A 140,810-nucleotide genomic window follows, 5' to 3' on the forward strand; every position below is an offset into this window, starting at 1 on the left:
CTCCGGCAAACAGTCTTTGGGGTTGTCTTTTCTATAGCTATTTCTTGCATGTTGGCCAAAACTATCACTGTGGTGCTGGCCTTCATTGCCACAAAGCCAGGGAACAAGATGAGGAAATGGATTGGGAAGAAGCTGGCAACATCAGTGATCTTCGTCTGTTCTGTTATTCAAACTCTGATCAGTGCTGTTTGGTTAATAACCGCACCGCCATTTCCAGAGGCTGACATGCACTCCCAGCCGGCTGAGACCATCTTGCAATGCAATGAAGGCTCTGAGACTATGTTCTACCTTGTCCTGAGTTACATGTGGCTCTTGGCTTTCATCAGCTTCACAGTTGCTTTCTTCGCCAGGAAGCTGCCTGACAGTTTCAATGAAGCCAAGCTGATCACCTTCAGCATGTTGGTCTTTTGCAGTGTTTGGGTTTCCTTTGTCCCAAGTTACCTGAGCACCAAAGGGATAAATATGGTGGCTGTAGAAGTCTTCTCCATCTTGGTTTCCAGTTTTGCATTACTGGCTTGCATCTTCTTCCCCAAATGCTACATGATTCTATTCAGACCTCAGCTAAATGTGAAAGAACAGTTAGTAAAGAAGAAGCATTGATATTTGTATCTTATTTGTTATGCATAATCTCATTAATATAGCCATTTATAAAAGAAAATGATTATCTGTTAGGGAATGCTATAGAATTAAGACTACTAGTGGATGTGAATGTGCTATTTTTCTCCCCCGCTCTCCTCAGATTCAAATTGATGTTGAAGAAAATATTTATTGCCTTCAGAATTTATAACCATATACATATCACAGACCTAGCCATGTTTTTCTGGAAAACTGGTATACAAAGAGATCTTTTAAGTTGTAGCACGAACTGAAAATAAGAAACTGGTAACATGAGCTTTCATAGACTTGAGTCTACTTCCTCAGATGGGCTGGGTCCATTGGCTGAAGAACAATGTTTGGCTCCCATGTATTAAGACTACTACCATATTCTTTCCCTTTTACCCTGAAGTTGAGAAAAAACATTTTGCCAAATTCCCAAGGTAATTTATTTTTAGAGTGCCAACAACTGTAGAAGGAGACACTGTGATGCTGGATAGAACTGGGGCTTTGGTTTATTTCACTGAATAAGCAGTTTGATGATTTTTACTCTGATAACCTTGATGAAATCATAACATGAAAAATTAAAACAGTAGAGTGGAAGAAATAAATTTTAAAGCCTGCCTGGCTGTATGCCTCAATTCCTTCCTTCCTTCCTTCCTTCCTTCCTTCCTTCCTTCCTTCCTTCCTTCCTGCTCTGTCCTCTGTCTCCCTTGTAACCCCACTCTTCAGATAAGAAGACACAAAGATACCTATGGAAACTTAATTTCTTCCCCTTCTTATTGTGACCAAAAGAAGCCTACAATGTAATAAAAGATGGTGGAAAACCCTAGTGATACCTTCAGGAAAGTTAATCTTGGGACTAGCTGATACTTAATAGCCCTCTATCTCTGCCTCCAAACTTTGATGTCATGGTGTCATTCTGCCACGATGTATTTCTCCTTCTTGGCCTCCAATTCATGCCAAGGCTGGCAAAGTCAGGCCCTTCCTGCAACTGAGCAAACAATGGAGATTATCACACCACCCTTTGCACAGAAGCGTTTTTCTTTTCTTTGCAAGGTATAGGAGAAGCCCACATTGAGTATAGGATGCCTACTGCCTGGGCCCAAATATGTGTGATAAAATCCGACTGTTGACGTTTACATCCCGTGTCTCAGGAGAAAAGGCAGTGTGATAATCTCCTTTGGACTAGGGCTGGGTCTCTCTTGTTCTTTCATTCTTTTTCTTCAAATTAATGGAAAGAGCAATTTATATGTATATTTATGAATTAGAATTACATTCTAATTTTTGTCAGTACATATACACGTCTCTCCTTCTCATTTCATGCTCAAAACAATTCAAATCAGATCGTTGAAGTACATCAGGAAGATTAAAGGAACAACTAATCTAAATAGTTTTCCAAGATCAGTGGGCAATAGTATCTGGAAGAGCTTCCAGGAAAAGACATACACACATGTAAGTCCAGGTTATGTACAATAGGCCACAAATAGGATTCCACCCATCATTTCACTTTACCATTTTGTTGTATTACCAATAAAAGTTGAAAGGTGTAATACCAATGAAAGTGGAAAGGTGACCTATCATGAGTTTTCCTTGGCAAGTTTCTTTGGAAGTGGTTTGTCGTTGCCATCTTCTGAGGTTGAGAGTGTGTGACTTGCTCATGGTCACTCAATGGGTTTCCATGGCCACTCAGGAATTGAACCTTGACCACTGGAGGCATAGTTCAGTGCTCAGACCACAGTGGCTGTTCATGAAAGTTACCTGTAACAAAATGTTTTTATGATGTCATGGCTCTTGAAAAGATACTTTCTGTTCCAGTTTGACATTGAACTGCAGCATCCTATACTCCTGCCATCTCTGAAAAGATACAAACACTCCATGACTAAGTAACTATGGTTAGTCAGGCTTTGTTCTCTCTGTCACACACTTCTTCTCTCTCCCTCTCCACTCCTCTCCTTCCTGCCTCTCTTTGCTTACTCTAATAAAGCATAAGAAAACCACAAAAGTCCATTCTACTACTGTACAGGAAAATGTGGTCACTCTCCATTGCTTCTGGACACATGTGCTTGAAATCTCCCTGCCCAGCTGATCATGCCTTGTTGGCTTTTCCTCTTTGCCACTGAGCTTAAGTCCATGCTCAGACTTAAGACTTCCCAGTAAAACTCTGCTCACTCTTTCTCTCTTCTCTCTTTCCACTGGACTGATATTTCACGTTTATATATGCCAAATCTCAATGCACTATTCAAATATGTCCTGTGGCAGACATCTTTGGTCTTCCCATTAATGCAAAATCACAAGGCAAATAGATTTCTGTGATGTTTTGAACATTTTATAAATACTCTTGTCTTTCTATGATATAATATACTGTCTTGTATTGTATTATGGAGGGCCAAAGTGGTGTAGCAGTTTGAGCACTGGAATAAGACACTGGGGTAACAGAGTTTGAATCCTGCCTCGACCAGAGAAACCCACAGTATAACCTTGGGTAAGTCACATTTTCTCAGCCTCAGAGGATAGCCGTGACAAACCCCTCTGAAGAAACATGCAATGAACACCCTCTGAAAGGTTCACCTTTGGGTTGCCATAAGTCAGAATCGACCCGAAGGCCCAGAACAACAGCAACAAATGTGTATGGTATATGCATGACATATCTTAAGGAAATGATTCCTTCTGGAGAGGGGTGAGAATATCATATATGCTGGGGCAGGGCCTGAGCAATGGCTGGGTAGGTCTGCCTGAATCTTCCCAATGCTCGGAAATGGATAATTGCAGTAAAAAAAAAAAAGCTCCCAAAGAAATGTTGATTCTTTCAGGTACAAGGAACACAAAAAGGTAAAAAAAGTAAACCCTATTATTATCTCATGAAGATTCAGAACATTTTAGTTTCATTATTGTGTAGGATGGAAAATCATGGAGGAATTCTGTCCGCCATTAAAAAGACAAATGAGGCAGCTAGAGGCTATTGAAAAGAATTTTGAGATAAGAACTTCAGCCTTGTATCTGCCTTAAATCGGGTGTAATTAACCCATAAATTATAAATGGACAGTAGCCTGAATGAGAAGAGAAAAGAGGACTGTTCACTGTTAATTGTTTAAAAGGGGGGGAACCCCCTGCTAGCTGTTAGCTGCCTTAAAGTTAAGACAGAGAGGGAGAAGGAGGAAGCTGGGAGGTGGAGAAGACCGAATAAATGCCAAATAAATGTCAAAAAAGTCAAAAATATTAGGGGGGAAACTTTGGAAGAGAGGTGTAAGACAGACTGAAAAAATTAAACCTTCAGACAGAGCTTTTGTAAGACTGTCTAGATTAGAACAAACTGAACAAACAGAAATGTTAAGAAGTTCCCCTAAAAATGGGTACTCCTTCAAATACACTCCCAGTGAATCAAGGAGAAGAAAAGGGTGAGGAAAAACAAGAACAAGGAGGTGCAGATTCAGGAACAGGAGTAAAAGCAGGAATGATGGACTGTGAACAAATGATGAATAAACTCACACAAATTATGAAACAGGAAAATGATATGAGATTTAAGGAGATGAACCATCTTCTGGAAAGACAGAAAAATGAAATAGTCCAAGCAAGAGAAGCAGAAAAGCAAGTTGTTTTTTTGACAGCAATTCAGAATGAAAGAGAGGCTATGACAAAGCAATTCCAATTACAAATGCAACTTGAAAGGAAAAATTCTGACAGAAAATGTATGGAAATACAAAGAAATATAAAACAAATACTAGAAGATGTGCAAGCATTAAAATTAGACAGTAAAGAATGCAAAGTCACACAAGGAAGACACCAAAGAGAGATTCAAGTTAATAGAGACAAGCTTTCAGAAATAGATAAAAGACTCATATATCTACAGGATTATCAAAGAAGAACCAATTTTGTTATCAAACATATACCAGAGTCTGGGAAAAGAGACAGAAAATATGATTTGAAAACAGAAATTTTGAAATGGTTACAAAAAATCTCCTCATCTCTCAATTGGACTGAGTCAGATTTGGAAAGGTACACCGCATCGGACCAGGGATGAACAAGATAACACCATGAGATGTAATAGTAAGAGTAACAAATTACAACTAAAAGGAAGGATTGATGAATATGATGAGGAAGAATCCAGAAAAATAAAAATTTGATGAGGCCAAAGTAAAAATAATGACTGCTGCTTGCAAACGAAAATGTGGAGGATGTCGATGAAACCATGCACTATTGCATTGATGAGAGCGGGAATTTATTATACATGGGGACATGCAGGAAAAGCAGTATAAAAATAAACAGTTTATTATTATTATTATTATTATTATTATTATTATCCTGTACTTCTGAAATTTCAAAAAGCAGGGAAAAGATATAGGATTGAATCAGTGGAACAAGGACTACAATTGTTGAAAGATCTTGGCATATATAACAAAGAAAAAAGAACAACTGGAGAGTTGAGAAAATCTGAAGGAAGTGGAGAAGTCATTCAGGTTGGAAAGCTCGGAGGAGAAGAACTACTGGGAGCATGTGGAGGAAGTGAATTTCCATAGAGGAAAGGAGAATTTAAGCAATCAAGTTTAAAGTCAAGTTTATTGTTTTTACGAGCAGTGGGGGGGGGGGTGGGCAGTTTCTTTGGCCCTTGGGATGTCTTCGTCACCCCTCTCCACAGGGGTAGCTTCAGTGACTGGGGCTAGAGCAATGCGCTCTAGCAAGAAGAAGTGGAGAGGTAAATGGGACGTGGGGAGGGAGTGGAGGGGAAACACGCGGAGGAGGGAAGGGATATGTGTTGCACAAATTGGAGCCATTGGAGAAAGAAATAAACAGTACTATGTTAGATAAACTGAAAATTTCAACTTTAAACACCAAAGGTTCAGGGATTAAACGAAGAATTGAAGCTTTATTACGAAGGGACGCAGCAGAGGTTATCCTTATTCAAGAGAAGCACCAACCGAAAGAGGGGGAAAATGAACTGAAACTGAACTGGGCAAAGAATTATGAGAAAGCATTTGGAAGTTCTAAATCAAAGGGTGTAGCAATAATAATTGCAAAAAAAATGTAATTTTGTATTAAATAAGGTAATAAATGATTATGAAGGAAGATATATAATAATACAGTGAGAACTAGGTGAGGATAATTATGTATTTGTGAATGCATATGCACCAAATGAAAAACAAGAAGAGTTTTATGAGAGAGTGTTAAATAAATTGGAAAAAATACAAAAACAATATGTGATCATAGCCAGAGACTTTAACATGCAAATGGATAAGATTAAAGACAAATCTAACCCCTCAGTAAAGGATAAACATAGAAATATAACAAACTTAAATAACATAATGAAAAAAGGGAATTTAAAGTTGTCTGGAGATCAGTAAAAGGGGATGAAAAGAAATATACATATCATTCTGCTGTACATAAAACATATACTAGAATAGATTACATTTTTGTTTCAAAAATTATGATAAATAAAGTTTTAGATACTGAAATATCAAGTATAAAAATAAGTGACCATGCTTTGGTGAGTGCAGAAATTATTATTAAGAAAGATTATGAACAAATAAAGAGGTGGAGGTTAAATACCAAGATAATGAATTATAAAGATATAGTAGATAGCATTGGAAAGGAATGGCAAGAAATATGGGATATAAATAATAAAGATGTGACAAAAGGTTTGCTATGGGATATGATGAAGGCAGTAACTAGAGGAATATGTATAAACGAATCACATAACCTTCGAAAAAGACAAGAAGAAAGAAAAAAGAAATTAGAAACAGATATAGAACAATTGGAGAATAAATATATAGTTAATAAAAATAAGCAGATTTATATGGAATTAAAGGCAAAAAGGGAGGAATTGCCAAAGATAGAAATAAAGTACAAGAAATTTTGATTTATTTAAGAAGGGAATATTTTGAATATAGTAATAAAAACTCAAAAATGCTGGCCAGGTCCACACAGAAAAAGAAAATGTAAAGTATGATAAATATAGTGAAGGATAAAGCTGGGAATATGTGCAGATTGATGAAAGAAAAAATATAAATTTTTGAAGAATTTTATAAACATTTATATCAAATAGGAAAAAAGCCATTAGATCAAATAGAAAAATATGTAGAAAAAAATTGGGGACAAATATTAAAGGAAGAAGATAATGAATTACTGGAAAAACCCATTGAAAATGTAGAGATAATAGAAGTAATTAAGAAATTAAAAAATGGGAAAACTCCAGGATTGGACAGTTTAGGACCTGAACATTATAAGGTGTTTGTAAAAAAATACTAGTTCCAAAATTGTTAGAGTTATATAATGGAATAATAAATTGAGAAAAAATCCTGGCATCATGGCAGCAATCATTGGTAATATTAATACAAAAAAAGATAAAGATTTAACAGATCCAGGGTCATATAGACCTATATCAGTAATAAATCAGGATGCAAAGATATTAACAGCAATAATAGCAAATAGAATGAATAAATGTATGTATAAATATATAGGGAAAGATCAATGTGGATTTGTGAAAGGAAGACAGATGTCTAATTTAGTAGGTAGAGTTTCGAGTAAAATATGTGTGATGGGGACAATAAAATCAAAAGCAGGGATCTTGGCATTAGATATAGTTAAAGCATTTGACTGTGTGGCATGGCCAACATTAAAAATAATTATGAAAAAGTTCATAATGGAGGAAAAAGTAAAGGCCTTAATAGACCAATTATATTGTAATAATTCAATTAAAGTAATTGTCAATGATGGAATTACAAAGGAAATAAAAGTAAGGAGAGGTACAAGACAAGGATGCCCGCTTTCACCAATATTATTCGTAATGGTTATAGAAATGTTAGCAAATGTTATAAGGAAAAATAGTTGTTTCGAAGAAATAGGATTGGAAAAAAACATAAAATCAGTTTATTTGCCGACGACATGTTATTAACTCTTAAATATTTAAAGGACAAAATAGGAAAAATTAAAGAACATTTGAATCTATTTGGACAGATAACAGGACTTCAAATTAATTGGAATAAATCAGAAATGATGTTATTTAATTATACAAAAAAAGAGAAGAATTGGAATTTATGAAACAAAAAGAGTTAGGGATAAGAATAAAAAGTAATATAATATATTTAGGAATAAATATAACAAAATATTTAAAAGAAAAGGAAGGGAATTTTTTTATAGTACTATGGAAAAATTAGTAGAATATAAGAAAATTCAATTATCATGGTTTGGAAGAACAGCATTAGTCAAAATGTAAATTTTACCAAAATTAAATTTTTTATTCAGAATGATACCACTATAAATATCAGAGGTAGAATTAAGTAAATGGCAACGGTTACTAAATGTATATTGTAATGGAGGAAAAAGAAGTAGATTAAATAAACAATTTTGGTACGAGCTCAGAAAAAGGGAGGGTTAGGCCTCCCTAATATAAAAGGATATTATGAAGCCAACCACTTAAGATATGTAATAGAAGGTATGTTGGATGTACCAGTTTTGGATTGGTTAGAAATGGGGGGGAAAGAGATAGATATGAAAATAGAGAAATTTAGTTTTAAAGAATTTAGTAGGAAAGAAATTAAAGAAATTGAAAACCCATTTATGAAAAATAGATTAGAAATATGGAATAAATATAAAAAAGTCTTAATGTATGAAAACTCAATGATAACACCAATAATAATGGAAATTCTTTTCCAAAAATTTAAAAGACTAGTGACTGGGTTAGGTTTGAATGTGACTAGCACTGATCTGCTGTCATGGTCTCTGTGTGCAGCTATCTGTTTATCAGGGGAAAGTCACCCAGTACCACTTATCAACCTGCACTGGTTGATACGAATATTACGGATGCCCTTGTTAATAGAGTTTTGGAATTATGATAAATTGTTTTAATTTCTGAGAGTGTGAAGGGTATAGTGAATCTATGCTGTCTTGGTGATCCTTTCCAACACATTTCCTTCTTTCTGCTCAGAATGTCAGATCACTCATCATGCACTAGGATTCCCTAATGTATAATGTGATATTTACTACTCCTTCAAGCACAGATGGTATCAAACATGTTTTCTCCAGTTCCGCATGAACTCTAAAGCTTTGAGAATGATGATTATCTAACCTATAATTTCCAAACTTGTGATTCTGGCTGCCTGTGGAATTGCAGCACCAACAAGAGCTTGGAAAATTAAGAGCCAAATAATCTGGATTTATTGAAATTGCCATATATAAAGGATCCTTTCAAGGGAACATCTGCTTGAGGCTAACAATGAAGCTTGGACAGCTCATCATTTACTGCCAATGCTTAATCTGGAGTCTTTGGACCAGAAAAAGCTGCTGCTTGGGTGAGGGTGGTTGTTTATAGCTGGGTATTGCATGAAAACAGAGCAAGAAATGCAAGTTTGGACGCTTGTGCATCATTGGGAATGAGCACAAACTGTAATGGCACTTTCAGAGGTTTCATTACTCCTCATCTTTCTCTTGACTGATATTTTGAACAAACGTTTGGGCTCCATGTGCAGCTGGCAACGCCACATTCAACAAAATTCTGTTCGTTCCAAAGGAGATCTTCTCATCGGGGCATTTGTGTCCATTACATCTGCAGAAATGTTATTAAATGACTTTAGGGAAGCACAGGGAACATCCTACAGATCTTGGTAAGGAAGAAGAGGCTAGAAGTATGGCTTTGACTCAGTTTAGTATGATTTAAGTGGGTCTGGTTTAAAGTGTTTTAGTGTTGACACAGATGGATCAGTGGTGTCCCTAAAGTTGGTGTCCCTCTCATTTCACTCTATACTCCTTAGGCTTTTCTGGACTAATGTTAAATCATAATTCTCATAAAACTAGCAAAATTAAAATTCTATCTTCAAATTACAATATTGTATACACAACCTAAATGTATTTATATAGACATAGTGAAGATTTGGTTAAAATGTGATGTTTTAAAAAATTTTTTTTATAAAAGAATCATAATTTTCAAATTTTCAGGGGCTGAGGGAAATCAATGAAAATGCTACATAGTTACAAACTGCATGCTGGATTTGAAAGAATATAGACTAATTTATACTGGTATATTTGCAGCAGATTAATTACTTCCAGGTGCTCAAAGAATACTAAACAGAAATTATTCCTCCGTAGACAATTATATTCTTGAAGGACTGATGTGGCACAGAGACTAGGAACCATGTTTCTTTCAAAAGAAATAGTAAGAACTTACATCAATTTTGTACCAAACCACATCTCTGTCTTTAAATTCTTTAATTCTAGTTGTAGTCTAAATGTATGTCTCTGCATCAGGATACAATTGATGGATGAAACCTCTGCAAGAGAATATCACAAGTCCATCTGCTACTCTTATATGTTTCCTATTTTATTCTCAAGGTTTCCCCTGGTATAATAAGCAAATAAAGTGCATTTCTACCTTTGATATAAACTTGTAAAATTAATTCTGAATGCAGGATGTTGACTAAGAACTACCAGCTTGTCTTTGCCTTTGCTTTTGCCATTTATGAGATCAACAAGAATGACAAGTTTCTGCCCAACATCACAATGCAAGCAGCAATCTGGGACAATTCATATAGTTCACTGAAAGCCAGTTTGGCCACATTGGTTTTCCTCTCAATGGGACGACAGAAAGTTCCCAATTACAAATGCAATTGGGAATACAATCTCATAGCCATCATCGGTGGTCACACCTCTCAAACGTCCCTCCAGATTGCCAATATCTTAAATATATATAATTTTCCACAGGTAAGAATGGTCATACTTCATGCCTTAGTACAGATTTTTTTTCTTCCATTGCCTCTACTTCTATATCCTTCTCCTAATTTGTAAATTTGAAATGGTCTTGTCAGTACTGTGTGTCTACTCAGTTAACAGTTCAGTTGTGACTTTGCCACTGTTGTGAATTTGTTTTAGTAAATGCTGCACACTGGCTTTTCATTGCCTTGATTTCTGTTTGGGCCTGGCATCTGAGTTCTATGCTCTAGCAGAGTAAATGTAAGATACATCTCTGCATGCCTTCATAGAAACCAATCCCTGTGAAACTCAGTTCAATGATTCCATGTTTAAATAGACTTGCACCACTCTGTCCACTTCCCTCCGGGTTTTGGAGAGAATTTGGAAAACATTATTTCTAACTGTAGTAGGATGGATGATGGGGAAAATGTCTGGGTCAAAAGAGCGATAAAAGCTAGGATCTCTTAACTAAGCAAAGAGATAGAGAGGCTAAGCCTCACAATCCAGAAGGTACTCCACATATTCATGTGATGCATGCTTCTGCCAACACAAGGGATGGGAGAAAAGTACATTATAATTCATTTGAGGAGGGGACTTTATCCATTTCATACCTTGCAGAACTCCATACATTCCTGAAAAGAAGCCATGTGCAGAATTCTAGATATTTCCAAGTTTAGGGCAGCATAACATTGTTCCAAAACTGCATACATTAGGTGAACAATTATGGAAAAAAGCATGTATTTTTCAATGTGCAGAGATGTGCTTTAGAGTGTGGTGAAAGTGGCTTACATTTTATAAATGCTCCACAAATATTTGCATTTGGAAAAGTATGCAGAGAAATGAACAATCAATTCTGTGACGGATTGAAAGGCTCTTGCAGTCCAGTCCAGACCAAAATAGGGAAAAGTTGGAAAGTAAGGTGGGCTTGTAAACCTTCTTTTCCCCCTTCTATGCAAGTAGATATAGTCCCTTTCTATGAGAATATGAGGGTTTCTGTGATTGTTTCAAGTACTATGCATATTTCCCATAATTTACTGTAGGGATAGATTTCAAAATTACAGATGGCTTTGCTGCTTAGAAAAGGGGATTTGCAGGCAGAAAATATGCTTAGTGCTTTTCAAAATGAAAAGGAAAAAAGATTCTTAGACAGAATACATGATCAAGAACATGTTCTTTTCTGGAGTAAATAAACTTGCTCCTAGGTGCAGGCTTCAGTCTCATTTCAACAGTTATATTTCTATTCACAGTTGCCACCTTAATTTCAGCTTCTGAAAAGAGAGAAACTGTTTGGCTGCCATCATATTAGTTAGTCTCCATGAGAGTAGACCCAATGAATCAGTTGCTAACAACAAATTTCAATGAAAAATCTTATTGATTAGTCAGCTGACCATATCAATAGAAGACAAAATACAAAATACATAATACAACATCTAAATGTTAGAATATCCAAATACATACAAGGATAAAAAATTGATCACACTTAAAAACTCATATAAACTTAACTAAAAAGTTAAAACAAATACAAGTAAAATTTAAATTAAAAAATTATATAAAACAAACTACAGTCTACAACGATCTAAAACAGAGTGGGGAGGAAGGAAGGGATGTTGGAAATGTTTAAATGAACTCATCTCCGTGGCATGAAGCCCAGTTTTGCATGATACATTGATCTCTCAGTCGAGCAACTTTTACAATAAATTTTACTACTCAGCGCAATAGATGTAAATTCTCACCGGAAAGGAAATAGGACAATCTGACAGAGGATCCCAATAGGTCAATCTAACCAAAAATGGTTGTAAAAGGTGGGCTCTCTCATTATCATATAAGCAACAGTCAAAGAGGATGTGTGTAATGTCCTCAATGGCAGGAGCAGCACAAATGCATCAATCAGTTGTTGAAAGTTCAGTCGACATGTAGAGAAAGCCAACGAATTCAATGGGCTTTTTTTCTCAGGACTAACAACAGAGTTTGGGCCTTTGTTTGTAAAGGCTGGTTCCAAAAGGCCCCAAAGGACTGTGGTGAAGGAAGTGCAACACATGGCTCCTTTGAAGGAATACAGAATCAAAAGTATAACTTATGTGAAGCCAAACTGTAGCACCATCACTTTAAGTGAATTGTGCAACATAGTGGGCCCTCCACATTGGCTGGGGTTAGGAGCACAGGTCTCTGGGAAAGTGGAAACCCCGCAAATAACAAAAACCCCTATTTTTTAACCTGAGAGAACCCCAATGTAGGAATCTCCAGGTCCTCCAGCATGACCTCTGGCTGATGTTGACCATAGAGCATCATTGGAGTAACTAGAGATTCCTAGAGAGAGCACACTAATCAAATCTGTCAATAATCATATCTGCAAAAGTCAAAACAGCAAATGTGGAGGACAGACTGTATTCTGCAAAAGACAAACAAGATTAATCACATGTTAAAATATGTAAAACATATTATTCTACACCATGGTCAATGAGCTGAACATTGTGGGGAAAGGGGAACAATGTGTTTGCAAGGGAAAACTTACCTTTCACAGTAATTAAAAATGGGTATAATTTTCCTACACTGCCAAGTGAGTGAGTCTTGCTCTGCTCAAATTCTGGCATCTGGACCAGAGTGTTTTTAAATAACCCTCTCTTCTATTTATCTCTTTGTTCCAAAAGCTAAAAGGGTCATGTTCCCCTAACTAAAAGAAGAACTGCATTTCATTTTATTTCTTTCAAAAATATGTGTTTCCTCTCCACTTCTAGCTCAGTTATGGGTCTTTTGACCCCATCTTTAGTGATAAATTTCAATTTCCCTCTCTTTTCCGGATGGTGCCAGATGAAATCATTCAGTATTTTGGGATTATTCAACTGTTTGAGTATTTTGAATGGAATTGGATTGGTCTCCTCATTCCAGAGGGAGAAAGTGGAGAGAGATTTCATCGAATCCTCAGTGCAAGTCTTGTCCAGAAGGATATTTGCATTGCTTTGACACTATCTGTTCCCACAGTGACAAATGACAAGTTACCGTTCCTTCATAAAAGCCTAAATGCCATTGCCACTGCTCTTCTCTCAAAAAATATTAATGTGATCCTGGTTTATGGGGACTCTCAATCTATGGAGGGTTTTCAAGTTATTCTAGGAAGGCGTGAGTTTTTTCAGAAGCAACCTATGGAAAGAGTTTGGATCACAACTGCTCAGTTGGATGTCACAAGTGTTTTCTCAGGGAACAGGTTCACAGAAAGATCCCTCAATGGCACCTTGTCGTTTGCCCTCCACACCAATGTGGTGCCAGGATTTCAGAAGTTTCTGCAGAACCTAAATCCCATTCAGTACAAGATTGATCAGCTAAAGGAGTTTTGGTCCAGTGCCTTTATGTGTTCTCTCCCACTGTATAACCTGAATTACCCAGATGCAAACAATTGCACTGGGAAAGAGAAAGTTGGAAACCTTCCTGGATCTCTATTTGAAATGAGGATGACTGGTCAGAGCTACAGTGTTTACAATGCTGTCTATGCTGTAGCCCATGCTCTTCATGCTGCCAATTCATTGAGCACCAAATGGAAAGCAATGGATACTGGGCACAGTTGGAGACTTCTGAATATTCAGCCCTGGCAGGTATGTCCTGGGTAAAATGACTACTTAGATAAATTTCTCATTACCTGTCAGCTAAGATGAGTCACTTAATCAGACAAACAAAAACATCCCTCACAATAACATTATTTATAATTCTATCATTTTAATAATTGTTGTTGTGCCTTCAGGTCATTTTCAACATATGAAAACTGTAAGGCAAAAGTATCACAGGGTTTTCTTGACATGATTTGTACTTGGGATGGCATTGCCTTTGCTTTGCTATGATGCTGAGAGATTGTGGCTTGCTCAAGGTCCCCCACTGGTTTTCATGACTGAACTGGGATTCACATGCCAGTCTCCTAGTCACACTATACACTGGCTGTCGTTTTCATCATGTGTGCTTGTGTATGCATGCACACAAACCCACCAACTTTTAAACAGACATGCTAGACACCATGCTGAGGGATTGTTTATGAAGCGGGGAAGGCCCCACCTGGAATATTGTGTCCAGTTCTGGGCGCCACAATTCAAAAAGGATGTTGAAAAACTAGAATATGTCCAAAGGAGGGCAAGTAAAATGGTGAAAGGTCTAGAAACCATGTCCTATGAGGAATGACTTAAGGAGCTGGGGATGTTTAGCCTGGAGAAGAGAAGGTTAAGAGGTGATATGATAGCCCTGTTTAAATACTTGAAGGGATGCTATACTGAGGAGGGAGCTGACTTGTTTTCACTTGCTCCAGAGACTAGGACCCGGAGCAATGGATGCAAGCTACAGGAAAAGAGAGTCCACCTCAACATTAGGAATTACTTCCTGACAATAAGGGCTGTCCGACAGTGGAACATACTCCCTCAGATTGTAGTGGAGTCTCCTTCCTTGGAAGTCTTTAAACAGAGGCTAGATGGCCATCTGTTTCGGGATGATTTAAATTGGATTTCCTGCATGGCAGGGGGTTGGACTAGATGGCCCTTGCAGTTTCTTCCAACTCTATTATTCTATGATTCTATGATTCTAAGGAAGGAGAATTTGTATATTTCAAATTCTTATAAAAGCTCTTTTCCTAAACACTGCCAGCTAGAATTCAAAGTACTTGCCAGGACCTATGAAGCTTGGGTTTAAAAAAACAACAACATACTCTTCTCATTAAACCCTGGCTGAATTTTAGATGTTTTCACAAAGGCTTTTTTTCAGTCCCATCACTATCACAGGACCATTTGGTGGCAGCCAAACATGAAAGCTTAGACTACAGCACTAAACTATTATAACATTGTTATCCCATTTTTAACTGCTCTGGCTGTGTCCTGTTGCTTTCTGGGATTTGCAGTTTAAGGAGGGACATTTAGGTCTCACTGAAATACAAGCCTGAAAATGCAACAGGAGGTAGCCAGAGCAGTAAAACTGGAATCGCAGCACTATATAAGAGTGTAATGCAGTGAAGTGGTGAGAGTCTTCTTGCTGGTTGCTCCAAGGCTGTGAAATTCCATTCCATGGGAACCCAGGCAGGCTACCTCTCTGCACTCATTTCATTAGTCTATGTTCAGAAATAGTTTTGGCAGCAGAAGTTGTACTTCTTTCCCCCCTTTCATTATATTTTAAATGCTTTTTAGCTCTCTTAATTTACTCCTCTCTTTTAATAGGAAATGGTATTTAACCAGTCTTATTTTTTCTATACCATTATAACTAAATGGTTTCAGCTGCATTTCTATTCATTTGTGTGATAAGAAATGAAGAATCTGGAACTAGAACAAAGGCAGTATGACAGACAGATAATAGCTACCTAGTTAGAAAGCAAATCCCTACTCCCACGAAGGACCCAAACAGACAGGCCAAAATAAAGCTACTTTGGGTTACTTTGGAGGTAAGCTGTTTAAATGACACATGGATCACAGGAGGCCAGAAGATGCACCAAAGATTTTCTCCAGTCCTTAGGACTGGAGCGTGACTTTGGCGTAGCTTCCAGCCTCTTAGGACACATGGATCATTTAAACAGCATACCTCCAAAGTGAACCAAAGCAGCTTTATTTTGGCTAATCCACATAATCATCTTTTTTGTCCTGCTCCAATTTAGCTACGCTCATTTCTGAGATACATCCGCTTTAACAATAGTGCTGGGGAAGAAATCTTTTTTAATGAGAACGGGGATCTGGTCTCTGGATTTGATGTTATCAACTTGGTCACTTTCTCTAATCAATCTTTCCAAAAAGTCCGAGTCGGAGGAATTGATCCCCAGGCTTCTGCAGGCAAAAGGTTCACCATGAATGGCAGTGCTGTTGTCTGGAATCACAAGTTTAAAAAGGTAGATTCTCCTTTATTTGTCAGGAAAAGAGATTTTTTGCAAACGAAAACTAGAGAAAAACAAGAGGTCACTTTTGACACTCAAAGGTTACCTTTGCCACATGGGGAATAAAAATCATTCCAAAGTGTTTGCATCCTAAAATCATAGCATCTTTGAGTTAAACGGTATTTTTGTAAGATACCCCTGACCCTATACAGACCGACAGAAAATGCTCTCCTGTGGGCGGAGTCAGGGTGCAGTGTCCTCATGCTGGATACACTAACCCTGCCCCCAGGGGCCATTTTGGCATGCGCCGGTCCAAAGAATCATTATCCAACCAAGAACTTTATCACACCCACTTGTTTCTCACTGCAATCACAGTAAAAAATTGAAATGGTAACTTAGCACTTTGAAGGCAGCCATCTTCACATTGATTATCTTAGGGCTGCTGCCCCCATTGCACTCTCTTCCCTTCCCTCCTCCCTCCCTCACTTCCCATCATGCCTTTGGGTTCTTTTGAGCTTTTCAACTTTTGTTGTGTAGTTCTGCAGCTCTGTAGCTCTGATTTAATGTTTTATTTTTCATTTTTAAACAAACAACACTACTGTGAGGCTTCAGGGCTGTGGATTTGTGTGAAAACCAAAGGGTTATTTTTAATAAAATAGCAAGGGAGGAAACATCATGTGAGTGCGAATTGCACAAATGCCCCGGGAATGGCTTTTCGCACCCATGGCATCACGCAATTGGAAGCCCATTCACAGGATTTTCCCCTTGAAAGAGAAGGAACAGCTGGGGGATGGGGCAGCCACAGGAGGGAAATGGGATTGTGCTATCAGTGTTGCCGATGCCACTTCCTTCTCAATTAAATCATGGTTTAAAAGTCTCATGTGATTACAAAAAAAATGGAAAGATAGTGAACCACCTCATCTCACATAGGAAGAGTGAATTTTTCACCATTCTGAATACTCATCTTTGTGCTTCACATTAGATGCCTCCTTTTTCAAAATGTGTTGAGAACTGTCAGCCAGGATACAGCAGGCTTGTTCAGCCGGGGAATTATGTCTGTTGCTATGACTGTGTTCAATGTGCTGATGGGAGGATTTCAGACCACATTGGTAAGAAAAAGAATATAGTGTCATATGGGGAATACTTAATCTGCTTTACATAGAGGAGTATTCTAAACCCCAACCACTTCCTTTCTTACAAGCCACAGAAATAAAAAGATTCTAGGAAAGACTGGTTCTTGGCCTTGAGTCTTATGGGGGAAAAAACCAACAGATAGGCCCTATACAGACCAGTGTGGTTCATGTCGGGGCACAGCATTCTGATGACGCATGCCCTGACTCTGCCCCTAGGGTGACATGATGCCACATGCTGCCTCAGACAGTGCGCAGCATCATGTGGCATCTCTGCCATTGCATCCAGATGACACAGCGCTGAAGGTGCACCATATAGCCATGCCGCCACAGCTATGGCACCCTTTGGACGGTGCAAAAAGGAGCCACTTTTTGCAGCTCCTTTTTGCACCCTCCAAAGGTTGGGTCTGACCTGGCCAGGAAAGCAACAGCCTCCCACCTCCCCTTAGCAGAAGTCTGTAGAGCCCCATAGTTACCATAATGTTTTCCAGCTCAATAATTTGCAGTGTGTATTCCTCAGGTTCCAGCAGCAAATATTGTTATATTTTATGTTAGAGGAAGGAAAATAGGGGTTCAGTTTATGCTTAGGATACCAGACTTTGCAAGTGCATTATTGTTTAGGAGAGCCTATGCAGAATTAAACATAGCAAGAAGTATCTGTGTGTTCCACTAGAAAAGGGCTTCAACATTTCTGGGAACTTCAAATGTAAGTCCTTTGACAATAATTGGTCTGAAAGATCTGCCTCCGGAAGAAAGCTCTCAAATTGTTCAGGACATGAGGGAGGAGTTTTGGGCTGAATCTCTTCTCAACAAATGTTGCCAAGAAAACCCCATGATGAGCTCGCCATGGGGTTCTCCTAAGTCAGAAATGATTTCTAGGCACACAACACAACAGCAAATAATGTGTTTGGTATACATTGAGAGGATGTTCTCTTGTGAATTATTGTGACCCTTCTTATCTGCCCCTTGGAAGACAGAGAGAAGGGAAAACCCCAGTTATGATTAAGAGGAACTCTAGACAAGAAAAAAAAATCTCTGGAGGTCCCAGGTTTTCGTCTTGTACTACTTTATTTTGTTTTGGAGATCTCTCTACAACTTTGGATTGCTGAAAATACACATTTTGAGTAGCACTAGTTCAACTTCCTCTGACATGGCTCTTTATGGTATTCCTATGTGTAAGCTGCTAAGATTCACAATGTAGCATGGATTTTGCACAGTGTGTTACAAAGAGTCCCAATGAGAGCTGACAGAAACTTATTAATTCCCAAAATAGTGAGAATGCATCCCCTTTCAGTTTTATGTTTGCAGCCATTGCTCACTGTTCTGTTATACTAAAGATTTGTAATATGAGGATAGTAATAGGGCTCAACTTGAGTCAGGGGAATTTGTGATCAGTGAGATATAGTTGGCCCTCGGTATCCACGATGGATCAGTTCTGGGACTCCCCCTGAAGAAACCAAAATGCGTGGATGCTCATGTTCCCTTGTTACAAATGATGGTGCACATGGCCTCATGGCCATTAGAGACCTCTCCCGTTGTCCCCAGTTGAAGGCTGCCCTGTCACCTCCCTTTCCCTCACTTCCCCCTGTATCTTTCCACCACCCCAAGACCCCTGCCCACATTGGGCATCACTGGTATAGAGCATAAGGGATTAGCCAGTTCTAGTTTCAGAACCTTTCTGTGTTCAAATACGTAATTAAAATACATATGTTTGGAAAAGATTGTTTGAAATACACATGCAAATGAAATGACAACTTATTTAGAAACAAAAAAAGAATTATTTATAGCCAACATATCAAATATTCTCATGGAAGAAAGAACAAAATTTGGTTAATTCAGATCTAAGTGAGATTGATTTCTAAATGAAATTTGAAGAATGTTTGCAGTGGTTTGGGAAACATTGAGAGCTTTTTCATGTATTTCAGATGCAAGTGAATGTGAAAAGTGTCCAGAAGATCACTATCAAAATGAGAAGCATGTCCAATGCCTTCCTAAAAGAGCCATTTATCTATCCTACACAGAACCCCTGGGTGCAGTTTTGGCATCCTCTGCAGTCTTCTTTTCAATAATCACGATTATGGTAATGGGGACTTTCATCCATTACCAAGAAACTCCCATTGTCAAAGCCAACAACTGGACCATTACCTGTATTCTGCTTGTCTCTCTGTTGCTCTGCTTTCTTTGCTCCTTTCTTTTCCTTGGCACTCCAGGGAAGGTTTCTTGCCTTCTCCGGCAAACAGTCTTTGGGGTTGTCTTTTCTATAGCTATTTCTTGCATGTTGGCCAAAACTATCACTGTGGTGCTGGCCTTCATTGCCACAAAGCCAGGGAACAAGATGAGGAAATGGATTGGGAAGAAGCTGGCAACATCAGTGATCTTCGTCTGTTCTGTTATTCAAACTCTAATCTGTGCTGTTTGGTTAATAACCGCACCGCCATTTCCAGAGGCTGACATGCACTCCCAGCCGGCTGAGACCATCTTGCAGTGCAATGAAGGCTCTGAGACTATGTTCTACCTTGTCCTGAGTTACATGTGGCTCTTGGCTTTCATCAGCTTCACAGTTGCTTTCTTCGCCAGGAAGCTGCCTGACAGTTTCAATGAAGCCAAGCTGATCACCTTCAGCATGTTGGTCTTTTGCAGTGTTTGGGTTTCCTTTGTCCCAAGTTACCTGAGCACCAAAGGGACAAATATGGTGGCCGTAGAAGTCTTCTCCATCTTGGTCTCTAGTTTTGCTTTAATGGCTTGCATCTTCTTCCCCAAATGTTACATGATTTTATTCAGGCCTGATCTAAATGTAAAAGAACAGTTAGTAAAGAAAAAGCATTGATATTCATTCCATCTTATTATTTATGCATAGTAATCTCATTTAATAAATCCATTTATGAAAGGAACTGTTTCTCTATTAGGGAATGCTAGTGGATTGAGACTACTAGTGGAAGTGAATGTTTTTTTTTCTTCTCTTTCCCCGCATATTCACATTTATGTTCACATAATAGTGCCACTGTATTCTGCTGTGGTCAAGCCCCACCTGGAATAATGTGTCCAATTCTGGGCACCACAATTTCAAAAGGATGCGGAGAAACTGGAGCATTTCCAAAGGAGGGCGACTAAAATGGTGAAGCGTTTGCAAAAACTTATGAGGAATGGGTTAGGGAACTGGGGATGTTTAGCCTGGAGAAGAGGAGTTTCAGAGGTGACCTAATAGCCCTGCTCAAACATTTGAAAGGTTGTTATAGTGAGGAGGGACCAAGCTTCTTTTCTGCTGCTCCAGAGAACAGGACCCAGAACAATGGATGCAAACTGCAGGAAAAGAGATTCCACCTCAACATTAGGAGGAACTTCTTGACAGTAAGGGCTGTTCGACAGTGGAACACACTCCTTCCTCGGAGTGTAGTGGAGTCTCCTTCTGTAGAGGTTTTAAACAGAGGCTGGATGACCATTTGTCGGGGATGCTTTGATTTAGAATTCCTGCATGGCAGAATGGGGTTGGACTGGATGGGCCTTGTGGTCTCTTCCAACACTATGATTCTATGATTCTATAAAATTGTTTATTGGCATCAGAATTTATAACCATATACATATATTGTTGCCATGTGTTAAGACTTCTATTATAGTCTTTCCCTTTATCCCTGAACTTGAAAAAAAATTTTTTTTGTCAAATTCCCCACATAATCGTTGTTGAGAGAGCCAATAACTATAGAATGAGACATTGTGATATTGGATCCTTTTTGATAGAACCGGTGCTTTAGTTTATTTCATTGAATAAGCAGTGTGATGATATTCTTAGCATTTGATATTCTTTACTCTGAAAATCTTGATGATATCATAACATGAAAATTTAAAACAGTAGAATGTAGGACATTAATTTTATAGCCTGCCAGCCTGCCTGTCTGCCTTAATTCCTTCCTTCCTTCCTTCCTTCCTTCCTTCCTTCCTTCCTTCCTTCCCTGTCCTCTGTCTCCCTTGTCACCCTACTCTTGAGATAAGAAGACACAAAGCTTCAATTTAATACCAATGGAAACATAATTCCTTCCCCATCTTAATGTGACCAAGAGAAGCATACACTCTATTAAAAGATGGTGGAAAACCCTAGTGCTCCCTTCAAGAAAGTTAGTCTTAGGACTAGCTGATGCTTAAAAGCCCTCTATCTCTCCCTCCAAACTTTGATGTTATAGTTTCAATCTCCCCCGATGTATTTCTCTTTCTCGGCATCCAATCTATACCAAGGCTGGCGAAGTCAGGCCCTTCCTGCAGCTGAGCAAACAATGGAAATTATCACACAATCCATTGCATAGAAACCTTTTATCTTTTCTTTTTTTTAATATATATATTTTAAAGTATAACAATTCTTACATCGATTGTACTTTTTCCATTTCTTCAAGATATATACAATAAACATATAATTCACATGTATGCAACTCCTTATTTCCAGTTGACATTTATACCTTCTTCTTTTTCTTGAATAAAACCTCCATCCTTTGGAAACTTACTTTCATATTGACCTTTGAATTTGTTAATCTTTAAACCATAACTCAAATTTTAACCAATTCCTTCACCTTTTCTAGTTTATATTAATTTCTGTTAATTTATCCCAATATAAACATATGCTTTTTCCAATTTTGCCAATTGTTTGGTTATTTATCTCTAAACTATATCCACTTGCTGGCCCATCATCTTTTCTGACTCAGAGTATTCCCTTCTTGATGTCTATTATAATATTCCGTTATCTAGCTCTGCTGTGTGTGTGTGTGTATGTGTGTGTGTGTGTGTGTGTATTTCCAAGCTTATCCCATGTTTTCTATATTCATTCAATTCAATATTGACTTAGGCTATTTACAAGAAATTTCTTCATCTATTACATACCGATATTTTTCCATCTTAAGATCTGTTTCCCTTTTTGGAGAATTCTTATTTACTTTCACAGAGGAATGCTAATTTACATTCTTATTTTATACTTTTCATAAAACACATTTCCATTTGGTTTTCACAAATTTATAAAAGTTTTCCCAACTCAATTGTATTTCTTCTTCTGTTCTGTCTTTCATCCATGCTGTTAATCTGTCCATCTCGGCTATCTCGTAAAGCTTGATAATCCATGTTTCTATGGATGGTGTTTTTGTATTCTTCCAGAGTTTCGTGTATATTATTCTTGCGCAGGTTAGAGCATAAAATATAAATCTACCACTTGATTTAACCATTTCTTTATCCACCATGCCCAACAGAAACACCTCTGGAGTAAACGGAATCTCAAGTTTTAACTCTATTCTCAAGCATTTGTATATTCTAGTCCAATATTGTTTAGCTAACCTACACGTCCACCACATATGAAAATAGGTTCCAGTGAAACCTTTTATCTTTTCAAGGTACAGGAGAAGCCCAGATTGGGTACAGGATACCTAGTGCCTGGGCACAAGTGTGCGTGACAAAATCCAACTGTTGAAGTGTATATCCTGCGTCTTGGGATAAAAGGCAGTGTGATAATCTCCTTTGATAGGGACTAGGGCTGGGTCTCTTTAGTTCTTTCATTCTTTTTCTTCAAATTAATGCAAAGAGGAAATTATTTGTATATTTATGAATTAGAATTACATCCTAGCTTTACTCAGTACATATACATGTCTCTCCTTCTCATTTCATGATGAAAACAACTCAAATCAGATCACTGAAGTACATCACGATGAGTAAAGGAACAACTAGTCTAAATAGTTTTCCAAGATTAGTGGTGGCATGCAACTCAATATTTCAAGTGAGTCAACCAAATCATTGCAATATTTAGGTATATCAGGCAATATTGTGTATTTTTGATACTGGAATATCAAGGCCTTCTTACACTGCTCCTTGATTTTCTGTTTTCTTAATTGAGAATAGCTTCTGGCAGTGCTTCCAAAAAAAGACATACACACATGTAAGTCCACAAGGCCACAAATAGGATCTCATTTTAGAATTTTGTTTGAAAGGTGACCTATCATGGGGTTTTGTTGGCAAGTTTCTTTGGAGGTGGTTTGTCATTGCCATCTTCTGAGGTTGATAGTGTGTGACTTGCTCATGGTCACTCAGTGGGTTTCCATGGCCACTCAGGAATTGAACCTTGATCACTGGAGTCATAGTCCAGTGCTCAGACCACAGTGGCTCTTCATAGGATTCTTTACACAACAAAACATAATTTGGCTTAGAAAAAAGAATAAGATCAGGAGTTTATTGAATAAATCCCTCAAAGTGAAGGAGGAGGAATTAAAAAAGAATCCAAAGAACGAATCAATTCAAAAAGAAATAAAAATCCTGAAAAAACAAATTGATCTGGAAATGACCGTGGAATTAGAGAAAAGATTGAAAATGGTGAAACAAAAAAACTTTGAACAAGCTAATAAAACGGGAAAATGGTTGTCATATAAACTAAAACGAATTAGGAAAAAAAGAGCAATCAACAAAATTAAAAAAGGAGAAAAGATATTTACCCAACAGGAGGAAATCAAGGAGGCATTTCGTGTCTTCTACGAAAACCTGTATAAGAGAAGAGGAGGAGAGTTAGATAAAGTAGAAAATTATATAGACAAATTAAATTTAATATCTATTGCGGAAGATTGGCGTGAAGAATTAAATAAACCAATAACGAGGACTGAAATTTGGGATGCAATTAGGCAAGCTAAATTGGGAAAGGCCCCAGGAAATGATGGCATACCAAACTCATTTTACAAAACTTTTATTGAAGAAATTACACCACCTCTCCAAAAAGTTATGAATGAAGCTTTATTGGAAGATATACCGGCCTCTTGGAAGCAAGCAGACATTATAGTCATACCCAAAGAAGGAAAAGATGTAGAGGACCTAAGTAGTTATAGACCTATATCACTTTTAAATAATGATTATAAACTCTTCGCCTCCATTCTAGCCAAAAGACTGAAAAAATATTTGGTGGAAATAATTGGGGAAGAGCAAAGGGGTTTCCTACCAAACAGACATATAAAAGATATTACTAGGACAATTATTAATATTTTGGAATACAGGGAGAAACACAATGAAAAGAAAATTGGATTATTATTTTTTTGGACTTCGAAAAAGCTTTTGATTCGGTTAATTGGAACACACTATTAAAAATTCTACAGAAAATTAATATAGGAGAAAACTTTTTAAATTGGATCCAAAAAATTTATAGCAACCAATCGGCACAAATTTGAATTAATAATGATAAATCTAGGAAAATTCAAATTCAAAGAGTTACTCATCAGGGTTGCCCACTTTCCCCCCTTTTATTTCTACTAATTATAGAAATATTAATTAAAACTATCAGGGAAGAACTAAAAATTCATGGGATCAAAATTAAAGGGACCTGCGTAAAGATAAGAGCCTTTGCAGATGATGCGGTTTTGATAGTGGATGACCCCCTAAGAAATATGCCATTCGTGATGACGCTGCTAGAGGAGTTTGGAAACATAACAGGCTGTAAGATCAACAAAAATAAATCAAACATAATTACCAAAAATCTGAGTAAAAAAGAAGAAAAAGAGCTGAACGAAACAACGGGGATTGATGTAGTAAAAAAAGTTAAATATTTGGGGATTATAATTTCAAAAAAAATCAATTGATCTTTTTGAGGATAACTTTAAGAAAATATGGAAAGAAATAAAAAAAAGATTTGGTGTCATGGAATAATTTGGGCATTTCATTGTTGGGTAGGGTCTCCACTATTAAAATGAACATCTTGCTGAGAATGTTGTTTCTTTTTCAGACAATCCCTATTATACCAGTGGAAAAAATATTCAAGGACTGGAACCAAGATATCTCCAACTTTGTCTGGAGGGGAAAGAAACCCAGAATTAAACTAAAAAAATCTTCAGGATGTCACCAGGAGAGGAGGATTTGATTTACCATCATTAAAATTATATTTCGAGGCATGTGCCTTACTATGGATTAAAGATTGGGTAACATTAGAAAATAGACTTTTATTAGACTTGGAAGGGGAAGATCTTAATATGGGGTGGCATTTCTACTTGATCTATGAAAGGAAAAATCAATCTAAATTATTTTGTAATCATATCTTTAGGAGACCATTATTTAGAATTTGGAAAAAATACAAAAGACACATTCTTCCTAAAATATTTGGCTGGGTATCCCCACATGAGGCCATACACAGAAAAGAAACAAGTGAAGGGATTTCCTGGCTTAGATACGAAGATTTATGGAAAACCACAAAAGGAAAAATCTCACTGAAATCAAGAGAAGAAATAATGAAGGAAAGGGGAGATGGTTAAAATCTAAACTAGTTTACGTACAGACAAATTTATGAAAAATTCAAAATGGACGAAAAGACATACGAATTTGAACCAGACATTAAAAAATCCGAATTGGGCAAAATCTTGTACACTGAAAGTGACAAGCTAATATGTAAATTTTATCCAACACTGCTAGCTCTGGATATGGAAGAAGAAATGGTAAAAGAACAAATGGTGAAATGGGCGAGGTGTATAGGCCATTCAATTACATTAGACCAATGGGATAAAGTTTGGACAGATATCAAGAAATTGACTCTTTCTCAGTCCATATAAGAGAAAACTGTTATAAAATGTTTTATTTCTGGCACTTATCACCTTATAAAATGGCTAAAATATATAAAACTAACAAAGAAGCATGTTGGAAGTGTAAGAAAGAGAAAGGTACCTTTTATCACTGTTGGTGGGAATGTGATAAAGCCAAACTATACTGGAAAATGATCAATAATTCAATTAACATGATTATGGGGACTAAATTAACACTAAAACCAGAACTTTACCTACTAGGAATGATGGATGGGGACATCAAAAAAGAAGAAAGAAAGGTGATTTTTTATATGATTTCTTTGGCAAGGATTTGCTTTGCCCAAAATTGGAAAAATGAGCAGACCCCAAATAAGGATGATTGGCTGCTAAAATTACTCGAGGGTATGGAGATGGACATGCTAACAGAAGCGTTAAGAAATGAGTTCAATAATAATGTGTCAGTGGATTGGAGCAAAGTCTTAAACTACTTGAGCATGGAATCGGGCAAATCAAACCAGACAACTCTTAACTTCTTTGCCATTTGTAATCTATAAAAGAGTGATTCCAGATGAAATGATAATTATCTTGCAACGCTTATAGGGTACTAATGTAATAACACTGAATATGCAAAAGTCAAATGATAACACTAATGTTTATAGTTGGCAGCTAGGAAGTCAATACTTGTTGTACGTGTGTATTGTGTGGGGATGTAAAGGGAGGGAATGGAGAAAAGGGGGAGGGGGTAGTTTAGAATATGTGTAGGTAGTAAGTTTGGAGAATTTGTGATTGGTATTTGTTGTTAAGTTATTTGTTGAAATTGAAGAGGTATTCTACATTTTGAAATATTTTCTGTATACTAGTTGCATTGCTAGATGTATTTATATGTCTGTGTATGTCTTTTTTAAAATAATAAAATAATAATTAAAAAAAACAAAGTGGCTCTTCATGAAAGTTACCTGCAACAAAATATTTTTATGATGTCATGGCTCTTGAAAAGATACTTTCTGTTCCAGTTTGGCATTGAACTGCAGCATCCTATACTCCAGCCATCTCTGAGAAGATTCAAACACTCCATGATTAAGTAATTATGGGTAGTCAGGCTTCATTCTCTCTGTCACACACTTCTTCTCTCTCCCTCTCCACTCCTCTCTTTCCTGCTTGTCTCTCCACTTACTCTAATAAAGCATAAGTTAACCACAAAAGTCCATTCTACTACTGCACAGGAAAGTGTTGTCACTCTCCATTGCTTCTGGACACATGTGCTTGAATTCTCCCTGCCCAACTGATCACGCCTTGATGACTTTCCCTCTTTGCCACTGAGCTTAAGTCCATGCTCAGACTTAAGACTCCCCAGTAAAACTCTGTTCAGTCTTTCTCTTTCTCTTCTCTCTTTCCACTGGACTGACATTTCATGTTTATATATGTCAAATCACAATCCACTATTCAAATATGTCCTGTGGCAGACATCTTTGGTCTTTCCATTAAAGTGAATAGCACAGGGCAAATAGATCTCTGTAATGTCCTCCCCGTCATACCGTCCTCTGCCAGTTCCGCGATCTTCATTCTCTTAACCTTAACCATCTCACTCAGTCCTTGGACTCATCCTTCGCTTCTCTCAATCTTGGGGACTCTGCTGATTCAGCTATGTCTTTACTGAATTCTACTCTCTCTTCAACTCTTGACAGCTTTACCCCAGTATCTACGCGCGTGTCCTCCTCTTCCTCTACGACTAGGCCTCAGCCCTGGATCACTCCCATTGTTATATTTCTCTGGTCCTGCTCCCGAGCAGCTGAACGTCTCTGGAGAAAGTCCAGGGAGTGGGCCGATTTTATCCATTTTAAGTTCATTCTTTTATCTTTTTCACGCGCCCTGTCGATGGCAAAACAAGACTACTTTAAATCATTGATCTGCGCCAACGAGAGGTGCCCGCATCGCTTGTTCTCCTGTTTCAACACACTGTTAAAACCCTCTCCTCCCTCCGTCTCTCCATGATTTTCTCCCTCCGACTTCGCCAATTACTTCATTACAAAGATCACTCCCATTCGTTCTGAGTTAACTCCTCATGATTTGGCTCCCACCATTAATCTCCTCGCCCCTCCTACTAATAAACTCTCTGTGTTTCCTCCTGTTTCTTTGGAAGAACTCTCTTCACTGCTGAACTCATCAAAACCCACCACCTGCTCTCTTGACCCACTCCCTTCTCGTCTTCTAATCTCTATAGCCCCCTCTTTGTTACCCTCCCTCCTCTATATCTTTAATCTCTCTCTCTCTTCGGGTTCCTTCCCCTCAGTCTTCAAACATGCCTTAGTTTCCCCTATCCTGAAAAAACCCTCTCTCGACCCCTCTTCCTTGGCTAGCTATCGTCCAATCTCTCTTCTTCCTTTTCTCTCTAAGGTGTTGGAACGAGTTGTCTATTCACACTGTCTTGAGTTTCTTGAAACCAACTCCATTCTGGATCCCTTCCAGTCTGGTTTTCGCCCACAGCACTCCACAGAGACGGCCCTTACTAAGATCTCGAATTATCTTTTGCGGGCCAAGGCGAATGGCCTTTATTCTATCCTTGTCCTTCTCGATCTGTCTGCGGCCTTCGACACCGTGGACCACTGTCTCCTAATAGATGTACTCTCTGACCTTGGTTTCTCGGGCCTTGTTCTCGATTGGTTCACATCTTACTTGTCAGATCGATCTTTTTCAGTGGTCTTGGGTGGTCAGACCTCATCTTCTGTCCCCTTATCTGTTGGAGTTCCTCAGGGCTCTGTTTTGGGTCCCCTTCTGTTCTCTTTATACACACTCTCTCTTGGCAAACTTATCAGTTCTTTTGGTTTCTCCTACCATCTGTACGCCGATGATACCCAACTGAACCTTTCCACCCCTAATCTTTCACCAGAGCTAGAGCAGCAAGTGTCATCCTGTTTAACAGCTGTCTCCCACTGGATGCACCATCGGCGTCTGAAGCTCAATATGTCCAAGACCGAGCTTCTTGTTTTCCCTCCTAAGCCCACCCTTCACTATTCCTTTTCTATTTCTGTCAATAACGTCTCTATCCAGCCGGTCCAGGAAGTCTTGGTTTCATCTTTGACTCCTCTTTGTCATTCATCCCCCAGATCCAGACTACAGCCAAAGTCTGTAGATTTTTTTCTCTATAATATCGCCAAAATCCGTCCATATCTCTCAGCTTCTACCGCAAAGACACTGGTCCATGCCCTAGTGGTCTCACGACTAGACTACTGTAACCTCCTCTTGGCAGGGCTTCCCCTCTCTCATCTCCACCCATTAATTTCTGTTCAGCATTCAGCTGCACGCATTATTTCACTCGCTCGCTGTTATGATCATGTCTCCCCTCTGTTGTCCTCCCTTCACTGGCTCCCTCATCCTTTCCGCATCAGGTACAAACTTTTGCTACTCACCTTTAAAGCCCTGCATGGGCTGGCCCCTCTTTATTTAACCGATCTTCTCTCTCCCTACATCCCTACTCGCATTCTCCGCTCTGGCAGCCAAAGTCTCCTCTCTCAACCCAGGATCTTCTCTGCCCCGTCCCGGATCCGTCCCTTCTCTCTTGCTGCCCCTCATTCCTGGAACCTTCTTCCTCTGCATGCACGGCTCATCACTTCCCTAACCAGCTTTAAGGCTGAGCTGAAAACCATATTGTTTAGGGAAGCGTTCTCAGGGAATTTGTGATTGTCATCTGGCTGTCTGACAATATTTGATGTGATGTGATTGTTTTATATTTGATGTTTTTAATTTGTTTTTTCTTCTCTATATGGTAATTTTATCTATTCCTCTTTTAATTGTTATTATCTTAGAATGTATGCCTTGGGCAGGCTTTTATTTACTCTTTAATTTTACCGACTTTGTACAGCACTGTGTATAATTACAGCGCTTTAGAAATAAAGTTTAATAATAATAATAATAATAATAATAATGTTTTGAACTTTTTATAAATGCTCTTGTCTTTCTATGATATAATATACTGTCTTGTATTGTATTATGGAGGGCAAGAGTAGTGTAGCAGTTTGAGCATTGGGATAGGACACTGGGGTAACAAAGTTTGAATCTTGCCTCGACCATAGAAACCCACTGTGTGTCCTTGGGCAAGTCACATTTTCTCAGCATCAGAGGATAGCAGTGGTAGACCCCTCTGAAGAGACTTGAAATGAAAACCCTCTGAAAGGTTCACTTTCAGGTTGCCATATGTCAGAATTGACCTGAAGGCCCAGAACAACAGCAACAAACATGTATGGTACTGTATATGGAAGACATATCTTAAGGAAATGATTCCTTCTTGAGAGGGGTGAGAATATCATATATGCTGACGGTGACTGGTGACTGGGTCTGGCTTTGAATGTGACTACCACTTATCTGTTGCTATGGTCTCAATGGAGACAAGGCAGCAGAAAAAGAGAGAGGAGTGCACACCCATATCTCCTTCCCTGGTGCTCTTGGCCCAGCGAGGGGGAAGGAAGGGTTAGTGTGCTTATGCATGCATACATTCTTCCCGTCACCTTGGCCAACCTGAATCTGAATCCTGAATCTGGTGGCCCAGGGAGCCCAAATGGGCAGCCACATTGGGGCACGGAGGGGACTTGCAGCATTGGAGTAGGGTATGCCTTTACTCTCTTACCCTAGTCAGGGCAAACCCATATTCCCAGTGGCTTCCCCACATGCAGCAGGTGAAAGAGGCAGGCCTGCTGAATTTCTTTTGGGACAGGAGGTCCCCTTTTCTGGCAAGGACACCAAGTGGTCAGTCGCCCAGCTGGCCTTGGTGCCATCCACCAGCAGAGCTGGAAATGAGGCTGTTGGGCTTTACGTCATGGAGTAACCATGCCCAAGGAAAATGGGACCCCAGGGTATTGCCACATAAACTGGTGGGACTGGCTGAGGCTGCAGCCTCTCAGGGCCTGGTGAAGGATATGAATGGAGGCCAGCCGTCTCCCCAACCAGCAGCCCTAGGTGGGCACTTGGATGTCTGGTGCCCACCCAGCTGTCACCAGGCACCTACACTGGTTCATACCAACATTAGGGATTTCCGAGAGTGTGAAGGGTATAGTGAATCTACGCTGTCTTGGTGATCCTTTCCCACACATTTTTCCTTCTTTCTACTCAGAATTTCAGACCAACCATCATGTACTAGAATTCCAGAATGTATAGTGTGATCTTTACTACTCCTTCAAGCACAGATGGTATCAAACATGTTTTCTCTGGTGCTGCATGAACTCAAAAGCTTTGAGAATGATTATTATCTAACCTATAATTTCCTAACTTGTGATTCTGGCTGCCTGTGGAATTGCAGCACCAACAAGAGTTTGGAGAATAATCTGGATTTATTTAAATTGTCATATATAAAGGATCCTTTCAAGGGAAGATCTGCTTGAGGCTCACAATGAAGATTGGACAGCTCATCACTTACTGCCAATGCTTAATGTGGAGTCTTTGGATCAGAAAAAGCTGCTGCTTTGGTGGGGTTGGTTGTTTATAGCTGGGTATTGCATGAAATCAGAGCAAGAGATGCACGTATGAATGTTTGTGCATCATTGGGACTGAGCACAAAATGGCTCTGACAGAGGTTTTGTTACTCCTCATCTTTATCCTGTCCGATAGTTTGAACACAAGTTTGGGCTCTATGTGCAACTGGCAACGCCACATTCAACAAAATTCTGTTCGTTCCATAGGAGATCTTCTCATTGGGGAATTTGTGTCCATTACATTAGCAGAAATGTCATTAAACGACTTTAGGGAAGCACAGGGAAGGCCCTACATAGCTTGGTAAGCAAGAAGAAGAAGTAGAAGTTTGGCATTTTTTTTAATTTTTAAATTTAATATTAAAATAAACCTTTATACATACATAAAAGAAATCAAACAAACTGGTACCATCAAAGGATTTTCCATCATTTACATTGTCAAATGCATAAGACCATGATTTACCATTATCCAGAACCTTTTAACTTTACTACAGGTCCACCAACAATGATAGAATGTTCCTAATTCTTCTTTTCAGTTCCAACAATGGTTGTTGGAATGTTTACATATTTTTGAAATTTTGGCCGGGGTAATATACCAGCAGAAATACATCTTATAGCAATTTTCCCTTAGTGTTTGCAGAGCTGTATACTTAAGTGTTTCCCCCCATACATGCTCCGATTTTTCCAATACCAATGGGTGTCCTATATTTTTTGCCCACTGGATCATTCCCTCTTTAACTACTTATTGTTCCATTTCGATTTTCAAGTGGACATTGTAGAAATTTTTAATTAGTTTTTTTGGAGTCTCTAATTAAAATTTTACTTAGCTCAGATTCCTCAAGTTCAAATCCCAATGTTTTATTATCAATTTTATATCATTCTTTGATTTGTCTATTAAGGAAGCACAGGGAACAACCTACATAGCTTGGTAAGCAAGAAGAAGAGGCTAGAAGTGTGGCTTTGAGTCAGTTTAGTATGATTTAAGCGGGTCTGGTTTAAATTATTTCAGTATTGACACAGATGGGTCAGTGGTGTCACTAGGATTGGTGTCATCCTGTGCAGTTGGTGTCACTCCCCTCCTTTGACCTCCTCCCATTTCACTCTATACAGACTCCTTAGCAAGGCTTGAACAAATGTTACTCATAACTAGCAAAATTAAATTTATAGCTACAAATTACAATATTGTATGCACAACCTAAATGTTTTAATGTAGACATAGTGAAGATTTGGTTAAAATGTGATTTTTTAAAGGAATATTTTAAAAGAATCAAATTTTTCAAATGTTCAGGGGCTGAAGGAAATCAGTGAAAATGCTTCATAATTACAAATTGCATGTTGGAATTGAAAGAATATAGGTTGATTTTTATTGGTATATTTGCAGCAAATTAATTTCTCCCAGGTACTCAAAAAAGACTAAACAGAAATGATTCCTCCATAGACAATTATATTCTTGAAGGACTGATGTGTCAGAGAGACTAGGAACCATGTTTCTTTTAAAAGAAATAGTAAGAAATATCATGTTGGTACTAAACCACATCTCTGTCTTTAAATTCTTTAATTCTAGTTGTAGTCTAAATGTATGTCTCTGCATCAGGATACAATTGATGGATGAAACCTCTGAAAGAGGATATCGCAAGTCCATCTGCTATTCTTATATCCTTCCTGTTTTATTCTCAAGGTTTCCCCTGGTATAATAAGTAAATAAAGTGCATTTCTACCTTTGATATAAACTTGTACAATTAATTCTGAATGCAGGATGTTGACTAAGAACTACCAGCTTGTCTTTGCTTTTGTTTTTGCCATTCATGAGATCAACAAGAATGACAAGTTGCTGCCCAACTTCACATTGCAAACAGAAATCTTGGACAATGCATTTAGTTCACTGAAAGCCAGTTTTGCCACATTGGATCTCCTCTCACTGGGACAAAAGAATGTTCCCAATTACAAATGCACCTGGGAAAAGAATCTCATAGCCATCATCGGTGGTCTCTCCTCTCAAACGTCCTTCCAGATTGCCAATATCTTAAATATCTATAAACTTCCACAGGTAAGTATGTTCATACTTCATGCCTTAGTACAGATTTTTTTTCTTCCATTGCCTCTATTGCTATATCCTTCTCCTAATTTGTAAATTTGAAATTGTCTTGTCAGTACTGTGTGTCTACTCAGTTAACAGTTCAGGTGTGACTTTGCCACTGGTGTGAATTTGTTTTAGTAATTTCTCCACACTGGCTTTTCGTTGTCTTGATTTCTGTTTGGGCCTGGCATCTGAGTTCCATGCTCTAGAAGAGTAAATGTAAGATATATCGCTACATGCTTTCATAAAAACCTCTCCCTGTGAATCTCAGTGCAATGATTCCATGCTGAAATAGACCTGCACCACTCTGCCCACTTCCCTCCTGATTTTGGAGAAGATTTGGAAAACATCTTTTCTAACTGTAGTAGGATGGATGATGCGGGAGAATGTCTGGGTCAAAGGCGGGATAAAAACCAGGATCTCTTACCTAAGCAAACAGACAGAGAGGCTAAGCCTCATAATTCAGAAGGTAACCCACATATTCATGTGCTGCATGCTTCTGCCACCACAAGGGATGGGAGAAAAGTACATTTCAATTCATTGGGGGGAGGGAGGAATCTTATCCATTTTGTACCTTGCAGAACTCCATACATTCCTGAAAAGAAGCCATATAGAATCATAGAAACATAGAATCGTAGAGTTGGAAGAGACCACAAGGGCCATCCAGTCCAACCCCCTGCCATGCAGGAACTCTCAATCAAAGCATTCCCGACAGATGGCCATCCAGCCTCTGTTTAAAGACCTCTAAGGACGGAGAATCCACTACACTCCGAGGGAGTTTGTTCCACTGTCAAAAGGCCCTTACTGTCTGGAAGTTCCTCCTAATGTTGAGGTGGAATCTCTTTTCCTGTAGCTTGTATCCATTGCTCCGAGTCCTAGTCTCTGGAGCAGCAGAAAACAAGACAGCTCCCTCCTCAATATAATATCCCTTTAAGTCTTTAAACAGGGCTATCATTTCACTTCTTAACCTTCTTTCCTCCAGGCTATAAATATCCCCAGCTCCCTATGACGTTCCTCATAAGACATGGTTTTCAGACCCTTCACCATTTTAGTCGCCTTCCTTTTGACATGCTCCAGTTTCTCAGTGTCCTTTTTGAATTATTCCAGGTGGGGCCTGACCAAAGCAGAATACAGTGGCACTATTACTTCTCTTGATATGCAGAATTCTAGATATTTCCAGGTTTGGGAAAGCAAAATAGTGTTCCAAAATTGCATACAGTAGGTGAATGACTATGGAAAAAAATAATGTATTTTTGGAATGTGCAGAGATGTGCTTTAGAGTGTGGTCAAAGTGGCTTAAATATTTGCATTTGGAAAACTATGCAGAGAAATGCAAAAGAAATACTGTGAAGGATCAAAAATTCTTGCAATCTAGTCCAGACCAAAGTAGGGAAAAGCTGGAAAGTAAGGTAGGCTTGTAAACCCTCCTTTCCCCTCTATGTCTGTAAATATTGTCCCGTTCTATCAGAATATGAGGGTTTCTGTGCATGTTTCATGTACTATTGAAATTTCACATATTTTACTGTGGGGATGGATTTCAAAATTGCACATGGCTTTCATGCATAGAAAATGTGTTTTGCAGGCAGAAAACATGCTAAAAATTAAAAGGAAAAATATACTTAGACAGAATAAATGATATCCTGCCCAAGAACATGGTCTTTGGTGGAATAAAGTTGCTCCTAGGTGCAGGCTTCAGTCTCATTTCAACAGCTTATATTTCCATTCACATTTTTCAGCTTCCGAAAAGAGAGAAACTGTTTGGCTGCCATCATATTAGTTAGTCACCACTAGAGTAGTGGTGACTAACTTTCAGTTATTGAAAGTTCAATCGACATGTAGGGAAAACCAACAATTTCGATGGGCCTTTTTTTGTCAGGACTAACAACAGACTTTGGGCCTTTGTTTGTAAAGGCTAGCTCCAAAAGGCTCCAAAGGACTCTGGTGAAGGAACTGCAACACATGACTCCTTTGAAGGAATACAGAAGCAAAAGTATAAATTATGTGAAGCCAAACTATAGCAACATCACTTTAAGTGAATTGTGCAACAAAGTGGGCCCTCCACATTGGCTGGGGTTAGGAGCACAGGTCCCTGGGAAAGTAGGAAACCCGCAAATAACAAAAAGCCTGTTTTTTAAACTTGAGAGAACCACAATGTAGGAATCTCTAGGTCCTCCAGCATGACCTATGGCTGATGTTGACCATAGAGCCTTATTGAAGCAACTAGAGATTCCTAGAGAAAGCACACTAATTAAATCTGGAAAAGTCAGAACGGCAAATGTGGAGGACCGACTGTATTCTGCAAAAGACAAAGAAGATTCATCAAATGTTAAAATGTGTAAAACATATTATTCTGGCACCATGGTCAATGAGCTGAACATTGTGGGCTAAAGGGGAACAATGTGTTTGGAAGGGAAAACTTACTTTTCACATTAACGTTATTTTTCTACCCTGTCAAGTGAGTGAGTCTTTAGTTGCAGGTTGCTCTGCTCAAATTCTGACATCTGGAACAGAGTGCTGTTAAATAACCCTCTCTTCTATTTTTTTTTATTTTTTATTTATATACCGCTATTCCAAAGAGCATAGCGGTGAACAGCAAGTAAGCTAATTAGCAAGTAAGCTAATTTGCCCTCAACAGTCTGGGTACTCATTTTAGCGACCTCGGAAGGATGCAAGCCTGAGTCGAGCTTCGGCCCTTTTGCTGGTCTTGAACTCGCAACCTTGTGGTTTTGAGTGAATGGCTGCAGTACAGGCATTTAACCACTGGTCCTGAAACTAAAAGGGTCATGTTTCCCTAACTAAAGGAAGAATTCCATTTCCTTTTAATTTTTTAAAAATGTGTTTCCTCCCCACTTCTAGCTGAGTTATGGGTCTTTTGACCCCATCTTCAGTGATAAAATTCAGTTTCCCTCTCTTTTCCGGATGGTGCCAGATGAAATCTTTCAGTATTTTGGGATTACTAAGCTGTTTGAGTATTTTGGATGGAATTGGATTGGTCTCTTCATTACAGAGGATGAAAGTGGAGAGAGATTTCATCGACTCCTCAGTGCAAGTCTTGTCCAGAAGGATATTTGCATTGCTTTGACACAATCCATTCCCACAGTGACAAGTTACTTATCAAATGCATTCCTCCAGAAAAGGCTAAATGCCATTGCCTCTATTCTTCTCTCAAAGAACATTAATGTGATTTTGGTTTATGGGAACGCTCAATCTATGGAGGGTTTACGGATAATTCTTGAAAGCCTTGAGTTTCTTCAGAAGCAACCTATGGAGAGAGTTTGGATCACAACTGCTCAGTGGGATGTCACAACTGTTTTCTCAGGGAGAAAGTTCACAGAAAGATCCTTCAATGGCACCTTGTCCTTTGCCCTCCACACCAATGTGGTGCCAGGATTTCAGGAGTTTCTGGAGAACCTAAATCCAATTCAGACCAAGATTTACCTCCTAAAGGAGTTTTGGTGCAGTGTATTTATTTGTTCTCTCCCAATGTATAACTTGAATTACCCAAACCTGAGGAATTGCACGAGGGAAGAGAAACTGAGGAACCTTCCTGGATCTGTGTTTGAAATGGGGATGACTGGTCAGAGCTACAGTGTTTACAATGCTGTCTATGCTGTAGCCCATGCTCTTCATGCTGCCAATTCATTGAGCACCAAAGGGAAATCAATGGATACTGGGAACACTTGGAGATTACTGAAAATTCAGCCCTGGCAGGTATATCCTAGGTAAAATGACTACTTAGATAAATTTCTCATTACCTGTCAGTTAAGGTGAGTCATTTAAGCAGAGAGACAAAAAACATCCCCCACAGAATTTATAATTCTGTCACTTTAATTATTGTTGTTGTGTTTGCATCAGGTCATTTTCAACATATGGAAACTCTAATGCAAATATATCATAGGGTTTTCTTGACATGATTTGTACATGGGATGGGGTTGCCTTTGCTTTGCTATGATGCTGAGAGATTGTGGCTTGCCAAGGTCCCCCATTGGTTTCCATGACTGAACTGGGATTCACAGCCCAGTCTGCGAGAGTCACACTACGCACTGGCTGTCGTTTTCATCATGTGTATACATGCACACCCACCTTCCAACTTTTAAACAGACGTGCCAGACACCATGCTCAGAAATTGTGTATGAAGAGAGGAAGGAAAAGAAGTTGTATAATTTTTCAAATTCTTATAATAAATCTATTCAGGACCTTCTCCTAAATAAATCCCTGCAGCAGAAGAGTCATTTCATGGCAGAAGTTGTTCTTCTTTCCCCCTTTTCATTCTGTTTTTAAATACTTGTTAACTCTCTTAATTTACTTCTCTGTTTTAATAGGAAATTGTATTTAATTAGTTTTAGTTTTACTATACCATTAGAACTAAATGGTTTCAGCTGCATTTCTTTTCATTTGTGTGATAAGAAATGAAGAATCTGGAACTAGAACACAGACAGTATGACAGATAGATAACAGCTACATAGTTAGAAAGCAAATCCCTACTCCCATGAAGGACCCAAACAGACAGGCTAAAATAAAGCTGCTTCTGGTTACTTTGGAGGTATGCTGCTTAAATGACACACGAATCGCAGGAGGACAGAAGATGCACCAAAGCTGTGCTCCAGTCCTTAGGACTGGGGCATGGCTTTGGCATAGCTTTCAGCCTCTTAGGACGCATGCATCATTTAAACAGGATACCTCCAAAGTGACCCAAAGAAGCTTTATTTTGGCTAATCCACATAATCATCTTTTCCCCCCTGCTCCAATTTAGCTACGTTCATTTCTGAGATACATCCGTTTTAACAATAGTGCTGGGGAAGAAGTCTTTTTCGATGAGAATGGGGATCTGACCTCTGGATTTGATGTCATCAACTTGGTCACTTTCTCTAATCAATCTTTCCAAAAAGTCCGAGTTGGAGGAATTGATCCCCAGGCTTCTGCAGGCAAAAGGTTCACCATGAACGGCAGTGCTGTTGTCTGGAATCATAAGTTTGAGAAGGTAGATTTTCCTTTATATTTCTGAAAGTGAGATTCTTTGCAAACCAAAACTAGAGAAAAAAGAGGTCAATTTTGACACTCAGATATTACCTTTGGCGCATAGAGAGCTCATTCCCACTTAAAATCTGAGTCCCAATCTGGCTCCGCTCTGCTGTGGTAATCAATTCCAAAAGGTTCCTCACCCACACTGTAAATTAGGATCTTTTGGAATCTCTGGTTTTTGGCATGATTCTTGTCCCCATGTGTTGGCACCAATTTGTTGGCTGTTCCCCTGGTTTCCATGCTCCCTTCCCACTGGCCTGTCATCCAGCAGGAATCTGCTGCTTGAGCTGGGGAAGGGAGGCTGGCAGTGGCCCTGGCAGGCAGCCCTGAAGGCACCGTCTTTCGGGGAGGCGGAGGGGGACCAAGTCGGGGCTTGGGGCACGGGCGGGCAGCACTTCCTCCACCGCTGGAGGGCCAGGCCCCTCTCACTGCTCCTGAATCCATGTGGTTCCAGCTCTGTCAGAAGGATGTCTCAGCCCTGATCCTGCTCCAGCAGCAGTGGCATGTCAAAGGATGCATTGCTCTGCGGCTGTAGGGCTGGAGGACGGTAGTGCAGTGTGTTGGAGAGCGGAGGCTGGGGGAAAGAGCCAGGAGGAGTAGGAGAAGGAGGAGGAGGACTGGTGAGACTTTTTTAAAAAATCAAAATTAATTGCAAAATTGGTAGAATGGCTTAGCAGCTACTTGCTTTGCCAATCTATCTGTAGTGTGATTAAATTTTTTTAAAAAGACCCCAAAAGGTGGCACTGTGTGTGTGTGTGACTTCTCTTTTGGGATGGAAGACACACACCCCTGAGCTGAGATTAACAGGCACTAAGAATACATTGGATCTTAAAATCAAAGACTCTTTGAGTTGGAAGGTATTTTTGTAAGTGATGACTCTGAAATATGGGGAAAGTATACACTTGTCTGGCTGTTCAGCTCCAAAGTGCAATGGGGCAACTTTAATCCATGCCTTTCTGTGAAAAAGCAATAAAGTAGAATCTCTCCATGGCATTTTATCCCGATTCTATTTTATTGCTTTTTCACTTTGGAAAAGGATAAAATGCCACAGAGAGGTTCAATCCTGGCAAGTGTAAGGGGGGGGGGGGGAGAGGAAGAGGTGGGAGGAAGAGGAGGAAGAGGAGAGAAGGGATGACAGACCCATTGCAGGTGTGTGGGGGGAGAGAGAGGATGGAGGAAGAGGTGGAGAAAGAGAGGAGGAATGACAGACCAACGACAGGCGTGGGGAGGGGGGAGAGGAAGAGGAGGAAATCAGATGCAGCAGCGGAGGTAGAGGAAGAGAGGAAGGTGGGAAGTATGAAGAGGAGGAAGGAAGATGCAGTGGTGGGGGAGAGGAAGAGAGGAAATGGAAGAAGAGAGGAAGAGAAGGAAGGTAGATGCAGTAGCAGGGGCAAGATGAAGAGGAGATAGGAGAAAGAGAAAGAGCAACAGCGGTGGGGCGGCGGAGGAGGATGAAGATGAGGAAGAGTGGAGGTGGGAGGATGCTCGAAATGGGATTAATTTTTAGTTCTAATTGGCGGCTCCTGCAAAACAACGGTTCTTTTGAAAATCCCCATTTCCAAAAAACCCGGGTTAAGGGGGATTTGCAGTGGGCCCCACAAATTTGCATCGGGAAAACCCAGCACAAGAGTGAACGTCCTCAATTTAAACTAGTTTGCAAACCAATCTAAAATGTAGTGTGAACAGGCCCTTAGAGAACAAAACTCATGAATGTTAATTTGGACATGGTGGCAGAGAATTTTTCATTTTAAGTCATGGAGTTTTCTCTCATCTATGGAATTTTGCATTACAGAATCTTATTTCTCCACCATTGTTGTTGTGTGCCTTCTATTGGTTTCTGACTTAAGGCAAACCTATCATAGGGTTTTCTAGGCAAATTTCTTCGGGGGGGGGGGGTACCATTGCCATCCTCTGAGGCTGAGAGAGTGTGACTTGCCCAATGTCACTACTATTGACTATCTACTTTTCTCCACTATCCAATGTAAACCCAATCACTATCCAATCTAGTTACATAAGAAATCTAAAGATTCTTCTCCAACTTTAATGAAATGAAGAGATGGTGAACCACATTTCAGTTAAAAGAGTAAATTTATTCCCACCATGAATACATAACCTTATTCTTCCTATTAGATGCCACCCCGTTCCAGATGTGTTGAGAACTGCCAGCCAGGATACAGCAAAATTGTTCAGCAGGGGAAGTATGTCTGTTGCTATGACTGTGTTCAGTGTTCTGATGGGAGGATTTCTGTCCACATTGGTAAGAAAAAGGATATTGTGTCATATGGGGACTATTTACACAGAGGACTATTCTAAATCCCAACCAGCATCTCTCCTCTAAATGCCTGTCTGGAGTCGGTAATGGGCTGGATGAGGGAAAACAGACTCAGCTTGAATCCAGAGAAAATGGAAGTACTCGTGATAGGTTCCCCGGGCCCGGGGATGGATATTTGTCCACCTGTCCTGAACGGGGTCATGCTCCCCTTGAAGGACTCAGTCTGGGGGTGCTTCTGGACTCGTTGCTCCACCTTACATCTCAGGTGGATGCGACAGTCAGGAGCACCTGTTATCAGCTTCGGCTGATACGCCAGCTGCGACCCTACCTGGGCCGGGGGGACCTTGAAAGGGTGGTACATGCTCTGGTAACCTCTAGGTTGGATTTCTGCAATGAGTTCTACATGGGGCAACCCTTGTACCAAACCCGGAAGCTACAATTGATTCAGAATATGGCAACAAGGCTGGTCACTGGATGTTCCAGGACTCGCCATATAACACCTATACTGCAAGATCTACATTGGCTGCCCATTCGCTTCCGGGCGCAATACAAGGTGTTGGTAATTACCTATAAAGCCCTAAATAGCTTGTGCCCAGGGTACTTGGAGGACCGCCTCTCCCCATACAGTCCGCCCTGCACTCTCAGATCGGGTGGGAAACATCTGTTAAGAGTTCCAAAATCAAGATATATTTCTTCTTCACAAAGGGCATTCTCCATCTCGGCCCCTCAGACTTGGAACTCCTTGCCCGACGAGCTCCGCTCAGCCACCTCTCTAGATCTATTTAGGAAAAATCTGAAGACCTTTCTTTTCCGTCAAGCTTTCCCCCATGTGCCTTAATACTATCTTTTTCTCCCTTGTTGCATATTGTTCGATCCAGCTATTTTGTTGTATGGTTTTAATTGGTTTTAAATTGTTTAATAGTTGTAATGGAATGGTTTTAGAGTATTATGTACAGCTTTTAATTGGTACGGGTGGTTTTGTTTGCACTGTTGGGATATGTGTTGTCATATTGTATTATCCTTTGCTGTAAACCATTGTGATCTGTATAGGAATAGCGGCATAGAAATAAAATTTCATTCATTCATTCATTCATTCATTCACTTAATTCCTGACAATTCAGAGAAATAAGCAGATTCTAGAAAAGACTGGTTCATGGGCTAGAGGTATAAGGGGAGAAAATCAAATAGTTACATAATGTTTTTTAGCTCAGGAGTTTGCAACGTGTCTCCCTTAGGTTACTTAAACAAAAATTGAGGGTTTTTTTTTATACTGGAGGATGGAAAATAGGTGTTCAGTTTTTATTTAAGAAACCTGACTCTACAAATGCACCATCACTTAAAGAGCCTGTGCAGATTTAAGAGTAACACAAAGTCTGTGGCGGGTTACAGACCACCGAAAAGTGGCAGCCTGCACCCGCCCCTTTCCCAGCTGATCGGGGCTTCAGCGGCCAGAATGGCAGCTGCTGAGGCACCGATCCACTGCTTTCCAGGCTGCATGGAAGCGGCAAAAGGCCCCTTCCATGCAGCCTGGAAAGGGGTGTCCTTGGGGCTTCAAGCCCCAAGGACACCCCGCGACGGCGAGGAGGAGGAGACAGGGGCCGCTTGGCCCCTTTCTCTACTGTGTCGCTGGGCGCAGCCGTCTGAAGGCTGCACCCAGCGACACAAATGGCAAAAGGAGCTCCGTTTCGGAGCTCCTTTTTTGGCCGGGGAAGGGGCGCACTATGCACCCTGGCGTGGCGTGACAATGTCACGTCCGTGCCGCCCCGTATAGAGGCGGCGCAGTCATCACGTCGTAATGGCGGCGGCCGTGTGGAATGGCCGCCACCATTTTGTGTGCGCTCCACGTGTGCTAGGGTTGGGGTCGTCCGGAAAGGACGCCCCTTTCTAATCTTAGCATGTGTGGAGCACACACTTTTAGGCCTGTTTGTAATGGGCCTGTGTCTTCAAACAGGAAAGGGCTTCAACATTTTTGTGTCCAAATTAACATCTTCTAAAAATGCTTGGTCTGAAAGACATTCCTCCTCCACAAGAAAGCTCTCAAATTATTCAGGGCATGAGGAGGTCGTTTCAGCTTTTTGGCTGGATCTTTTGGGTGCTTTATCTAAGCTGAAAGGCATGTCAAAATATTAAGGATGTAAGGAAGGCAAAGCCAAATCCTGTCTGAATAATTCTTGCCAAGAAAACACTAGGACAGATTCGTATTAGGGTCACCAGAAGGCAGAACTAACTTGAAGACAGAAAGCATGACAATGAAAATGTTTTTATACATTCAGGGATATTCTGTTGTGACTTTTTCTGACCCTTCTCATGTGCCACAGAATAAGGAGAGAAAGGAAAACTCTAGTTATGATTAAGGGAATCTCCAGAAAAGAAAAGAAAAATAACTGAAGGTCTCATGTTTTCTTCCTGTATAGACAGATTTTGTTTTGGGGAGCTATATATACCATCAGACTGCTAAAAACATACATTTGGAGTATTGCCATTTCAGTCCCACCAAAACTCCCAAAGCTTAAGCAGATTCTCAAATGTGAAATGCTTTTTACCATTTAGTTTCACCTCTGGTGCCATGTGCTCTAACCCATCATATCCACAATGGTCCTAATGTCCCTGGTTCCCCTTGTCTTTCATGCATGGTAATATTTGATTGAAAGCCCCCCTGCCACCCCCTTTTTCTTCACTGCGCCCTAGATCTTTCCAACACCCCAAGGTCCAGCTGTCCCTTTTGGGAATCACTGGTATAGAGCATGAGGAAGTAGCCAAGTCTAGTGCCAGAACCTTTCTGTGCTCAAAGATGTAAATAAAAGATGTATGCTAGGAAAATATTTTTTGAAATACACATGCAAATGAAATGTCGACATGTTTATAAACAAAAGAGAATGTTTTATTGCAAACACATTCAACATTCTCATGGAAGAAAGAACAAAAATAAGAACAAAATTAACAATCTGTTCAGAAATCCGAAGAATATTTGCAGTGGTTTGGGAAACACTGAGAGCTTTTTGATGTGTTTCAGATGCAAGCGAATGTGCAAAGTGCCCAGGCGATCACTATCCAAATGAGAAGCAAGACCAATGCCTTCCTAAAAGAGACATTTATCTATCCTACACAGAACCCCTAGGAGCAGTTTTGGCTTCCACTGCAGTCTTCTTTTCACTAATCACGATTATGGTAATGGGGACTTTCATCCATTACCAAGAAACTCCCATTGTCAAAGCCAACAACTGGACCATTACCTGTATTCTGCTTGTCTCTCTGTTGCTCTGCTTTCTTTGCTCCTTTCTTTTCCTTGGCACTCCAGGGAAGGTTTCTTGCCTTCTCCGGCAAACAGTCTTTGGGGTTGTCTTTTCTATAGCTATTTCTTGCATGTTGGCCAAAACCATAACTGTGGTGCTGGCCTTCATTGCCACAAAGCCAGGGAACAAGATGAGGAAATGGATTGGGAAGAAGCTGGCAACATCAGTGATCTTTGTCTGTTCTGTTATTCAAACTCTGATCTGTGCTGTTTGGTTAATAACCGCACCGCCATTTCCAGAGGCTGACATGCACTCCCAGCCGGCTGAGACCATCTTGCAGTGCAATGAAGGCTCTGAGACTATGTTCTACCTTGTCCTGAGTTACATGTGGCTCTTGGCTTTCATCAGCTTCACAGTTGCTTTCTTCGCCAGGAAGCTGCCTGACAGTTTCAATGAAGCCAAGCTGATCACCTTCAGCATGTTGGTCTTTTGCAGTGTTTGGGTTTCCTTTGTCCCCAGTTACCTGAGTACCAAAGGGACAGATATGGTGACCGTGGAAGTTTTCTCCATCTTGGTCTCTAGTTTTGCTTTATTGGCTTGCATCTTCTTCCCCAAATGCTATATCATTCTGTTGAGACCTGAGCTCAATATAAAAGAAAAGATAGTAAAGAAAAAGCATTGATATTCATACAAAACTGCATCTTATTCATCATGTATGATCTCCTTTAATATATATGCTTATAAAATAAAATTACTGTGTTGAGGAATGCTAATGGGTTAGGACTATGGTCCTTTTGCATGTGGATGTATTTTTCCTCTCTTTTTTCCACCTTCACATTAATGTTGAAGAAAATAGTGTATAGACTCTACTTATTATAACCATATATAATTAAAATACATTAAGTATAGGAAGAGACATGGAAACAAGGAAGTGCTGTTGGATATTTTCTTCATAGATCAGGTTCTTTAGTTTATTTCACTGTTGAAGCCGTTTGATGATATTCTTAGTATTTGAATGTGTTTACTATGATAAGTTTGATTATACCATTACATGAAAAATGAAAACAGGACAGTTGGGGGAAAATTTTGGATCCTGCCTGTCTTCCTTTCTTCCCTGTTTTCTCTCTCCTTTGTCACCTCATTCTGGAGATAATAAGACACGAAGCTTGAATTTAATACCTATGAAAATTGGAGCATACGTATGAAAATGGAAACAGAATCAGATCAGGAGTCAGAAACAAAAAAAAAAAGTAACTAAACAAAAGAAAAAAAAGACATTCCCCAAAACAGTGAAAACTCAGAACCAAAAGAAATAAAAGAATAAAAAAGGAAAACAAGGAGGAATAGAAGAAATCGATATTAAACAACAAAAAAGGAAAATAAAGAATAAATAACATGGACACTTGTGTTACGCGGGGGATCTGGTCCGGACCCTTCCCCCACGTAAGGCTAATTCTGCGTATGCTTGAGCCTCATTCATTTGGGCAGTGCAGGAGTGCACGGGGCACCACTGGAGCATGCTCCATTCATTCGAATAAGATGCACTGCCCCTTGCGACCCACACACTCTCTGTGGCTTGAGCGCGTACGCTCAAGTTCGCATAAAGCACATCCGCATATAATGCGGGTGCACTGTAAATTGAAATAGCAAAGAGAATAGGTAACAACAACAACAAAATCTCTAAAAGACTATTATCCTGGAACATCAATGGGCTAAATTCAAAATATAAAAGAAGTAAGAGTTTTCATTTTTAATAAGACAAAAAAATAGATCCGATATGCCGGCAGGAAACATATATAAAAGAGAAAGACAAATTTGTCTTGAAAAACAAAACATTGGGAGAATTATTTATGGCTGGAAAAGAAAAACAGAAAAAAAGGGAGTTGTATTTTATGTAAAAGAAAAAGGCATTGCAAAAGCGATTTTTAGAGATAAAGACGGTTATTATATAGCAATTGAAATAAAATTAATAATAATAATCGGATTTATTTATATGTCGCCCAGTAACTGGGAATCCGGCTGGCTTACAACAGAGGAGATAATTGATGCTTTCCTGCCCTCAGGCTTACAATTGGATCTAAAAAGACACGACACAAAAGGAGAAGGGAATGGTGAGGGGGAAGGGGATGAGTTCCAGCATTGTTCTTTCTGTCTGAGGCCTGGACCAAGGCAGATGGACTGGAGGGAGGGCTCTGCTTCTTCAGACTAGCGCTGATGGAGCTGGGCCTGCCTGGTCAACTCCCTTGCAGGCTGGAGGATGGCAGTTATGGAGGGAGGAGTCTCTTCCAGGCTAGCCCTGATGGAGATGAGCCTGCATGGTTAAATCCCTTGCAGGCCAGAGGATGACAGTTATGGAGGAAGGAGTCTCTTCTTCCAGGCTAGCCCTGATGGAGCTAGGCTTGCTTGGTCAACTCCATCACAGGCCGGAGGATGGCAGTTATGGAGGGAGGAGTCTCTTCCTTCAGGCTAGCCCTGATGGAGCTGGGCTGGCCTGGTTAACTGCCTCACAGGTCAGAGGATGTGTGAGATTTGGAAACCTCAGACTAATGATCCACAAGCAACTTACTGCAAACAAGAAAGTTTATTGTAAGAGCACAGCAGAAGTAACCAAAAGCACTTCTTTGCAGAATCTGCACAGGGAGAAGTTCCCAGTTTAAAACCAAACCCTCCTTTTCCACCCAGATGGCTTCCACACCACACACACCCATGCCCAGATCACCACAGCAACCAGGCTGCTCCCAGACACCTTAACCTTGGAGAACCGTTACATTCTTACATTCTGAACCCGTTAGTAGGGCCCCATCCACAAGCCAAACTTCACCCTTAATATTCCACCTTACTTTTCCCAACCCCCAACACTATGCAAGGCTATAACACACAGAACTATATAGATCACAATATATATTCAACATAAGACAGCGTTTATATATGAACTGATTTCATGAATATATAATAACTAGATATATGTAATATTTTGTTTGATCTTAACTGGTTCTGACAGGATGACAGTTATGCAGGGATGAGTCTCTTCCTTCAGGCTATCCCTGGTGGAGCTTGGCCTGCCTGTTCACTCACTCGCAGGCCAGAGGATGACAGTTATGGATGGAGGGGGTCTCTTCTTTCAGGCTTGCCCTGATGAAGCTGGGCCTGCCTGGTCAACTCTTTCATGGGCCGGAGGATGGCAGTTATGGAGGGAGGAGTCTCTTCCTTCAGGCTAGCCCTGGTGGAGCTTGGCCTGCCTGATCACTCCCTCGCAGGCCAGAGGATGGCAGTTATGGAGGGAGGAGCCTCTTCCATCAGGCTAGCCCTGGTGGAGCTGGGCCTGCCTGTTCACTTCCTCACAGGCTGGAAGATGAAAGTTATGGAGGGAAGAGTTGTATTACATGTGGAAAGAATATTTTTAGTCAATTTATATGCTCCACAGGAAAATAAAGGAGTGTTTTATAAAAAACTGTGTCAAACAATACTGAAATGGGAATTTGAAAAAAAATTATCATAGCAGGTGATTGGAATGGGGTTTGGGATCCAAAAACAGATAGATCTAATGTAAGAGAAGGAAAGAAAAAGCAAGGGAAATTACCTGATTCAGCATTTGAACTAATAGAAGAATTAAACCTAATAGATATATGGAGAACAATATATTAACCAGGGAGTCTGTGATTGTGACCTGGTTGTTCTGATGCTTGACTCAGTATTGGATATTTGCTGTTTTAACTTGTTTCTTATGCTGTTTCTAATTTGTAGTTTTAACTTATGGATTGTATGCCATAGGCAGGCTTTTTATATATTCTTGATTTTACTTGGTTTTGTACAGTGCTGTGTACATTTACGGCGCTTTATAAATAAATCTAATAATAATAATAATAATAATAAGTCAGACAAAAGTATACTTTTTACTCAGACAGATTTAAGACATTGTCAAGAATTGATTTCATATGTGCATCAAAGGATCTCTGTAAAAACATTCAGAAAATAGAAATATTACCCAAAACGTTTTCAGATCATTATGCAATAAATATGGTCTTAAAATCATATTGTTACTGAGTTTGGTTTTATATAAATTTTGGGTGCCAAGCGAGCAAAAATCATTACCCCTGACTGACCCCATTGCAAGCCACCATTATCCTAAAAGTGAGCTGACCATGTAGCCAGCCAGCCTTGCTGGATTTGGTCATAGAAAAAGGTAGATTTAAACCTTAAGAAACCAGTTCTGGGAGTTGCCCTACAGGTTTCGCAGGCAGCCCAAAGAAGAGAGGACATAGGAAGCAGCCTCTCTCCTAATGGTCGGGTGATTGTATTAACAACTCTGCCATCCAGACATTTGTCCTCCCCTGAAAGCTGTCATCCACTTCTTTGTTTAACTTTAGACTTAGACAAAAAGATAGCCATCAAGACCTTCTTTACTAGGTAGCTTTAGCCTGAGGATACGTTTCACAGTATAAACAGGACCTAGATTTCTGCCCTCGTTGGGCTTGTCAAGCTCCAAACCTCAAAACTTTGCTTGTAGAGCTGCTGCTCCAGGCATGAGTTTCCCGAGCCTTGGGCTCCGCTGAAATCACTTGAGCTAAGCCAATGCTCACTGTCTATCTCGGGCCTCTAAGTTAGCTTTGCCCACTGGAACTCCACTCCTAGCCACCGCAGTCGCCGCTTGCTCTCCCTGTTCCCTGCGGCCGTGTTCACCATCCACCATCCCTGACATCTGTCGCTTTGGAAAAGATTCCTAAGGTAATTATTTCAAGGTAATTATTTTTGCCGCTATGGGCACCGCCATTTCCCCCCCAAAATGGCGGCGAAGTCTCGCGCGACCTTCCCTGAGGTCGCGTGAGACTTCCCCGCCATTTTGGGGGGGAAATGGCGGCACCCATAGTGGTGAAGTCTCGCGCGACCACAGAAAAGGTCACGCGAGACTTCGCTGCCATTGGTGGCAGCCTCTAGGAGGCCCGATGCCGTCGCTGGGGAACTCCAAGAGGGCTCCGGCGGCAGCAGCGGGCCTCCCAGAGGCCCACTGCCGCCACCAGAGCCCTCCTGGGGGCCCACAGCAACAGCAATGGGCCTCCCAGAGGCCCGCTGCCGTCGCCGGAGCCCTCCTGGGGGCCTACAGCGTCAGCAATGGGCCTCTCAGAGGCCCGCTGCCATCGCCAGAGCCCTCCTGGGGGCCCCCAGCAATGGCAATGGGCCTCTGGGAGGCCCGCTGCCGCCGCCGGAGCCCTCTTGGAGTCCCCCAGCGACATCTTCGGGCCTCCTAGAAGCCGCCACCAATGGCAGCGAAGTCTCACATGACCTTTTCTGTGGTTGCGCGAGACTTCACCGCTATGGGCACTGCCATTTCCCCCCCAAAATAGCGGGGAAGTCTCACGCTACCTCAGGGAAGGTCGTGCGAGACTTCGCCGCCATTTTGGGGGGGGAAATGGCGGTGCCCATAGCGGTGAAAAGCCGCAATCAGCGGTAGCGGCAGTTGGCCGGAGGTTGCCAACCCCTGGTATATAAAATACTGTTGGATATTGAACTGAAAGAGGAAACTGTAAAAAAGAGTATGATTAAATGGATGCAGGATATTAAGGAGCCAATATTATTGAACAGATGGGAGAGAGTATGGGGAAAAATTACATTTACTAAAAGTGCCAAGTTAATTGAAAACTATTACAAACTGCTATAGATATGGCATTTCTCCCTGTTAAAACTGGCCAAAATACAAAACACAAATGACAGTAATTTCTGGAAACGCGAAGAAAATAACGCCTCCCTTTAGCACGTGTGATGGGTTTGTAAAGAGGCAAAATGTTTTTGGGAGGCGATGCACAGGAAAATCCAGAATATTTTTGAATATAATATAGAAATGAAACTCCAGTTTTATGTGTTAAACATTACAGAGGATCTTGGAGGGAAATTATGTCGTGAAGAGATAGATGTGCTATTATACTTAATAACAGCAGCTCGTTTTGTTTTTGCAAAATATTGGAAAGGGGAAAATAATTTACAGGAAGAATGGGTAACTAAGGTGAATGAACTAATGGTGATGGACAAAATAACTGTGATGATTAATGGGAAAACAGAGCAAAAATTTCAAAGTAAATGGAGAAAAGTGAACAAACTATGGGACTAAATGAGATAAAATAATTAAGGGACTTAAAACTATCCATACAATTATACCTCTGGCTTTGCTTCGCAAACGAAGGTTCAGGAAGGACTCATCCTGTGCTTTGTACAAGCGCTTTGGTGACTAAAAAGGCCAATCTGGGACAAACTGGTCCGGTTGCAGAAAGCACAGAGGAAAGTCTCCTTGGGTGATGTTTCCAGGTTGCAGTTCTTTCTGTGTTGTCATTTCTCTTCAAGATTTGTTCGGTGTGAGCTTTCGAAGAAGGCTGCAGCATCGTGGATAGTGCGTCTCCATGCCTCCTGGTGCGTGGCCAGGGCGGACCATTGTCGGTGATCAATTTGGCTGAGCCTGAGGTGTTGTTTCAGGGAGTCCTTGTACCTCTTCTTTGGAGCGCCCCTCTTATGTTGACTTGTGGCGAGTTCACTGTAGAATACTATTTTTGGGAAGCAATTGTCTTTCGTCCTAGAAACGTGTCCTGCCCAGCGCAGCTGCGTCCTCAATAGCATGGCCTCAATGCTGGTGATCCCTGCTTGCTCAAGGACAGCAACATTTGTCACATAGTCAGTCCAGTGTATATTTAGAATTGTGCATAAACAGCACTGATGAAAGCATTCAAGGAATCATAGGTGTTGGCGATAGGTTACCCATGTTTCAGACCCATAGAGGAGAATAGACAGTACAATGGCTCTATACACACTGATTATTGTGCTTTGCCTCAAGTGTTTGTTACTCCAGACTCTTTTGTGAAGCCTTCCGAATGCACTATATGCCTTTGCCAGTCTGTGATCAATCTCTTTATCAATCTTGGCATCTGAGGATATGATTCTTCCCAGGTAGGTGAACTGTTGAACAGACTTGAGCACAGAATTGCCTACAGTGATGTGGGGATGGTAGTGGTCTTCCTGAGGTGCAGGCTGGTACAGAACTTCTGTTTTCTTCAGACTGACTTCCAGTCCAAAGAGCTCTGCAGCTGTTGCAAAACAAGATGTTAGGCGCTGCAGAGCTGCTTCCATATGGGCAATGAGGGCAGCATCGTCAGCAAAAAGCAGCTCATGGACTAGATAGTTTAGAGTCTTAGTGCGGGCCCTCAGGCGGCTTCAGTTAAACAGGCTACCATCAATACGGTAGCATATATAAATGCTGTCTTCTTCTTTGAGATCTGCCATAGCCCTTTGGAGCATCATGCTGAAGAAGACTGTAAATAGAGTTGGAGCGAGAACACAGCCTTGTTTTACACCATTAGTTATTAGAAAGGGCTCCGAGAGAGCATCGCCATATCTGACCTGACCTTGCTGGCTTTCAAGTAGCAGGATAATCATTTTGAGGAATTTGGGGGGGCATCCTAGTCATTCCAGGATCTGCCGCAGACCTTTTCTATTCACAGTGTCGAAGGCTTTGGTGAGGTCAACAAATGTTACATAGAGTCCTTTGTTCTGCTCTCTACATTTCTCTTGCAGTTGTCTAAGGGCAAATACCATGTCTGTAGTGCTCCTATTAGCTCTAAAGCCACATTGGCTTTCAGGGAGAAGTTCTTCTGTAATAGCAGGGACTAATCTGTTCAGCAGTATCCTTGCAAGGGTTTTTCCAGCAATGGAGAGCAGTGTTATACCTCGATAGTTTGAGCAATTTGATTTTGCTCCTTTTTTCTTGTATAGGGTGATGATGACTGCATCTCGGAGATCTGATGGCAGTTCGCCTTTTCCCCCAGAAACTCACAAGGAGCTCATGGAGTTTAGCATGAAGTACATGACCTCCATGTTTCCAAGCTTCAGGAGGAATTCCATCAATCCCGGCAGCCTTGCCATTTTTCATTTGCTGTATGGCCTTAACGGTTTCTTCCAAAGTGGGAGCTATGTTCAATTCCTTCTTCATCGGTTGTGCACAGAACTGGCCTCACCCTTTAAACCAGAGGGTCATCTGCTGAGGCCTTGATAAGCATGGATGGTGGCAGCGAGCATCATCTGCCCGGGTTTGGGATTAGGATGTTTGCCATAAGGTTAAAGAGCCCATCCTGCCCTTTGGCGCTCTTGGTCAGACCCTTCGGTTGTAACATGTCTGGCATGGGAGGCCCTGCCAGTGGCTACTATACCACCGCCAGCATAGCTCACAATTTCATTAGAGTATGCAAGCCTCTCCTCCACGACAAGGGGGTGTCAATGGAGAGGCATACAATTATAAGATACTGTTAATATATGTAATACTTTTTTTCCTCTTTCTTTTTCTTTTCTGTTTTGTTTTGCTGGGAGGAGGGGAAACAACAGATTCAAGATAAAACTGGTATGCTGGAGTATAAGCAAGCACGGAGGATAACAGAGAAATAGTGTCATCTATCTGTTCATGATATAAGATAAGTTCATGCTGCCTATGTAAACAAACAATTGTTATGTATTTTATGTATGTATATAGGTTGAGTATGTATATTATGTATTAAAATTAATAAATAATTCAAAAAAGACAGAAAGAAAAGAAAATGGAAATGTAATTCCTTCCACATTTTGATGTGATAAAGAGAAGCCTACATTGCACTAGAAGATGATGGGAGGACCTATTAAAAGGTTTGTTTTGCTCTGCCTGCAAAAAAGTTAGTTTTGGACTAGCTGAGGCTTAAAAGCCCCCTATCTCTGTACCCAAACCTTATTTTCAGGGTGTCACTGTATCATGATATACACGCCTCCAGACTATGCCAAGGCTTGTAAAGTCAGGCCCTTCTTGCCCCTGAGCAAACATCTTTCAATCTTTTGCTTAAAATTAATGCAAATAGATACTTCTCTGTATATTTATCAATTGGAATTGCATCCTCGCATTACTCAGTGCATACACATGTCTCTCCTTCTCATTTTATGTTCAAAACAAATCATTGAAGTACATCAGCATGAGTAACAGAACAACTAGTCTAAATAATTTTTCTAGCTCAATAGTGACTTGCAACTCAGCATTCCAAGTCAGTCAACCAAATCACTGCAATTTTTAGGTATAACAGCCAATATTATGCATTTTTGGTATTAGAATATAAAGGCTTATTTGCATTGCTCCTTGTCTTTCTCTCCTCTGGTAGGAGAATAGTGTCTGGCAGAGCTTCCAAGAAAAGACATATACATGTGTAAGTCAATGTTATGTGCACATATGCCACCAACAAGATTCCACCCATCATCATCATCATCATCATCATCATCATCATCATCATCGTCGAACATTTCACACACATTTCTGCTTCTTTCTGCTGAGAAACTCAGAACACCAGCAATCATCATGGACTCTGATTTCCTAGTGTATTATTTGCCCTTTACTACTCCTTCAAGCACAGATGGTATCAAACTTGTTTTTCCTGGTTCTGCATGAGCCTGACAGCTTTGGGAATGATTATTATCTACTCTATCATTAAAAGACGTGTGATGCTGGCTGCTTGTGGAAAAAGCAAAAAGAATAATAATAAGAGAATTAATTCATTTATATTTTCTGCAATATATAAATGGTCTTTTCAAGGGAACATCTGCTTGAGGCTAGCAAGGAATTCTATTTAACATTGTTTGGAGAGCTCATCCCTTAGTGCAAATGCTGCATTTGGAGTTTTGGGATCAGGAAACATTGCTGTTTGGGTGGGGGTGGTTTTCTAAAAACCAGAGAGGTCATCATAGGGATGAATGGGGTTTCATAGTTGGAGCTCAGTCCAAATTATAATGGCACTGAAAAAGTTGTCATTACTCTTCATCTTCCTCCTGTCTAACATTTTGAAGAAAGGTTGGGGCTCCATGTGTACCCGACAGCAGCCAAGTCTATGGAATTTTACTAATTACAGAACTCTTCTCTTTGGGGAATTTGTGTCCATTGCATTAGCAGAAATGCCATTAAATGACTTTAGAAAAACACAGGGATCAGACTACGAAGCTCGGTAAGCAAGAAGAAGAGTGCAAAAGAGTGACTTTGAATTGGTTTGGTTTGGTTCAAGCAAGTCTAATTTAAATTCTGTTAATATTGGCACAGATGGATGGCTGCTTGCAATACAATAATATTTCAGCCAGTGACTCTAGATGCCAGAGATGACAGGCTGGATTATCAAATGGGAAATTGCAGCTACTGCAGTTGTGGTTTTGATTCCAAGCCAAACACATGTTTCCAAGGGGTTCACATTTGCAAGGGGTTCACTTCTAGTCTAGACAACTGTCTAGTGAAGTGCAGGCAAAATCAACCGATGTAGAAGTATTCATATTAACCTAAACCTATGACATGATTCTATAAGTGCAAGCCATGTCTGAGACCTCCAACAATCTCAGACCAGTAGATAGCTAGGAGCACAGCAGACAAGTGATGTTTAAACCTGCTATGAAGTAAAAATAGAGTGCATAGAAGCATGTTTAATAATTATGTGCTTAACAGAGCACATCATCATTCTATGAAATGAAAGGAAATGAAAAGAAAAGAAAGCATCTAAGACTAAATCTGAATCTGTTTTAAAGATAATATCAAAAGCTTTATGCCCATCTGCTACTCTCATACAATGCCTATATTTAAATCTCAAGGTCTCCCCTAGTATATTAAGTAAATAAAGTGCATTTCTATCTTTGATATAAACCTGTACATTTAATTAATTGACATTCTCAATGCAGGATCTTGCCTAAGAACTACCAGCACATTCTAGCTTTTCATTTTGCCATTCATGAGATCAGTATGAATGACAAGTTGCTGCTGAACCACACACTGGAAATAAAAATGTATGACAATGCATTTAATTCCCTGAAAGCCAGTAAGGCCACCGTGGATCTTCTCTCAATAGGGGAAAAGTATGTCCCCAATTACAAATGTAACTGGAAGAATAATCTCATAGCCATCATTGGTGGTCTCACCTCCCAAACATCCCTCCAGATTGCCAATGTTTTAAATATCTACAAAATTCCACAGGTACGTGTATTCATTCTTCATCCCTTGGTACAAAATTCAAAAGCCCAGAGATGTGTTGTTCCTCCATCTCATCTACTTCTATATCTTCCTCATAATTTGCAACTTTGAAATGGTCTTGTCAGTACTTTGTGTCTTCTCAGTTTCAAGTGATGTGAATCTGTTTTAGTACCTGCACCACACTATTTCCCAATTGTCTTTATCTCTGTTTGGCCCTGGCATCTGTGTTCTTTGTCCTAGTAGACTACATGTAAGAAATATCTCTTCATATTTGCATAGTAGGTGTTTTCTGTGGATCCTTTAGTACAATGAGTCTGACAGATATCCGCACCACCCTACCAAGGACCCCTGATTTGGGAGAGGATTTTGCAAACATTGTCCTAACTGAAGTAGGATGGATGATGGAGAAGAATGTCTGGGTCAAAAGAGGGAACGATGACTGCTGAACAGCCACAACTCTACTGCATTTGATGTTCTCCTTGGTTACCCAATTCATCATAACTCCCCCCTTTTATTTGTCAGGATTTTTTTTCTTCATGTGTAAAAGTCAGGAGCATAGAAATCTCCCTTACCTGGGCAAACAGACAGAGAGACCAAGGAGATTATTGCATAGACAAATGCTTCTGCAATATGCTCAAGACTTTAAAGACGAACCTGGGTTTTATCGCACTCACTGGTGGCTGGGTGAGTGCAACTGTTTGCATCCTGGACCCCAGTCATGCTTATCCCATGGCTCTTCAAAAATGGCAGACTTCTGTTTTTGAAAATTGGCCGGATAAGCGTAGCTGAGGTCTATCATGGGCACATTTTTCCGTGTGATAATCTCCTAAACCACACAGTCCACAAGGAGACCTAAATGTTCATCTGATTTATAATTCTGTCATCACAAGGAATGAGATAAAGGTACATTTCAATTCATTACGGGTTGTGTGTGTGTGTTTTCCATTTCATACCTGGCAGAACTCCATACATTTCTGAAAAGAAGCCATATTCAGAGTTCTAGATATTTCCAAGTTTAGTGCAGCAGAACAGTGTTCCAAAAATGAGTACATTAGGTAAATGACTATGGAAAAAAGCATGTATTGTGAGGGTGTGCAGAGAAGTGCTTTAGAGAGTGGTGAAACATGCTTATACTGTATATTTGAAATGCTCCAAAAATATTTTCATTTGGAAAAGTATCCAGGGAAATGTACGATAAATTCTGTGAAGGGCCAAAAGGATCTTGCTGTCTAATACAGGCCAAAGCTGGAAAATAGAGTAGGGTTGTAAGCCTTCTTTTTAAAACCTCTATATCAGTAAATATATTCCCTTTCTATGAGAATATGAGAGTTTCTGTTAGTATTTCATGTACTATTCACTTATAGAGTTTATGGATTTCAAAATCACACATGATTTCCTGTTTAGAAAATCTGATTTGCCGGCAGAAAATGTGTTTAATGCTGCTGAAAAGGAGAAGGAAAAGAAAAGGAAAAGGAAAAAAAATATTGGACATGATCTCCTGCACAAGTACATTGCCTTTTGTGGAGTAAAGAAATTTGTTCTCAGGTGCAGGCTTTAGTCTCATTTCAACATTTTATACTTCTATTGACATATTTTCACCTCAATTTTAGCTTCTGAAAAGAGAGAAGCTTTTTGTCTGGCATCTTATTAGTAAGTCTCAACTAGAGAAGACCCATTCCATCAGTTGTTAAACCGTGAGTCAACATGTCAGGAAATCCCACTGATTCAATGGGCCTTTCCTTGTCAGGACTAAGAACAGATTTTGGGTCTTTGTCTATAAAGGCTAGACCAAAGGGCTCCAAAGGACAGTGGAGGAAATGCAACACACTGCTACTTTGGAGGAATAGGGGAGCAAACGCGTAAAATGTGTGAAGCTATACTGTAGCAACAATATGGTCTATGAGTTGTAAAAGTCATATTTTGCAAAAGACAATATAAATATAAATAAATAAATAAAATTAAAAAGGGGCGTATAAAATATATCATTCTGGCATCATTCTCAAGGAGCTGAACATTGTGGGGAAAAGGGGATAATGTCTTTGGAAGGTAAGACCTATCTTTTGGAGTTAGTAAAAATATGGGTACTTTCCTCTCCTGTCAGCTGAATGATGCTTTAGTTGCAGATTGCTCTGTTCAGATTCTGACATCTGGACCTCATGCTGTTGAATAAACTTCTCTTTTCATTCATGTCTCTATTCCTGAAATTAAAAGGGACATGTTTCCCTAATGAAAGAAGAACTGCATTTCTTATTTTTTAAAAAAACGTGTTTCCTCCCCACTTCTAGCTGAGTTATGGTTCTTTTGATCCTATCTTCAGTGATAAAACACAGTTTTCCTCTTTCTTCCGGATGGTGCCAGATGAAATCTTTCAGTATTTTGGGATTATTCAGATGTTTGAGTATTTTGGCTGGAATTGGATTGGTCTCCTCATTCCAGAGGGAGAAAGTGGAGAGAGATTTCATCGAACCCTCAGTGCAAGTCTTCTCCAGAAGGATATTTGCATTGCTTTCACACAGTTTGTTCCCAGACTGACAAGTTACCTATCAGACCCATTCCTTCAGAAAACCCTAGATGCCATTTGCAATGCTCTTCTCTCAAAGAACATTAGTGTGATTTTGGTTTATGGGGACACTCAATCTATGGAGATTTTACGGATAATTCTAGAAAGCCTTGAGTTTTTTCAGAAGCAACCTATGGAAAGAGTTTGGATCACAACTGCTCAGTGGGATGTCACAACTGTTTTCACTGATAGTCAGTTTACAGAAAGATCCTTCAATGGCACCTTGTCTTTTGCCCTCCACACCAATGTGGTGCCAGGATTTCAGGAGTTTCTGGAGAACCTAAATCCAATTAAGTACCAGATTTATCTCCTAAAGGAGTTTTGGTGCAATGTATTTCTCTGCTCTCTCCCAATGTATAACATGAATTACCCAGATTTGAAGAATTGCACTGGGGAAGAGAAACTGAGGAACCTTCCTGGATCTGTGTTTGAAATGGGGATGTCCAGCCAAAGCTATAGCATCTATAATGCTGTCTATGCTTTAGGCCATGCTCTCCATGAAGCAGATTCACTGAGAACCAAACGGAAAGCAATGGGGCCTGAAAACAGTTGGAAATACATGAATATTCAACCCTGGCAGGTATGCCCTGAAACTCTAAACCAGACATGTCATAGAGCATGCTCAGGAACCGTGTATGAGAATGGAAGGCAATGGAAGGGAAGGAGAGACATTGTATATATTTAAGTTCTTATTTCTTAGAACAGCTCTTTTCAGGATCTTCTCCTAAATATCCCTATCTTTCTCTATGCCCAGGGCTGGGGGTAGGAGTGGCAGTAAAGAGTAAGGCGTAAAGGAATGAGAGGTTTTTACCGGAGTAGGAATAGGAATAAGGAGTAATGAAATATAATTGTTTCTCCTTATTCCTGTTATTATATTGTACATGTAAACACCAAAAACAATTTTATTATATTGCACTGGAGAAGGGACTGGGAGGCAAAGAGAGACACTTACACACAGAAACACACCAGACTTGCAAAGCGACCGAGCCTTTTCCGCAGGGCTGGGTTGTAGAAGAAGGAGTAATGAGTAAAGGAGTAAGAGGTTTTTATAAGAGTAGAACTAAATGGTAACATTAAGAAAAAATGTCTTAATCCAGAGTAAGACAAGGAGTAACCCCAACATAACCACTACTCCCCAACTCTTGTCTATGCCAAACGACTTTTTCACATGGGAACTTATGTGCTTGCATCCCAAAAATGATTAAAGTGTTGGCATTCTGGAAAAGCAAGCCAATTGCTACCCTACCCCTGGAATAAAGAGACCAGACACAAGTTGTATGGGTTAAAAACAGGGCCATTTATTGACCTATTTATTAAGTTCTTAATGGACCTTTAACTAGTATCATAACCAAAACAAATGTGGGAGACAGGGAAAGCTGCATACCGGTGTCTTAGCGCAGACTACCTCTGCAGCTTATCAAGGACGATAACACCTGGGCCCTCAACGACAGTCCATAAGTTGGGTTGCCATTGGAGAGCTCGCATAAGGAAGCCCAGCAAGAAGTCCCCCTTCCCAATCTGCGAAGATTAAAGTTGGGGTATACCTTCCAGCCAGACCCAAGGTCCATTCCTTTCATCCACCCCCCAGGTCTCAAGGCCCGGAGAGGTGCTTCCAGAAATTTTCCTAACACCCAGTAGGGTGTCCAAGGTGCTCGCTGAGATCAAATCCAAAGATTTATGCCACAGATATGGGCAAGTGTCTACTTAGCCCTTATCTCGCACCACGGCATTGAGCACCTCCTTTAAACAATTATGCAGGTCCGTTAAGAAGATATCGTTATCTAAATCAGAAAGGTGGATGCCATCAGCTCTGGAGAGTTCAGGCCGTTGAAAACCAATTTGGGGATGGGGCAAATAGTGGCATAGCCTGGCCTCCAGGGCTCTCTTAATCTCTTTGTAAGCCAGCTGTTCCCTGCAGCATGAGGAGGAGAGCAGCCACGCAAGGGAAAGAGCTCTCTGTGTGTGTATCCCTTAAAGATCAAGGCTGCCTGGGCACAGTAAGGACCCCTGGGAAATCTGGGCACAGGGAGAATCGGGGACTTGGTTTTCAGTCTGCTGTAATTACATGAAGAGAGCGAATACGTAAATGAACTGAACATGCAAATATGGGAGTTTTGCAAAAATGCTTATTCCCCAATTCACCTCTTTTTCTGTCTGGATTCTGACTGGATCGTGCGCAGCGCCATGTGCAAAGCTACTGGGAAATTGTCCCTAATGACCTGGATGACGCTGCATTGTGACTAATTTAACCTTTCAATTTTCCCCATGTGAAAAAGTCCTAAGCTTTTTCATGGCAGAAGTTGTAACCTCCCCCCTTCATTCTGTTTTAAATACTCTTCTGCTGTTTTAATTTACTCCTTGATTTTAATAGGAAATGATATTTAACCAGTTTTACTTTTACTGCACAAATAGAACTAAATGGTTTCAGTTGAATTTCTTTTCTTTCCAGTGGTAAGAAATCAGGGATCCTGAACAAGAACAAAGGTAGTATGATAGATAGATGATAGATACACAGTTAATAGCAAATGCCCCTTCCCACTAGTTGACCCAGGTAATTTCCCCCCTTCAATTCAGCTACGCTCATTTTTGAGATACATCCGCTTTAACAATAGTGCTGGGGAAGAAGTCTTTTTCGATGAGAATGGGGATCTGGCCTCTGGATTTGATGTCATCAACTTGGTCACTTTCTCTAATCAATCTTTCCAAAAAGTCCGAGTCGGAGGAATTGATCCCCAGGCTTCTGCAGGCAAAAGGTTCACCATGAATGGCAGTGCTGTTGTGTGGAATCACAAGTTTAAGAAGGTAGATTTTCCTTTATTTGTGTGAAAGGGAGATTCTTTGCAAACAAAACTAGAGAAAAAGAAGAGCACTTTTGACACTCAAAGGTTATCTTTGGCATACAGAAATTAACAGTCATTCCAAATAGTTTGCATCCTAAAATCATAGAATCTTTGAGTTGGAAGGTATTTTTGTAAGGTACCTTCTTTACATCTGGAAAAGGTATCCAAATTGTCAGACTGTTCAGTTTCAAAATGCAGTGGGGCAATTTTACTCCATGGCTTTCTATGAGAGAGTGAACAAATTTTGAGAAGAAATCCTATCAGTGTTTGCATATGGCAGTAGAAATTTCCATTATAAGTCATGGAGTTTCCTCACAACCATTGAATTTTTCAGAACAGACTCTTCATTTCTTCCCTATCCAACGTAATCACAATCATTATCCAACCAAGGGCTTTATCAGTCTGTTTCTCGCTGCAATTACATTTTCAAAAATGAAATGGGAACCTAAAGCTTTGCAGCCATCATCACATTGATTATCTTTTTGGCAACTGAGGGCTGCTGCCCCCATTGTACTCCCTTCCTGTCCTCTCTCTTCCTTCCATCCTCCCTCTTTCCAGCAGGCCTTTTTTGGTGCTTTTCCATTTTTTGTTGTGCATTTTCTGCTTATACAGACTGGCAGAAAGTGTTGTCCTGTGGGTGGAGTCAGGGTGCAGCGTCCTCATGCTGGATACCCTAACCCTGCCCTCAGGGGGCTATTTTGGTATGCGCTGGTCCAAAGAATCATTATCTAACCAAGGGTTTTATCACACCAACCTGTTTCTCACTGCAATCACAATAAAAATTGAAATGGTAACTTAGCGCTTTGAAGGCAGCCATCTTCACATTGATTATCTTAGGGCTGCTGCCCACATTGCACTCTCTTCCCTTCCCTCCTCTCTCCCTCCCTCACTCCCTTCCCATCATGACTTTGGGTGTTTTGAGCTTTTCAACTTTTGTTGTGCAGTTCTGCAGCTCTGTAGCTCGGATTTGATGTTTTAATTTTTAATAAAAAAAACAACACTGTGAGGCTTCAGAGCTGTGGATTTGTGTGAAAACCAAAGGGTTATTTTTAATAAAATAGCAAGGGGGGAAGAGGGGACAATAGCATCATGTGAGTGCGAATTGCACAAATGCTCCGGGAATGGCTTGTGGCACCCATGGCCTAGGGCAATTGGAAGCTCATTCATGGGTTTTTCCCCTTGAATGGAAGGAACATCTGGGGGATGGGTCAGCTACAGGAGGGAAGTGGTGTCATGTGATGTGCTATCAGTGTCGCCGATGCCACTTCCTTCTCAATTAAATCGTGGTTTAAAGTTCTCATGTGATTACATAAAAATTCTAAAGGTTCTCCTGCATTTCTAAAGAAATGGAAAAATAGTGAACCACATGATCTCAGATAGGAAGAGTGAATTTTTCACCCTTCTGAATTCTCATCTTTGTGCTTCACATTAGATGCCGCCTCGTTCCAGATGTGTTGAGAAATGCCAGCCAGGATACAGCAGGATTGTTCAGCCGGGGAATTATGTCTGTTGCTATGACTGTGTTCAATGTGCTGATGGGAGGATTTCAGATCACATTGGTAAGAAAAAGAATATTCTATCATATGGGGAATACCTAATCTGCTTTACATAGAGGAGTATTCTAAACCCCAACCGCTTCCTTTCTTACAAGCCGCGGGGGGGAAAAAAGATTCTAGAAAAGACTGATTCTTGGACTTGAGTCATATGGGGGGAAAAACAACAGATAGTTATTATGTTTTCCGGCTCAGTTTCTATCAGCAAATGTCGATACAGTTATTTTTTTTACATTGGAAGAAGGAAAATAGAGGTTCAATTTGTTCTTAGGAAACCAGACTTTGCAAGTACATCATTGTTTAGGAGAGCCTCTGCAGAATTAATTCTAGAAAAAGGTATCTGTGTGTTCCACTAGAAAGGGGCTTCAACATTTTTGTGAACTTCAAATGAAGGTCCTCTAAGAAAGATTGGTCTGAAAGATCTGCCTCCAGAAGAAAGCTCTCAAATTAGTTTTTGGCAGAATCTCTTCTCAACAAATGTTGCCAAGAAAACCCCGTGACCAGCTTGCCTTGGGGTTCTCATAAGTCAGAAATTATTTCTAGGCGCACAAAACAACAGCAAATAATGGGTTTGGTATACATTGAGAGGATGTTCTCTTGTGAATTATTGTGACCCTTCTTATCTGTCAATTGTAAGAAGGAGAGAAGGGAAAACCCCAGTTATGATTAAGAGGATCTCCAGACGGGGAAAAAATCAGTGATGTTCCCAGGTTTTCTTCCTTTACAGCTTGTTCTGTTATACAAAAGATTTGTAATATGAGAATACTAACAGGGCTAAACCTGAGCAAGTGGAATTTGTGATCAGTGAGATATAGTTGGCCCTCAGAATCTATGAGGGATCAGTTTTGGGACTCTCCCTGCAGAAACAAAAATCCATGGATGCTCAAGTTCCTTTGTCCTGAGCAGCCCCTGAGAAACCTTTTGCTCATGCTGGTCTTGCAGCAAAAAACAGCGTGGGTGAAAGGCTTCATATTCACTGCTTGACCAGCTGCTCAGCCACTGATCCCAGGTGCACTGACCCCAAGTGCAAACAGGGAAGCTTCTCCTCTGGCTAGGAAGGACTCTCAATCCTTCTTCACCAGGAGGGAGAGGGGCACAACCAGATTCCCACTTTTCTTCCCAGCAAAGAAAACCTCCCACTCTGAGAGAGGCAAAGGCAATCTTTTGAAGAATCAGTCACAATTTGAAGTGGTCCCCTCCACACACAGACATTGTTTCTTCTACTGTCTCTTCTCTTTGAGCTGGTTTGATAAAAGAAAGAAGGAGCAGCAGTGCAACTCTCCCTTACCATCCCAGTCTTAGCACAACTCCCAAAGCTTAGGCAGAGTCCCAAATGTGAAAGATCTTTTTTTGCCACAGCTTCTCCCCTTCCACCAAGTCCTGTAACTCCTCTTCCCCACTATGGCCCTAAAGTCCCCTGGTTCCCCTTGTCTTTCTTTCATGCTTGTACTTTGATTGAAGGCTGCCCTGGCAGCTCCCTTTTCCTCTCTCCCCCCTGGATCTTTCCACCACCCAAGACCCCCTACGCACCCTGGGAATCACTGGTATAGAGCATGAGGAAGAAAGCCAGTTCTAGTGTCAGTACATTTCTGTGCTCAAATATGCAGTTGAAAGATGTATCTTTGGGGGGAAAATGTCTGAAATACACATGCAAATGAAATAATAACTTAGGCGCGGTACAGAGCACCAGGAAGAGGCGTCCGGGAGCTGCCTCTTGTTGCTATGTAGCAGCGCCACATCAACCAAATTGCGTGGCAATGTTATGTGAAAAAGTACCGCTAAAAACATGCTCCTTTTTGTGCCACTGCAAATACCTTGTGGGGGCACGAGCACGTCGCTCCTGTGCAGCTCAATTTGGATGCTGCGCAGGAGTGACATCATTGATGCACATGCCGTCTATTTGGTGCCACGCAGTGAGGATGCCATCGTCACGTACGAGGGGCATTTAAGCAGGGTGCCCCTCACACGTGATGAGGGCATCCTTCTGGGCTGGTATGTACTGGACCTTATTTAGAAACAAAAAGGAATTATTTATAGCAAAGACATCAAATATTCACATGGAAGAAAGAACAAAATTTGGTTCATTCAGATGTAAGCAAGATTGATTTCTAAATGAAATTTAAAGAATATTTGCAGTGGTTTGGGAAACATTGAGAGCTTTTTCATGTATTTCAGATGCAAGTGAATGTGAAAAGTGTCCAGAAGATCACTATCCAAATGAGAAGCAAGTCCAATGCCTTCCTAAAAGAGCCATTTATCTATCCTACACAGAAGCCCTGGGAGCAGTTTTGGCTTCCTCTGCAGTCTTCTTTTCAATAATCACAATTATGGTAATGGGGACTTTCATCCATTACCAAGAAACTCCCATTGTCAAAGCCAACAACTGGACCATTACCTGTATTCTGCTTGTCTCTCTGTTGCTCTGCTTTCTTTGCTCCTTTCTTTTCCTTGGCACTCCAGGGAAGGTTTCTTGCCTTCTCCGGCAAACAGTCTTTGGGGTTGTCTTTTCTATAGCTATTTCTTGCATGTTGGCCAAAACTATCACTGTGGTTCTGGCCTTCATTGCCACAAAGCCAGGGAACAAGATGAGGAAATGGATTGGGAAGAAGCTGGCAACATCAGTGATCTTTGTCTGTTCTGTTATTCAAACTCTGATCTGTGCTGTTTGGTTAATAACTGCACCGCCATTTCCAGAGGCTGACATGCACTCCCAGCCGGCTGAGACCATCTTGCAATGCAATGAAGGCTCTGAGACTATGTTCTACCTTGTCCTGAGTTACATGTGGCTCTTGGCTTTCATCAGCTTCACAGTTGCTTTCTTTGCCAGGAAGCTGCCTGACAGTTTCAATGAAGCCAAGCTGATCACCTTCAGCATGTTGGTCTTTTGCAGTGTTTGGGTTTCCTTTGTCCCAAGTTACCTGAGCACCAAAGGGATAAATATGGTGGCTGTAGAAGTCTTCTCCATCTTGGTCTCTAGTTTTGCTTTAATGGCTTGCATCTTCTTCCCCATATGTTACATGATTCTATTCAGGCCTGATCTAAATGTAAAAGAACAGTTAGTAAAGAAAAAGCATTGATATTCATTCCATCTTATTATTTATGCATAGTAATCTCATTTAATATATCCACATGTAAAAGGAAATGTTTCTCTGTTAGGGAATGTTAATGGTCTCTTCCAACTCTTTGATTCTATCATTCTATAAAATTGTTTATTGACTTCAAAATTTATAACCGTATACTATCAAAGGACTAGTCATGTTTTATGGAAAATCAGGATGCAAAGAGATCATGTAAATTGTAGCACCTTTGAGACTAACTGAAAAAAAGATGCTGGTAACATGTGCTTTCAGAGACTTGAGTCTACTTCCTCAGATGTATTGGGTCCATTGGCTGAAGAATAACGGCTCACTCTCATGTGTTATGACTACTATCATATTCTTTCCTTTTTACTCTGAAGTTGAGAAAAAATATTTTGCCAAATTCCCAAGGTAATTTAGTTTGAGAGAGCCAATAACTATAGAAGGAGACACTGTGATATTGGATCGTTTTTGATAGAACTGGTGCTTTAGTTTATTTCACTGAATAAGCAGTTTGATGATATTCTTAGCATTTGACATTCTTTACTCTGAAAACCTTGATGATATCCTAACATGAAAATTTAAAACAGTAGAGTGGAGGAAATAAATTTTACAGCCTGTCTGCCTCAATTCCTTGCTTCCTTCCCTTTCCTCTGTCTCCCTTGTCACCCCACTCTTGAGATAAGAAGACCCAAAGCTTCAGTTTAATTCCTATGGAAACATAATTCCTTTCCCATCTTAATGTGACCAAGAAAAGCTGACGCTGTACTACAAAATGATGGAAGGCCCTAATGCTGCCTTCAAGAAAGTTAGTCTTGGGGCTAGCTGATGCTGAAAAGCCCTCTATTTCTGCATCCAAACTTTGATGTCATGGTGTCACTCTGCCACAGTGTATTTCTCTTTCTTGGCCTCCAATCCATGCCAATCCATGACAAGGCTGGCAAAATCAGGCCCTTCCTGCAGCTGAACAAACAATGGAGATTATCACACCATCCTTTGCAGGGAACCGTTTTTTCTTTTCCTTGCAAGGTATAGGAGAAGTCCAGATTGGATACAGGAGAAGCCCAGATTGGTTACAGGATGCCTAATGCCTGGGCACAAGTGTGTGAGATAAAATCCGACTGTTGAAGGAAAAGTCTTTTTTTTCAAAAAGTTGAATGAAGAATTTATGCTAATTGACAAGGGGAATTTATTAGTTGTTGGAGACTTTAATGGGGTTAGTAACCCAAAGAGAGACTGGAAAGCAGCAAAGAAAATTAGGAAAGACCAGGGGAAACTCCCCAAAAGCTGTATAGAATTGATGCAGGAAGACGAATTAGTGGACATGTGGTCTTACAAATATGATAATAAACCAGGCTTTACTTTTTTCCCAGAACCCCACAAATCCTGGTCAAGGATTGACCTCTTTGGTCTCTAAAGGGTTAGAAACTAAAACTATTAGCATGAAAAATGACTCCAAAACTTTTTCAGACCACAGATTAATAGATCTGACAATCTTGGCAGGGCCTAAAGGGAATGCCTCCTGGAGACTACAAAACAATCTTTTAGAAAACAAGGAATTTCTAGAAATATTGAGGAAAGAGATTAAATTTTACTTTCAAGAAAATAATACCTCAGACGTGAAAACAAAAATTATTTGGGATGTGAGCAAGGCACTGTTCAGAGGCCTTTGTATGAAAAAAGCTAGTGAGATTAAAAGGGACAAAATGAAAAAAGAGAAAAAACTATTAGAAGATATTAAAGATATAGAAGAACAATTAGAAAATAATTCCAAAAACTCAAAGCTATGTAACGAAGTAAAAATCTTACAAAAACAAAATCAAGATAGGATAAATGAAGAAATCGTAAGGGATCTGAAACAAACAAAGCAAAACAATTTTGAAACCGCCAATAAGGTAGGGAAATGGCTGGTAAAAAAATTAAAGAAAGAAAACAAAAATAAGGTAATAAGTCAAATTAAATTGGGAAACAAGATAATTACAAGACAAGAGGAACTTCTAGAAATTTTAAAAAATTACTATAGCGAATTATATGACTCTAAAGAAAATTCTGCTATAGCTTGAGAGAAAATAAAGAAATACCTTGAGAGGAGAGAAATTAAAAAAATATCTGTGGCAAATAAAGAATTGTTAAATTTAAAGATCATTAAGCAAGAAATTAGCACAGCAATATCTAGGCTGAAAAAAGGGAAATCTCCAGGAGTCGATGGATTCATAATAGAGTTTTATAAAACCTTTCAACAAGAATTGCTGGATCCTTTATACAATTTATATAACTCAATAGTGTCAGAAGGTATCCCTCAGACTTGGGAAATGGCAAATGTTATACCCAAAGAGGGTAAAGATGATACTCTTATGGAAAACTATAAACTATAGTCTGTTAAAGAATGATTACAAAATATATGCATCCATTTGGGTAAATAGATTAAAAGACATTTTACCATCAGTATCTGGGAAAGAGCAGAGCGGTTTCTTTTCCGGACGTTATATCAGAAACAACATAAAAACAGTCTTGAACAGTTTAGAATTTTTTACTGTAAATAATGGGGAGAAAAGGAGCAATATTGGCTATTGATATGGAGAAAGCCTTTGATCGGGTGGAATGGGATTTCCTACTACAAGTATTTAATAAAATGGACATAGGCACAAACTTTATAGGAGCGGTTGAACAAAGATACTCATCAGAAGGCACAATTAGTTATCAATCGGGAGAGATCAAATGAGTTTCTTATAAAAAAGGGGACCAGACAGAGGTGCCCGATGTCTCTGTTCCTATTTACAATTGTGATAGAAGTATTGATAACTTCCATTAAATTGAACCCCAAAATAAAAGGCATTTTATTGCTATGTTTTACGCCATGGTTGTATGCCGCTTTGATCATATTGTTGGAAAAGCGGGTTACAAATGAATAAATATTATTATATGTATATTATTATTATTAAAATTAAGGGTCAAGAAATAAAAATAAGGGCTTTTGCCGATGATTTGGCAGCAATTATAGAGGATCCTAACCAACACATTGATGAGTTAACCCATGAATTAGAAGAATTTGGTTATTACTCTGGTCTAAAAGTAAATAAAGGGGAAACTGTCACGATAACTAAAAATATACCAAAAAAGAGGAGACCCTTCTAAATGAGAAATCAAGATATAACATAGAGAACAAAATTAAATATTTAGGAATCTGGATAGCAAAAGACAGCTTAAAATTATTTGATAACAACTACATGAACAGCTGGAAAGGAATAAAAGAGAACTTGATTAGATGGAACAATTTAAACTTCTCTCTACTTGGTAGAATCACAGCAATAAAGATGACAGTTCTCCCAAAGCTGCTTTTTTGTTACCAAACTTACCCATTGTGATTAAGGAAACGATACTTAAAGAGTGGGAATCTGAATTTAGGAAATTTATATGGAAGGGACAAAGACCGACAATAAAATGGCAAGTTTTAAAAGATAAGAAAGAAAGAGGAGGTTACTCAGTACCGGATCTGCATCTGTACTACTGGGCCTGTTGTTTAATTTGGGTTCAAAACTGGGTCAAATTAGATGACAAAGAATTACTCAATCTGGAGGCGACACAAGTTAGATTTGGTTGGCATGCTTTTTTGGGATATCACAAAGTTAAATGAAATGGTGATTTTCTGAACCACCCAATCAGAAGATCTTTACTTTGGGTTTGGGAGAAAATTAAAGCAAAATTCTATTTTAGTTTACCAATTTGGATATCTACTCAAGAGTCATTCTATGGTAGATGTTTGGAGAGTAAGTCTTGGCTCACATATAAAAGTTTAATAAAAATGGATGGTTAGGGAAATACTGATATAAAGTCAAGGGAAGAGTTAGCAAAGGAAGGCTACAATGTAAATTGGTTTAACTATTTCCAAATTAGACAAAGACAAAAATACAATTGGCATTGAAACTAAGTTAAATGATTTAGATTTAATATTTTGGCAGTCAGACAAGGGAAAAGTATCAAAAACTGTACAATTTGCTATAGGAAAGATACACGGAGCATGATGTTATAAAAGATTACTTGGTGAAATGGCCAAGAGATATAGGGACTATGATTTCAATTCAAGAATGGCAAAATGCATGTAAAAAGACAAATAAATTCAGTATAGCTCAGGACCCTAGAGAAAACCATATGAAAATTATGAATAAGTGGTATTATAAGCCATGGAAAATTAAGAAGATGCATAAGTTAGAACAAGGACTATGCTGGAGATGAAAAAAGAGACAATTAAGAAGATGCATAAGTTAGAACAAGGACTATGCTGGAGATGCAAAAAAGAGACAATTAAGAAGATGCATAAGTTAGAACAAGGACTATGCTGGAGATGCAAAAAAGAGACAATTAAGAAGATGCATAAGTTAGAACAAGGACTATGCTGGAGATGAAAAAAGAGACAATTAAGAAGATGCATAAGTTAGAACAAGGACTATGCTGGAGATGCAAAAAAGAGACAATTAAGAAGATGCATAGGTTAGAACAAGGACTATGCTGGAGATGCAAAAAAAGAGACAATTAAGAAGATGCATAAGTTAGAACAAGGACTATGCTGGAGATGAAAAAAGAGACAATTAAGAATATGCATAAGTTAGAACAAGGACTATGCTGGAGATGCAAAAAAGAGACAATTAAGAAGATGCATAGGTTAGAACAAGGACTATGCTGGAGATGCAAAAAAGAGACAATTAAGAAGATGCATAAGTTAGAACAAGGACTATGCTGGAGATGAAAAAAAGAGACAATTAAGACTATGCACAAGTTAGAACAAGGACTATGCTGGAGATGCAAAAAAGAGACAATTAAGAAGATGCACAAGTTAGAACAAGGACTATGCTGGAGATGCAAAAAAGAGACAATTAAGAAGATGCATAAGTTAGAACAAGGACTATGCTGGAGATGAAAAGAAAGACAATTAAGAAGATGCATAAGTTAGAACAAGGACTATGCTGGAGATGAAAAAAGAGACAATTAAGAATATGCATAAGTTAGAACAAGGACTATGCTGGAGATGAAAAGAGAGACAATTAAGAAGATGCATAAGTTAGAACAAGGACTATGCTGGAGATGCAAAAAAGAGACAATTAAGAAGATGCATAAGTTAGAACAAGGACTATGCTGGAGATGCAAAAAAGAGACAATTAATAAGATGCATAGGTTAGAACAAGGACTATACTGGAGATGAAAAAAGAGACAATTAAGACTATGCATAAGTTAGAACAAGGACTATGCTGGAGATGAAAAAAGAGAAAATTAAGAAGATGCATAAGTTAGAACAAGGACTATGCTGGAGATGAAAAAAGAGAAAATTAAGAAGATGCATAAGTTAGAACAAGGACTATGCTGGAGATGCAAAAAAGAGACAATTAAGAAGATGCATAGGTTAGAACAAGGACTATGCTGGAGATGAAAAAAGAGACAATTAAGAAGATGCATAAGTTAGAACAAGGACTATGCTGGAGATGCAAAAAAGAGACAATTAAGAAGATGCATAAGTTAGAACAAGGACTATACTGGAGATGAAAAAAGAGAAAATTAAGAAGATGCATAAGTTAGAACAAGGACTATGCTGGAGATGCAAAAAAGAGACAATTAAGAAGATGCATAAGTTAGAACAAGGACTATGCTGGAGATGCAAAAAAGAGACAATTAAGAAGATGCATAAGTTAGAACAAGGACTATGCTGGAGATGCAAAAAAGAGACAATTAAGAATATGCATAAGTTAGAACAAGGACTATACTGGAGATGAAAAAAGAGAAAATTAAGACTATGCATAAGTTAGAACAAGGACTATGCTGGAGATGAAAAAAGAGAAAATTAAGACTATGCATAAGTTAGAACAAGGACTATGCTGGAGATGCAAAAAAGAGAAAATTAAGAAGATGCATAAGTTAGAACAAGGACTATGCTGGAGATGCAAAAAAGAGACAATTAAGAAGATGCATAAGTTAGAACAAGGACTATGCTGGAGATGCAAAAAAGAGACAATTAAGAAGATGCATAAGTTAGAACAAGGACTATGCTGGAGATGAAAAAAAGAGACAATTAATAAGATGCATAGGTTAGAACAAGGACTATACTGGAGATGAAAAAAGAGACAATTAAGACTATGCATAAGTTAGAACAAGGACTATGCTGGAGATGAAAAAAGAGAAAATTAAGAAGATGCATAAGTTAGAACAAGGACTATGCTGGAGATGCAAAAAAGAGACAATTAAGAAGATGCATAGGTTAGAACAAGGACTATGCTGGAGATGCAAAAAAGAGACAATTAAGAAGATGCATAAGTTAGAACAAGGACTATGCTGGAGATGAAAAAAGAGAAAATTAAGAATATGCATAAGTTAGAACAAGGACTATGCTGGAGATGAAAAAAGAGAAAATTAAGACTATGCATAAGTTAGAACAAGGACTATGCTGGAGATGCAAAAAAGAGAAAATTAAGAAGATGCATAAGTTAGAACAAGGACTATGCTGGAGATGCAAAAAAGAGACAATTAAGAATATGCATAAGTTAGAACAAGGACTATACTGGAGATGAAAAAAGAGAAAATTAAGACTATGCATAAGTTAGAACAAGGACTATGCTGGAGATGAAAAAAGAGAAAATTAAGACTATGCATAAGTTAGAACAAGGACTATGCTGGAGATGCAAAAAAGAGAAAATTAAGAAGATGCATAAGTTAGAACAAGGACTATGCTGGAGATGCAAAAAAGAGACAATTAAGAAGATGCATAAGTTAGAACAAGGACTATGCTGGAGATGAAAAAAAGAGACAATTAATAAGATGCATAGGTTAGAACAAGGACTATACTGGAGATGAAAAAAGAGACAATTAAGACTATGCATAAGTTAGAACAAGGACTATGCTGGAGATGAAAAAAGAGAAAATTAAGAAGATGCATAAGTTAGAACAAGGACTATGCTGGAGATGCAAAAAAGAGACATTAAGAAGATGCATAGGTTAGAACAAGGACTATGCTGGAGATGAAAAAAGAGAAAATTAAGAAGATGCATAAGTTAGAACAAGGACTATACTGGAGATGAAAAAAGAGACAATTAAGAAGATGCATAAGTTAGAACAAGGACTATGCTGGAGATGAAAAAAGAGAAAATTAAGAAGATGCATAAGTTAGAACAAGGACTATGTTGGAGATGCAAAAAAGAGACAATTAAGAAGATGCATAAGTTAGAACAAGGACTATGCTGGAGATGAAAAAAAGAGACAATTAAGAAGATGCATAAGTTAGAACAAGGACTATGCTGGAGATGAAAAAAAGAGACAATTAAGAAGATGCATAAGTTAGAACAAGGACTATGCTGGAGATGAAAAAAGAGACAATTAAGACTATGCATAAGTTAGAACAAGGACTATGCTGGAGATGCCAAAAAGAGAAAGGGACCATCTACCATGTTTGGTGGATTTGTGTAGAAATTCGGAAATTTTGGAGAGAATATTTGAGATAAAATTTGTAATGAATCCCAAACTCTACCTGCTTTACATGACTTCGATATTGAATGTACAAGATGAAAGAAGGTTTTGGAAAATTATACTTTATTTAGTTACAGCGGCAAGAGTCTCGATAGCCAGACTATGGAAATCTGAAAAATGCCCAACATGGGATTGTTGGATGTAGAAAGTTAATGAATATAAAGAGTTAGACAAGATCTCTTGTCAGGTAAAAGAACAAAATACAGTGGAAAGGAAAGAGAATTGGGAAAAAGTGCTAAAAATTTGGGAATCGAAATGGAATATAAAAACACAATTTTTAGAGATTTAGAAAGGGAACCTCTTATTCCTTTTAATGTTTTTCCTTTTTTCTCTAATAGAATAGTAGCATCACACCCTTCTTCTTCCCTTGCTTATGCATATGACTTCCTTTTTTTATTGCTGCAGGTCTGTGAATTGTAGAAACGACACCTCCGATAAAGCACTCCACTTAGAACAAGAGATGAGGAATTAAAAACTTAATTTGTATTATTACAATGTTAACACATTCCTTCTATCGAGGGGGAAAATAAAAACAAAGAGGAGGCTTTCCTTTCTTTGGATGTATGTTTAAATGGAAAAAAAAAACCCCTTTATTTCTTCCCCTTTTTGTAAACCTTGCTTAATACACAGCAATTTAGATGTTTCTCTACTTCTCTAGTCTTTCAGGAGAAAGCACTCTGGGACAAATCCAGTGAATTAACAGGAAGATGTTTTGTATTTGACAATGTAAAGCTTATAGAATGTAATTCTTTTTTTACTTTGTGTGTGGAATTAGTATTACATTGTAATTCTTTTAACTTTACATGTTTGAATAGTAAAGATTATATGGGAAAAAAGAAGTTTACATCCCACGTCTCAGGAGAAAAGGCAGTGTGATAATCTCCTTTGATAGGGACTAGTGCTGGGTCTCTCTTGTTCTTTCATTCTTTTTCTTCAAATTAATGCAAAGAGGAATTTATATGTGTATTTATGAAGTAGAATTACATCCTAGCTTTACTCAGTACATATACATGTCTCGCCTTCTCATTTCATGTTCAAAACAATTCAGATCATTGAAGTACATCAGGATGAGTAAAGGTACAACTAGTCTAAATAGTTTTCCTAGATCAGTGGTAATTTGCAAACTCAGTATTCCAAGTCAGTCAACCAAATCACTGCAATATTTAGGTATATCAGCCAATATTGTGTATTTTTGATATTGGAATATAAAGGCCTCCTTACACTGCTCCTTGTCTTTCTCTCTTCTGAATTGAGAATAGTGTCTGGCAGAGCTTCCAAGAAAAGACATACACACATGCAAGTCCATGTTATGTACAATAGGCCACAAATAGGATTCCACCCATCATTTCACTTTAGCATTTTGTTGTAATACCAATAAAAGTTGAAAGGAGTAATACCAATGAAAGTTGAAAGGTGACTTATTGTGGGTTTTTCTTGGCAAGTTTCTTTGGAGGTGGTTTGGCATTGCCATCTTCTGAGGTTGAGAGAGTGTGACTTGCTCATGGTCATTCAATGGGTTTCCATGGCTACTCAGGAATTGAACCTTGACCACTGGAGTCATAGTCCAGTGCTCAGACCACAGTGGCTCTTCATGCAACAAAATGTTTTTATGATGTCATGGCTCTTGAAAAGATACATTCTGTTCCAGTTTGACATTGAACTGCAGGATCCTATACTCCAGCCATCTCTGAAAAGATACAAACACTCCATGACTAAGTAACTATGGGTAGTCAGGCTTCATTCTCTCTGTCACACACTTCTCTCTCCCTCTCCACTCCTCTCCTTCCTGCCTGTCTCTCCGCTTACTCTAATAAAGCATATGATAACCACAAAAGTCCATTCTACTACTGCACAGGAAAGTGTGGTCACTCTCCATTGCTTCTGGACACATGTGCTTGAAATCTCCCTGCCCAGCTGATCATGCCTTGTTGGCTTTTCCTCTTTGCCATTGAGCTTAAGTCCATGATCAGACTTAAGACTCCCCAGCAAAACTCGGTTCACTCTTTCTCTCTCTCTTCTCTCTTTCCACTGGACTGACATTTCATGTTTATATATGCTAAATCTCAATCCACTATTCAAATATGGCGTGTGGCAGACATCTTTGTTCTTCCCATTAAAGCAAATAGCACAAGGCAAATAGATTTCTGTGATGTTTTGAACACTTTATAAATGCTCTTGTCTTTCTATGATATAATATACTGTCTTGTATTGTATTATGGAAGGCCAAAGTGGTGTAGCTGTTTGAGCACTGGAATAGGACACTGGGGTAACAGAGTTCGAATCCTGCCTCGACCAGAGAAACCCACAGTGTGACCTTGGGTAAGTCACATTTTCTCAGCCTCAGAGGATAGCAGTGACAAACCCCTCTGAAGAAACTTGCAATGAAAACCCTCTGAAAGGTTCACCTTTGGGTTGCCATAAGTCAGAATCAAGCTAAAGGCCCAGAACAACAGCAACAAACGTTTATGGTATATGCAAGACATATCTTAAGGAAATGATTCCTTCTGGAGAGGGGCGAGAATATCATATATGCTGGGGCAGGGCCTGAGCAATGGTCGGGTAGGTCTTCTTGAATCTTCCCAATGCTCGGAAATGGATAATTGCAGTAAAATAAAAGCTCCCATAGAAAGAAATGTTGATTCTCTGAGGTGGATCCATAATAAGAAGATACAAGGACCACAAGAAGGTTAAAAAAAACCACCCCTATTATTATCTCAAGAGGAATCAGAACATTTTAGTTCATTTTTGTGTGGGATGGAAAATCATTGCGGAATCCTGTCTGCCATTAAAAAGACAATCGAGGCAGCTAGAGGCTATCAAAAAGAAATTTGAGAGAAGAACTTCAGTCTTGGAACTGCCTTAAATTGGGTGTAATTAACCCAGAAATTATAAATGGACAGTAGCTTGAATGAGAAGAGAAAAGAGGACTGTTCACTGTTAATTGTTTAAAAGGGGGGGGGGGAACCCCCTGCTAGCTGTTAGCTGCCTTAGTTAAGACAGAGAGGGAGAAGGAGGAAACTGGGAGGTGGAGAAGACGGAATAAATGCGAAATAAATGTCAAAAAAGTCAAATATATTAGGGGGGAAACTTTGGAAGAGAGGTGTAAGACAGACTGAGAAAGATAACCCTTCAGACAGAGCTTTTGGAAGAGTTTCTAGATTAGAACAAATTGAACAAACAGAAATGTTAAGAAGTTCCCCTAAAAATGGCTACTCCTTCAAATACACTCCCAATGAAGCAAGGAGAAGAAAAGGGTGAGAAAAAACAAGGAGGAGAATATTCAGGAACAGGAGTAAAAGCAAGAATGATGGACTGTGAACAAATGATGAATAAACTCACACAAATTATGAAACAGGAAAATGATATGAGATTTAAGGAGATGAACCATCTTCTGGAAGACAGAAAAATGAAATAGTCCAAGCAAGAGAAGTGGAAAAGCAAGTTGTTTTTTTACAGAAATTCAGAATGAAAGAGAGGCTATGACAAAGCAATTCCAATTAGTAATTCAACTTGAAAGGAAAAATTCAGATGAAAAATTTATGGAAATACAAAGAAATATAAAACAAATACAAGAAGATGTGCAAACATTAAAATTAGACAGTAAAGAATGCAAAGACACACAAGGAAGACACCAAAGAGATTTTTTTTAATTTTTATTAAATTTGTATTGTTTAAAATGAACATAATACATTACAATTATTTACAAGCGAAATAAAAGTTACAATCATCTTCTTAAGTGTCGGATTCTTCAGTAATTATAATCTTTACAATCTTTACAATGTAGTCCTCACCTCCTTGCTTCAAATCTACAATTCTTCACCAATAATCTTCCTATGCCTATCTCTATGTATTTTGTATCTATAATTCTTTTTATTACTTTTATTACTTTTCTTAACAAACATTACCATTTCTACAATAAAACTATTATGTTCATAACTTAATCCTCTAAATTCCAATGTTTTTTCAGAAAGTCATCTAGAATCTTCCAATTGCTAACCTCCTCTTTTCCCCCCTTTAATATCATAGTCAGTCTGTCCATTTCTTTAAAATCAATTACTTTCTTTAACCATTCTTCTACATCTGGGACGTTTTCATTTTTCCAATTTTTTGCCAGTAGTATTCTAGCTGCCGTTACAAAATAAAGCATCATTTTCCAATAATTTCTTTCTATTGAATCTCCCATACAAAAAGTCATATTTAGTAGGTAAAGTTCTGGGGTCATACGAAACTTTACTTTCAATATTTTTTGTATCATGGCATGAATTTTTCCCCAAAAACTCTTGATTTTTACACATCCCTACCACATATGAATATAAGAACCTCTCTCCGTCTTGCATTTCCAACATTTGTCAATTCCCAATTTATATATTTTAGCTATTTTTACAGGTGTGTAGTACCATCTGTTTGCCACTTTCACATAATTTTCTTTGAGATCTTGACCCACAGTGAATTTACATGTTTGTTTCCAGGATTTTTCACAGTTATCTGTACTAATTGTGTGCCACAATTCTTGTGCCCACTTAGTCATACTATCCGTTATGTACTCTTTTCCTAATTCTCGGGATATCAGTATTTTATACAGTTTTGCTATTTTTCCTTTTTCTTTATTCCAAATTATCTTATCTATTTCATTCTCTTTTCTTTCGAAGCCTTCCTTAGAATTGTCTTGTTTGAATTTAGATCTTATTTGCAGATATGTAAACCATTGTATGTTTTTCCTCTCCCGTTCTAGTTCTTCCTTAGATTTTATATCCACTAGGCCTAATTCATTTATTTTTAGCAGTTCTTTATATCTTAAATAATCTTTATCTTTTTCCCATCTGCTAAGGAAGGCCTCTTGAGACGACACCCACATTGGGATCTTTTGATAATACCTTTTTTTATTATATTCCAAATTTTTAACAAAGGCTTGCAGATTGCATGATGTGTGAAGTCAATATTAGTGTTTTATTTCTGGTACCATAGGTAGGTGTGCCAAAGAGAGATTCAAACGAATAGAGACGAGCTTTCGGAAATAGATAAAAGACTCATATATCTACAGGATTATCAAAGAAGAACAAATTTTGTTATCAAAAATATACCTGAGTCTGGGGAAAAAAGACAGAAAATATGATTTGAAAACAGAAATTTTGAAATGGCTACAAAATATCTCCTCATCTCTGAATTGGACTGAATCAGATTTGGAAAGGGTACACCGCATCGGACCAGGGATGAACAAGATAACACCACAAGATGTAATAGTAAGAGTAACGAATTACAACAAAAAGGAAGGATTGATGAATATGATGAGGAAGAATAAAAAAAATTTATGAGGACAAAGTAGAAATATATGACTACTGCTTGCAAACGAAAATGTGGAGGATGTCGATGAAACCATGTACTATTGTGTTGATGAGAGCGGGAATTTATTATACATGGGGACATCCTGTATTTCTGAAATTTCAAAAAGCAGGGAAAAGATATAGGATTGAATCAATGGAACAAGGACTACAATTGTTGAAAGATCTTGGGATATATAAAGAAGAAGAAAGAACAACTGGAGAGTCGAAAAAATCTGAAGGAAGTGGAGAAGTCGTACAGGTTGGAAAGCTCGGAGGAGAAGAACTTACTGGGATCATGTGGAGGAAGTGAATTTCCATAGAGGAAAGGAGAATTTAAGCAATCAAGTTTAAAGTCAAGTTTATTGTTTTTATGAGCACTTGGGGGGTGGGATGTTTCTTTGGGCCTTGGGATGTCTTCGTCACCCCTCTCCAGAGGGGTAGCTTCGGTGACTGGGGCTAGAGTAATGTGCTCTAGCAAGAAGAAGTGGAGAGGTAAATGGGACGTGGGGAGGGAGGGGAGGGGAAACAGGGGGAGGAGGGAAGGGATATGGGTTGCACAAATTGGAGCCATTGGAGAAAGAAATAAATGGTACTATGTTAGATAAACTGAACATTTCAACTTTAAAAACCAAAGGTCTTGGTTCAGTGATTAAACGAAGAAGCATTGACGCTTTATTATGAAGGGATGCAGCAGAAGTTATACTTATTCAAGAGACGCACCAATGGAAAGAGGGGAAAATGAACTGAAACTGAACTGGGCAAAGAATTACGAGAAAGCATTTGGAAGTTCTAAATCAAAGGGTATAGCAATAATAATTGCTAAAAAATGTAATTTTGTAATAAATAAGGTAATAAACGGTTATGAAGGAAGATATATAATAATACAGGGAGAACTAGGTGAGGATAATTATGTATTTGTGAATGCATATGCACCAAATGAAAAACAAGAAGAGTTTTATGAGAAAATGTTAAATAAATTGGAAAAAATACAAAAACAATATGTGATCGTAGCAGGAGACTTTAACATGCAAATGGATAAGATTAAAGACAAATCTAACCCCTCAGTAAAGGATAAACATAGAAATATAACAAACTTAAATAACATAATGAAAAAAGGGGAATTTAAAGTTGTCTGGAGATTAGTAAAAGGGGATGAAAAGAAATATACATATTATTCTGCTGTACATAAAATATATACTAGAATAGATTTCATTTTTGTTTCAAAAACACGATAAATAAAGTTTTAGATACTGAAATATCAAGTATAAAAATAAGTGACCATGCTTTGGTGAGTGCAGAAATTATTATTAAGAAAGATTATGAACAGACAAAGCAGTGGAGGTTAAATACCAAGATACTGAATTATAAAGATATAGTAGATAGCATTGGAAAGGAATGGCGAGAAATATGGGATATAAATAATAAAGATGTGACAAAAGGTTTGCTATGGGATATGATGAAGGCAGTAACAAGAAGAATATGTATAAAAGAATCACACAACCTTCGAAAAAGACAAGAAGAAAGAAAAAGAAATTAGAAACAGATATAGAACAATTGGAGAATAAATATACAGTTAGTAGAAACAAGCAGATTTATCTGGAATTATGGGCAAAAAGGGATGAATTGCAAAAGATAGAAATAGATGAAGTCCAAAAAATTTTTGATTTATTTAAGAAGGGAATATTTCGAATATAGTAATAAAAACTCAAAAATGCTGGCCAGGTCCACACAGAAAAAGAAAATGTAAAGTATGATAAATATAGTGAAGGATAAAGCTAGGAATATGTGTAGATTGATGAAAGAAAAAATAAAAAAAATTGAAGAATTTTATAAAGATTTATATCAAGCAGGAAAAAAACCCATTAGATCAAATAGAAAAATATGTAGAAGAAAATTGGGGACAAATATTAAAGGAAGAAGATTTACTGGAAAAACCCATTGAAAATGTAGAGATAATAGAAGCAATTAAGAAATTAAAATATGGGAAAACTCCAGGATTGGACAGTTTAGGACCTGAATATTATAAGGTGTTTGGAAAAAAAAACTAGTTCCAAAATTGTTAGAGTTATATAATGGAATAATGAATGGAGAAAAAAATCCTGGCATCATGGTAGCAACCATTGGTAATATTAATACCAAAAATAGATAAAGATTTAACAGATCCAGGGTCATATAGACCTATATCATTAATAAATCAGGATGCAAAGATATTAACAGCAATAATAGCAAATAGAATGAATAAATGTATGTATAAATATATAGGGAAAGATCAATGTGGATTTATAAAAGGCAGACAGATGTCTAATTTAGTAGGTAGAGTTTCGAGTAAAATATGTGTGATGGGGACAATAAAATCAAAAGCAGGGATCTTGGCATTAGATATATTTAAAGCATTTGACTGTGTGGCATGGCCAACATTAAAAATAATTATGAAATAGTTTGTAATGGAGAAAAAAATAAAGGGCTTGATAGACCAATTGTATTGTAATAATTCAATTAAAGTCAATGATGGAATTATGAAGGAAATAAAAGTAAGGAGAGGTACAAGACAAGGATGCCCGCTTTCACCAATATTATTCGTAATGGTTATAGAAATGTACAAATGTTATTAGGAAAGATAGTTGTTTGGAAGGAATAGGACTGGAAAAAAACCATAAAATCAGTTTATTTGCTGACGTTCTTAACTATTAAAGATTTAAAGGACAAATTAGGAAAAATTAAAGAACATTTGAATCTATTTGGATAGATAACAGGACTTCAAATTAATTGGAATAAATCAGAAATGATGTTATTTAATTATACAAAAAAAATAAGAATTGGAGTTTATGAAACAAAAAGAGTTAGGGATAAGAATAAAAAGTAATATATAAAATATTTAGGAATTAATATAACAAAAGATTTAAAAGAAATGGGAGGGAAAATTTTTATAGTAAAACCGAAAGAAGTTGAAAAAAATTAGTAGAATATAAGAAAATTCAGTGATCATGGTTTGGAAGAACAGCATTAGTCAAAATGAAAATTTTACCAAAATTAAATTTTTTATTCAGAATCATACCACTATAAATATCAGAGGTAGAATTAAGTAAATGGCAACTAAATGAATATTGTAATGGAGGAAAAAGAAGTAGATTAAATAAATAATTTTGGTACGAGTCTCAGAAAAAGGGAGGGTTAGGCCTCTCTAATATAAAAGGATGTTATGACGCCAACCACTTAAGATATGTAATAGAAGGTATGTTGGATGTACCAGATTTGGATTGGTTAGAAATTGGGAAAATAGAGAAAATTTAAAAAAAGAATTTAGTAGGAAAGAAATTAAAGACATTGAAAACCCATTTATGAACAATATATTAGAAATATGGAATAAATATAAAAAAGGATTAATGATCTCATGATAACACCAATAATAATGGAAATATCTTTCCCCCAAAATTTAAAATATTTAATAGATAAAGAATTAAAGGAAAGGAAAATAGGTAAAATAGAAAATTGGATGGAATTAAAAATAGGAAAAGAAAATATAAAAGAAAAACTTAGGGGAATAAATATGTCCTGGTTACATTTTATGCAAGTAGAACAATGCTTTAAAAATTGGAAGAAAAAATATAGAAAAAGGAAAATATACACAATTTGAACAAATAATCCAGAAAGGAAAAGAAATTAAGACGAAAATATGAAAGGTACAACTAGTAAAATTTATAAAATATTAATGGAAAATACGAGGAAAAATTAAATCAAATTATTTTAAAAGAAATATGAGAAGATGAACTAGGATGCAAATTTCGTGACAATGAATCGAATAGGATTTGTGAACAAAGACATTTGAAAAATGTATCAGTGCGAATTAAGGAACATTATTATAAATTGATCTGGAAATAGTATTTCACACCAGTAAGATTACATAATATAAACAAAGATAATTCAAAATATTGAGGAGAGGCTGTCAGGAAGTAGGATCATATTATATACATACGCGGTTGCAATGTAAATATGTATAAAAATGTTGGGAAATAGTAATAGTAGAGATTGAAATTATTATGAATATAAAGATAGATAGAAAACCAAACATAGTATTGTTATCAATATACAATGAAGTAGAATGGAAAGAGGAAAAAACCTTGTAACAATTTTGTTTACTGTTCCGTGATTAATCATAGCAAGAAATTGGAAAACAAAAAGTAAATGTGAAATTGGAGGACTAGTATAAAGAAGATTGGAAGTTAGCAATTAATGACAAATTATCATGCAAAGCGAAAATAAAAAAAGAATTATGGAAAAGAAATGATTTTGATGAAATATGGAATTTTTTTATTGAAAATATATTAAGAAAAGAAGATGGGAAATGACCTCCAAAGGAGGAGTTAAAATTTTGGATGGAGTATAAAGAAGGGAATGGCTCTGGGGGGAAAGGGGTGCACTGAGGGGATATTTAGGGTTTTTTTTCTAAAAAAAAAATGAATAAGATGCAAAAGTACATATATGTATGGAAAGAATGTTAAATCTGTTTTGTTTTGTAAAATTTCAAAAAAACTAAATAAATTAAAAAGAGAAAATTATATATGCTGATGGTGACTGGTGACTGGGTCTAGGTTTGAATGTGACTAGCACTGATCTGCTGTCATGGTCTCAATGGAGACAAGGCAGCAGAAAAAGAGAGAGGAGTGCACACCCATATCTCCTTCCCTGGTGCTCTTGGCCCAGCGATGGGGAAGGAAGGGTGAGTGTGCTTACGCATGCATGCATCCTTCCCTCCACCTTGGCCAATGAAAGAACCAGGGAAAGAGGAGTGTATATGCAGGCACATGTGTGCCCCTCCCACCTCCACTGATGCCTCACTTAAGACCCAGGACAGCAGGGTAGGGATGAACACGTCAGGGTTTTCTCCATCTCCATTACCACCCAGTCACAGCCGATTAGGGGCTTATTGTGTGAATGCTTTGAGCCACCCAGTGTTTGTCTCTCTGTGTGCAGCTATCCGTTTATCTGTGCCTTCAGTAAGGTTAGACTCATCTTCCCAGTGGCTCCCCCACATACAGTAGGCCCAAGAGATAGGCCTGCTGGATTCCTTGTGGGGCAGGAGATCTCCTTCCCTGGGAAGGACACCAAGTGGTCCATCACCCAGTTGGCCTCGGTGCCATCCACCACCAGAGTTGGAAATGTGGCTGCTGGGATTCTTACATCATGGGGTAACCATATCCAAGTGAAATGGGACCCCAGGCTATAGCCACATAGCCTGGTGGGACTGGCTGAGGCTGCAGCCCCTCAGGGCCTGATGAAGGATGTTAATGCAGGCCAGCAGAGCCTGAGTCCTCGGGAACCACTGCCTTCATACCCTGCACTTGCTTGGCTATCAGGACTCCCAACAGCCCTAGGTGGGCATTGGCTGCCTTGCACTCACCCAGTACCACTTATCAACCAACACAGGTTGATACCAATATTAGGGATGCCCTTGTTAATAGAGTTATGGCACACTGACATTCTGATAAATTGTTTTAATTTCTGAGAGTGTGAAGGGTATAGTGAATCTATGCTGTCTTGGTGATCCTTTCCAACACATTTTTCCTTCTTTCTGCTCAGAATGTCAGATCACTCATCATACACTAGGATTCCCTAATGTATAATGTGATATTTACTACTCCTTCAAGCACAGATGGTATCGAACATGTTTTCTCCAGTGCTGCATGAACTCAAAAGATTTGAGAATGATGATTATCTAACCTATAATTTCCAAACTTGTGATTCTGGCTGCCTGTAGAACTGCAACACCAACAAGAGCTTGGCGAATTCAGAGCCAAATAATCTGGATTTCTTTAAATGGTCATATATAAAGGATCCTTTGAAAGGAACATCTGCTTGAGGCTAACAATGAAGCTTGGACAGCTCATCACTTACACATCACTTACTGCCAGTGCTTAATGTGGAGTCTTTGGATCAGCAAAAGCTGCTGCTTGGTTGGATGTGGTTGTTTATAGCTGGGTATTACATGAAAACAGAGCAAGAGATGCAGGTATGGATGCTTGTGCATCATTGGGAATGAGCACAAACTGTAATGGCACTTTCAGAGGTTTCATTATTCCTCATCTTTCTCTTGACTGATATTTTGAACAAACGTTTGGGCTCCATGTGCAGCGGGCAACGCCAAATTCATCAAAATCCTCTTCGTTCCAAAGGAGATCTTTTCATTGGGGAATTTGCGTCCATTACATTAGCAGAAATGTTATTAAACGACTTTAGGGAAACACCGGGAACATCCTATGGAGTTTGGTAAGCAAGAAGAAGATGCTAGAAGTGTGGCTTTGACTCAGTTTAATATGATTTAAGCGGGTCTGGTTTAAATTCTTTTAGTGTCAATGCAGATGGATCAGTGGTGTCCCTAAAGTTGGTGTCTCTCCCATTTCAGTTTATACTCCTTAGGCTTTTCTGGACTAACGTTAAATCATAATTCTCATATAACTAGCAAAATTAAAATTCTATCTTCAAATTACGATATTGTATACACAACCTAAGTGTATTTATATAGACATAGTGAATTTTTGGTTAAAATGGGTTGTTTTAATTTTTTTTAAAAAAAAGAATCAAAATTTTCAAATGTTCATGGGCTGAGGGAAATCAATGAAAATAGATTGATTTTTACTGGTATATTTGCAGCAGATTAATTTCTCCCAGGTGCTCAAAGAATACTAAATAGAAATGATTCCTCCATACACAGCTATATTCTTGAAGTACTGAAGTGGCAGAGAGACTAGGAACTATGTTTCTTTCAAAAGAAATAGTAAGAATTGAAATCATGTTGGTACCAAACCACACCACTGTCTTTAAATTCTTTAATTCTAGTTGTAGTCTAAATGTATGTCTCTGCATCACGATACAATTGATGGATGAAACCTCTGAAAGAGGATATCACAAGTCCATTGGCTACTCTTATATCCTTCGTATTTTATTCTCAAGGTTTCCCCTGGTATAATGAGTAAATAAAGTGCATTTCTACCTTTGATATAAACTTGTAAAATTAATTCTGAATGCAGGATGTTGACTAAGAACTACCAGCTTGTCTTAGCCTTTGTTTTTGCCATTCATGAGATCAACATGAATGACAAGTTGCTGCCCAACATCACACTGCAAACAGCAATCTGGAATAATGCATTTAGTTCACTGAAAGCCAGTTTGGCCACATTGGGTTTCCTCTCAATGGGACGAATGGATGTTCCCAATTACAAATGCACCTGGGAAAAGAATCTCATAGCCATCATCGGTGGTCACACCTCTCAAACGTCCCTCCAGATTGCCAATATCTTAAATATCTATAAACTTCCACAGGTATGTATGGTCATACTCCTTCCCTTAGTATAGATTTTTTTCTTCCATTGCCTCTACTGCTATATCCTTCTCCAAATTTGTACATTTTAAATGGCCTTGTCAGTACTGTGTGTCTACTCAGTTAACAGTTCAGTTGTGACTTTGCCATTCATGTGAATTTGTTTTAGTAAATGCTCCACAGTGCCTTTTCATTGCCTTGATTTCTGTTTCAGCCTGGCATCTGAGTTGTATGCTCTAGCAGAGTAAATGTAAGATACATCTTTGCATGCCTTCATTGAAACCTCTCCCTGTGAAACTCAGTGCAATGATTCCATGTTGAAAAAGACCTGCACCACCCTGCCCAATTCCCTCCTGATTTTGGAAAAGATTTGGAAAACATTATTTCTAACTGTAGTAGGATGGATGATGGGGAAAATGTCTGGGTCAAAAGAGGGATAAAAGCCAGGATCTCTTAACTAAGCAAACAGATAGAGAGGCTAAGCCTCACAATCCAGAAGGTACTCCACATATTCATGTGATGCATGCTTCTGCCAACACAAGGGATGGGAGAAAAGTACATTTTAATTCATTTGGGGAGGGGACCTTGTCCATTTTGTACCTTGCAGAACCCCATACATTCCTGAAAAGAAGCCATATGCTGAATTCTAGATATTTCCAACTTTAGGGCAGCATAACAGTGTTACAAAACTGTGTACTTTCGATGAATGACTATGGTAAAAAGCTTGTATTTTTGAATGTGCAGAAATGTGCTTTAGAGTGTGGTCAAAGTGGCTTAAATTTTATAGCTGCTATTCTTCCTAGCCAGGAAATTTGTAGGTGGTGCCACCTCTTTAAGTCTAATTTAATTTCCTTCCACACCTTGGTATAATTATTTTGACATAGTTCTGTATTTTTTGTTGATAAACTTATACCCAAATACCTTACCTGTTTCTTTCTTTGAAAACCTGTTTTCTCCACCACTTTAGCAATATCTTTATCTGCGATGTTCATGGTCAACATCATTGTTTTTGTTTGATGAATTCTGTACCCCGATACTTTACCATAGTCCTTTAAGATCTTCATCAAATGATCACTACAGTCAAGAATATTGGTAATACAGTCGGCCCTTCTTATACACAGATTTTTTATACACGGATTCAAGCATACACGGTTTGAAAATGTTCCAAAAAAGCGTAAATTTACCTTGATTTTCCAGTTTTTATAAGGGACACCATTTTGCTATGTCATTATATTTAATGGGACTTGAGCATACACGGATTTTGTTATACACGGGGAATCTTGGAACCAAACCCCAGCGTATAACAAGGGTCCACTGTAGTAAGAGCAACATCATCGACGTACTTTGTAATTTTGATTTTTAACCCTGACACCTTCTATTGAGGTGTCCCTCCTAATTTTGTTCAATATAACCTCAAGTGTTATTATAAATAATAGGGGGGTAAGAGGGCAGCCTTGTCTAACTCCTTTTGTAATTTTGAACAATTTTGTTCTTTCCCCATTGATTGAAACACACGCTTCTTGATTGTGATATAATGTCATAATCCAATTTAAAAAGTTATCTCCTACCTCCATTCTTTTCAGCACCGCAAACATGAACTCCCACCTAACGTTATCTTATATAAGTCCTTCTCCGCATCCAAGAATATCATTGCCAATTTTTTATTAACATTTTTTCCATGAATTTCGATTAAATTTAATAAATTTCTAATATTATCTCTAATTCTCCTCTTGGGAAGAAAACCATTTTGATCCAAGTGTATCCAATTAACCAATATTTTTTTTAATCTTTCTGCCAATATAGATGCCAATAATTTATAGTCCGAATTCAAAAGCGAAATCGGTCTATAATTTTTTGGTTCCAGTAGTTCTTTCTCCTCTTTAGGTATTAAGATAACGTTAGCCTGAGTCCAAGTCTGCGGTGATTTAATGGTCAAAATCTCGTTCATTGTTTCCATCAATGGGGGACCTAATTCCTTTTCAAACAATTTATAGTATTCATTAGTAAAGCCACCCAGTCCAGGCGATTTTCCTTTCTTGGATCTATGAATCGCGTCAACTACTTCTTGAATAGTAATGGGTGCATTCAATGTTTGTTTCTGTTCTTGTGTCAATTTTTTTAATTTCCTGTGTCTCTAAATATCCCTCAATCAAACTCTTCTTTTCCCCGGTCTCTGAAAACAATTCCAAAAAGTATCTAAAAAATACTTTCTTAATTTGATTCTTATCCATAATAATTCTATCCCCTTCTTTTATGGTCATTATTGTCCTCTTCTTTCTTTCTTTTTTCAACATGTATACCAGGAGTTTCCTAGGCTTATTTGCCCCCTCAAAGTATCTATGTTTCATATATTTCAATTTATTATCCATTTCTTCCACTGTCAATATTGAAATTTGTTTTTGTAAATATTTAATTTCAGTTACAGCTTCTACGGTTTTTATATCCCTTTTCAAAACGTTTCCCCATTTTTCTAAATCTTTAAACAAATTATTCAATTTCTCTTTCTTTTTCTTTTTCCATTCACTATATTTTTGGATCAAATATCCCCTCATCACGGCTTTGGACACCTCCCACACAATATGCATTGGGCCCTCTTTATGACTATTTTCCTTAAAGTAATGCAAAATTTGCTTCCCCAATTCTATTCTATTTTTTCACCCTTCAAAATATTTAAGTTCAATCTCCAATTATAGTCTCTGTGGCCAAATTCTAATTCTAGGATTACAGGGTTATGGTCTGACCACACTTTGGGGCAAATTTTAACTTTTTTAATTTTCGTAGCCAAATGAGCCAAAATCCAAAACATATCCAGCCTGGACCAAGATTTATGACTGTTGGAATAAAAGGTATAGTCTTTGGCATTGCCATATTTCACACGCCAGGGATCTTGAAGAACTGCCAACTCAATCAAGTCAAAAAAATCTTGGGGAAGTCTCCCTTGAATTTTTTTTGGAATTTTAACAGAAGCTCTATCTAAATTGGGTTCGACAACCCCATTCCAATCCCCCATCACAATCACTGTCTCATAGTTTAACGAAATTATTCTTTCTTTAAGATTTCTATAAAATTTGCCTTTATTATCAAGGGGGCCATAAACTCCTACCAACAGGATTTTTTGTGCATTGTACTCCAACTCCACCAAAAGGTAATATGCTTCCGGGTCACAATGAATAAATCTTACACCATATTTAGGTTTAACATAAATTACAACACCCCTCTTTTTAAACTTTGTAGCTGCAACAAATTCCTGACCCAATTTAGCACATCTAAGATGTTTAACATCTCTATCCCTTAGCCTTGTCTCTTGAAGACAACACACGTCCAAATTTAGTTTTTGTAGATAATGATACACCTTTTTCCTCTTCTGGGGCGTGTTCATACCTTGAACGTTTCAAGTGCCTAATGGTGGTACTCCCTAAATTAATGTTCTTATTTCAGAACATCCCTATCATTATGAAAGACACGATTTTCAAAGAGTAGAATAAAGATATCATGAAATTCATTTGGCAGGACAAAAAACCCAGAATAAAGCTCAAAATTAAGCAGGATAGGACTGATAATGGTGGATTGAGCCTGCCCAATTTACAATGGTATTTCTATGCAAATGTATTGGATTGGTTATCCGATTGGTTTAGGCTGGATGATAAGAGAAATTTGGCTGTGGAAAGTGCAGGGTTGAAGTTCGGACTGCATGCTTACCTTTTTTATGATAAAGTTAAATTGGACAGGGAATTTAATGATCATTTTATCTGGAAAACCCTGATGCGGGTTTGGCTGAAATATAAACAAATATGGTGTCCAAAGGTTCCTCTGTGGGCTTCCCCAGGAGAAGCGTTTCTAAAGAGAGAGGTATATAGCGAAAGTAGATGGATAAGATATAGTGATATAATTAAACTGGTTCAGGGTAACCAGAAACCTAAATCACAGGAGGAGATCGTTGAAGATGGTTTCGTATTTAATTGGTTCTCATATAGGCAATTGAATGAAAGATTTAAACAGGATCAAAAGGCGTTAGGTATCGCTCCTGCCATCCCAGAATTAGAAAGAATGGTTAAAGATGACTTAAAAACAAAAAGGATATCTAAATTTTATGACTTGATTCTGAAATTTGAATTAGAGGACGAAGTTATTAAAGAATATATGATCAACTGGGTGAAGGACTTGAATCAGCGGGCTCTTAAATGAACTTATCTACTATTTATGTCTCTGTTCCTGAATCTAAAAGGGTCATGTTTCCCTAAATAAAGGAAGAACTGCATTTCCTTTTATTTATTTTTTATATGTGTTTCCTCTCCACTTCTAGCTGAGCTATGGGTCTTTTGACCCCATCTTCAGAGATAAAATTCAATTTCCCTCTCTTCTCCGGATGGTGCCAGATGAAATCTTTCAGTATTTTGGGATTACTCAACTGTTTGAATATTTTGGATGGAATTGGATTGGTCTCCTCATTCCAGAGGATGAAAGTGGAGAGAGATTTCATCGAATCCTCAGTACAAGTCTTGTCCAGAAGGATATTTGCATTGCTTTGACACTATCCATTCCCACAGTGATACATGACAATATATCATTCCTTGAGAAAAGCCTAAATGCCATATTCTCTACTCTTTACTCAAAGAACATTAATGTGATTTTGGTTTATGGGGACTCTCAATCTATGGAGGGTTTACGGATGATTCTAGAAAGCCTTGAATTTGTTCAGAAGCAACCTATGGAGAGAGTTTGGATCACAACTGCTCAGTGGGATGTCACAAGTGTTTTCTCTGATAGTAACTTTACCGAAAGATCCTTCAATGGCAGCTTGTCCTTTGCCCTCCACACCAATGTGGTGCCAGGATTTCAGGAGTTTCTGCAGGACCTAAATCCAATTAAGTCCAGGATTTATCTCCTAAACTTGTTTTGGTGCAGTACTTTTATTTGTTCTCTCCCACTGTATAACCTGAATTACCCAGATGCAAACAATTGCACTGAGAAAGAGAAAATTGGAAACCTTCCTGGATCTGTGTTTGAAATGGGGATGACTGGTCAGAGCTACAGTGTTTACAATGCTGTCTATGCTGTAGCCCATGCTCTTCATGCTGTCAATTCATTGAGCACCAAATGGAAAGCAATGGATACTGGGCACAGTTGGAGACTTCTGAATATTCAGCCCTGGCAGGTATGTCCAGGGAAAAATGACTACTTAGATAAATTTCTCATTACCTGTCTGCTAAGGTGAGTCACTTAAGCAGAGAGACAAAAAACACCTCCCACAATAACTATTTATAATTCTATCATTTTAATTATTGTTGTTGTGATAGCCTTCAGTTCATTTTCAACATATGGAAACTCTAAAGCAAATGTATCATAGGGTTTTCTTGACATGATTTGTACTTGGGATGGGGTTGCCTATGCTTTGCTATGATGCTGAGAGATTGTGGCTTGCCCAAGGTCCCCCACTGGTTTCCATGACTGGACTGGGATGCACATGCCAGTCTCCTAGTCACAGTACGCACTGGTTGTCGTTTTCATCATGTGTGCTTTTGTTTGCATGCACACCCACCCACCCACCAAGTTTTAAACTGATATGCCAGACACCCTGCCCAGGGATTGTGTATGAAGAGGGGAAGGAAGGAGAATTTGTTTAATATTTCAAATTCTTATAAAAGCTCTTTTCAGGATCCTCTCCTAAATATCTCCATGTAGAATTCATAGTACTTGCCAGGACCTATGAAGCTTGGGTTTGAAAATTAAAAAAACATACTCTTCTCATTAGACCCAGGCTGAATTTTAGATGTTTGAGGAAGGCTTTTTTTCAGTCCAACCACTATCACAGGACCATTGGGCGACAGCCAAAGATGACAGCCTAGACTACAGCACTACACTATTATAGCACTGTTATCCCACTTTTCACTACTGTGGCTGTGTCCTGTTGCTTTCTGGGATTTGCAGTTTAAGGAGGGACATTTAGGTTCACTGAAATACGAACCTGAAATGCAACAGCAGGTAGTCAGAGCAGTAAAAGTGGAATTGCAGCACTATATAAGAGTGTAGTGCGGTGATGTGGTGAGAGTCTTCTTGCTGGTTGCTCCAAGGCTGTGAAATTCCATTCCATGGGAACCCAGGCAGGCTACCTCTCTGCACTCATTGGATTAGCCTACGTTCAGAAAGAGTTTGTGCAACTAAATCCCTGCAGCAGAAGAATCATTTCATGGCAGAAGTTGTTCTTCTTTCCCCTCTGTCATTCTATTTTTACTATTTCATAATTTACTCCTCTGTTTTAAAAGGAAATTGTATTTAATCAGTTTTAGTTTTTCTATACCATTATAACTAAATGGTTTCAGCTGCATTTCTTTTCCTTTGTGTGATAAGAAATGAAGAATCTGGAACTAGAACACAGGCAGTATGACAAATAGATAATAGCTACCTAGTTAGAAAGCAAATCCCTACTCCCACGAAGGGCCCAAAAAGACAGGCCAAAATAAAGCTGCTTTGGGTTACTTTGGAGGTATGCTGTTTAAATGACACATGCATCACAGAAGGCCAGAAGATGCACCAAAGCTGTGCTCCAGTCCTCAGGCCTGGAGCCTGGGTTTGGCATAGCTTTCAGGCTCTTAGGACACATACATCATTTAAATAGCATATCTCCAAAGTGACCTGAAGCAGTTTTAATTTGGCTAAACCACATAATAATCTTTTTTTTCCTGCTCCAATTTAGCTATGCTCATTTCTGAGATACATCCATTTTAACAATAGTGCTGGGGAAGAAGTCTTTTTCGATGAGAACATGGATCTAGCCTCTGGATTTGATGTCATCAACTTGGTCACTTTCTCTAATCAATCTTTCCAAAAAGTCCGAGTTGGAGGAATTAATCCCCAGGCTTCTGTAGCCAAAAGGTTCAGCATGAATGGCAGTGCTGTTGTGTGGAATCACAAGTTTGAGAAGGTAGATTTGCCTTTATTTGTCTGGAAAAGAGATTCTTTGCAAATGAAAACTAGAGAAAAACAAGAGATCACTTTTGACACTCAAAGGTTACCTTTGGCACATGCGGATTAATAGTCATTCCAAAGAGTTTGCATCCTAAAATCATAGCATCTTTGAGTTAGAAGGTATTTTTGTAAGATACCCCTGACCCTATACAGACCGACAGAAAATGCTCTCCTGTGGGCGGAGTCAGGGAGCAGTGTCCTCATGCTGGATACACTAACCCCGCCCCCAGGGGCCATTTTGGCATGCGCCGGTCCAAAGAATCATTATCTAACCAAGGGCTTTATCACACCAGCCTGTTTCTCACAGTAAAAAATTGAAATGGTAACTTAGCGCTTTGAGGGCAGCCATCTTCACATTCATTATCTTAGGGCTGCTGCCCCCATTGCACTCTCTTCCCTTCCCTATTCCCTCCCTCACTTCCCATCATGCCTTTGGGTTTTTTTGAGCTTTTCGACTTTTGTTGTGTAGTTCTGCAGCTCTGTAGCTCTGACTTAATGTTTTAATTTTTAATTTTTAAAAAAACAACACTACTTAAAGGCTTCGGGGCTGTGGATTTGTGTGAAAACCAAAGGGTTATTTTTAATAAAATAGCAAGGGGGGAAGAGGGGACAATAGCATCATGTGAGTGCGAATTGCACAAATGCCCCGGGAATGGCTTTTCACACCCATGGCATCACGCAATTGGAAGCCCATTCACGGGATTTTCCCCTTGAAAGAGAAGGAACAGCTGGGGATGGGGCAGCTAAAGGAGGGAAATGGCATTGTGCTATCAGTGTCGCCGTCGCCACTTCCTTCTCAATTAAATCATGGTTTAAAAGACTCATGTGATTACATAAAAAAATCTAAAGTTTCTTCTCCATCTCTAAAGAAATGGAAAGATAGTGAACCACATGATCTCAGATAGGAAGAGTGAAATTTTCACCATTCTGAATTCTCATCTTTGTGCTTCACATTAGATGCAGCCATGTTCCAGATGTGTTGAGAACTGCCAGCCAGGATACAGCAGGCTTGTTCAGCCGGGGAATTATGTCTGTTGCTATGACTGTGTTCAATGTGCTGATGGGAGGATTTCAGACCACACTGGTAAGAAAAAGAAGATTGTGTCATATGGGGAGTATTTAATCTGCTGTATTTAATTTAATACAGCGGAATATTCTAAACCACAACCACTTCTTTCTTATAAGCTGCAGAAATAAAAAGATTCTAGGAAAGACTGGTTCTTTGGCTTGAGTCATATGGGGGAAAACAACAACAGATAGGTTGTATTTGGGGCACAGAATTCTGATGACACATGTCCTGACTCCGCACCTAGGGTGCCATGTTGCCACATGCTGCTCCAGACAGTGTGCAGCATTATGGGGCATCTCCACCACTGCGTCAACATGACACAGCACCGAAGGGGCACCATACAGCTGTGCTGCCAAAAAAGGAGCCACTTTTTGCAGCTCCTTTTTGCACCCTCCAACTGGGCCAAAATAGTGTGAATGCATCCCCTTTGAGTTTTATGTTTGCAGCCATTGCCTCACTGTTGTGTTATGCAAAAGATTTGTAATATGAGGATACTAATAGGGCTCAACCTGAGTCAGTGGAATTTGTGATCAGTGAGATATAGTTGGTCCTCGGAATCTGTGAGCGATCAGTTCTGGGACTCCCCCTGCAGAAACCAAAATCCAGTGATGCTTAAGTTCTGTTGTTACAAATGTCAATGCACATGGCCTCATCACCGTCAGAGACCTCTTCCGTTGTTCCTAGTTGATGGCTGCCCTGCCACCTTTCTTTTCCTCACTTCTCCATGTATCTTTCCACCACCCCAAGACCCCTGCCCACATTGGGCATCACTGATATAGAGCATAAGGAAGTAGCCAATTCTAGTTTCAGTACCTTTCTGTGTTCAAATATGTAATTAAAATACGTATGTTTGGAATAGATTGAAATAAACATGCAAATGAAATGATATCTGATTTAGAAAGAAAAAAGAATTATTTATAGCAAATATATCAAATATTCTCATAGAAGAAAGACCAAAATTTGGTTAATTCAAGCAAATTGATTTGTAAATGAAATTTGAAGAATATTTGCAGTGGTTTGGAAAACATTGAGAGATTTTTCATGTATTTCAGATGCAAGTGAATGTGCAAAGTGCCCAGACGATCACTATCCAAATGAGAAGCAAGTCCAATGCCTTCCTAAAAGAGACATTTATTTGTCCTACACAGAACCTCTAGGAGCAGTTTTGGCTTCCTTTGCAATCTTCTTTTCACTAATCACAATTATAGTAATACGAACTTTCATTCAGTACCAAGAAACTCCCATTGTCAAAGCCAACAACTGGACCATTACCTGTATTCTGCTTGTCTCTCTGTTGCTCTGCTTTCTTTGCTCCTTTCTTTTCCTTGGCACTCCAGGGAAGGTTTCTTGCCTTCTCCGGCAAACAGTCTTTGGGGTTGTCTTTTCTATAGCTATTTCTTGCATGTTGGCCAAAACCATAACTGTGGTGCTGGCCTTCATTGCCACAAAGCCAGGGAACAAGATGAGGAAATGGATTGGGAAGAAGCTGGCAACATCAGTGATCTTCGTCTGTTCTGTTATTCAAACTCTAATCTGTGCTGTTTGGTTAATAACCGCACCGCCATTTCCAGAGGCTGACATGCACTCCCAGCCGGCTGAGACCATCTTGCAATGCAATGAAGGCTCTGAGACTATGTTCTACCTTGCCCTGAGTTACATGTGGCTCTTGGCTTTCATCAGCTTCACAGTTGCTTTCTTCGCCAGGAAGCTGCCTGACAGTTTCAATGAAGCCAAGCTGATCACCTTCAGCATGTTGGTCTTTTGCAGTGTTTGGGTTTCCTTTGTCCCAAGTTACCTGAGCACCAAAGGGATAAATATGGTGGCTGTAGAAGTCTTCTCCATTTTGGTCTCTAGTTTTGCTTTACTGGCTTGCATCTTCTTCCCCAAATGCTATATCATTCTGTTGAGACCTGAGCTCAATATAAAAGAAGAGATAGTAAAGAAAAAGCATTGATATTCATACAAAACTCCATCTTATTCATCATGCATGATCTTCTTTAATATATATGCTTGTAAAATAAAATTACTCTATCAAGGAATGCTAAAGGGTTAGGACTATGATCCTTTGAATGTGGATGTATTTTTTCTTCTTCTCTTTTCCCCCACATTCACATTAATGTTGAGGAATATAGTTTATCGCCTTCAGAATCTACTAATTATAACCATATATAATTTAAATATATTAACTATAGGAGGAGACATGGAAACAAGGAAGTGCTGTTGGATACTTTCTTCATAGATCAGGTTCTTTAGTTCACTGTATAAGCAGTTTGATGATATTCTTAGTATTTGAATGTGTTTACTCTGATAACTTTGATTATATCACATGAAAAATGAAAACAGTACAGTTGGGGGGAAATTTTGTATCCTGCCTGTCTTCCTTTCTTCCCTGTTTTCTCTCTCCTTTATCACCTCATTCTGGAGATAATAAGACACAAAGCTTGAATTGAATACCTATGAAATGGAAACATACCTATGAAAATGGAAACAGAATCAGATCAGGAGTCAGAAACAAAAAAAAAAGTAACTAAGCAAAAGAAAAAAGACATTCACCAAATCAGTGAAAACTCAGAATCAAAAGAAATAAAAGAAGAAAAAAGGAAAACCAGAAAGAATAGAGGGAATCGATATAAAATAACAAAAAGGGAAAATAAAGAATATATAAATAGAAATAACAAAGAGAATAGAGAAAAACAACAAAATCTCTAAAAGACTATTATCCTGTAACATCAATGGGCTAAATTCAAAATATAAAACAAGGAAGATTTTTCATTTTTTAGTAAGACAAAAAATAGATCTGATATGCCTGCAGGAAACATATATATAAGAGAAAGACAAATTTGTCTTGAAAAACAAAACATTTGGAGAATTATTGTTTCCTGGGATTGGGAAACCGAAAAAAGGGAGTTGTAATTTATGTAAAAGAAAAAGTCATTGCAAAAGAGATTTTTAAAGATAAAGACGGTTATTATATAGCAATTGAAATAAAATTACACGTGGAAACAATATTATTAGTCAATTTATATGCTCCACAGGAAAATAAAGGGGGTTTTTATAAAAAAAAAACCTCTGTCAAACAATACTGAGATAGGAATTTGAAAAAATGATCATAGCAGGTGATTGAAATGGGGTTTGGGATCCGAAAACAGATAGATCTAATGTAAAAGAAGGAAAGAAAAAACAAGGGAAATTACCTGATTCAGCATTTGAACTAATAGAAGAATTAAACCTAATAGATATATGGAGAGCAATACATAAGTCAGGCAAAGATTATACTTTTTACTCAGACAGATTTAATATGTGCATCAAAGGATTTCTGTAAAAACATTCGGAAAATAGAAATACTACCCAAAACTTTTTCAGATCATAATGCAATAAATATGGTCTTAAAATCACATAAAAAGGAATTTACATGGAAACTTAAAGACTATTTACTGAAGGATGAAGAGATTATCAATAAAATAAGACAGGATTTAAAGTGTTACTTTCAGGAAAATACTACTGCTGGAATACCGGCACATACTGTATGGGAGGCGAGTAAAGCAGTCATAAGAGGTCAATTGATACAGCAAGAAGTCTGGAAAAAAGATCTGAAAACCAAAAGGAGAAAGAAATAATGGAAAAAATAAAACAGAAAGAGCTAGAATTTAAACAGAATCCCAAAGATGGGAAACTATGTCAAGATTTCAAAATAATGAGAAATCAATTAAATCAGAAAATTACACAACAAGTAGCAGATAAGGTTAAGTATGCAAAACAACACTATTTTGAACATGCCAATAAATCAGAGAAATTGTTGGCATATAAAATCAAGAAGCAAAGAGAAAATAAAATTATAATTAAATTAAAAGAGAAAGGCAAGAATATACACACCCAGAACAAATTAAGAAAATAGCTACAGAATATTTCAAAAGTCTCTTTCTAGCAGAGAGTCTACCTGAAACTAGGAAAGAAAAGATTCAAGAATGTATTAGAAACGAAATAGTCCCCAAATTTCTGATTTCCTAATAAAAACAGAAAATGGACAGGAGATTAAAACAGTAGAACAGCTTAAAAAAGAAGGAATGGTAATTCAGTGGCTTTCCTACTATAAGTTAAAAGGAAGATACACAAAAGACAGGAGTGATATCGGAATTGAATCAGAATTAAACATTTTAGATAAAACACTATCTTTGGGGGGAAAACATATGATAACAAAGGTATATAAAATACTGTTGGATATCGAACTGAAAGAGGAAACTGTAAAAAAGAGTATGATTAAATGGATGCAGGATATTAAGGAGCCAATATTATTGAACAGATGGGAGAGAGTATGGGGGAAAAATTACATTTACTAAAAGTGCCAACTTAATTGAAAACTATTACAAACTGCTATAGATATGGCATTTCTCCCTGTTAAAACTGGCCAAAATACAAAATACAAACGACAGTAATTTCTGGAAACGCGAAGAAAATAACGCCTCCCTTTAGCACGTGTGATGGGTTTGTAAAGAGGCAAAATGTTTTTGGGAGGCGATGCACAGGAAAATCCAGAATATTTTTCAATATAATATAGAAATGAAACTCCAGGTTTATGTGTTAAACATTACAGAGGATCTTGGAGGGAAATTATGTCGTGAAGAGATAGATGTGCTATTATACTTAATAACAGCAGCTCGTTTTGTTTTTGCAAAATATTGGAAAGGGGAAAATAATTTACAGGAAGAATGGGTAACTAAGGTGAATGAACTAATGGTGATGGACAAAATAACTGTGACGATTAACGGGAAAACAGAGCAAAAATTGCAAAGTAAATGGGGAAAAGTGAACAAACTATGGGACTAAAGATAGCTACAGAAATGAGATAAAATACTTAAGGGACTAAAAACCACCCCTACAATTATAAAATATTGTTAATAGATGTAATACTTCTTTTTTTCTCTCTCTCTTTCTTTTTCTCTCTTTCTTTTGTTTTGCTGGGAGGAGGGGAAACAACAGATTCAAGATAAAATTGGTATGCTGGAATATAAGCAGGGCCAAATCATGGAGGATAACAGAGAAACAATGTTATCTATCCATTCATGATATAAGATAAGTTCATGCTGCCTATGTAAACAAATAATGATTTTGTATTTTATGTATGTATCTGGGTTGAGTATGTATATTATATTAAAATTAATAATAAAAAAGAATAAAGAAAGAAAATGGAAACATAATTCGTTCCCCATTTTGATGTAATAAAGAGAAGCCTACATTGTACTAGAAGATGATCGAAGGACTTGTAAAAAGGTTTGTTTGGCTCTGCCTGCAAAAAAAGTTAGTTTGGGGTGTAGCTGAGGCTTAAAAGCCCCCTATCTCTGCCCCCAAACCTTGTTTTCATGGTGTCACTGTACCATGATGTACAGGCCTCCAGACTATGCCAAGGCTTGTAAAGTCAGGCCCTTCTTGCAGCTGAGCAAACTTTGATGGGGACTAAGACTGGGTTTCTTTTCTTTCAATCTTTTGCTTAAAATTAATGCAAAGAGATACTTCTCTGTATATTTATCAGTTGGAATTGTGTTACTCAGTGCATACACATGTCTCTCCTTCTCATTTTATGTTCAAAACAAATCATTCAAGTACATCAGGATGAGTAACGGAACAACTAGACTAAATAATTTCCCTAGCTCAGTGGTGCCTTGCAACTAAGCATTCCAAGTCAGTCAACCAAATTGCTGCGATTTTTAGGTATAACAGCCAATATTATGCATTTTTGGTATTGGAATATAAAGGCTTATTTGCATTGCTCCTTGTCTTTCTCTCCTCTGGTAGGAGAATAGTGTCTGGCAGAGCTTCCAAGAAAATACATACACATGTGTAAGTCCATGTTATGTGCACATATGCCACCAACAAGATTTCACCCATCAACATCATCAGCATCAGCATCATCAAACATTTCACACACATTTCTCCTTCTTTCTGTTGAGAAACTCAGAACACCGGCATCCATCATGGACTCTGATTCCCTAGTGTAATATTTGCCCTTTACAACTCCTTCAAGCACAGATGGTATCAAACTTGTTTTCGCTGGTGCTGCATGAGCCTGAAAGCTTTGGGAATGATTATTATCTACTCTATCATTAAAAGACTTGTGATGCTGGCGGCTTGTCTAAAAACCAATAATAATAATAATAATAATAATAATAATAATAATAATAATAGGATAATTAATTCATTTATATTTTCTCCAATATATAAATGGTCTTTTCAAGGGAACATCTGCTTGAGGCTAGCAAGGAATTCTATTTAACATTGTTTGGAGAGCTCATCCTTTAGTGCAAATGCTGCATTTGGAGTTTTGGGACCAGAAAACATTGCTGTTTGGGTGGGGGTGGTTTTCTGAAAACCAGACAGGTGAGCATAGGGATGAATGTGGGTGCGTAGTTGGAGCTGAGTCCAAACTATAATGGCACTGACAGAGTTGTCATTACTCCTCATCTTACTCCTGTCTAACATTTTGAAGAAAGGTTGGGGCTCCATGTGTACCCGACAGCAGCCAAGTCTATGGAATTCTCCTAATTCCAGAAGTCTTCTCTTTGGGGAATTTGTGTCCATTGCATTAGCAGAAATGCCATTAAATGACTTTAGAAAAGCACAGAGATCAGCCTCCCAAGCTCGGTAAGCAAGAAGAAGAGTGCAAAGGAATGACTTTGAATTGGTTTGGTTAGATTTGATTCAAGCAAGTCTAATTTAAATTCTGTTAGTGTTGGCACAGATGGATGGCTGCTTGCAATACAATAATTTTTCACACAGTGACTCCAGGTGCCAGAGATGACAGGCTGGATTATCAAATGGGAAACTGCAGCTATTGCAGATGTATAACTGCAGTTGTGGTATGGCCCCAAGCCAAACACATTTTTTCCAAGGGGTTCACATTTCCAAGGGGTTCACATCTAGTCTAGACAACTGTCTACTGAAGTGCAGGCAAAATCAACCAATGTAGAAATATTCATATTAACCTAAACCTATGACTTGATTCTATAAGAGCAAGCCAAGTTGAGACCTCCAACAATCTCAGACCAGTAGATAGCTAGGAGCATAGCAGACAAGTGATGTTTAAACCTGTTATGAAGTAAAAAATAGAGTGCATGGAAGCATGTTTAATAATTATATGCGTAATAGAGCACACAATCATTCTGTGAAATGAAATGAAAAGAAAAAAAAGCATCTAAGACTAAAATTTTATGTTTTCCAGGGGAAAGGGGAATCCATGAAAATGCTATGTAGCTATGAACTGTATGCCAGAATGGGGAAAAAATGTAGATTAAGATTTATTTCTTAATATTTCTGGTAGATTAATCACTCCCAAATGCTCAAGGATGCAAAACAAAAATGACCAACCCTGTATTCTTGAAAGACTTGTGTGACAGGAACCATTTTCTTTAAACAAAGAATAAGAATTCTTGCCATTTTGATATCAAAAAAACATTTCTATCTCCCAATTCCTCACCTCAGGTTGTACTATAAATGTATGCCTTTGCACTAGGATACAACTGATGAATTCAACTTCTGAATCTATTTTGAAAGAGAATAGCACAAGCTTTATGCCCATCTGCTACTCTCATACAATGCCTATATTTAAATCTCAAGGTCTCCCCTAGTATATTAAGTAAATAAAGTGCATTTCTATCTTTGATATAAACCTATACATTTAATTAATTGACATTCTCAATGCAGGATCTTGCCTAAGAACTACCAGCACATTCTAGCTTTTCATTTTGCCATTCATGAGATCAGTATGAATGACAAGTTGCTGCCGAACCACACACTGGAAATAAAAATGTATGACAATGCATTTAATTCCCTGAAAGCCAGTGAGGCCACCGTGGATCTTCTCTCAATCGGAGAAAAGTATGTCCCCAATTACAAATGTAACTGGAAGAAGAAGCTCATAGCCATCATTGGTGGTCTCACCTCCCAAACATCCCTCCAGATTGCCAATGTTTTAAATATCTACAAAATTCCACAGGTACGTGTATTCATTCTTCATCCCTTGGTACAAAATTCAAAAGCCCAGAGATGTGTTGTTCCTCCATCTCATCTACTTCTATATCTTCCTCATAATTTGCAACTTTGAAATGGTCTTGTCAGTACTGTGTGTCTTCTCAGTTTCAAGTGATGTGAATCTGTTTTAGTACCTGCACCACACTATTTCCCAATTGCCTTTATCTCTGTTTGGCACTGGCATCTGTGTTCTTTGTCCTAGTAGACTACATGTAAGAAATATCTCTTCATATTTGCATAGTAGGTGTTTTCTGTGGATCCTTTAGTACAATGAGTCTGACAGATATAGATCCGCACCACTCTACCAAGGACCCCTGATTTGGGAGAGGATTTTGCAAACATTGTCCTAACTCAAGTAGGATGGATGATGGAGAAGAATGTCTGGGTCAAAAGAGGGAACGATGACTGCTGAACAGCCACAACTCTACTGCATTTGATGTTCTCCTTGGTTACCCAATTCATCATAACTCCCCTCTTTTATTTGTCAGGATTTTTTTTCTTCATGTGTAAAAGTCAGGAGCATAGAAATCTCCCTTAGCTGGGCAAACAGACAGAAAGACTAAAGAGATTATTGCATAGAGAAATGCTTCTGCAATATGCTCAAGACTTTAAAGACAAACCTGGGTTTTATCACACGCACCGGTGGCTGGGTGAGTGCAACTGTCTGCATCCTGGACCCCAGTCATGCTTATCCCATGGCTCTTCAAAAATGGCTGACTTCTGTTTTTGAAAATTGGCCGGATAAGCGTAGCTGAGGTCTATCATGGGCACATTTTTCCGTGTGATAATCTCCTAAACCACACAGTCCACAAGGAGACCTAAATGTTCATCTGATTTATAATTCTGTCATCACAAGGAATGAGATAAAGGTACATTTCAATTCATTACGGTGTGTGTGTGTGTGTGTGTGTGTGTGTGCGTGTGTGTGTGTGTCTTATCAATTTCAAACCTGGCAGAACTCCATACATTTCTGAAAAGAAGCCATATTCAGTGTTCTAGATATTTCCAAATTTAGTGCAGCAGAACAGTGTTCCAAAAATGAGTACATTAGGTAAATGACTATGGGAAAAAGCATGTATGTTTGGGTTGTGCAGAGGTTTGCTTTAGAGAGTGGTGAAACATGCTTATACTGTATATTTGAAATGCTCCAAAATATTTTCATTTGGAAAACTATCCAGGGAAATGTACAATAAATTCTGTGAAGGGCCAAAAGGATCTTGCTGTCTAATACAGGCCAAAGCTGGAAAATAGAGTAGGGTTGTAAGCCTTCTTTTTAAAACCTCTATATCAGTAAATATATTCCCTTTCTATGAGAATATGAGAGTTTCTGTTAGTATTTCATGTACTATTCACTTATAGAGTTTATGGATTTCAAAATCACACATGATTTCCTGTTTAGAAAATCTGATTTGCCGGCAGAAAATGTGTTTAATGCTGCTGAAAAGGAGAAGGAAAAGAAAAGGAAAAGGAAAAAAAATATTGGACATGATCTCCTGCACAAGTACATTGCCTTTTGTGGAGTAAAGAAATTTGTTCTCAGGTGCAGGCTTTAGTCTCATTTCAACATTTTATACTTCTATTGACATATTTTCACCTCAATTTTAGCTTCTGAAAAGAGAGAAGCTTTTTGTCTGGCATCTTATTAGTAAGTCTCAACTAGAGAAGACCCATTCCATCAGTTGTTAAACCGTGAGTCAACATGTCAGGAAATCCCACTGATTCAATGGGCCTTTCCTTGTCAGGACTAAGAACAGATTTTGGGTCTTTGTCTATAAAAGCTAGACCAAAGGGCTCCAAAGGACAGTGGAGGAAATGCAACACACTGCTACTTTGGAGGAAAATCGGAGCAAAAAGCGTAAAATGTGTGAAGCTATACTGTAGCAACAATATGGTCTATGAGTTGTAAAAGTCATATTTTGCAAAAGACAATATAAATATAAATAAATAAATAAAATTAAAAAGGGGCGTATAAAATATATCATTCTGGCATCATTCTCAAGGAGCTGAACATTGTGGGGAAAAGGGGATAATGTCTTTGGAAGGGAAGACCTATCTTTTGGAGTTAGTAAAAATATGGGTACTTTCCTCTCCTATCAGCTGAATGATGTTTTAGTTGCAGATTGCTCTGTTCAGATTCTGACATCTGGACCTCATGCTGTTGAATAAACTTCTCTTTTCATTCATGTCTCTATTCCTGAAATTAAAAGGGACATGTTTCCCTAATGAAAGAAGAACTGCATTTCTTATTTTTTAAAAAACGTGTTTCCTCCCCACTTCTAGCTGAGTTATGGTTCTTTTGATCCTATCTTCAGTGATAAAACACAGTTTTCCTCTTTCTTCCGGATGGTGCCAGATGAAATCTTTCAGTATTTTGGGATTATTCAGATGTTTGAGTATTTTGGATGGAATTGGATTGGTCTCCTCATTCCAGAGGGAGAAAGTGGAGAGAGATTTCATCGAACCCTCAGTGCAAGTCTTCTCCAGAAGGATATTTGCATTGCTTTCACACAGTTTGTTCCCAGACTGACAAGTTACCTATCAGACCCATTCCTTCAGAAAACCCTAGATGCCATTTGCAATGCTCTTCTCTCAAAGAACATTAGTGTGATTTTGGTTTATGGGGACACTCAATCTATGGAGATTTTACGGATAATTCTAGAAAGCCTTGAGTTTTTTCAGAAGCAACCTATGGAAAGAGTTTGGATCACAACTGCTCAGTGGGATGTCACAACTGTTTTCTCTGATAGTCAGTTTACAGAAAGATCCTTCAATGGCACCTTGTCTTTTGCCCTCCACACCAATGTGGTGCCAGGATTTCAGGAGTTTCTGGAGAACCTAAATCCAATTAAGTACCAGATTTATCTCCTAAAGGAGTTTTGGTGCAATGTATTTCTCTGCTCTCTCCCAATGTATAACATGAATTACCCAGATTTGAAGAATTGCACTGGGGAAGAGAAACTGAGGAACCTTCCTGGAACTGTGTTTGAAATGGGGATGTCCAGCCAAAGCTATAGCATCTATAATGCTGTCTATGCTTTAGGCCATGCTCTCCATGAAGCAGATTCACTGAGAACCAAACGGAAAGCAATGGGGCCTGAAAACAGTTGGAAATACATGAATATTCAACCCTGGCAGGTATGCCCTGAAACTCTAAACCAGACATTTCATAGAGCATGGTCAGGAACCGTGTATGAGAATGGAAGGCAATGGAAGGGAAGGAGAGACTTTGTATATATTTAAGTTCTTATTTCTTAGAACAGCTCTTTTCAGGATCTTCTCCTAAATATCCCTATCTTTCTCTATGCCCAAGGCTGGGAGTAGGAGTGGCAGTAAAGAGTGAGGTGCAAAGGAATAAGAGATTTTTACAGGAGTAGGAATAGGAATAAGGAGTAACAAGAGAGAGAAAGAGGAAGTGGCTGCCTGGTTTCAGTGAGGGCTGAAACTCGCAGATGCACTCCTTTTCCAGGACATGTCCTCCATTTTTCTCTCCTGTACAGGAGGAGTTCCAAAAATCCTTTGCCTTCTCTCACCAGCTGTTCCCTGTGGCAAGAGGAGGAGAGCAGCCACGCAAGGGAAAGAGCTCTATGTGTGTGTATCCCTTAAAGATCAAGGCTGCCTGGGCACAGTAAGGACCCCTGGGAAATCTGGGCACAGGGAGAATCGGGGACTTGGTTTTCAGTCTGCTGTAATTACATGAAGAGAGCGAATTCGTAAATGAACTGAACATGCAAATATGGGAGTTTTGCAAAAATGCTTATTCCCCGATTCTCCTCTTTTTCTGTCTGGATTCTGACTGGATCGTGCGCAGCGTCATGTGCAAAGCTATTGCAAAATTGTCCCTAATGCCCTGGATGCTGCTGCATTGTGACTAGTATAACTTTCCAGTTGTCCTCATGTGAAAAAGTCCAAAGCCTTTTCATGGCAGAAGTTGTACTCCCCCCCCCCCTTTCATTCTGTTTAAATACTCTTCTGCTGTCTTAATTTACTCCTTGATTTTAATAGGAAATGATATTTAACCAGTTTTACTTTTACTGCACAAATAGAACTAAATGGTTTCAGTTGAATTTCTTTTCATTCCAGTGGTAAGAAATCAGGGATCCTGAACAAGAACAAAGGTAGTATGATAGATAGATGATAGATACACAGTTAATAGCAAATGCCCCTTCCCACTAGTTGACCCAGGTAATTTTCCCCCTTCAATTCAGCTACGCTCATTTTTGAGATACATCCGCTTTAACAATAGTGCTGGGGAAGAAGTCTTTTTCGATGAGAATGGGGATCTGGCCTCTGGATTTGATGTCATCAACTTGGTCACTTTCTCTAATCAATCTTTCCAAAAAGTCCGAGTCGGAGGAATTGATCCCCAGGCTTCTGCAGGCAAAAGGTTCACCATGAATGGCAGTGCTGTTGTGTGGAATCACAAGTTTAAGAAGGTAGATTTTCCTTTATTTGTGTGAAAGGGAGATTCTTTGCAAACAAAACTAGAGAAAAAGAAGAGCACTTTTGACACTCAAAGGTTATCTTTGGCATACAGAGATTAACAGTCATTCCAAATAGTTTGCGTCCTAAAATCATAGAATCTTTGAGTTGGAAGGTATTTTTGTAAGGTACCTTTTTTACATAAGGAAAAGGTATCCAAATTGTCAGACTGTTCAGTTTCAAAATGCAGTGGGACAATTTTACTCCATGACTTTCTATGAGAGAGTGAACATATTTTGAGAAGAAATCCCATCAGTGTTTGCATATGGCAGTAGAAATTTCCATTATAAGTCATGCAGTTTCCTCACAGCCATTGAATTTTTCAGAACAGACTCTTCATTTCTTCCCTATCCAACGTAATCACAATCATTATCCAACCAAGGGCTTTATCAGTCTGTTTCTCGCTGCAATTACATTTTCAAAAATGAAATGGGAACCTAAAGCTTTGCAGCCATCATCACATTGATGATCTTTTGGGCAACTGAGGGCTGCAGCCCCATTGCACTCCCTTCCTGTCCTCTCTCTTCCCTCCATCCTCCCTCTTTCCAGCAGGCCTTTTTTTTGGTGCTTTTTCGTTTTTTGTTGTACAGTTTTGGACCTCTGCCGCTCTGATTTAGTGTTTTAATCTTGAGGTTTCAGAGCTCTGGAACTCTGTGAAAACCAAGATATTTTTTTAAAAAAGTAGTGAGGAATGGGAGGAAGAGGGTACAGTAGCATCATGTGGCTGCGAAATGCACAAATGGCCCCGGAATGGCTTGTCACACCCATGGCATCACGCAATTGGAAGCTCATTCATGGGTTTTTCCCCTTGAATGAGAAGGAACAGCTGGGGGATGGGGCAGCTACAGGAGGAAAGTGGTGTTGTGCTATCAGTGTCGCCGATGCCACTTCCTTCTCAATTAAATCACGGTTTAAAAGTCTCATGTGATATCATAAAATTCTAAAGGTTCTTCTCCATGTCTTAAGAAATGGAAAGATAGTGAACCACCTCATCTCACATAGGAAGAGTGAATTTTTCACCATTCTGAATACTCATCCTTGTGCTTCACATTAGATGCCACCATGTTCCAGATGTGTTGAGAACTGCCAGCCAGGATACAGCAGGCTTGTTCAGCCGGGGAATTATGTCTGTTGCTATGACTGTGTTCAGTGTGCTGATGAGATGATTTCAGACCACATTGGTAAGAAAAAGAATATTCTGTCATATGGGGAATGCCTAATCTGCTGTACATAGAGGAGTATTCTAAACCCCAACCACTTCCTTTCTTACAGGCCACGGGGGGGAAAAGATTCTAGAAAAGACTGATTCTTGGGCTTGAGTCATATGGGGGGGGGGGGGGGACAACAACAGATAGTTATTATGTTTTCCAGCTCAGGAGCTTGTAGTGTGTCTTCCTCAGCTTCTATCAGCAAATGTTGATAATTTTTTTTATGTTGGAAGAAGGAAAATAGGGGTTCAATTTATGCTTAGGAAACCAGATCTGCAAGTGCATCCTTGTTTAGGAGAGCCTCTGCAGAATTAAGTGTAGAAAAAGTATCTGTGTATTCCACTAGAAAGGGGCTTCAACATTTCTGTGAACATTATTGTTATTATTATTAACCTTTATTTATGAAGCGCTGTAAATTTACACAGCACTGTACATGCAATCTTTTTAGTTAGACGGTTCCCTGCCCTCGGGCTTACAATCTAAAAAGACATGACACAGAAGGAGAAGGGAGTGGTGGAGGGAAAGGGTAAGAGGTCCAGCAGTTCCTCTCTACCTCCAAGGCCTGGACCAAGGCAGATGGACTGGAGGGAGGGCTTGGCTTCAAAATGGAAGGTTAATCATTTTCCAGGGAAAATACATACTCTCAAGTAGGATAATGCATATACAGTACATAGCAATACAGGAAATGGTTTGATAAACAGGCACCAAAAGAACATCAAATAGAAAGCGACAATTATGCAATGCCTGGGAAGGCTACTCTGAACAGGATGGTTTTCAACTCCGTTTTGAAGCTGGTTAAAGAAGTGATGGCTCTTGCTTGTGGGGGAAGAAGGTTCCAGGAATGAGGGGCAGCAAGTGAAAAGGGGCGAATCCGGGATGGGGCAGAGGAAATCCTGGGCTGAGACAGCAGACCTTGACTACCAGAACAGAGGGCCCTGGTGGGAAGGTGAGGAGAAAGACGGTCTGATAAGTAAGGAGGGGCCAGTCCTCTAAGAATGATTGGTCTGAAAGATCTGCCTCCAGAAGAAAGCTCTCAAATTAGTTTTTGGCAGAATCTCTTCTCAACAAATGTTGCCAAGAAAACCCCATGACCAGCTTGCCTTGGGGTTCTCATAAGTCAGAAATGATTTCTAGGCACAGAAAACAAAAGCAAATAATGGGTTTGGTATACATTGAGAGGATGTTCTCTTGTGAATTATTGTGACCCTTCTTATCTGTCAATCATAAGAAGGAGAAAAGGGAAACCCGCAGTTATGATTAAGAGGATCTCCAGACTGGGGGAAAAATCAGTGAAGTTCCCAGGTTTTCTTCCTGGACAGCGTGTTGTGTTATACAAAAGATTTGTAATATGAGAATACTAACAGGGCTCAACCTGAGCAAGTGGAATTTGTGATCAGTGAGATATAGTTGGCCCTCGGAATCTGTGAAGGATCAGTTTTGGGACCTTCCCTGCAGAAACCAAAATCCATGGATGCTCAAGTTCCTTTGTCCTGAGCAGCCCCTGAGAAACCTTTTGCTCATACTGGTCTTGCAGCAAAAACCATTGTGGGTGAAAGGCTTCATATTCACTGCTTGACCATCTGCTCAGTCACTGATCCCAGGTGCAAACAGGGAAGCTTATCCTCTGGCTAGGAAGTCACTGATACCAAGTGCAGTCACTGATACCAAGTGCAAACAGGGAAGCTTCTCCTCTGGCTAGGAAGGACTCTCAATCCTTCTTCACCAGGAGGGAGAGGAGCACAACCAGATTCCCATTTTTCTTCCCGGCAAAGAAAAACTCCCACTCTGAGAGAGGCAAAGGCAATCTTTTGAAGAATCAATCACAACTTGAAGTAGTCCCCTCCACCAACAGACATTGTTTCTTCTACTGCCTCTTCTCTTTCAGATGGTCTGATGCAAGAGGGAAGGAGAAGCTGTGCAACTCTCCCTTGTCATCCCAGTCTTACCACAACTCCCAAAGCTTAGGCAGAGTCCCAAATGTGAAAGATCTTTTTTTGCCACAGCTTCTCCTCTTCCACCAAGTGCTGGAACGCCTCATCCCCACTATGGCCCTAAAGCCCCCTGGTTCCCCTTGTCTTTCTTTCATGCTTGTACTTTGATTGAAGGCTGCCCTGCCAGCTCCCTTTTCCTTCCTTCCTCCTGGATCTTTCCATCACCCCAAGACCCCCTACCCACGTTGAGAATCACTGGTATAGAGCATGAAGAAGAAAGTCAGTTCTAGTGTCAGTACCTTTCTGTGCTCAAATATGCAGTTGAAAGATATATGTTTGGGGGAAAATGTCTGAAATACACATGCAAATGAAATAATAACTTAGGCGTGGTACAGAGCACCAGGAAGAGGCGTCCCGGAGCTGCCTCTTGTTGCTGTGTAGCTGCGCCACAGCAACTAAATTGCGTGGCACTGTTATGTGAAAAAAGTACAGATAAAAAGCGGCTTCTTTTTGTGCCGTCGCAAATAGCTTGCGGCGGCATGAGCATGTTGCTGTTGTGTTGCTCCATTTTGATAATAATAATAATAATTTTTATTTATAACCCACTTTTTCAAAAATAGATCAAAGCGGGGTACAGCAAGGAAAAATATATAACACAATATGCAATATAAAAACATACAATATAAAAACATCATAAAAATAACCCAATACATTAAAACACTATAAAATCTACAATGAACGTTAAAACCAATGAAAACAAACTAGCTAGATAGTTCCATTGCATATCAGGGGAGAACAGCATGTAATCAGGGCACATGGGGGAAAGCTTGTTGGAAGAGAAAGGTCTTTAATTCCTTACTAAAAAGATCAAGGGAAGTGACGGAGCAGAGCTCGTCGGGAAGGGAGTTCCAGAGTGGCGGGGCCAAGATGGAAAATGCCCTTTGTGCAGAAGAGGTATATTTTGACTTAGGAACCCTCAACAAATGCTTCCCGACCAATCTCAGAGTGCGGGGCGGATTATATGGAGAGAGGCGGTCCTCCAAGTACCCTGGGCCCAAGCCATTTAGGGCTTTATAGGTAATAACCAACACCTTGTATTGCCCCTGGAAGCGAATGGGCAGCCGATGTAGATTTTGCAAGATGGGTGTTATATGGCTAGTCCTGGAGCATCCAGTGACCAGCCCAGCTGCCATATTCTGTACTAATTGAAGCTTCCGGGTTTGGTACAAGGGTTGCCCCATGTAGAGTGCATTACAGAAATCCAGCCGAGAGGTTACCAGCACATGTACTACCGTTTCAAGGTCCCCCCGGCCCAGGTAGGGTCGCAGCTGGCGTATCAGCCGAAGCTGATAACAGGTGCTCCTGACTGTCGCATTCACCTGAGATGTAAGGTGGAGCGACGAATCCAGAAGCACCCCCAGACTGCGAACTGAGTCCTTCAGGGGAAGCATGACCTCATTCAGGACAGGTGGACAAATTTCCATCCCCTGGCCTGGGGAACCTATCCCGAGTACTTACATTTTCTCTGGATTAAGACTGAGTCTGTTTTCCCTCATCCAGCCCATTACCGACTCCAGACAGGCATTTAGAGGAGAGATGCCATCTCTGGTCACTGCATCAGTCGGAGACACAGAGAAACATTTGGGTGTCATCAGCGTACTAATAACACCGTGCCCCCTGTCTCCGGATGATCTCTCCCAGCGGTTTCATGTAAATGTTAAATCGCATGGGGGACAGAATAGCTCCTCGAGGGACACCAGATGTAAGCGCCCTCTTATCGGTGCAAACGTCCCCCAGCTGCACCATCTGGAATCTACCCGAGAGGTAGGAACGGAACCACTGGAGCGCAGGGCCCCCTATACCTAACTCCCTCATGGTCAATGGTATCGAAAGCCGCTGAGATGTGCAAGAGCACTAACAGGGACATGCTACCCCTGTCCATGCCCAGACGGAGATCATCGACCAGGGAGACCATGGCAATCTCAACTCCATAGCCCGCCCAGAAGCTGGTTTGAAATGGGTCTAGAAAATCCATTTCATCCAAGATTACTTGAAGCTGGAAGGCAACCGCCCTCTTGATCACCTTCCCCAGAAAAGGCAGCAGCGAAACAGGCCGATAATTATTGCGAATCAGGGGGTCTAGGGAGGGCTGTTTTAACAGTGGTTTTACAACGGCCAATTTTAAACTGGATGGAAACCGCCCTTCCCCAAAAGATGAATTAACTATGCGACTTAACATAGTAGTTACAGCCGTCCCCCCCGAGCTGCCAGCCATGAAGGACAGGGATCGAGAGAGCATGTTGTCTTCCTAACACTTCGAAGAATCTTGTTCACTTCCTCAGTACTCACCGACTCAAAATGATCCAGTTTAACAAAGTCCACGGAAGCTCTGGAGACCTCTACTCTGGATTCTGAAGAAATACTGGCATCAAGATCAGCCCTTATCCGAGAGATTTTATCCGAGAAGAAGTTGTTAAATTCATCACAGCAGGCTTTGGATGGTTCCAATATAGGGTTCAGGGAGGGGGGCAGTTGGGTAAGCTCTCTCACTACCTTGAACAGCTCTGCCGGACGCGATTCCGCGGATACAATACGTGCAGCATAGAACGAGTGCTTTGCTGCACTTATTGCCACTCCGTAGGCCTTCAAATGGGACTCTAGGAGTGCCTTGTCGGATAAGTGCTGATGTCTTCGCCAGTTGCGCTCTAGTCGTTGCACAGCCCGCTTCCTTTCCCTGAGGTCTTCCGTATACCAGGGTTGTTTTTTGGAAGCAGGCCGGAAAGGAAGCTTGGGAGCGATACTGTGTATAGCCCTGGAGAGATCGGTATCCCAGGTGTTAGCCAGGGCATCAACAGAATCGCCGTCAGTTCCAACCATATACCCGTCTAGGGCTTCTTGGAACCTTTTGGGTTCCATCAGCCTTCGAGGGTGGACCATTCGAATAGGTCCACCACCCCCGGGAGGGAATTGGGTAGATGCCTTGAATCTAGCCTCGACTAGAAAATGGTCCGTCCATGACAGGGCAGAGACATTAGTTACCTCCACCCACGGAATCTCCATGTCCGTACAAAAAAGAACATCAAGTGTATTACCAGCAGAATGCGTAGGCCCTGAGACCAGTTGGGACAGGCCCATGGCAGTCATGGTAGCCATGAACTCCCAAGCTGCACCAGTTGGACCATGGCTGGCCTTGAAGGGGATGTTGAGGTCCCCCAGGACAAGAGCCTAGGGGATGCTGTGAAGCAGTGACGTCATTGATAGGCGTGTTATCTTTTCAGCGCCACGCAATGAGGATGCCCTCGTCATGTGCAAGGGGCAAGGGACGTGTGTGCGGGGCACCCCTCACACGTGACGAGAGCATCCTTTGGGGCCGATATGTACTAGGCCTTATTTAGAAACAAAAAGGAATTATTTGTAGCAAACACATCAAATATTCTCATGGAAGAAAGAACAAAATTTGGTTAATTCAGATTTAAGCAAAATTGATTTTTAAATGAAATTTAAAGAATATTTGCAGTGGTTTGGGAAACACTGAGAGCTTTTTCATGTATTTCAGATGCAAGCGAATGTGCAAAGTGCCCAGACGATCACTATCCAAATGAGAAGCAAGACCAATGCCTTCCTAAAAGAGACATTTATTTGTCCTACACAGAACCCCTAGGAGCAGTTTTGACTTCCTCTGTAGTCTTCTTTTCACTAATCACAATTATGGTAATGGGGACTTTCATCCATTACCAAGAAACTCCCATTGTCAAAGCCAACAACTGGACCATTACCTGTATTCTGCTTGTCTCTCTGTTGCTCTGCTTTCTTTGCTCCTTTCTTTTCCTTGGCACTCCAGGGAAGGTTTCTTGCCTTCTCCGGCAAACAGTCTTTGGGGTTGTCTTTTCTATAGCTATTTCTTGCATGTTGGCCAAAACTATCACTGTGGTGCTGGCCTTCATTGCCACAAAGCCAGGGAACAAGATGAGGAAATGGATTGGGAAGAAGCTGGCAACATCAGTGATCTTCGTCTGTTCTGTTATTCAAACTCTGATCTGTGCTGTTTGGTTAATAACCACACCGCCATTTCCAGAGGCTGACATGCACTCCCAGCCGGCTGAGACCATCTTGCAGTGCAATGAAGGCTCTGAGACTATGTTCTACCTTGTCCTGAGTTACATGTGGCTCTTGGCTTTCATCAGCTTCACAGTTGCTTTCTTCGCCAGGAAGCTGCCTGACAGTTTCAATGAAGCCAAGCTGATCACCTTCAGCATGTTGGTCTTTTGCAGTGTTTGGGTTTCCTTTGTCCCAAGTTACCTGAGTACCAAAGGGACAAATATGGTGGCTGTAGAAGTCTTCTCCATCTTGGTCTCTAGTTTTGCTTTACTGGCTTGTATCTTCTTCCCTAAATGCTATATCATTCTGTTGAGACCTGAGCTAAATGTAAAAGAACATTTAGTAAAGAAAAAGCATTGATGTTTATTCCATCTTATTTGTTATGCATAATGACCTCATTTCATATATCCACATGTAAAAGGAAATGATTCTCTGTTAGGGAATGCTAATGGTCTCTTCCAACTCTTTGATTCTATAAAATTGTTTATTGACTTCAAAATTTATAACAATATACAAATCAAAGGAGTAGTCATGTTTTATGGAAAATCAGGATGCAAGGAGATCTTGTAAGTTGTGCACCTTTGAGACTAACTGAAAAAAAGAAGCTGGTAACATGAGCTTTCATAGACTTGAGTCTACTTCCTCAGATGGATTGGATCTGCTGGCTGAAGAACAATGTTTGGCTCCCATGTGTTAAGACTACTACCATATTCTTTCCCTTTTACCCTGAGAAAAAATATTTTGCCAAATTCCCCAGGTAATTTATGTTGAGAGCGCCAATAACTATAGAAGGAGACACTGTAATATTGGATCCTTTTTGATAGAACTGGTGCTTTGGTTTATTTCACTGAATAAGCTTTTTGATGATATTCTTAGCATTTAGACATTATTTACTCTAAATTTTATAGCCTGTCTGCCTGTCTACCTCAATTCCTTCCTTCCTTCCCTGTCCTCTGTCTCCCTTGTCACCTCACTCTTGAGATAAGAAGACACAAAGATTCAATTTAATGCCTATGGAAACATAATTCCTTTCCCATCTTAATGTGACCAAGAGAAGCCTACACTGTACTAAAAGATGATGGAAGGCCCTAGTGCTGTCTTCAAGAAAGTTAGTCTTGGGACTAGGTGATGATTAAAAGCCCTCTATCTCTGCCTCCAAACTTTGATGTCATGGTGTCACTCTGCCACGATGTATTTCTCTTTCTTGGCCTCCAATCCATGCCAATGCTGGCAACGTCAGGCCCTTCCTGCAGCTGAGCAAACAGTGGAGATTATCACACCATCCTTTGCACAGAAGCGTTTTTTATTTTCTTTGCAAGGTACAGGAGAAGCCCAGATTGGGAACAGGATGCCTTCTGCCTGGACAGAAGTGTTTGTGATAAAATCTGACTGTTGAAGTTTACATCCCGCATCTCGGGAGAAAATGCCGTGTGACGCAATATGATAATCTCCTTTGATAGGAACTAGGGCTGGGTCTCTCTTGTTCTTTCATTCTTTTTCTTCATATTAATGCAAAGAGGAATTTATATGTATATTTATGAAGTAGAATTACACCCTAGCTTTACACAGTACATATACATGTCTCTCCTTCTCATGTCATGATGAAAACAAGTCAAATCAGATAATTGAAGTACATCAGTGGTGACTTGCAACTCAGTATTCCAAGTCAGTCAACCAAATCATTACAATATTTAGGTATATCAGCCAATATTGTGTATTTTTGATGTTGGAATATAAAGGCCTCCTTACACTGCTCCTTGTCTTTCTCTCCTTTGAATTGAGAATAGTGTCTGGCAGAGCTTCCAAGAAAAGACATACACACATGTAAGTCCATGTTATGAATACATAATAATAATAATAATAATAATAATAATAATAATAATTTTATATACTGCCTTTCCTGTAGATCAAAGCGGTTCACAACATAGTAAGCATGTGACAGTACAAAACAATAAAATGGCTCAGTAAGTATAACAATTACAATAACAATTTCATACAGTTTCCTAAAAACCTGAACCATATACAGATCCTTAAAACGATCAGTTATGGAGGTGGGGAGACTCCTTAATCTAAACAGAATCGGGAGGATATACTACTTGAAAGAGGTAGGTTTTTAATGCCTTCTTAAAGGATTCTAATGTAGAACATAATGTAGCCCCTTCCCCACCACCACTCCCTTCTCCTTTTGTGTTGTGTCTTTTTAGATTGTAAGCCTGAGGGCAGGGAACTGTCCAATTAAAAAGATTGTATGTACAGCGCTGTGCAAATTTACAGCGCTTTATAAATGAAGGTTAATAATGATAATAATAATAATAATAACAACAACAACAACAGAGTTGAATCTTTTCTGGGAGTGCGTCCCAGAGGGTAGGGGCAGTCGCTGTAAAAGTCCTCCAGTGAGTTGCTGCTAGTTTTACCTTGGGGCAATCAAGTAAAAATTTCCCTGTGGTTCTGAGGGTGCGGCGTGGATTATGTAGGGAGAGGCACTCCCTCAAGTAACTCTGGCCCAAGCCATGTAGGGCTTTATAGTTAACGACCAACACTTTGTATTGCGCCCGGAAGCTAATAGGCAGCCAGTGGAGAGATTTTAATATAGGTGTTATGTGGTCTGAAGTACCTGTGATCAATCTGGCTGCTGCATTCTGAACTACCTGTAGCTTCCGAACCTGGTACAAAGGTAGCCCCATGTAGATCGCATTACAGAAATAAGCCACAAATAGGATCCCACTAATCATTTCACTTTAGCATTTTGTTGTAACACCAATAAAAGCTGAAAGGAATGAAAGTTGAAAGGTGACCTACAGTATCATGGGTTTTTCTTAGCAAGTTTCTTTGGAGGTGGTGTGGCATTGCCATCTTCTGAGGCTGAGAGTGTGTGACCTGCTCATGTTCACTCAGTGGGTTTCCATGGCCATGCAGGAATTGAACCTTGACCACTGGACTTATAGTCCAGTGCTCCGACCAAAGTGGCTCTTCATAGGATTCTTTACACAACAAAACATAACTTGGCTTAGAAAAAAGAATAAGATCAGGAATTTATTGAATAAATCCCTCAAAGTGAAGGAGGAGGAATTAAAAAAGAATCCAAAGAACGAATCAATTCAAAAAGAAATAAAAATCCTGAAAAAACAAATTGATCTGGAAATGACCGTGGAATTAGAGAAAAGATTGAAAATGGTGAAACAAAAAAACTTTGAACAAGCTAATAAAACGGGAAAATGGTTGTCATATAAACTAAAACGAATTAGGAAAAAAAGAGCAATCAACAAAATTAAAAAAAGAGAAAAGATATTTACCCAACAGGAGGAAATCAAGGAGGCATTTCGTGTCTTCTACGAAAACCTGTATAAGAGAAGAGAGTTAGATAAAGTAGAAAATTATATAGACAAATTAAATTTAATATCTACTGCGGAAGATTGGCGTGAAGAATTAAATAAACCAATAATGAGGACTGAAATTTGGGATGCAATTAGGCAAGCTAAATTGGGAAAGGCCCCAGGAAATGATGGCATACCAAACTCATTTTACAAAACTTTTATTGAAGAAATTACACCACCTCTCCAAAAAGTTATGAATGAAGCTTTATTGGAAGATATACCGGCCTCTTGGAAGCAAGCAGACATTATAGTCATACCCAAAGAAGGAAAAGATGTAGAGGACCCAAGTAGTTATAGACCTATATCACTTTTAAATAATGATTATAAATTCTTCGCCTCCATTCTAGCCAAAAGACTGAAAAAATATTTGGTGGAAATAATTGGGGAAGAGCAAAGGGGTTTCCTACCAAACAGACATATAAAAGATATTACTAGGACAATTATTAATATTTTGGAATACAGGGAGAAACACAATGAAAAGAAAATTGGATTATTATTTTTTTGGACTTCGAAAAAGCTTTTGATTCGGTTAATTGGAACACACTATTAAAAATTCTACAGAAAATTAATATAGGAGAAAACTTTTTAAATTGGATCCAAAAAATTTATAGCAACCAATCGGCACAAATTTGAATTAATAATGATAAATCTAGGAAAATTCAAATTCAAAGAGTTACTCATCAGGGTTGCCCACTTTCCCCCCTTTTATTTCTACTAATTATAGAACTATTAATTAAAACTATCAGGGAAGAACTAAAAATTCATGGGATCAAAATTAAAGGGACCTGCGTAAAGATAAGAGCCTTTGCAGATGATGTGGTTTTGATAGTGGATGACCCCCTAAGAAATATGCCATTCGTGATGACGCTGCTAGAGGAGTTTGGAAACATAACAGGCTGTAAGATCAACAAAAATAAATCAAACATAATTACCAAAAATCTGAGTAAAAAAGAAGAAAAAGAGCTGAACGAAACAACGGGGATTGATGTAGTAAAAAAAGTTAAATATTTGGGGATTATAATTTCAAAAAAAATCAATTGATCTTTTTGAGGATAACTTTAAGAAAATATGGAAAGAAATAAAAAAAAAAAGATTTGGTGTCATGGAATAAATTGGGCATTTCATTGTTGGGTAGGGTCTCCACTATTAAAATGAACATCTTGCTGAGAATGTTGTTTCTTTTTCAGACAATCCCTATTATACCAGTGGAAAATATATTCAAGGACTGGAACCAAGATATCTCCAACTTTGTCTGGAGGGGAAAGAAACCCAGAATTAAACTAAAAAAATCTTCAGGATGTCACCAGGAGAGGAGGATTTGATTTACCATCATTAAAATTATATTTCGAGGCATGTGTCTTACTATGGATTAAAGATTGGGTAACATTAGAAAATAGACTTTTATTAGACTTGGAAGGGGAAGATCTTAATATGGGGTGGCATTTCTACTTGATCTATGAAAGGAAAAATCAATCTAAATTATTTTGTAATCATATCTTTAGGAGACCATTATTTAGAATTTGGAAAAAAATACAAAAGACACATTCTTCCTAAAATATTTGGCTGGGTATCCCCACATGAGGCCATACACAGAAAAGAAACAAGTGAAGGGATTTCCTGGCTTAGATACGAAGATTTATGGAAAACCACACAAGGAAAAATCTCACTGAAATCAAGAGAAGAAATAATGAAGGAAAGGGGAGATGGTTACAATCTAAACTGGTTTACGTACAGACAAATTTATGAAAAATTCAAAATGGATGAAAAGACATACGAATTTGAACTAGACATTAAAAAATCCGAATTGGGCAAAATCTTGTACACTGAAAGTGACAAGCTAATATGTAAATTTTATCCAACACTGCTAGCTCTGGATATGGAAGAAGAAATGGTAAAAGAACAAATGGTGAAATGGGCGAGGTGTATAGGCCATTCAATTACATTAGACCAATGGGATAAAGTTTGGACAGATATCAAGAAATTGACTCTTTCTCAGTCCATATAAGAGAAAACTGTTATAAAATGTTTTATTTCTGGCACTTATCACCTTATAAAATGGCTAAAATATATAAAACTAACAAAGAAGCATGTTGGAAGTGTAAGAAAGAGAAAGGTACCTTTTATCACTGTTGGTGGGAATGTGATAAAGCCAAACTATACTGGAAAATGATCAATAATTCAATTAACATGATTATGGGGACTAAATTAACACTAAAACCAGAACTTTACCTACTAGGAATGATGGATGGGGACATCAAAAAAGAAGAAAGAAAGGTGATTTTTTATATGATTTCTTTGGCAAGGATTTGCTTTGCCCAAAATTGGAAAAATGAGCAGACCCCAAATAAGGATGATTGGCTGCTAAAATTACTCGAGGGTATGGAGATGGACATGCTAACAGAAGCGTTAAGAAATGAGTTCAATAATAATGTGTCAGTGGATTGGAGCAAAGTCTTAAACTACCTGAGCATGGAATCGGGCAAATCAAACCAGACAACTCTTAACTTCTTTGCCATTTGTAATCTATAAAAGAGTGATTCCAGATGAAATGATAATTATCTTGCAGCGCTTATAGGGGTACTAATGTAATAACACTGAATATGCAAAAGTCAAATGATAACACTAATGTTTATAGTTGGCAGCTAGGAAGTCAATACTTGTTGTACGTGTGTATTGTGTGGGGATGTAAAGGGAGGGAATGGAGAAAAGGGGGAGGGGGTAGTTTAGAATATGTGTAGGTAGTAAGTTTGGAGAATTTGTGATTGGTATTTGTTGTTAAGTTATTTGTTGAAATTGAAGAGGTATTCTACATTTTGAAATATTTTCTGTATACTAGTTGCATTGCTAGATGTATTTATATGTCTGTGTATGTCTTTTTTAAAATAATAAAATAATTATTAAAAAAAAACAAAGTGGCTCTTCATGAAAGTTACCTGCAACAAAATATTTTTATGATGTCATGGCTCTTGAAAAGATACTTTCTGTTCCAGTTTGGCATTGAACTGCAGCATCCTATACTCCAGCCATCTCTGAGAAGATTCAAACACTCCATGATTAAGTAATTATGGGTAGTCAGGCTTCATTCTCTCTGTCACACACTTCTTCTCTCTCCCTCTCCACTCCTCTCTTTCCTGCTTGTCTCTCCACTTACTCTAATAAAGCATAAGTTAACCACAAAAGTCCATTCTACTACTGCACAGGAAAGTGTTGTCACTCTCCATTGCTTCTGGACACATGTGCTTGAATTCTCCCTGCCCAACTGATCACGCCTTGATGACTTTCCCTCTTTGCCACTGAGCTTAAGTCCATGCTCAGACTTAAGACTCCCCAGTAAAACTCTGTTCAGTCTTTCTCTTTCTCTTCTCTCTTTCCACTGGACTGACATTTCATGTTTATATATGTCAAATCACAATCCACTATTCAAATATGTCCTGTGGCAGACATCTTTGGTCTTTCCATTAAAGTGAATAGCACAGGGCAAATAGATCTCTGTAATGTCCTCCCCGTCATACCGTCCTCCGCCAGTTCCGCGATCTTCATTCTCTTAACCTTAACCATCTCACTCAGTCCTTGGACTCATCCTTCGCTTCTCTCAATCTTGGGGACTCTGCTGATTCAGCTATGTCTTTACTGAATTCTACTCTCTCTTCAACTCTTGACAGCTTTACCCCAGTATCTACGCGCGTGTCCTCCTCTTCCTCTATGACTAGGCCTCAGCCCTGGATCACTCCCATTGTTATATTTCTCTGGTCCTGCTCCCGAGCAGCCGAACGTCTCTGGAGAAAGTCCAGGGAGTGGGCCGATTTTATCCATTTTAAGTTCATTCTTTTATCTTTTTCACGCGCCCTGTCGATGGCAAAACAAGACTACTTTAAATCATTGATCTGCGCCAACGAGAGGTGCCCGCATCGCTTGTTCTCCTGTTTCAACACACTGTTAAAACCCTCTCCTCCCTCCGTCTCTCCATTATTTTCTCCCTCCGACTTCGCCAATTACTTCATTACAAAGATCACTCCCATTCGTTCTGAGTTAACTCCTCATGATTTGGCTCCCACCATTAATCTCCTCGCCCCTCCTACTAATAAACTCTCTGTGTTTCCTCCTGTTTCTTTGGAAGAACTCTCTTCACTGCTGAACTCATCAAAACCCACCACCTGCTCTCTTGACCCACTCCCTTCTCGTCTTCTAATCTCTATAGCCCCCTCTTTGTTACCCTCCCTCCTCTATATCTTTAATCTCTCTCTCTCTTCGGGTTCCTTCCCCTCAGTCTTCAAACATGCCTTAGTTTCCCCTATCCTGAAAAAACCCTCTCTCGACCCCTCTTCCTTGGCTAGCTATCGTCCAATCTCTCTTCTTCCTTTTCTCTCTAAGGTGTTGGAACGAGTTGTCTATTCACACTGTCTTGAGTTTCTTGAAACCAACTCCATTCTGGATCCCTTCCAGTCTGGTTTTCGCCCACAGCACTCCACAGAGACGGCCCTTACTAAGATCTCGAATGATCTTTTGCGGGCCAAGGCGAATGGCCTTTATTCTATCCTTGTCCTTCTCGATCTGTCTGCGGCCTTCGACACCGTGGACCACTGTCTCCTAATAGATGTACTCTCTGACCTTGGTTTCTCGGGCCTTGTTCTCGATTGGTTCACATCTTACTTGTCAGATCGATCTTTTTCAGTGGTCTTGGGTGGTCAGACCTCATCTTCTGTCCCCTTATCTGTTGGAGTTCCTCAGGGCTCTGTTTTGGGTCCCCTTCTGTTCTCTTTATACACACTCTCTCTTGGCAAACTTATCAGTTCTTTTGGTTTCTCCTACCATCTGTACGCCGATGATACCCAACTGAACCTTTCCACCCCTAATCTTTCACCAGAGCTAGAGCAGCAAGTGTCATCCTGTTTAACAGCTGTCTCCCACTGGATGCACCATCGGCGTCTGAAGCTCAATATGTCCAAGACCGAGCTTCTTGTTTTCCCTCCTAAGCCCACCCTTCACTATTCCTTTTCTATTTCTGTCAATAACGTCTCTATCCAGCCGGTCCAGGAAGTCTTGGTTTCATCTTTGACTCCTCTTTGTCATTCATCCCCCAGATCCAGACTACAGCCAAAGTCTGTAGATTTTTTTCTCTATAATATCGCCAAAATCCGTCCATATCTCTCAGCTTCTACCGCAAAGACACTGGTCCATGCCCTAGTGGTCTCACGACTAGACTACTGTAACCTCCTCTTGGCAGGGCTTCCCCTCTCTCATCTCCACCCATTAATTTCTGTTCAGCATTCAGCTGCACGCATTATTTCACTCGCTCGCTGTTATGATCATGTCTCCCCTCTGTTGTCCTCCCTTCACTGGCTCCCTCATCCTTTCCGCATCAGGTACAAACTTTTGCTACTCACCTTTAAAGCCCTGCATGGGCTGGCCCCTCTTTATTTAACCGATCTTCTCTCTCCCTACATCCCTACTCGCATTCTCCGCTCTGGCAGCCAAAGTCTCCTCTCTCAACCCAGGATCTTCTCTGCCCCGTCCCGGATCCGTCCCTTCTCTCTTGCTGCCCCTCATTCCTGGAACCTTCTTCCTCTGCATGCACGGCTCATCACTTCCCTAACCAGCTTTAAGGCTGAGCTGAAAACCATATTGTTTAGGGAAGCGTTCTCAGGGAATTTGTGATTGTCATCTGGCTGTCTGACAATATTTGATGTGATGTGATTGTTTTATATTTGATGTTTTTAATTTGTTTTTTCTTCTCTATATGGTAATTTTATCTATTCCTCTTTTAATTGTTATTATCTTAGAATGTATGCCTTGGGCAGGCTTTTATTTACTCTTTAATTTTACCGACTTTGTACAGCGCTGTGTATAATTACAGCGCTTTAGAAATAAAGTTTAATAATAATAATAATAATAATAATAATAATGTTTTGAACTTTTTATAAATGCTCTTGTCTTTCTATGATATAATATACTGTCTTGTATTGTATTATGGAGGGCAAGAGTAGTGTAGCAGTTTGAGCATTGGGATAGGACACTGGGGTAACAAAGTTTGAATCTTGCCTCGACCATAGAAACCCACTGTGTGTCCTTGGGCAAGTCACATTTTCTCAGCATCAGAGGATAGCAGTGGTAGACCCCTCTGAAGAGACTTGAAATGAAAACCCTCTGAAAGGTTCACTTTCAGGTTGCCATATGTCAGAATTGACCTGAAGGCCCAGAACAACAGCAACAAACATGTATGGTACTGTATATGGAAGACATATCTTAAGGAAATGATTCCTTCTTGAGAGGGGTGAGAATATCATACATGCTGACGGTGACTGGTGACTGGGTCTGGCTTTGAATGTGACTACCACTTATCTGTTGCTATGGTCTCAATGGAGACAAGGCAGCAGAAAAAGAGAGAGGAGTGCACACCCATATCTCCTTCCCTGGTGCTCTTGGCCCAGCGAGGGGGAAGGAAGGGTTAGTGTGCTTATGCATGCATACATTCTTCCCGTCACCTTGGCCAACCTGAATCTGAATCCTGAATCTGGTGGCCCAGGGAGCCCAAATGGGCAGCCACATTGGGGCACGGAGGGGACTTGCAGCATTGGAGTAGGGTATGCCTTTACTCTCTTACCCTAGTCAGGGCAAACCCATATTCCCAGTGGCTTCCCCACATGCAGCAGGTGAAAGAGGCAGGCCTGCTGAATTTCTTTTGGGACAGGAGGTCCCCTTTTCTGGCAAGGACACCAAGTGGTCAGTCGCCCAGCTGGCCTTGGTGCCATCCACCAGCAGAGCTGGAAATGAGGCTGTTGGGCTTTACGTCATGGAGTAACCATGCCCAAGGAAAATGGGACCCCAGGGTATTGCCACATAAACTGGTGGGACTGGCTGAGGCTGCAGCCTCTCAGGGCCTGGTGAAGGATATGAATGGAGGCCAGCTGTCTCCCCAACCAGCAGCCCTAGGTGGGCACTTGGATGTCTGGTGCCCACCCAGCTGTCACCAGGCACCTACACTGGTTCATACCAACATTAGGGATTTCCGAGAGTGTGAAGGGTATAGTGGATCCTTTCCCACACATTTTTCCTTCTTTCTACTCAGAATTTCAGACCAACCATCATGTACTAGAATTCCAGAATGTATAGTGTGATCTTTACTACTCCTTCAAGCACAGATGGTATCAAACATGTTTTCTCTGGTGCTGCATGAACTCAAAAGCTTTGAGAATGATGATTATCTAACCTATAATTTCCTAACTTGTGATTCTGGCTGCCTGTGGAATTGCAGCACCAACAAGAGTTTGGAGAATTAAGAGCCAAATAATCTGGATTTATTTAAATTGTCATATATAAAGGATCCTTTCAAGGGAAGATCTGCTTGAGGCTCACAAAGAAGATTGGACAGCTCATCACTTACTGCCAATGCTTAATGTGGAGTCTTTGGATCAGAAAAAGCTGCTGCTTTGGTGGGGTTGGTTGTTTATAGCTGGGTATTGCATGAAATCAGAGCAAGAGATGCACGTATGAATGTTTGTGCATGATTGGGACTGAGCACAAAATGGCTCTGACAGAGGTTTTGTTACTCCTCATCTTTATCCTGTCCGATAGTTTGAACACAAGTTTGGGCTCTATGTGCAACTGGCAACGCCACATTCAACAAAATTCTGTTCGTTCCAAAGGAGATCTTCTCATTGGGGAATTTGTGTCCATTACATTAGCAGAAATGTCATTAAACGACTTTAGGGAAGCACAGGGAAGGCCCTACATAGCTTGGTAAGCAAGAAGAAGAAGTAGAAGTTTGGCATTTTTTTTAATTTTTAAATTTAATATTAAAATAAACCTTTATACATACATAAAAGAAATCAAACAAACTGGTACCATCAAAGGATTTTCCATCATTTACATTGTCAAATGCATAAGACCATGATTTACCATTATCCAGAACCTTTTAACTTTACTACAGGTCCACCAACAATGATAGAATGTTCCTAATTCTTCTTTTCAGTTCCAACAATGGTTGTTGGAATGTTTACATATTTTTGAAATTTTGGCCGGGGTAATATACCAGCAGAAATACATCTTATAGCAATTTTCCCTTAGTGTTTGCAGAGCTGTATACTTAAGTGTTTCCCCCCATACATGCTCCGATTTTTCCAATACCAATGGGTGTCCTATATTTTTTGCCCACTGGATCATTCCCTCTTTAACTACTTATTGTTCCATTTCGATTTTCAAGTGGACATTGTAGAAATTTTTAATTAGTTTTTTTGGAGTCTCTAATTAAAATTTTACTTAGCTCAGATTCCTCAAGTTCAAATCCCAATGTTTTATTATCAATTTTATATCATTCTTTGATTTGTCTATTAAGGAAGCACAGGGAACAACCTACATAGCTTGGTAAGCAAGAAGAAGAGGCTAGAAGTGTGGCTTTGAGTCAGTTTAGTATGATTTAAGCGGGTCTGGTTTAAATTATTTCAGTATTGACACAGATGGGTCAGTGGTGTCACTAGGATTGGTGTCATCCTGTGCAGTTGGTGTCACTCCCCTCCTTTGACCTCCTCCCATTTCACTCTATACAGACTCCTTAGCAAGGCTTGAACAAATGTTACTCATAACTAGCAAAATTAAATTTATAGCTACAAATTACAATATTGTATGCACAACCTAAATGTTTTAATGTAGACATAGTGAAGATTTGGTTAAAATGTGATTTTTAAAAGGAATATTTTAAAAGAATCAAATTTTTCAAATGTTCAGGGGCTGAAGGAAATCAGTGAAAATGCTTCATAATTACAAATTGCATGTTGGAATTGAAAGAATATAGGTTGATTTTTATTGGTATATTTGCAGCAAATTAATTTCTCCCAGGTGCTCAAAAAAGACTAAACAGAAATGATTCCTCCATAGACAATTATATTCTTGAAGGACTGATGTGTCAGAGAGACTAGGAACCATGTTTCTTTTAAAAGAAATAGTAAGAAATATCATGTTGGTACTAAACCACATCTCTGTCTTTAAATTCTTTAATTCTAGTTGTATTCTAAACGTAAAGCTCTGCATCAGGATACAATTGATGGATGAAACCTATGAAAGAGGATATCACAAGTCTACTCTTATATCCTTATTTTAGTCTCAAGGTTTCCCCTGGTATAATAAGTAAATAAAGTGCATTTCTACCTTTGATATAAACTTGTACAATTAATTCTGAATGCAGGATGTTGACTAAGAACTACCAGCTTGTCTTTGCTTTTGTTTTTGCCATTCATGAGATCAACAAGAATGACAAGTTGCTGCCCAACTTCACATTGCAAACAGAAATCTTGGACAATGCATTTAGTTCACTGAAAGCCAGTTTTGCCACATTGGATCTCCTCTCACTGGGACAAAAGAATGTTCCCAATTACAAATGCACCTGGGAAAAGAATCTCATAGCCATCATCGGTGGTCTCTCCTCTCAAACGTCCTTCCAGATTGCCAATATCTTAAATATCTATAAACTTCCACAGGTAAGTATGTTCATACTTCATGCCTTAGTACAGATTTTTTTTCTTCCATTGCCTCTATTGCTATATCCTTCTCCTAATTTGTAAATTTGAAATTGTCTTGTCAGTACTGTGTGTCTACTCAGTTAACAGTTCAGGTGTGACTTTGCCACTGGTGTGAATTTGTTTTAGTAATTTCTCCACACTGGCTTTTCGTTGTCTTGATTTCTGTTTGGGCCTGGCATCTGAGTTCCATGCTCTAGAAGAGTAAATGTAATATATATCGCTACATGCTTTCATAAAAACCTCTCCCTGTGAATCTCAGTGCAACGATTCCATGCTGAAATAGACCTGCACCACTCTGCCCACTTCCCTCCTGATTTTGGAGAAGATTTGGAAAACATTTTTTCTAACTGTAGTAGGATGGATGATGCGGGAGAATGTCTGGGTCAAAGGCGGGATAAAAACCAGGATCTCTTACCTAAGCAAACAGACAGAGAGGCTAAGCCTCATAATTCAGAAGGTAACCCACATATTCATGTGCTGCATGCTTCTGCCACCACAAGGGATGGGAGAAAAGTACATTTCAATTCATTGGGGGGAGGGAGGAATCTTATCCATTTTGTACCTTGCAGAACTCCATACATTCCTGAAAAGAAGCCATATAGAAACATAGAAACATAGAATCGAAGAGTTGGAAGAGACCACAAGGGCCATCCAGTCCAACCCCCTGCCATGCAGGAACTCTCAATCAAAGCATTCCCGACAGATGGCCATCCAGCCTCTGTTTAAAGACCTCTAAGGACGGAGAATCCACTACACTCCGAGGGAGTTTGTTCCACTGTCAAACAGCCCTTACTGTCTGGAAGTTCCTCCTAATGTTGAGGTGGAATCTCTTTTCCTGTAGCTTGTATCCATTGCTCCGAGTCCTAGTCTCTGGAGCAGCAGAAAACAAGACAGCTCCCTCCTCAATATAATATCCCTTTAAGTCTTTAAACAGGGCTATCATTTCACTTCTTAACCTTCTTTCCTCCAGGCTATAAATATCCCCAGCTCCCTATGACGTTCCTCATAAGACATGGTTTTCAGACCCTTCACCATTTTAGTCGCCTTCCTTTTGACATGCTCCAGTTTCTCAGTGTCCTTTTTGAATTATTCCAGGTGGGGCCTGACCAAAGCAGAATACAGTGGCACTATTACTTCTCTTGATATGCAGAATTCTAGATATTTCCAGGTTTGGGAAAGCAAAATAGTGTTCCAAAATTGCATACAGTAGGTGAATGACTATGGAAAAAAATAATGTATTTTTGGAATGTGCAGAGATGTGCTTTAGAGTGTGGTCAAAGTGGCTTAAATATTTGCATTTGGAAAACTATGCAGAGAAATGCAAAAGAAATACTGTGAAGGATCAAAAATTCTTGCAATCTAGTCCAGACCAAAGTAGGGAAAAGCTGGAAAGTAAGGTAGGCTTGTAAACCCTCCTTTCCCCTCTATGTCTGTAAATATTGTCCCGTTCTATCAGAATATGAGGATTTCTGTGCATGTTTCATGTACTATTGAAATTTCACATATTTTACTGTGGGGATGGATTTCAAAATTGCACATGGCTTTCATGCATAGAAAATGTGTTTTGCAGGCAGAAAACATGCTAAAAATTAAAAGGAAAAAATATAGTTAGACAGAATAAATGATATCCTGCCCAAGAACATGGTCTTTGGTGGAATAAAGTTGCTCCTAGGTGCAGGCTTCAGTCTCATTTCAACAGCTTATATTTCTATTCACATTTTTCAGCTTCCGAAAAGAGAGAAACTGTTTGGCTGCCATCATATTAGTTAGTCACCACTAGAGTAGACCCATTCAATCAGTTATTGAAAGTTCAATCGACATGTAGGGAAAACCAAACCTACAACAATGTAGGAATCTCTAGGTCCTCCAGCATGACCTATGGCTGATGTTGACCATAGAGCCTTATTGAAGCAACTAGAGATTCCTAGAGAAAGCACACTAATTAAATCTGGAAAAGTCAGAACGGCAAATGTGGAGGACCGACTGTATTCTGCAAAAGACAAAGAAGATTCATCAAATGTTAAAATGTGTAAAACATATTATTCTGGCACCATGGTCAATGAGCTGAACATTGTGGGCTAAAGGGGAACAATGTGTTTGGAAGGGAAAACTTACTTTTCACATTAACGTTATTTTTCTACCCTGTCAAGTGAGTGAGTCTTTAGTTGCAGGTTGCTCTGCTCAAATTCTGACATCTGGAACAGAGTGCTGTTAAATAACCCTCTCTTCTATTTTTTTTTATTTTTTATTTATATACCGCTATTCCAAAGAGCATAGCGGTGAACAGCAAGTAAGCTAATTAGCAAGTAAGCTAATTTGCCCTCAACAGTCTGGGTACTCATTTTAGCGACCTCGGAAGGATGCAAGCCTGAGTCGAGCTTCGGCCCTTTTGCTGGTCTTGAACTCGCAACCTTGTGGTTTTGAGTGAATGGCTGCAGTACAGGCATTTAACCACTGGTCCTGAAACTAAAAGGGTCATGTTTCCCTAACTAAAGGAAGAATTCCATTTCCTTTTAATTTTTTAAAAATGTGTTTCCTCCCCACTTCTAGCTGAGTTATGGGTCTTTTGACCCCATCTTCAGTGATAAAATTCAGTTTCCCTCTCTTTTCCGGATGGTGCCAGATGAAATCTTTCAGTATTTTGGGATTACTCAGCTGTTTGAGTATTTTGGATGGATTTGGATTGGTCTCTTCATTCCAGAGGATGAAAGTGGAGAGAGATTTCATCGACTCCTCAGTGCAAGTCTTGTCCAGAAGGATATTTGCATTGCTTTGACACAATCCATTCCCACAGTGACAAGTTACTTATCAAATGCATTCCTCCAGAAAAGGCTAAATGCCATTGCCTCTATTCTTCTCTCAAAGAACATTAATGTGATTTTGGTTTATGGGAACGCTCAATCTATGGAGGGTTTACGGATAATTCTTGAAAGCCTTGAGTTTCTTCAGAAGCAACCTATGGAGAGAGTTTGGATCACAACTGCTCAGTGGGATGTCACAACTGTTTTCTCAGGGAGAAAGTTCACAGAAAGATCCTTCAATGGCACCTTGTCCTTTGCCCTCCACACCAATGTGGTGCCAGGATTTCAGGAGTTTCTGCAGAATCTAAATCCAATTCAGTCCAAGATTTATCTCTTAAAGGAGTTTTGGTGCAGTGCCTTTATGTGTTCTCTCCCACTGTATAACCTGAATTACCCAGATGCAAACAATTGCACTGGGAAAGAGAAAGTTGGAAACCTTCCTGAATCTGTGTTTGAAACGAGGATGACTGGTCAGAGCTACAGTGTTTACAATGCTGTCTTTGCTGTAGCCCATGCTCTTCATACTGCCAATTCATTGAGTAGCAAATGGAAAGCAATGGATACTGGGAACAGTTGGAGACTTCTGAATATTCAGCCCTGGCAGGTATGTCCAGGGTAAAATGACTACTTAGATAAATTTCTCATTACTTGTCAGCTAAAGTGAGTCACTTAAGCAGAGAGACAAAAAACATCCCCCACAGAATTTATAATTCTGTCACTTTAATTATTGTTGTTGTGTTTGCATCAGGTCATTTTCAACATATGGAAACTCTAATGCAAATATATCATAGGGTTTTCTTGACATGATTTGTACATGGGATGGGGTTGCCTTTGCTTTGCTATGATGCTGAGAGATTGTGGCTTGCCAAGGTCCCCCATTGGTTTCCATGACTGAACTGGGATTCACAGCCCAGTCTCCGAGAGTCACACTACGCACTGGCTGTCGTTTTCATCATGTGTATACATGCACACCCACCTTCCAACTTTTAAACAGACGTGCCAGACACCATGCTCAGAAATTGTGTATGAAGAGAGGAAGGAAAAGAAGTTGTATAATTTTTCAAATTCTTATAATAAATCTATTCAGGACCTTCTCCTAAATAAATCCCTGCAGCAGAAGAGTCATTTCATGGCAGAAGTTGTTCTTCTTTCCCCCTTTTCATTCTGTTTTTAAATACTTGTTAACTCTCTTAATTTACTTCTCTGTTTTAATAGGAAATTGTATTTAATTAGTTTTAGTTTTACTATACCATTAGAACTAAATGGTTTCAGCTGCATTTCTTTTCATTTGTGTGATAAGAAATGAAGAATCTGGAACTAGAACACAGACAGTATGACAGATAGATAACAGCTACATAGTTAGAAAGCAAATCCCTACTCCCATGAAGGACCCAAACAGACAGGCTAAAATAAAGCTGCTTCTGGTTACTTTGGAGGTATGCTGCTTAAATGACACACGAATCGCAGGAGGACAGAAGATGCACCAAAGCTGTGCTCCAGTCCTTAGGACTGGGGCATGGCTTTGGCATAGCTTTCAGCCTCTTAGGACGCATGCATCATTTAAACAGGATACCTCCAAAGTGACCCAAAGAAGCTTTATTTTGGCTAATCCACATAATCATCTTTTCCCCCCTGCTCCAATTTAGCTACGTTCATTTCTGAGATACATCCGTTTTAACAATAGTGCTGGGGAAGAAGTCTTTTTCGATGAGAATGGGGATCTGACCTCTGGATTTGATGTCATCAACTTGGTCACTTTCTCTAATCAATCTTTCCAAAAAGTCCGAGTTGGAGGAATTGATCCCCAGGCTTCTGCAGGCAAAAGGTTCACCATGAACGGCAGTGCTGTTGTCTGGAATCACAAGTTTGAGAAGGTAGATTTTCCTTTATATTTCTGAAAGTGAGATTCTTTGCAAACCAAAACTAGAGAAAAAAGAGGTCAATTTTGACACTCAGATATTACCTTTGGCGCATAGAGAGCTCATTCCCACTTAAAATCTGAGTCCCAATCTGGCTCTGCTCCGCTGTGGTAATCAATTCCAAAAGGTTCCTCACCCACACTATAAATTAGGATCTTTTGGAATCTCTGGTTTTTGGCATGATTCTTGTCCCCATGTGTTGGCACCAATTTGTTGGCTGTTCCCCTGGTCTCCATGCTCCCTTCCCACTGGCCTGTCATCCAGCAGGAATCTGCTGCTTGAGCTGGGGAAGGGAGGCTGGCAGTGGCCCTGGCAGGCAGCCCTGAAGGCACCGTCTTTCGGGGAGGCGGAGGGGGACCAAGTCGGGGCTTGGGGCACGGGCGGGCAGCACTTCCTCCACCGCTGGAGGGCCAGGCCCCTCTCACTGCTCCTGAATCCATGTGGTTCCAGCTCTGTCAGAAGGATGTCTCAGCCCTGATCCTGCTCCAGCAGCAGTGGCATGTCAAAGGATGCATTGCTCTGCGGCTGTAGGGCTGTAGGACGGTAGTGCAGTGTGTTGGAGAGCGGAGGCTGGGGGAAAGAGCCAGGAGGAGTAGGAGAAGGAGGAGGAGGACTGGTGAGACTTTTTTAAAAAATCAAAATTAATTGCAAAATTGGTAGAATGGCTTAGCAGCTACTTGCTTTGCCAATCTATCTGTAGTGTGATTAAATTTTTTTAAAAAGACCCCAAAAGGTGGCACTGTGTGTGTGTGTGACTTCTCTTTTGGGATGGAAGACACACACCCCTCTGCCATTTGTCCCTCCCCTCTGAAAGAATTGATTCTGATCTGGCATTCCAACTTATTGGCCATGTGTTGAAATCAATTCCTCACAAAAGAAGCTCAAAATAACTGCTACCAAAAAAGCCCAAGCTTTTTGCATCTGTTCTGCTTTCTTCCCACTGGAATTGATCAAATGAGGATCAGAATCTATTTCCAGTGGGAACTAAGAGCATAGACATTGAATCAGGATTCGGAGCTTATTGTAATGGGAACAACCCCTGAGATTAACAGGCACTAAGAATACATTGGATCTTAAAATCAAAGACTCTTTGAGTTGGAAGGTATTTTTGTAAGTGATGACTCTGAAATATGGGGAAAGTATACACTTGTCTGGCTGTTCAGCTCCAAAGTGCAATGGGGCAACTTTAATCCATGCCTTTCTGTGAAAAAGCAATAAAGTAGAATCTCTCCATGGCATTTTATCCTGATTCTATTTTATTGCTTTTTCACTTTGGAAAAGGATAAAATGCCACAGAGAGGTTCAGTCCTGGCAAGTGTAAGGGGGGGGGGGGGGAGAGGAAGAGGTGGGAGGAAGAGGAGGAAGAGGAGAAAAGGGATGACAGACCCATTGCAGGTGTGTGGGGGGAGAGAGAGGATGGAGGAAGAGGTGGAGAAAGAGAGGAGGAATGACAGACCAACGACAGGCGTGGGGAGGGGGGAGAGGAAGAGGAGGAAATCAGATGCAGCAGCGGAGGTAGAGGAAGAGAGGAAGGTGGGAAGTATGAAGAGGAGGAAGGAAGATGCAGTCGTGGGGGAGAGGAAGAGAGGAAATGGAAGAAGAGAGGAAGAGAAGGAAGGTAGATGCAGTAGCAGGGGCAAGATGAAGAGGAGATAGGAGAAAGAGAAAGAGCAACAGCGGTGGGGCGGCGGAGGAGGATGAAGATGAGGAAGAGTGGAGGTGGGAGGATGCTCGAAATGGGATTAATTTTTAGTTCTAATTGGCGGCTCCTGCAAAACAACGGTTCTTTTGAAAATCCCCATTTCCAAAAAACCCGGGTTAAGGGGGATTTGCAGTGGGCCCCACAAATTTGCATCGGGAAAACCCAGCACAAGAGTGAACGTCCTCAATTTAAACTAGTTTGCAAACCAATCTAAAATGTAGTGTGAACAGGCCCTTAGAGAACAAAACTCATGAATGTTAATTTGGACATGGTGGCAGAGAATTTTTCATTTTAAGTCATGGAGTTTTCTCTCATCTATGGAATTTTGCATTACAGAATCTTATTTCTCCACCATTGTTGTTGTGTGCCTTCTATTGGTTTCTGACTTAAGGCAAACCTATCATAGGGTTTTCTAGGCAAATTTCTTCGGGGGGGGGGGGTACCATTGCCATCCTCTGAGGCTGAGAGAGTGTGACTTGCCCAATGTCACTACTATTGACTATCTACTTTTCTCCACTATCCAATGTAAACCCAATCACTATCCAATCTAGTTACATAAGAAATCTAAAGATTCTTCTCCAACTTTAATGAAATGAAGAGATGGTGAACCACATTTCAGTTAAAAGAGTAAATTTATTCCCACCATGAATACATAACCTTATTCTTCCTATTAGATGCCACCCCGTTCCAGATGTGTTGAGAACTGCCAGCCAGGATACAGCAAAATTGTTCAGCAGGGGAAGTATGTCTGTTGCTATGACTGTGTTCAGTGTTCTGATGGGAGGATTTCTGTCCACATTGGTAAGAAAAAGGATATTGTGTCATATGGGGACTATTTACACAGAGGACTATTCTAAATCCCAACCAGCATCTCTCCTCTAAATGCCTGTCTGGAGTCGGTAATGGGCTGGATGAGGGAAAACAGACTCAGCTTGAATCCAGAGAAAATGGAAGTACTCGTGATAGGTTCCCCGGGCCCGGGGATGGATATTTGTCCACCTGTCCTGAACGGGGTCATGCTCCCCTTGAAGGACTCAGTCTGGGGGTGCTTCTGGACTCGTTGCTCCACCTTACATCTCAGGTGGATGCGACAGTCAGGAGCACCTGTTATCAGCTTCGGTTGATACGCCAGCTGCGACCCTACCTGGGCCGGGGGGACCTTGAAAGGGTGGTACATGCTCTGGTAACCTCTAGGTTGGATTTCTGCAATGAGTTCTACATGGGGCAACCCTTGTACCAAACCCGGAAGCTACAATTGATTCAGAATATGGCAACAAGGCTGGTCACTGGATGTTCCAGGACTCGCCATATAACACCTATACTGCAAGATCTACATTGGCTGCCCATTCGCTTCCGGGCGCAATACAAGGTGTTGGTAATTACCTATAAAGCCCTAAATAGCTTGTGCCCAGGGTACTTGGAGGACCGCCTCTCCCCATACAGTCCGCCCTGCACTCTCAGATCGGGTGGGAAACATCTGTTAAGAGTTCCAAAATCAAGATATATTTCTTCTTCACAAAGGGCATTCTCCATCTCGGCCCCTCAGACTTGGAACTCCTTGCCCGACGAGCTCCGCTCAGCCACCTCTCTAGATCTATTTAGGAAAAATCTGAAGACCTTTCTTTTCCGTCAAGCTTTCCCCCATGTGCCTTAATACTATCTTTTTCTCCCTTGTTGCATATTGTTCGATCCAGCTATTTTGTTGTATGGTTTTAATTGGTTTTAAATTGTTTAATAGTTGTAATGGAATGGTTTTAGAGTATTATGTACAGCTTTTAATTGGTACGGGTGGTTTTGTTTGCACTGTTGGGATATGTGTTGTCATATTGTATTATCCTTTGCTGTAAACCACTGTGATCTGTATAGGAATAGCGGTATAGAAATAAAATTTCATTCATTCATTCATTCACTTAATTCCTGACAATTCAGAGAAATAAACAGATTCTAGAAAATACTGGTTCATGGGCTAGAGGTATAAGGGGAGAAAATCAAATAGTTACATAATGTTTTTTAGCTCAGGAGTTTGCAACGTGTCTCCCTTAGGTTACTTAAACAAAAATTGAGGGTTTTTTTTTATACTGGAGGATGGAAAATAGGTGTTCAGTTTTTATTTAAGAAACCTGACTCTACAAATGCACCATCACTTAAAGAGCCTGTGCAGATTTAAGAGAAACACAAAGTCTGTGGCGGGTTACAGACCACCGAAAAGTGGCAGCCTGCACCCGCCCCTTTCCCAGCTGATCGGGGCTTCAGCGGCCAGAATGGCAGCTGCTGAGGCACCGATCCACTGCTTTCCAGGTTGCATGGAAGCGGCAAAAGGCCCCTTCCTTGCAGCCTGGAAAGGGGTGTCCTTGGGGCTTCAAGCCCCAAGGACACCCCGCGGCAGCGAGGAGGAGGAGACAGGGGCTGCTTGGCCCCTTTCTCAACTGTGTCGCTGGGCGCAGCCGTCTGAAGGCTGCACCCAGCGACACAAATGGCAAAAGGAGCTCTGTTTCGGAGCTCCTTTTTTGGCCGGGGAAGGGGCGCACTATGCACCCTGGCGTGGCGTGACAATGTCACGTCCGTGCCGCCCCGTATAGAGGCGGCGCAGTCATCACGTCGTAATGGCGGCGGCCGTGTGGAATGGCCGCCGCCATTTTGTGTGCGCTCCACGTGTGCTAGGGTTGGGGACGTCCGGAAAGGACGCCCCTTTCTAACCTTAGCATGTGTGGAGCACACACTTTTAGGCCTGTTTGTAACGGGCCTGTGTCTTCAAACAGGAAAGGGCTTCAACATTTTTGTGTCCAAATTAACATCTTCTAAAAATGCTTGGTCTGAAAGACATTCCTCCTCCACAAGAAAGCTCTCAAATTATTCAGGGCATGAGGAAGTTGTTTCAGCTTTTTGGCTGGATCTCTTGGGTGCTTTATCTAAGCTGAAAGGCATGTCAAAATATTAAGGATGTAAGGAAGGCAAAGCCAAATCCTGTCTGAATAATTCTTGCCAAGAAAACACTAGGACAGATTCGTATTAGGGTCACCAGAAGGCAGAACTAACTTGAAGACAGAAAGCATGACAATGAAAATGTTTTTATACATTCAGGGATATTCTGTTGTGACTTTTTCTGACCCTTCTCATGTGCCACAGAATAAGGAGAGAAAGGAAAACTCTAGTTATGATTAAGGGAATCTCCAGAAAAGAAAAGAAAAATAACTGAAGGTCTCATGTTTTCTTCCTGTATAGACAGACTTTGTTTTGGGGAGCTATATATACCATCAGACTGCTAAAAACATACATTTGGAGTATTGCCATTTCAGTCCCACCAAAACTCCCAAAGCTTAAGCAGATTCTCAAATGTGAAATGCTTTTTACCATTTAGTTTCACCTCTGGTGCCATGTGCTCTAACCCATCATATCCACAATGGTCCTAATGTCCCTGGTTCCCCTTGTCTTTCATGCATGGTAATATTTGATTGAAAGCCCCCCTGCCACCCCCTTTTTCTTCACTGCGCCCTAGATCTTTCCAACACCCCAAGGTCCATCTGTCCCTTTTGGGAATCACTGGTATAGAGCATGAGGAAGTAGCCAAGTCTAGTGCCAGTACCTTTCTGTGCTCAAAGATGTAAATAAAAGATGTATGCTAGGAAAATATTTTTTGAAATACACATGCAAATGAAATGTCGACATGTTTATAAACAAAAGAGAATGTTTTATTGCAAATACATTCAACATTCTCATGGAAGAAAGAACAAAAATAAGAACAAAATTAACAATCTGTTCAGAAATCCGAAGAATATTTGCAGTGGTTTGGGAAACACTGAGAGCTTTTTGATGTGTTTCAGATGCAAGCGAATGTGCAAAGTGCCCAGGCGATCACTATCCAAATGAGAAGCAAGACCAATGCCTTCCTAAAAGAGACATTTATCTATCCTACACAGAACCCCTAGGAGCAGTTTTGGCTTCCACTGCAGTCTTCTTTTCACTAATCACGATTATGGTAATGGGGACTTTCATCCATTACCAAGAAACTCCCATTGTCAAAGCCAACAACTGGACCATTACCTGTATTCTGCTTGTCTCTCTGTTGCTCTGCTTTCTTTGCTCCTTTCTTTTCCTTGGCACTCCAGGGAAGGTTTCTTGCCTTCTCCGGCAAACAGTCTTTGGGGTTGTCTTTTCTATAGCTATTTCCTGCATGTTGGCCAAAACTATCACTGTGGTGCTGGCCTTCATTGCCACAAAGCCAGGGAACAAGATGAGGAAATGGATTGGGAAGAAGCTGGCAACATCAGTGATCTTCGTCTGTTCTGCTATTCAAACTCTGATCTGTGCTGTTTGGTTAATAACCGCACCACCATTTCCAGAGGCTGACATGCACTCCCAGCTGGCTGAGACCATCTTGCAGTGCAATGAAGGCTCTGAGACTATGTTCTACCTTGTCCTGAGTTACATGTGGCTCTTGGCTTTCATCAGCTTCACAGTTGCTTTCTTCGCCAGGAAGCTGCCTGACAGTTTCAATGAAGCCAAGCTGATCACCTTCAGCATGTTGGTCTTTTGCAGTGTTTGGGTTTCCTTTGTCCCAAGTTACCTGAGTACCAAAGGGACAGATATGGTGACCGTGGAAGTTTTCTCCATCTTGGTCTCTAGTTTTGCTTTACTGGCTTGCATCTTCTTCCCCAAATGCTATATCATTCTGTTGAGACCTGAGCTCAATATAAAAGAAAAGATAGTAAAGAAAAAGCATTGATATTCATGCAAAACTGCATCTTATTCATCATGTATGATCTCCTTTAATATATATGCTTGTAAAATAAAATTACTGTGTTGAGGAATGCTAATGGGTTAGGACTATGGTCCTTTTGCATGTGGATGTATTTTTCCTCTTTTTTCCACCTTCACATTAATGTTGAAGAAAATAGTGTATAGACTCTACTTATTATAACCACATATAATTAAAATACATTAACTATAGGAAGAGACATGGAAACAAGGAAGTGCTGTTGGATATTTTCTTCATAGATCAGGTTCTTTAGTTTATTTCACTGTAGAAGCTGTTTGATGATATTCTTAGTATTTGAATGTGTTTACTATGATAAGTTTGATTATATCATTACATGAAAAATGAAAACAGGACAGTTGGGGGAAAATTTTGTATCCTGCCTGTCTTCCTTTCTTCCCTGTTTTCTCTCTCCTTTGTCACCTCATTCTGGAGATAATAAGACACGAAGCTTGAATTTGATACCTATGAAAATTGGAGCATACGTATGAAAATGGAAACAGAATCAGATCAGGAGTCAGAAACAAAAAAAAAAGTAACTAAACAAAAGAAAAAAAAGACATTCCCCAAAACAGTGAAAACTCAGAACCAAAAGAAATAAAAGAATAAAAAAGGAAAACAAGGAGGAATAGAAGAAATCGATATTAAACAACAAAAAAGGAAAATAAAGAATAAATAACATGGACACTTGTGTTACGCGGGGGATCTGGTCCGGACCCTTCCCCCACGTAAGGCTAATTCTGCGTATGCTTGAGCCTCATTCATTTGGGCAGTGCAGGAGTGCACGGGGCACCACTGGAGCATGCCCCATTCATTTGAATAAGATGCACTGCCCCTTGCGACCCACACACTCTCTGTGGCTTGAGCGCGTACGCTCAAGTTCGCATAACACACATCCGCATATAATGCGGGTGCACTGTAAATTGAAATAGCAAAGAGAATAGGTAACAACAACAACAAAATCTCTAAAAGACTATTATCCTGGAACATCAATGGGCTAAATTCAAAATATAAAAGAAGTAAGAGTTTTCATTTTTAATAAGACAAAAAAATAGATCCGATATGCCGGCAGGAAACATATATAAAAGAGAAAGACAAATTTGTCTTGAAAAACAAAGCATTGGGAGAATTATTTATGGCTGGAAAAGAAAAACAGAAAAAAAGGGAGTTGTAATTTATGTAAAAGAAAAAGGCATTGCAAAAGCGATTTTTAGAGATAAAGACGGTTATTATATAGCAATTGAAATAAAATTAATAATAATAATCGGATTTATTTATATGTCGCCCAGTAACTGGGAATCCGGCTGGCTTACAACAGAGGAGATAATTGATGCTTTCCTGCCCTCAGGCTTACAATTGGATCTAAAAAGACACGACACAAAAGGAGAAGGGAATGGTGAGGGGGAAGGGGATGAGGTCCAGCATTGTTCTTTCTGTCTGAGGCCTGGACCAAGGCAGATGGACTGGAGGGAGGGCTCTGCTTCTTCAGACTAGCGCTGATGGAGCTGGGACTGCCTGGTCAACTCCCTTGCAGGCTGGAGGATGGCAGTTATGGAGGGAGGAGTCTCTTCCAGGCTAGCCCTGATGGAGATGAGCCTGCATGGTTAAATCCCTTGCAGGCCAGAGGATGACAGTTATGGAGGAAGGAGTCTCTTCTTCCAGGCTAGCCCTGATGGAGCTAGGCTTGCTTGGTCAACTCCATCACAGGCCGGAGGATGGCAGTTATGGAGGGAGGAGTCTCTTCCTTCAGGCTAGCCCTGATGGAGCTGGGCTGGCCTGGTTAACTGCCTCACAGGTCAGAGGATGTGTGAGATTTGGAAACCTCAGACTAATGATCCACAAGCAACTTACTGCAAACAAGAAAGTTTATTGTAAGAGCACAGCAGAAGTAACCAAAAGCACTTCTTTGCAGAATCTGCACAGGGAGAAGTTCCCAGTTTAAAACCAAACCCTCCTTTTCCACCCAGATGGCTTCCACACCACACACACCCATGCCCAGATCACCACAGCAACCAGGCTGCTCCCAGACACCTTAACCTTGGAGAACCGTTACATTCTTACATTCTGAACCCGTTAGTAGGGCCCCATCCACAAGCCAAACTTCACCCTTAATATTCCACCTTACTTTTCCCAACCCCCAACACTATGCAAGGCTATAACACACAGAACTATATAGATCAAAATATATATTCAACATAAGACAGCGTTTATATATGAACTGATTTCATGAATATATAATAACTAGATATATGTAATATTTTGTTTGATCTTAACTGGTTCTGACAGGATGACAGTTATGCAGGGATGAGTCTCTTCCTTCAGGCTATCCCTGGTGGAGCTTGGCCTGCCTGTTCACTCACTCGCAGGCCAGAGGATGACAGTTATGGATGGAGGGGTCTCTTCTTTCAGGCTTGCCCTGATGAAGCTGGGCCTGCCTGGTCAACTCTTTCATGGGCCGGAGGATGGCAGTTATGGAGGGAGGAGTCTCTTCCTTCAGGCTAGCCCTGGTGGAGCTTGGCCTGCCTGATCACTCCCTCGCAGGCCAGAGGATGGCAGTTATGGAGGGAGGAGCCTCTTCCATCAGGCTAGCCCTGGTGGAGCTGGGCCTGCCTGTTCACTTCCTCACAGGCTGGAAGATGAAAGTTATGGAGGGAAGAGTTGTATTACATGTGGAAAGAATATTTTTAGTCAATTTATATGCTCCACAGGAAAATAAAGGAGTGTTTTATAAAAAACTGTGTCAAACAATACTGAAATGGGAATTTGAAAAAAAATTATCATAGCAGGTGATTGGAATGGGGTTTGGGATCCAAAAACAGATAGATCTAATGTAAGAGAAGGAAAGAAAAAGCAAGGGAAATTACCTGATTCAGCATTTGAACTAATAGAAGAATTAAACCTAATAGATATATGGAGAACAATATATTAACCAGGGAGTCTGTGATTGTGTCCTGGTTGTTCTGATGCTTGACTCAGTATTGGATATTTGCTGTTTTAACTTGTTTCTTATGCTGTTTCTAATTTGTAGTTTTAACTTATGGATTGTATGCCATAGGCAGGCTTTTTATATATTCTTGATTTTACTTGGTTTTGTACAGTGCTGTGTACATTTACGGCGCTTTATAAATAAATCTAATAATAATAATAATAATAATAAGTCAGACAAAAGTATACTTTTTACTCAGACAGATTTAAGACATTGTCAAGAATTGATTTCATATGTGCATCAAAGGATCTCTGTAAAAACATTCAGAAAATAGAAATATTACCCAAAACGTTTTCAGATCATTATGCAATAAATATGGTCTTAAATCATATTGTTACTGAGTTTGGTTTTATATAAATTTTGGGTGCCAAGCGAGCAAAAATCATTACCCCTGACTGACCCCATTGCAAGCCACCATTATCCTAAAAGTGAGCTGACCATGTAGCCAGCCAGCCTTGCTGGATTTGGTCATAGAAAAAGGTAGATTTAAACCTTAAGAAACCAGTTCTGGGAGTTGCCCTACAGGTTTCGCAGGCAGCCCAAAGAAGAGAGGACATAGGAAGCAGCCTCTCTCCTAATGGTCGGGTGATTGTATTAACAACTCTGCCATCCAGACATTTGTCCTCCCCTGAAAGCTGTCATCCACTTCTTTGTTTAACTTTAGACTTAGACAAAAAGATAGCCATCAAGACCTTCTTTACTAGGTAGCTTTAGCCTGAGGATACGTTTCACAGTATAAACAGGACCTAGATTTCTGCCCTCGTTGGGCTTGTCAAGCTCCAAACCTCAAAACTTTGCTTGTAGAGCTGCTGCTCCAGGCATGAGTTTCCCGAGCCTTGGGCTCCGCTGAAATCACTTGAGCTAAGCCAATGCTCACTGTCTATCTCGGGCCTCTAAGTTAGCTTTGCCCACTGGAACTCCACTCCTAGCCACCGCAGTCGCCGCTTGCTCTCCCTGTTCCCTGCGGCCGTGTTCACCATCCACCATCCCTGACATCTGTCGCTTTGGAAAAGATTCCTAAGGTAA

The 140,810-nt window shown here is 39.5% G+C and overlaps 8 protein-coding genes across 8 annotated transcripts in view; all 8 read left to right on the forward strand.

The window, feature by feature from the left end:
- LOC149303893 (vomeronasal type-2 receptor 26-like) overlaps positions 1-600 on the forward strand; it is an 11,518-nt gene extending 10,918 nt beyond the window's left edge. The window contains exon 6 of the mRNA XM_089480851.1: positions 1-600. This exon is cut by the window's left edge and continues 302 nt beyond it. Within this exon, the coding sequence (XP_089336977.1) occupies positions 1-600 (600 nt within the window).
- A 3,343-nt stretch (positions 601-3,943) lies between these two features.
- Positions 3,944-13,874, forward strand: LOC149303894 (vomeronasal type-2 receptor 26-like). Its single transcript, XM_089480852.1, has 3 exons — positions 3,944-4,182; positions 9,993-10,284; positions 13,008-13,874. The coding sequence occupies exons 1-3, from the start codon at positions 3,944-3,946 to the stop codon at positions 13,872-13,874; spliced, it is 1,398 nt and encodes a 465-aa protein (XP_089336978.1).
- Positions 13,875-14,448: 574 nt separating this feature from the next.
- On the forward strand, positions 14,449-20,053 carry LOC149303895 (vomeronasal type-2 receptor 26-like). The gene is made up of 4 exons (XM_089480853.1): positions 14,449-14,676; positions 15,884-16,111; positions 17,079-17,205; positions 19,152-20,053. The coding sequence occupies exons 1-4, from the start codon at positions 14,449-14,451 to the stop codon at positions 20,051-20,053; spliced, it is 1,485 nt and encodes a 494-aa protein (XP_089336979.1).
- A 12,898-nt stretch (positions 20,054-32,951) lies between these two features.
- On the forward strand, positions 32,952-44,678 carry LOC149303896 (vomeronasal type-2 receptor 26-like). Its single transcript, XM_089480854.1, has 6 exons — positions 32,952-33,242; positions 36,129-36,983; positions 38,026-38,253; positions 40,425-40,551; positions 43,580-44,474; positions 44,564-44,678. The coding sequence occupies exons 1-6, from the start codon at positions 32,952-32,954 to the stop codon at positions 44,676-44,678; spliced, it is 2,511 nt and encodes an 836-aa protein (XP_089336980.1).
- Positions 44,679-48,846: 4,168 nt separating this feature from the next.
- On the forward strand, positions 48,847-64,819 carry LOC149303897 (vomeronasal type-2 receptor 26-like). The gene is made up of 7 exons (XM_089480855.1): positions 48,847-49,068; positions 53,631-53,785; positions 54,501-54,792; positions 57,075-57,929; positions 59,924-60,151; positions 61,622-61,748; positions 63,918-64,819. Exons 1-7 carry the CDS (start codon positions 48,847-48,849, stop codon positions 64,817-64,819), a joined length of 2,781 nt encoding a protein of 926 aa, XP_089336981.1.
- Positions 64,820-84,672: 19,853 nt separating this feature from the next.
- On the forward strand, positions 84,673-94,950 carry LOC149303898 (vomeronasal type-2 receptor 26-like). The gene is made up of 5 exons (XM_089480856.1): positions 84,673-84,963; positions 89,265-90,116; positions 91,656-91,883; positions 92,885-93,011; positions 94,049-94,950. Exons 1-5 carry the CDS (start codon positions 84,673-84,675, stop codon positions 94,948-94,950), a joined length of 2,400 nt encoding a protein of 799 aa, XP_089336982.1.
- Positions 94,951-99,420: 4,470 nt separating this feature from the next.
- LOC149303899 (vomeronasal type-2 receptor 26-like) lies at positions 99,421-113,094 on the forward strand. The gene is made up of 6 exons (XM_089480857.1): positions 99,421-99,632; positions 100,692-100,983; positions 103,299-104,153; positions 105,224-105,451; positions 106,552-106,678; positions 112,193-113,094. The coding sequence occupies exons 1-6, from the start codon at positions 99,421-99,423 to the stop codon at positions 113,092-113,094; spliced, it is 2,616 nt and encodes an 871-aa protein (XP_089336983.1).
- Positions 113,095-123,633: 10,539 nt separating this feature from the next.
- LOC149303900 (vomeronasal type-2 receptor 26-like) lies at positions 123,634-136,768 on the forward strand. The gene is made up of 5 exons (XM_089480859.1): positions 123,634-123,848; positions 125,290-125,581; positions 130,071-130,298; positions 132,720-132,846; positions 135,867-136,768. The coding sequence occupies exons 1-5, from the start codon at positions 123,634-123,636 to the stop codon at positions 136,766-136,768; spliced, it is 1,764 nt and encodes a 587-aa protein (XP_089336985.1).
- The last annotated feature ends 4,042 nt before the right edge of the window (positions 136,769-140,810 follow it).

Source organism: Sceloporus occidentalis, unplaced genomic scaffold, assembly GCF_023333645.1.
Source record: "Sceloporus occidentalis isolate IW3139 unplaced genomic scaffold, rSceOcc1.0.p SCAF_14, whole genome shotgun sequence".
NCBI lineage: Eukaryota > Metazoa > Chordata > Lepidosauria > Squamata > Phrynosomatidae > Sceloporus > Sceloporus occidentalis.

Excerpts from the sequence above, each read along its gene's own strand:
- LOC149303894 (XM_089480852.1), top strand. The coding sequence starts at position 3,944 with ATGGGTACTCCTTCAAATACACTCCCAGTGAATCAAGGAGAAGAAAAG. Across the intron at positions 4,183-9,992 it reads CAAGCAAGAGAAGCAGAAAA|GATGTTGACTAAGAACTACC; the intron begins GCAAGTTGTTTT and ends TTCTGAATGCAG. Across the intron at positions 10,285-13,007 it reads ATATATATAATTTTCCACAG|CTCAGTTATGGGTCTTTTGA; the intron begins GTAAGAATGGTC and ends CTCCACTTCTAG.
- LOC149303895 (XM_089480853.1), top strand. The coding sequence starts at position 14,449 with ATGTTTAGCCTGGAGAAGAGAAGGTTAAGAGGTGATATGATAGCCCTG. Across the intron at positions 14,677-15,883 it reads ACATACTCCCTCAGATTGTA|CTACGCTCATTTCTGAGATA; the intron begins GTGGAGTCTCCT and ends GCTCCAATTTAG. Across the intron at positions 16,112-17,078 it reads GGAATCACAAGTTTAAAAAG|ATGCCTCCTTTTTCAAAATG; the intron begins GTAGATTCTCCT and ends GCTTCACATTAG.
- LOC149303896 (XM_089480854.1), top strand. The coding sequence starts at position 32,952 with ATGTTGACTAAGAACTACCAGCTTGTCTTTGCTTTTGTTTTTGCCATT. Across the intron at positions 33,243-36,128 it reads ATATCTATAAACTTCCACAG|CTGAGTTATGGGTCTTTTGA; the intron begins GTAAGTATGTTC and ends CCCCACTTCTAG. Across the intron at positions 36,984-38,025 it reads TGAAAATTCAGCCCTGGCAG|CTACGTTCATTTCTGAGATA; the intron begins GTATATCCTAGG and ends GCTCCAATTTAG.
- LOC149303897 (XM_089480855.1), top strand. The coding sequence starts at position 48,847 with ATGGGCCTCCCAGAGGCCCGCTGCCGTCGCCGGAGCCCTCCTGGGGGC. Across the intron at positions 57,930-59,923 it reads TGAATATTCAACCCTGGCAG|CTACGCTCATTTTTGAGATA; the intron begins GTATGCCCTGAA and ends CCTTCAATTCAG. Across the intron at positions 60,152-61,621 it reads GGAATCACAAGTTTAAGAAG|ATGCCGCCTCGTTCCAGATG; the intron begins GTAGATTTTCCT and ends GCTTCACATTAG.
- LOC149303898 (XM_089480856.1), top strand. The coding sequence starts at position 84,673 with ATGTTGACTAAGAACTACCAGCTTGTCTTAGCCTTTGTTTTTGCCATT. Across the intron at positions 84,964-89,264 it reads ATATCTATAAACTTCCACAG|CTGAGCTATGGGTCTTTTGA; the intron begins GTATGTATGGTC and ends CTCCACTTCTAG. Across the intron at positions 93,012-94,048 it reads GAGGATTTCAGACCACACTG|ATGCAAGTGAATGTGCAAAG; the intron begins GTAAGAAAAAGA and ends CATGTATTTCAG.
- LOC149303899 (XM_089480857.1), top strand. The coding sequence starts at position 99,421 with ATGGCACTGACAGAGTTGTCATTACTCCTCATCTTACTCCTGTCTAAC. Across the intron at positions 99,633-100,691 it reads AGATCAGCCTCCCAAGCTCG|GATCTTGCCTAAGAACTACC; the intron begins GTAAGCAAGAAG and ends TTCTCAATGCAG. Across the intron at positions 106,679-112,192 it reads GATGATTTCAGACCACATTG|ATGCAAGCGAATGTGCAAAG; the intron begins GTAAGAAAAAGA and ends CATGTATTTCAG.
- LOC149303900 (XM_089480859.1), top strand. The coding sequence starts at position 123,634 with ATGGCTCTGACAGAGGTTTTGTTACTCCTCATCTTTATCCTGTCCGAT. Across the intron at positions 125,582-130,070 it reads ATATCTATAAACTTCCACAG|CTACGTTCATTTCTGAGATA; the intron begins GTAAGTATGTTC and ends GCTCCAATTTAG. Across the intron at positions 132,847-135,866 it reads GAGGATTTCTGTCCACATTG|ATGCAAGCGAATGTGCAAAG; the intron begins GTAAGAAAAAGG and ends GATGTGTTTCAG.